Source organism: Rhinoderma darwinii, chromosome 1 (assembly GCF_050947455.1).
Source record: "Rhinoderma darwinii isolate aRhiDar2 chromosome 1, aRhiDar2.hap1, whole genome shotgun sequence".
NCBI classification, from domain to species: Eukaryota; Metazoa; Chordata; class Amphibia; order Anura; family Rhinodermatidae; genus Rhinoderma; species Rhinoderma darwinii.
Window position 1 is genome coordinate 11,794,643 of NC_134687.1, and position 144,179 is coordinate 11,938,821.

General features: G+C 44.1%; 2 protein-coding genes across 4 annotated transcripts; both read right to left on the reverse strand.

Moving 5' to 3' along the window:
• Positions 1–23,704: 23,704 nt before the first annotated feature.
• On the reverse strand, positions 23,705–64,720 carry DDRGK1 (DDRGK domain containing 1). Of its 3 annotated transcripts, XM_075855754.1 has the most exons (10): positions 64,610–64,720; positions 61,924–62,070; positions 54,479–54,615; positions 53,719–53,820; positions 34,789–34,911; positions 30,889–30,927; positions 26,626–26,682; positions 25,534–25,582; positions 24,730–24,950; positions 23,705–24,698 (listed from the first exon to the last, which is right to left on the reverse strand). In XM_075855754.1, exons 1-9 carry the CDS (start codon positions 64,695–64,697, stop codon positions 24,778–24,780), a joined length of 915 nt encoding a protein of 304 aa, XP_075711869.1. In that variant the 5' UTR covers positions 64,698–64,720; the 3' UTR covers positions 23,705–24,698; positions 24,730–24,777. The 3 variants fall into 3 exon arrangements, with proteins under 3 accessions (XP_075711869.1, XP_075711878.1, XP_075711862.1); XM_075855763.1 differs by having other exon boundaries at positions 23,705–24,950; positions 54,479–54,612; XM_075855747.1 differs by having other exon boundaries at positions 23,705–24,950.
• Positions 64,721–95,093: 30,373 nt separating this feature from the next.
• Positions 95,094–96,062, reverse strand: LOC142715053 (olfactory receptor class A-like protein 1). Its single transcript, XM_075848661.1, has one exon. It carries the CDS (start codon positions 96,060–96,062, stop codon positions 95,094–95,096), a length of 969 nt encoding a protein of 322 aa, XP_075704776.1.
• Between the last annotated feature and the right edge of the window lie 48,117 nt (positions 96,063–144,179).

Below are 144,179 nucleotides of genomic sequence, written 5' to 3' on the forward strand. Positions count from 1 at the left end.
ATGAAGCCTAACTATTACTGTATGATCTGTACAGATGGTGGAGGGTACTATTTTTTGGGGTGTAGCAACTCCCAGTATATCATTACCATTGTTCAGGTCATACTGGAAGCTGCTAACCCGACTTTGCTAATGATCTCTATGCTGAAATGTATTTGTACTGAGCTTGGATTTTGTGCTGAATTTATGTACTGAGCTTTGTTCTGTTGCTGTATATATGTATTGAGCTTTGTTCTGGACCTGTTTATATGTACTGAGCTTGTTTCTGGTGCTGTATATATGTAATGAGCTTTGTTCTGGTGCTGTATATATGTACTGAGCTTGGTTCTGTATATATGTACTAAGCTTGGTTCTGTATATATGTACTGAGCTTGGTTCTGTATATATGTACTAAGCTTGGTTCTGGTGTAAAGCAGATGGCATTGTTTCAATTCATTGTATGTTTAATCAGAACTTCTCTGGTAGTTTTAACCCCTTGAACCGCCACCATACAGTAACACATGACCTGACAATATTTCCAAACATTCCCCTGTATGTTTGTTTCAGATGCAGCAACATCTTTAAAATAAACTTTTAAAATAGTGCACGCTATATGCTAATTACTCTATAAAGGGTCTCTGTTGGTGCTGGTGCACTGTTGTTCCAGAGAGGTTCGAAAGGCAAGACTGTGGTATGTGGCTACTATTCTAAACTGTTTTCTCCCGCAGGGCGCATCTACTCGATTGGGAATCGGGAGTTACTGGCCATCAAGCTGGCCCTGCAGGAGTTGAGACACCTACAAGAGGGCGCAGCTCATCCTATCCTGGTCTTCACGGACCACAAGAACCAGACCTATCTTCAGACGGCTCAGCGGCTGAATCCTTGTCAAGCCAGGTGGTTGTTGTTCTTTGCTCGGTTCCGGTTCGAACTCCACTACTGACCTGCCGACAAGAATGTGAAGACCGATGTCTTGTCTAGGTCGTTTAAAACAGAGGACACTGTGGAGTTGCATCTTCTTTGTCAATCCTCTGCAAGTTCGAGATATTCCTCCAGGAAGGACTTTTGTACGTCTGGCAGACAGAGGAAGAATCCTTTGCTGGGGTCATAGTTCCAAGCTGGCAGGTCACGCAGGTGCCCGTAAGACCCGAGACCTAATTACCCATCAGTTCTGGTGACCTACGCTGCCCAAAGACGTCATGGACTTTGACTCCTCCTGTACGGTATGCACAGCAAATAAAGTTGCCCACTCCAGCTGGTCTGCTCCAACCACTGCCTATGCCTGATGCCCCCTGGCAACATATTGCAATGGACTTTGTCACAGATTTGCCTCTCTCTGCCCGATGCCATATTTTTAGTTTATTATTTATCATTGTGTATTATTTTTTATTAGGCAGCACGGCGGTCAACAATGTGCCCTAAATCAAAACCAAGGAGACCATCTGCATGGAGTTTGTATGTTCTTCCCAAGTTCACGTGGGGTTCCCCCTGGATACTTAGGATTCCTTCCACACTCCAAAAACATACTTTTTTTTAACCAAAAAAAGAAATACCTTGATATCACAAGATTTAATTTATTAAATATAATTTATTTTAATTGAATACACATTTAAACAAACATAACCCCCCTACAAGTATATACTACAAACATATAAAAAAAAACAAAACATAAAATCAGCCAGGTGTAGCACCATTTTAGTCATTAATCATAGTTATTAGTCACAATTTTCCCACAGATAGCAGTAGTATACCAACATGTACATCAATTACATAGTATGACTAGATATCCATTATACACGTAGTATACCGGCAGGCACATCAGTTTAAATAGTAATAATATTATCCATCTTTCACTTATATATAATCATGTATTTTTTCACTTGTATTAATAATGTAGATGTCTTCACATGTATAAATATAAATATGTAGTATCACTAATTATTTACTTTAATTTAAGTCTGATGTTGTTAAGGATCTGCCAGGCACAGCTTCTGTATCTACGCCCATAGGTAATCAGTCTGCACCTGCTTCTATGTCTGTGAGACTGACTCCATCTTCCACCACTCAGGATGGCAGGCTTAGGAGTGGGAGAGCCTATCACAGCCTGGCCAGACGGAGCTAGCTCCCGCCCTCTGTCTATTTATACCTGCCTTTCCTGTTCCTCCTTTGCTTGTGATTCTTCTCTGTTGGTTTCCTGGCCCTGCTGCAGCTTCTTGTACTATTTGTCCCTGCTTCATATTGACCCTGGCTTACTGACTACTCTCCTGCTCTGCGTTTGGTACCTCTTGTCTGTTTTCTTACCCCCATCATTACACCTGCATTTTAAAATATTCCTGTGAAATGCTCTTAAAAAATACTTGATTAATGATAGATGTTCCTATTGTCCTCCCATGATATACCAGCTCAGTCCCCTCAGCTTGCTTAGAATCTAGTAACTATAATGTTATGGTCCTGATCGATTTAGGTTTTGAAGTGGTGACATGATGGTATTTGGATCGGCTGCTTAATATATTTTACAAATTAAAATTCTTTATAAATTTAAGTACGTCTGTACATTTCTCATATGGTAGCGATCGTGCGCATGCGTGTTGTGATACCCATCTGCTTCAGACCGGAAGCTGTCAGACTACTGGCGGACATCGCATGTGGGCAGATGCGCACAGCGTTGGACGTCATGACGCTGATGGAGTGACGTAGAGGGTGTGCGTAATGCGGCATGCGCCATTGGCCATCGCTCTTTTTCATCCATTACTTAAACTAGGTCTCAGAGTAGTTTACACACCTCCTGACGAAGGTTGCGAAACGCGCGTCGAGGTGCTCTGTCTCCAGGTGCTAGATTTAAACCACCATCATGTCCTCCACAGGTATTAATAGGGACCATTGTACTGTGTACCATATAAATGAGCGTAATGGATATCCAATCATACTATTTAAACTGATGTGCATGATGTGCATGCATGTGCATCAGGTCTGTTCGGCTTTTTCCGTAAAGCCAATGTATCGGAGTACGGGGTCATAGACTTTCTATTGAGTCCGTACACCGTTACATTGATTTCCAGAAAAAGCCGAACAGAAATGAAGCGGCTGAGCGCTCACACGAGCGCTTCGGCTGCTTCGTTCTAGCGATTGGTGGGGGTCTCAGTGCTCGGACCCCCACCAATCCAAACTTCTGACATGTCTCTATAACATGTCAGAAGTTTGTCAAACGTTTAGCTACACTTTAAATATATATTGGAAGAAATATTGTCTTTGTGTATTCAAATTTTTTATATGTTATCCCATAAACAGAACTTGTTTATTGATCCTTTTCACTCTGTAATATACGAATATACATTATACAATCAGTTGCTTGGACTTCCATACTGGGGTACCCAAAATGACTTTTCATACACTATTTTTCATTTGATATGGGCTGATATTCATGTACTGTATATACAATATGCACAGATCTCTTACTTTTATCTTAGTTTTAATCCCATTATTTGTTTTTTTATTATCTCCTTGGTTTTGATTGCGTAAAAAAAAACAAAAAAGCATTTGATTCCGCCTCAAAATCACAGAAAAAACCCTTTCTAGTGCACAATGACATGAACCTGGTCCCTTGTACAGTCCAGGTAACAGGACAGCCCTGCAGAAAATCGAACTGTTTGCAAATGAGCTTGGAAAGCAGCGATAATTCAATATAGTTTTTTTTATTTTTGAATGATCATTTATTAAATGTTTAGGTATTAAATGTATTTATTTGCACACTTGAAGTTAGCTCTGTCCTTCTCAATCTCAATCGACCCACGATGGGGTTCTCCAATCTACCGCTAGATCAGGCAAAACATTACAATTTTTCAATTGGAGTAATTTTTTTTAAAATGCGGCTGTATCTAAATATTGCTGTTTTTAAATATTAATGGCGCCCCCTGCTGTTCATTTGATTCCTTCTCAGGGCGTCCTGGTAATGTGTCCAGTGCTGGTGGGGAAAAAATTGATTGTGGGATGTAGAATATTATTGGCTGCCTGCACAATAGCAGGAATCACTCCGTCGACGTGCACAAGAAGGTCCAGACAGCGGGTCTGAGCTACTGAGCATGTGTGACCACCGGCACTGGACATTCTGGGACAAAATAAAAAAATGGACACCAGGGGGCGCCATAACAAGTAATATCTGGACACAGAAGCAATATGTTTTATTTTTTAATTGATTCCAATTTAAAAAAAAGTATGTTTTGCCTAATCTAACAGACTAAATTACAATTAATTTGTGGGATAATCCTTTTAAACTACTGAAAAAAGGACAGGACAAGTTATTGCAAAAATTGTTATTGAACCTGTCTAGTCTTAAAGGGGACCCCTGACCCCTTATCAGCAGTGATGGTTGACACAAGCTCCTTAAATAAAGCCCCATGCATACGGAAAGGTGTCTGTGCCGTAGAACTGGAGCATGTCCTACTTTTCTGATTTTACGGGCCATGCTCCCATACTTTTTATGGGAGCATGGCGCAAAAATGTGGCCCGCAGCCGTCCCCGCGGGCCGTGATTACGGGCACGGCCGTGTGCATGAGGCCTTAACCACTGCTCCATTAATTTCCTCAGCCTCAACTGATGTGATATACACCCCTGTTTAGATAGAAAAAAAGTATAAAAAACTAGTTCTGAAACTTCTGAAACTCATTTTGTAAAGTAGCGTTGTGGAGCCGGTATGCTGACACACAGATGGTGCGCCAAATTTCTACTGAGAACAGAACTTTTTCCTGGAACGATGTCTATAAATTTTCAATATATTAATTTGAAAGCATTCCTTTTAACAATACTGCCTTTATTGTCTCCACATTGTTTACAATTTCTCGTGAAAAATCAATTGACTCCTAAACGGCTAACGTCCGTCTATTGTGTTTTACCTATGCAGATTAAAGCGGCTCTGTCACCAGATTATAAATGCATTTTTTACTTTTGACCAAGTGGGCGTTGTACAGAGGAGTGTATGACGCTGACCAATCAGTGACCAATCAGCGTCATACACACACTTCTCTCCATTCATGTATTCAGCACATAGTGATCTCGCGAGATTACGCTTGCTCTGCTGTAAGTCACACATAAACGTTAGCGAAGTGTCGGGATTGTGAATAGACATCCCGTCCTGGCTGGAGGTGATGTCTATTCACTGTCAGAACAATTCAGTAACGTTAATGTGGGTGTATGTGACAGCACATAGTGAACAATGCAGGATCACTATGTGCAGAGTAAATGAATGGAGAGAAGTGTATGACGCTGATTGGTCACTGATTGGTCAGCGTCATACACTTCTCTCCACAACACCCACTTGGTTATGTAGTAAAACACGCCCAGTTGTCCATTGAGAAACTCATTTGCATAAAGCTAATATAGGTCATAACAACGTCATAAATGATCGTTTTTCTAAATAAAAAACACTCCTTGCAGACACTGAAGCGCCTAGGGAGAGTGTCAGGGACTGCAAGGGGTTAAGAAAGGATGGAACGGTTTAAAATAATGCCCAGGACCAGGATTGGTTAACAAGGGGTAAGAGGGGCGTGGTTAAGAAGATATAAGGCAGGGGTTTGGAGCAGAAAGCCCTCTTACCTTCAAGCTGCAGTGGAAGAAACACCTTTGCTGCTGCTGTGGAGATTCAGAGCGTGTTCTTTCAAGAAGATGGCAGAAGAACTGTTGCAGAAGGTGGCACAGCGGGTAGCGTCGGAGGGACCTGCCTGGCTGGAATCCCTGTTGGAGGAAGGAGAGAAGCGAGGAGCAGAGCGCGGCACGGAACAGTCGGGAGCGGCTACTCCGGTTCGACTGAGCCCTAGCCCTGTTGCTATGAGGGGTGCTGTGACTGCTGCACAGTCATGCGGTGGTCCCAGCAGGTCCCCTAGGCCTATGTCGACGGGTGCTTCGTCGGTCGACATAGTGCCCCCCTCCCCCCCGCCCACGCTGGCGTCCTTCCCCATGGCGGTAAGAGGGCGGCTGTTAAACCGGCACGGGCTCGGTACAACCCGCCTCGAGCTGCTGATGCGGGCGCGGAGGCAGCGGTCGATTTTCGTGACAGTGGGGTGAATATGGCGGACACAGGTGATTGGTCCGACATGGTTGCTTACCATGCGGCATGTTCACAGGAGCTGGGACTTGCTTCCGGTGCCTGTGTGCAGCCGGGGTCGGCGCCATCTTTCCCCGTGCTGTTCTCTGCGCAGCCAGAATTGGCGGCGGGGAGAACAGGGGCGGGACGTCCTGGCAGGCGCAGTGCGGCCAAGAAACAAGATGGCGGCTCACATAAAAAGAAGATGGCGGCGGGTTCGGGGAAGCGGGCGGTGAGCAAGCAGCCCAGCCAGGGGGCGGGGGCTTCTGCGGTGCCTGTCGCTTCTCCACCCCGGTCCCCCCCGGGCCCCTGTCAGCATGGGTCAAGGCCAGGGGGGGAGTGTGCTAGGAAAGATAGGGTCGAGGGTGTTTTGGACTCGATTTGCCCTTCTCCTGCCTTGTCATCTTTTTCTCCTGCAGGTCCAAGAAGGGAGCGTTCCAGGCGAGGGAGGAAACGCCGGGCTGGAGGACATCGCCGGCACGGCCATCATAGACGTCGCAGATCGGGTGACGTGAAGAGGCGTGGTCGGCGGTATTCCTCGTCTTCCAGCGATGGATTCTCCTCCTCGTCGGCGACGACGTCTGCATCGTCAGGATCGTGGAGGAGGTCGTCGCGGAGATCATCACGGCCGCAGAGACGCAGTCGACGCCGGGAGGTGCAGCGCTTGTCGGTGGATCAGGAGCAGCTGTCCCAGGTTGTCCCTCCCGCCGGGCCGGTGGAGGAGGTGCAGGCCGTGGTTCCAGTGCCGCGGCAAGTGGCTGAAGGACCCTCTGGAGTCGGTGGGACCTCTGGGAGCGGTGAGTCGGCCTGCGGTGACGCATGGCTTAATAAATCTAATGCATCGGGTGCGGATTTGATTTCTGTTTTAAAAGCCGTGGTGGCTGGGTTAAAAGTGAATGAGGGAACGTCGTGTCCCTCAGTGCCACCAGAGGGAGCTATGCCCCCGTCTGAGAAAGAGAATGCTTTAGCTAGTTTGACATTTAGAGATTCATTGTTTTGTGGAGTCGTTCCTCTCGGGACTCATTTGTCAGCTGAGATCAAGGACAAGATTTGGAGGAATGAATTTGTGGATATTTGGTCCTTGGTCTCGGTGGAGCAGGTGACTGTCGACAAGGAGCGGGGTTTTGAGAGAGGTTCAGATAGGAAAGCGAAAGTCGCGAAAACATTTGGCAACTGGGTACAGTGTTACGCTACACTGGCTCATGTTATTTGCCAACGCTATCCTGGGAAAGGGGCCGAGTTGTTTGTCTATTTTGACACAATTTTCAGCGCCCACAGGCTGCACGGTGGTGCGGCCTGGTGGCGATATGATGAAGAATTTCGGCGTCGTTTGGCTTTGTCGCCTGATATTAGTTGGGCGACGAAGGCAACGGACGTGTGGTTGCAGCTTATCTTAGCGCAAGGGAGCAGGCAACAACGCCCCTTTCCCAGTGCGGCCGCAGCGCCGGGCCCCGCCCCTGGAGTTGCGGCCGCTAGGCCCACGGGTGCCTGTTGGCTCTACGAGGGCCACTGTCGTTTCTTTGCCACGTGCAAATTCCGACATGAATGCTCCATCTGTGGGGGCGCTCATGCGGCGCTCCGGTGTTTCCGGAGAGGTAAGCAGCCTGTTAAGGCACCTCCTTCCGGCGCAGCGGAGAACGCCGGTGAACGTTCTCGAGATGGGCCCATGGTTAGAGCGGCACCACAGGAGGCGGGAAGCAGAGGTGCTCACTAGCGGGTTTTCGTTTGGTTTTGAGATTCCTTTTGAATATTCTGCGACATTGTCATTGGCGGACAATTTGAAGTCGATCAATGAGAATGTGGGCATTGCGCGGCTAAAATTGGCGAAAGAAGTGGAATTAGGGAGAATGGCAGGTCCATTCAGCGAGCCGCCGTATACGAATCTGCGAGTTTCCCACCTTGGTTTAGTTCCAAAGAAGGAACGAGGAAAGTTTAGGCTGATTCATCACCTTTCCTTTCCTCGCGGTGGTTCTGTTAACGACGGTATTTCTAGGGCGGAGGCGGCGGTTTCGTATACGTCTTTCGATGTTGCAGTAAGGCTGGTACAGGCGGCTGGACAAGGGGCGTTGTTAGCTAAATCTGATATTGAAGCGGCCTTTCGTTTGCTGCCGGTTCATCCGGAGTGTTTTCACCTGCTGGGTTGTTGTTTAGATAAAGGGTTTTACGTGGATATGTGCCTTCCAATGGGTTGTTCAATATCATGCAGTTACTTTGAGATGTTTGCGTCATTTTTAGAATGGGTAGTTCGTTTGGAGTCTGGTTGTGACTCGGTCATTCATTATCTGGATGATTTTCTTTTTGTAGGCCCGGGGGGCTCTGGGTTGTGCAGCACGTTGCTGAGAGTGTTTCGACAGGTGATGTCGCGTTTCGGTGTACCTATTTCCGAAGATAAGACGGAAGGTCCTTTAACTGTTTTGTCATTTTTGGGTATCGAAATAGATAGCGAGCGGATGATTTTTCGCTTGCCCGATGATAAATTGGTAAGGCTAGTGACGCAGGTTGACCAGGTCATGGGGTCGAAAAAAGTGACGTTAAAACAGTTACAGTCGTTAACGGGATTGCTGGTGTTTGCTTGTCGTATAATTCCAATGGGTCGTGTTTTCTCTAGGCGTTTGTCTTTAGCCACTAGAGGTATCTCGAAGCCAAATCATTTTATCCGGGTAACCTCTTGGATGAAGAAGGATTTGTTTGTCTGGCATTCGTTTTTGAGTTCGTTTAATGGGAGGTCGGTGTGTCAGGACGCGGAGTTGTCTAATGTAGACTTGGAATTGTTTACGGATGCAGCCGGAAGTGATGGTTTTGGAGCAATTTTGGGCCGAAGTTGGTGTAGGTCCCCTTGGCCCTTGCATTGGAGTGATTTGGGAGTTTTACGTAATTTGACGCTATTGGAATTGTTTCCTATTATAGTTGCAATAGAGTTGTGGGGTAGCGTGATGGTGAATAAGAGGATTGTATTTTGGACAGACAACATGGCGGTGGTGCATGCGGTGAACGGGTTGCCGGTATTAGCTTTATTAAGACGGTTGGTTTTGAAGTGTTTGCGTTTGAATGTGTGGTTTCGTGCAAAACATGTTCCGGGAGTCCGTAATGTGATGGCTGATGCTTTGTCTCGTTCACAGATGTCCCGGTTTCGGGAATTGCACCCGGCAGCTTTGGCAGAAGGGGTGTCCCCCCCCTTCACTTATGGGCCCTGGTCGAGGACAACTTATGAGGCTGTTGAGGGGTTCGGTGGTACCGGCGACTTGGAAGAGTCATTGCAGAGAGTGGGATCGGTGGTTGGAGATTGCGGGGAATAACTTCCCATCACAGGATGGGTGTCACCTGGACGTCACGTTAGCAAGTTTGGTACAAATACGTCAGGAAGGGGGTAGTGCGGCCACGGCGAGCAAATTTTTAGCAGGGGTGGCCTTTATGTTGAAATTGTGGGGATGCAGAGATGTTAAAAAAGAATTTGTAGTTCGGCAGTCTTTAAAAGGGTGGAAAAAAGAGGCGTGTTCCAGGGACACGAGGCGGCCAGTATCTTTTTCGCTTTTGGGTCGGCTTCTAGCCGTTTTATGTTTTGTGTGTCGGGATGAATATGAAGTGTCCTTGTTCGGCGCGGCGTTTTCTTTGGCTTTCTTTGCCGCATTGCGGGTTAGTGAGCTGGTTCCGCACAGCGTGGGTGCAAGCGGTGGTCTTCTCGGAACGGATGTAGTGACGTTGGGAGATTCTCTCAGGGTCTGTGTGCGGAGGTCAAAGACTGACATGGTAGGGAGGGGGGCTTGGCTGTCGATTGGGAGGATTGGGGGGCAGTATTGCCCGGTAAAATGGGTCCAGGAATTCGTGTTGGTCCGAGTGCCCGGGGCTCAATTCTTGATCCATCAGGATGGATCCGCAATGTCGCGTTTTCAATTTGAGGCGATGTTTAAGGCCGGTTTGAAGTACCTGGGTTTGCCACCGGGCGAGTTTGGTACACATTCGTTTAGGATAGGGGCGGCAACTGAGGCGGATGCCTTGGGCTTGGATTCGGCGGCTATCATGAGTCTGGGTAGATGGCGTTCTAATAGCTATAAGTCATATGTGCGACCTGATTTGGTTTTAAAGTGTGTGTAAGCTGGAAGTTTTCATAGTAAAAATGTCGCCCCCTTCCCCCCCCTCCCCCTCCCACCCCTGTTTTCCTTCCTTGTTTTTATATGGAGTGTTATGTTAATCCTGCCTGTATCTTCATTTGACCGGAATGTAGCTTAATTTCTTTGTTAGGGTCGCGGCGCCCCCAAGTGTGGATCTTGGGGCATTCGTATGTGCATTGGGCAGCGGTTCGAGCGGGACGGAAGCCGTTAGGTCCGAATTTGGGCCTCTCACAGGCCGACGTCCATTGGAGAGGTGTCCGGGGATTACGGTGGGTGCAGTTACTGCCAGAAGTAGTGGCAGTTACAAGGCACACGTACGGACCTGTTGTCCTGATAATACATGCTGGTGGAAATGATATCGGCCAAGTAAAAATGGCCGAGTTATTGTCATTTATACGGACTGATTTGGCGCGGTTTCAGGACCTGTTCGCCCGTTGCGTGGTAGTTTGGTCTGAGATAGTGGCGCGCTCGGTGTGGCGAGGAGCGAGGAACATGGCAGCGTTGGAGAAAGTGCGCAAGCTAATTAATGTGCGGGTGTCGCGGTTCATTCACTCTATAGGGGGGATCGGGTTGCGACACCAATCCCTGGAGGGGGATAATGCAGATTTGCTGGCGCCGGATGGAGTGCATCTGAATGATATCGGGCTCGATATCTTTTTATTGGATCTCTTGGATGGTGCCGAGAGAGGGTTGGCGTTGCTTGGTGGGGGTGGTCGGGGGACTGAGTAGGTTTCTCAGTTCCCCCTTCTTGGCGGAAAAGTACGGCAGATGAAGACGGAGGTAGCACCCTACATGCCTGATGGAGACAGGGAGCATCGGCATTTCAGGAGGAGAGAAAAAAATATATATATATATGTCTTCATGCCGATGTTTGTAAATAAGAATAAAGCTGTGGCCACTTCCACATTTCCATAAAGAAGGTGTTGGTGTGTTAATTCAAAGAAGGATGGTTAAGGTCCTGGGCAGGTAAAGTGGATAATGGGTCCTTGCAGTCTGTAATCTACATTACAGCGCCGATCACATCATGTACAAGATAGGCCACTTATAATGTGGTGACCGAGACGCTTTAACACCAATTAACTACCAAAATTAAATGGAAAGAATTATTTATTTAAATTATGAAATATAAACAGAAAAAATATCAGCTCTTCTGCCCAGGGACATTGTTTTTTGATACTTTTTTTTTAAATATAAGTGAGTGTTCCTTTCTGGGAAAGGAGGAGACGTAAACAACCAAATAATATTAAGTAAAACTTGAAGAAATGAGCAGAAGAAGACCACACAGTTCGTAATTTTCACACCAATAATTTTCCTCCAGGAACTTCCAGGTTTGGTGGCTTTGAAGGCCATGTAGACCATGATGGTTTTAGCCAGAATAGAAGAGATAGCCACTGAGAAGATGATCCCAAATGATGTCTGACGAAGCATACAGGTGACAAGAACTCAACCTTCCGATCTCTTCCCGGGGAGTTCATACCGGTCAGGAACAGGATAAATTGACCACACAGGTTGAACTCAAAATGACTACAGTACGGGGGCGTTCCGTATACCCCAAATACTGGCAGTCTTAATAACGCCCCATAAGGTCTTCCAGTTTTTAGCAGGCACGTGTTACTTTTGCAGATTTAGGGTACGTTTACACGACCTATTTTCAGATGTTTTTCGGGCCGTAAACACCATGAAAAATGGCTAAAAATACAAAGGCTGGACGCCTCCAAACATCTGCCCAGTGATTCAATGGGAAGAACGGAGGTTCGTTCCAAAGTGGGCGTTTTTTTTACGCAGCCGTTTGAAAAAAACGCCCGTAAAAATTCTCGGAAAAAGAAGTGCATGTCACCTGTTGAACCGTTTTTCATTGGGTCAATAGAAAAACAGCCGTAAAAAACGAATCAAAAGGCGCTTGATGCTTAAAAAACGGCGGCTTTTTGTTTAGCGTGTGAATAAACCCGTAGGGTACAAGCACACACAGCGTGTTCAGGGCGGATACACTGTGTCAAGCTGCGCAGCGTATCCGCCCTGTACACCGCACGGAATGCCGTCCACATTGTGGTGCATGTGATTGGCTGCAGCGGTCACATGGGATGAAAAGTCATCCCAGGACGCCGGACTGGAGAAGAAGCAGGACATTTTGGGTAAGTATCATTTTTTTTTTCTTGCTTGTTTTTTTTGTGGCGGAGTCGCTGCGATTCCCCCGCAAATGTCGCAACACACACCACTTTGTTGCGGGTTTAAGCACCCCATTGAATTAAATGGGGAAAACCCGCAACAGAAGAGCTGCGATTATGCAGCATTAATTGACATGCTGCAGTCGGAGAAACCGCACCACAGATCAATATATGTGCGTTTCTTTCCGCATTTGCTGCAATACGCTGCGGATTTTCCGCAATGAATCTATTTCAGAAAGTCCGCAGTGTTTACGCCGTGTGCGTTCCTACTCTTAGGCCGGGTTCACACGAGCGTGTTCGATTCGGAAAATACGGACTGTATCTCGGCCGCATTTCCCAGACCGAACACAGTGCAGGGAGCTGGGCTCCTAGCATCATAGTTATGTACGACGCTAGGAGTCCCTGCCTCTCGGTGGAACTACAGTCCCGTACTGAAAACATGATTACAGTACGGGACAGTTGTCACGCAGCGAGGCAGGGACTCCTAGCGTCGTACAGCACTATGATGCTAGGAGCCCGGCTCCCTGCACTGTGTTCGGTCCGGGACTTGCGGCCGACATACAGTCCTTATATCACAGACCGAACATGCTTGTGTGAACCCGGCCTTAAACTGACATTTAGATTAAGAGTTTAAACCCTCATCTTGTTTTTCATATCAAGAGTTAAAAGAATGAGAGGAAGTAGCAAAAAACAACATCTAGTCAAAGTCGAAATCATTAGTGATAACAGCGAGACAATAGCAGTCTCTATACATTGTTCCCAGCAACACAAAGCTCATCTTGAGTAGGACTTAGTATGCGGTTTCTGCTACGTGAAGAATATCACACAAAAAGGAAGGAGTGACACTCTCTCTAGAGATATATATATATATATATATACATACACACTATATGGACAAAAGTATTGGGACACATCCAGATTACACCTACTGGAGATTTTATGACGTCCCATTCTAAATCCATAGACTATAATTTAGAGTTGTTCACCCTTTGCAGTAAAACATCTTCCACTCTACTAGGAAGGTTTCCTACAAGATTTTGGGGCGTCTTTGGGAATTTTTACCCATTCAACCAGAAGGATATTTGTGAGGTCAGACGCTGATGTTGGGGGAGGGGGCCGGACTCATTATCTCTGTTCTAGTTCATCCCAAAGGTGTTGGATGGGGTTGAGGTCAGGACTCTGTGCGGCCAGTCAAGTTCTTCCACCACAAACTCCCCCAACCAACCAACCAACCAACCATCCAACCAACCGACTGATCAACCAACCAACTGAACAACCAATCAACCAACCGACTGAACAACCAACCTACCAACCATCCATGGTTTATGGACCTTGTGCACTGGGGTGCAGTCATGAGAAACAGAAAAGGACTGAACCCCAAACCGATCCCACAAAGTTGGAAGCTACAATTGTCCATAATGTCTTGAGTGCTGAAGAATTAAGATTTCTCTTCACTGGAACTAAGAAGCCGACCCTGAAAAACACCCCTATAGTATTACCCCTCCCCCACCAAACTGTACAGCTGGCACCATGCAGTCAGGCGGGTAACTATCTCCTGGCATTCACCAACCCAGACTCCTCAATCAGACGCCAGATAGAGAAGCGTCACTCCACAGAACACGTCAGATAGAGAAGCGTCGCTCCACATATCACGTTTCCACCTCTCCAGAGTCCAGTGGCGGCGGCTTTACACCCCTCCATCTGACGCTGGGCATTGTGCTTGGTGATGTAAGGCTGGCATGCAGCTGCCCGGCCCCGATGCCATGAAGTTCCCGGGCACAGTTTTTGTGCGGATGTTAATACTAGAGGAGGTCTGTACTCTGCAGTTATTGAGTCAGCAGAGCGTTGGTGACTTTTCTGCACCTGCTCCTCAGCACTCGCCCCAAACCCCCCCCCTCGCTCTGTAACATTACGTGGTCTGCACTTCGTGGCTGAGTTGCTGCGGTTCCTTCCACTTCACAATAATATCACTCACAGCTGATGGTGGAAAATCTGGGGGGGGGGAGAAACTTCCAGAACTGACTTGTTACAATGGTGGCGTCTTATTACAGGACCGCGCTTGAAGTCACTGATTTCTTTACCACGACCCGTTCTACAACTAATGTCTATAAAGTGACCACAGGGCGAGTGCCGGATGTTATACACCGGGGGGGATGGGACTGAAGGAAACACCTAACAATTCCCACTACTTTTGTCCACTATATTGCAGATATCTTGTTTGTCGTTATAGAGGATTTCAAATTCCTTCTCATAGGACATCGATATTAGATTGGTGGAGTTATGGGACAAAGCTGCAATATCATAACTAAAGTTACGGCATGTACAAGCACGAACCAGACTGAAAGCCAATATAAATAATGAACAGGTACATCAAACTGCTGATCGCTGGGGGAACAGAGAGTCGGACCCCCACCGATCTAATATTTATGACCTATCCTAAGCACGAGGGGGGGGGGGAGTGGAGGCAACACCCTGACCTGTTGCCGTTGGGAATGTGAAGAAGACATCAGCTGCGGAGGAAGAGGAGGATAGGCTATGCCTGGTATCGAAAAACCTACACGGCCATGGCCTTGCTGCCTGTGGATACGACATAAATGTCCCTGATGGGCAAAACCTTTTAATACATCCTTGCCCTTTAACAAATAGATCTACCGCCAAAGACAGACCGACACCATGTTCACTAAAAATTGGCGTAGGTGGATTGATTTATGTGAAACCCAATGACTGGGGGAAGGGACCTTACATTCATTGGATTTCTTATTGATCTTCTCCTACTTTTTATCACTCCTGCAGAGATCTAGGTCTTATCGGTCTTATTAGAAATATCCATCGAAACTTACGCGTTTCGTTTTCCTGTGATTTGGTTTTAATTCATGTATTTTTTGCATATTACCATATTAGCGGGATAGGTTTTTACCCTTTACTATACATTATCCCCATTGCTCAGCATAATACCCTTTTACTTCACTCTGCTTTTATTCTCTCTCTCTTGTATTATTGAATGTAAAGGACAATGCGCTACTTTATGATGTAAAAATAAAAAAATAAAATAAAAAATAACCCAAAAACTGCAATTCCTCCAACCCCGGGATGATATGAAGCACTACAGACGTCTGTCCATTTAGGACGGTGTTTCAGTGAACACTTACAATATGTTTGGAATAAAGAATGGAAAAAGTTCATTATAGGTGAAGGGTTTTACTCGTATAAAAGAAACAAAAAGAAAAGTTTTGTGTTCAAGCCAAAGTAGGCAGCTGGATACCGAGATATCATTTCAGGCATTGGTAACCTCTATGGGGAACGGTTATTTCCTTCTGCGCAAATCTAAGTTAATAATTGACTATTACGAAACTTTTCCCAGGAAACAAAAAGCTTCTCACATTATTCTTGGTCCAGTATAAAAAAGTACAAAGAAGAACCAGTAATTATCCTCTGACTTCTCGTCTCCGAATGTTCTAAAAGAGACGGAGGAGGGACGGGAGGTGTGAACGAGGAGGGAACCTACAGGGAATAGCGGCGCCTCTTGTTTTTCATGACATCACGTCTCTCGGGACACCAGTGAGTCGGTGGATATTGTAGGAGAAACATCTGCGGGGAGTTTCTGCCAGAAATATCAGTGTTCGGGTACATAGACATCTAAAGACTTTTTACAGTAGGATGAATGCTGAATATTGAGAGAGAGACGACAGGAAAACAAATGACACTCACAAATATTGTATTCATAAAAATCCTCATCATACAGTCATGCCAAAAAATTATCAAAAATAGTAATAATCGTGATCATAGAAAACAATAAAAAAAATAATAAAATAGTAATAAAAATGAAAAATAAAAATCCTCATCATAAAAAACAGGAATAACAAAAAATAATAGTAATAATAATAGTAATAATAATAATAATAATAATAATAATAAGATAAAAAGTCATAAAAATCCTCATGATAAAATATAGTAATACAAAAAATAATAAAAATAATATCAATAATAATATAATTTATAATAAAATAAAAAGTAATAAAAATCCTCATCATACATGTAAATTAGTAGTATCATTAAATTCTTAGTTTCATAAAAACGTTATAAAGGCATTTTAACCACACAAAAAAAGACGAACGGAGTAAATCGCGGGCATTAGGAAAAAGCCGCTAATTAATTAATTAAACAGAAAATTCTTTATCGTACATCAAGACAACCGGTTACGGTCGATGCGGCTGAAAACCATACGGTCAGGCTACATGGCGCAGTTCAATTCGATGAATGGCCACCCGGTTGTTGGGCTTGTCCACACGTAGCAGGATTGCAGAGTATTTTCCGTCCGAAATTGCGCACGGAAAATATGCAGCAGAATACAGTAGCAGCAAAGTGGATGAGATGTAACAAATCTCATCCACACGCTGCGTAAAATTTCCGAGCAGAAAATCACCTTTGTTGCATGTTTTCCGTACCGCAGCGACTGTGACTGAATTGCTGCGTTTTTCTGGGGAAATGTCACCATCTCCCGACATTGAGGGAAAACGCAGCAAAATTTTCTGCAGTAAAAAAACGCAGGAAATGGTGCGGTTTTTCCACAGCGGAATTACTGCTAGTTTCTGCGGAATTGCTCCAATATAAAGTACCGGAATAAAAAAGTCCAATATGTTAATAAAAAATATCTAGATAAAGTGCATAGTGCTGACAAGTGACATCCATGGACATACAGTAAAAGCACCAATAACCACTAAATACAGGAAAAACGAAAGAGGGATCGTGTGTCCACATGAGAATGACCCCCGTGCATGTTGACGCTCCGCGTGGCAGCTTCCTCAGGGGTGAACGTATAGAATATTTACTGGTCTTATATAGTAGTCGACTAATCTAATAAGTATAATCACCCGGAGAAAAGACACAAACACAATAATGCGAAGACAATATAAAAATGTGGTATCGGTGTAAGGCCGGGTTCCCACCTGGCGTAAACGCTGTGGAATTTCCGCAACGCAATTGTGTATGGAAATTCCGCAGCACTTAGAGTAGAAGCGAAGTGGATGAGATTTAGTAAATCTCATGCCCACGCTGCAGAAAAAAACCTGCAACGTAAACGTTAATAAATTGACCTGCGGTGCGTAATTTAATGTCAATTTATGCTGCGTTTTTGTTTGTTTTTTCGTTGCGGGTTTTCCCCATTGAATTCAATAGGGATGCAAAACCCGCACCAGAAAGCCAAGTGTTGCAACTTTCGCAGCGTATTCGCAGCGATTACACAGCAAAAAACGCCAGGACGGAAAAAAAAAAATCATACTTACCCAGAACGCCCTCCTCCTTCCTGCAGTCCGGTTTCCTGGGATGATGTTTCATCCCATGTGACCGCTGAAGCCAATCGCAGGCTGCAGCGGTCACATGGGCTGCAGCATCATCCAAGGAGGACGGACCGGACTGCGATGGAAGGACGCGTCGCCATAACAACTTACGCAAGTATGAGCGGTTTTTACTGCTGCTTTCCCCAGTGGAAATTCCGTCCCAAAAAAATGCACCACAATTTTCGGACGGAATGTCCTGCGGGTTCCAGGTCGGATACGCTGCATGGTTTTTACGCAGCGTATCCGTCTTGTGGGAACCCGGCCTCAGGATGCATGAATGAAATCATTTGCCAGCGTTGAGATTCGCTTTTGGCAAATTTATGTAAAAAATAAAAATACGTTTCTCTCATTATATTCTATGGACAAGCAAATAATAAACATAAAACAGGAGTATGTTATAATAGACACATCAGTGAATAATACTGAGCTGCAATACCAGACCATCCCAAATGTGGCGCTGTGACAGAAGAAAAAAAATTAAGAAAATTAGATAATCAAAAAAGCTGCAAAATTTAATGGGCTGGATAAAGCTCAAAAGTTGTTGCAAAAAAATCATATACGGTCGTCCAATTTTTAAAGCGCGCATTGAATAAAAACCGCCACTCTAACGTGTCAACTGGAAATTTAAGTAAGTCTGTAGGGGGCGATCTGTGCGCAGTGTCCGGCCATCTATGCAAATTTGAGTTTTGCTACTACCTGACATAGGGGTCAGATGTGACATACATTACATGGCAGTGAATGTGGATTTGCCTTCGGGTCTTTGCTGTCAGTGAACAGGCTAATGCAGACTGTACAACACTGCCATCTTCAGGCCATTACTAGTTACTGCACCCGTGAATACAAAACATGCATTAAAAACCATAACAACTTCCACCTCCCCCCCCCGCAACCGATGTTATAATACTTGTCAGACGATCGCAGCCATTGGTATTAGTCTGCTGACAATATACAGACGGCCAAAAACAGCCCCCATAGAATGAGAAGTCCCCCCGCAGGGTTATTGCCAGATTGCTCCCATAGGTAAATTATAATATATTCGGGAATTGCTACGTATGAAATGACGTAATATAAACCTTAGGGCGCGTTCACAGTTCTGTACATCGGATCCGTATTAAATCCGGTATTTTTTTTATTTTAATATATTTACATTTCTAACATTTTTTTCTGTATTTTTATTTCTGAATGCCCGCGCTGTTTTTTTCAATACGAAGCATTTTCCAAAAATTCCGTATCGGTTCCGTTACTGCCCATAGAAGTCGACGGGTTGATTGTAAAACGTATGTTTTGTTTTTGCATAAATGTGCGTATTTGTTTCGATTTTTACATTCACATTTTAGCAACATCACAAAAAATTGTTTCCTTTAACAAAAAACGGATGCAATGCCGAAAGAAAAACAGGAAAAAAAAAGATCCAAATTGCACATCCGTATTTATACGAACGGGTCAGTTCCCGTAAAACCGGCAACAAATAGCACACGTTGTGATTTTGCGGGGGATTCGCAGCGATTCCGCTGCAAAAAAAACGCAACTCTGCAAAAAAAAAAATGTATACTTACCCAGAATTCTGTGTTTCTTCCTCCAGCGCGACCTCCTGGGATGACATTTCCTCCCATGTGACTGCCACAGCCAATAACAGGCTGCTCCGGTCTCCTGGGATGAAACATCATCTAGCCGGCCGGCTAAGTGCTGCAGTTTTTCGCAGTGGACATTCCAGCCAAAAAACTGCACCAGGGAGGATATGCTGCGTACTTAAACGCAGCATATCTGCCCCATGTGAACTCAGCCTAAGTGTGAATGAGGCAGAAGCCATGACTAAGGACGCTGCATGCGTCGGAAACGCGTGGGCACCGCTCACACTGCCATAAATCCTACGATCTATTTGAGAACATCTATCTGTAACGCTACTTGTTTTTATATATATTTTCATTAAAACTTGGAAATAGTTTCCGATTTTAAACAAACCTCAAGGACATAGCGCTGGATCCATCTCTTTGTTTTTCCCTGTGAATGAGGCCTTAGGCCAAGATCACACACACAGTTTTGATGCAGTTTTTGACTTGGTCTTTCGAGACAAACACAGGAGTGGACACTAAAGAAAGGAGAGGCATCCGTCTTTCCTTTATATGTTTCCTTCCTTTTGGATCCACTCCGGAGTTTGGCTCAAAAATTTGAGTTCAAAACTGCTACAAAAACTGTGTGTGATTACCGCACCCCACATACATGTACGCAGGCATAGGACAGTGACCACAGGCCCGGGAGAGGGCCTGTGATCAACGACTTCAGCACTGTGATTGATGGCAATTGCCCTGCTGTCAGAGGGAGGGGGCTTTTAGAGTTAAAATATAAAAATCTAAATTAAAAATCTCCCTGTGGAATTAAAATAAAAAGGAAAATGACAAAAAAAAAAAACAATAAAAAACAAACACTTTTTTTTACAATATATAAACTTTATTAAATAAAAACATAAAATAATATGCACATATTTGGTATTGTCAGAACCGTAAAAACCAGCACAATAAATGTATAGAATAATTTATGATGATCGGTGAGTGCTGTAAAAAACAATAAATAAATGAAAACTGCAGCAGAACTGATTTTTTTCTGCATTTTTGCCAAAATAAAGATGAACATAAATTAGATGATCATGTAAATCTACCAAATATGACTCCTACACTCCATTCTCTCCTAGTTGCAATGCTCAATTTAGTAATAATGGATTCCCAAATCATGACTCTGCCCCTATAACAAGCAGCCGTGACCTCACAGTGGACACTTTACTGCCCCCCTCCAGATCAGGCAGGTGAATATCATGTCTCCCTGCTTGAGGTATTTGGTCTATGCAATTTACAAAATGACCACTAGATGGCAGCATTGTACCAGGTGATAAAATGCACAGCTGCAGAATACCATACAGGGTCCAGCACATGTTACACTCCTGTGACCCCACAAATCAGAAGCCGCCTAAAATCCCTGTGAAAAAGTCTAATCATCCTCATGGCCCCTAAAACTAAACCAAACTGTGACCTAAAGTTACTTGCTGCAGAATTAGTGATCTGTTATTGTTGTTCTTTTCATTTTAACGGTGAAGATCTCTGCTTGCTATCAGGGAATTGCATTACAAGACGTTCTCTGATAAAATTATATTACCCGAATCCCTCCTATTAATTGTGGGTGCAATTCTGGTAATAGGGCTGATGTGGGGAATTCATGTGCCCTGCAGCCGCCCCCCCCCCCCCCCCCCCCCCCCGTGCAGAATACATGCCCATGTTATATCCTCTCCTCATCACCCATATAAAAGTATAATAAACCAGTGCTTGTAATACTATTCCTGAATATATTACATTTCATGTTCTGACAAATGTTTTATACGGATATATATAAATTATTTTTTTATTTTGTTTCATTAAATATGGGGAGCAATGCTGCATTATTATACAAGTTAATTGAATGTGCTCAGAGTCAGTATTGGGGTAATTCTCATTGCTAAAACACTCAAAGAACCAGTGTATAGTGACAAATTAGAAAAACAAAAGGCTTTAACAAATGGCCACTGGGTGGCAGTGTTGTACTTATGGGAGAAGGCAGCAGCAGACTATCATAAATGGCCTCCAGGTGGCAGTGTCGTACTTATGAGAAGGCAGCAGCAGAATATGGTTAATGGCCTCCAGGTGGCAGTGTTGTGCTTATGAGAAGGCAGCAGCGGACTATGGTTAATGGCCTCCAGGTGGCAGTGTTGTGCTTATGAGAAGGCAGCAGCGGACTATGGTTAATGGCCTCCAGGTGGCAGTGTTGTGCTTATGAGAAGGCAGCAGCGGACTATGGTTAATGGCCTCCAGGTGGCAGTGTTGTGCTTATGAGAAGGCAGCACAGGCTATCATTTATGGCCTCCAGGTGGCAGTGTTGTGCTTATGAGAAGGCAGCAGCGGACTATGGTTAATGGCCTCCAGGTGGCAGTGTTGCGCTTATGAGAAGGCAGCAGCGGACTATGGTTAATGGCCTCCAGGTGGCAATATTGTACTTATGAGAATGAAGCAGCAGACTATGATTAATGGCCTCCAGGTGGCAGTGTTGTACTTATGAGAATGAAGCAGCAGACTACGATTAATGGCCTCCAGGTGGCAGCGTTGGAATTATGAGAATGGAACAGCAGACTATGATTAATGGCCTCCAGGTGGCAGTGTTGTACATATGACTCATGAGAGAAGGCAGCAGCAGCAGACTCTGATTTATGGCCACTGGGTGGCTGCGTTATACTTATAAGAGAAGGTAGCCGTGTACAATGGTGAATGGATATGCTATGATTAATGGCCTCCAGGTGGCAGTGTTGTGCTTATGAGAAGGCAGCAGCGGACTATGGTTAATGTTCTCCAAGTGACAGTGTTGTACATGAGAGAAGGCAGCAGCAGACTCTGATTTATGGCCACTGGGTCGCTGCATTGTACTTATAAGAGAAGGTAGCCGTCTACAATGGTGAATAGATATACTATGGTTAATGGCCTCCAGGTGGCAGTGTTTTACCAGGTGGCAGTGTTGTACTTGTGAGAATGGCCACCAGGTGGCAGTATTGTACACATCTTCACATGGTGGATGTATAAAATAAGAAGCATACACTGCATGATCAGAACAGATTACAGATGTGTCCACACTTAACTTTTCTTGAACTGCATGAAATGACATTAAACGTATAAAAATAAAAATTCTAACATGGTCCTTGGGCGACGGCCGGCTGACAGATTGCATTCGTACGAGGCATATGGTACTTTGTCTTTGCGGCATACATCTCGATTTTAGAGAAAAGTTAAGATAGCACAAATCTGTATGTCCTATACTCTAGTCACGTCCAAAGCGGTGTCCTGAATTCTGACCTTCTGTTTCCTCTAAGGCTAAAGATGTCCTTGCTGGTTCATGTTCTGCTGATTCACATTGCAGATGATAATGTTTACACCAAGTATTATACATATGGTTAATAAAAAGACAAAAAAATACTTCTCCCACAATGCAGTGCAGCAGAGCATGTTTAATACCACTAATCATGTGGTTATTGGGGACTGTCCACACCGTAGTCAAAACCTTTCAAGCAGTTGTCTGCAGTGTCCTTAATGCAGATTTTCAAGTGACTAGAGTAAAAGACCCTTCAGTCTGCTGTATGAAACTCCTGACCGCTCTGTGGACAAATAACCCAGTAACAGCCAGATTTGGCGTTTTCACCAGACACGGCTGCACTGAATTTTGGGAGAATTTATTTTACAGTACCTGATGCAAACGTATCACCCACATTGAAAAAAGTCAATGGAAGATCTATAGAGACACAGGAGAGCGGTATCTTGTCTGAAAGGCTGTAAATGCAGCTCTGGATGTGACTGGAGTATAAGACAGGTTGTAATTCCAGATCAGTAAGGTAAAGGATGTGCAATGTGACAATGTTCTAGATAGATTTTATTAGTGAAATGGTGACACGAAATTTAAAGTAAACACACGTCTGTGCAATTCCAATAATAACTTATAACCGGCAGGAGAGCCTGCACCATACACACCAGGCAGGAGGAGAGCCTGCACCATACACACCAGGCAGGAGGAGAGCCTGCACCATACACACCAGGCAGGAGGAGAGCCTGCGCCATACACACCAGGCAGGAGGAGAGCCTGCACCATACACACCAGGCAGGAGGAGAGCCTGCACCATACACACCAGGCAGGAGAGCCTGCACCATACACACCAGGCAGGAGGAGAGCCTGCACCATACACACCAGGCAGGAGGAGAGCCTGCACCATACACACCAGGCAGGAGGAGAGCCTGCACCATACACACCAGGCAGGAGGAGAGCCTTCACCATACACACCAGGCAGGAGGAGAGCCTGCACCATACACACCAGGCAAGAGGAGAGCCTGCACCATACACACCAGGCAGGAGGAGAGCCTGCACCATACACACCAGGCAGGAGGGGAGCCTGCACCATACACACCAGGCAGGAGAGGAGACGCTGCACCATACACACCAGGCAGGAGGAGACCCTGCACCATACACACCAGGCAGGAGAGGAGACCCTGCACCATACACACCAGGCAGGAGGAGAGCCTGCACCATACACACCAGGCAGGAGGAGATCCTGCACCATACACACCAGGCAAGAGGAGAGCCTGCACCATACACACTAGGCAGGAGGAGAGCCTGCACCATACACACCAGGCAGGAGGAGAGCCTGCACCATACACACCAGGCAGGAGGAGATCCTGCACCATACACACCAGGCAAGAGGAGAGCCTGCACCATACACACCAGGCAAGAGGAGAGCCTGCATCATACACACCAGGCAGGAGGAGAGCCTGCACCATACACACCAGGCAGGAGGAGAGCCTGCACCATACACACCAGGCAGGAGGAGATCCTGCACCATACACACCAGGCAGGAGGAGAGCCTGCACCATACACACCAGGCAGGAGGAGAGCCTGCACCATACACACCAGGCAGGAGGAGAGCCTGCACCATACACACCAGGCAGGAGGAGAGCCTGCACCATACACACCAGGCAGGAGGAGATCCTGCACCATACACACCAGGCAAGAGGAGAGCCTGCACCATACACACCAGGCAGGAGGGGAGCCTGCACCATACACACCAGGCAGGAGGAGAGCCTGTACCATACACACCAGGCAGGAGGGGAGCCTGCACCATACACACCAGGCAGGAGGAGAGCCTGCACCATACACACTAGGCAGGAGGGGAGCCTGCACCATACACACCAGGCAGGAGGAGAGCCTGCACCATACACACCAGGCAGGAGGAGATCCTGCACCATACACACTAGGCAGGAGGGGAGCCTGCACCATACACACCAGGCAGGAGGAGAGCCTGCACCATACACACCAGGCAGGAGGAGAGCCTGTACCATACACACCAGGCAGGAGGAGAGCCTGCACCATACACACCAGGCAGGAGGAGAGCCTGCACCATACACACTAGGCAGGAGGGGAGCCTGCACCATACACATCAGGCAGGAGGGGAGCCTGCATCATACACACTAGGCAGGAGGAGAGCCTGCACCATACACACCAGGCAGGAGGAAAGCCTGCACCATACACACCGCAGTCTTTAAGAAAACAGAAGATCTGGGAATTTAAGATACTGCGAGTGGAGCCGGACTGGACTCGGGGTTCAGGTTGATTAACATGTTTGTGGCCTGAGCGAGCTCTGAGATGGAGACCCGTCCCCTCTGGCGGATAAACTGTGCGACCGCCGCCATCTCCTCCGCTGTGATATAGATAAACTTTCCTCTGTCGTCAATGACACCTGCAGAGGGAGAGCACAGAATGTCGATAAGGGGACAGTAGATCTAGGAGGTCAGTAGGATCACACACAAAAGAAGAGGAGTAGTCCCGCTTTTTTAATTATCATGTTTTTTTTACTCTAGTTACATACAGAGCTGTATCCACAATGCTGTGGGTCTCCGTTTTGCAATCATGCAGCAGCACCTCCCACTCCCTGCTGGCTCAGTGTCTCCTGAGCACATCCACTACTGCAGTGCATTGTGTGTGTTGGGGGTGGAGGTGGTTGTTGGGAGCTAAAAACTAGTACGGTCGCCTACAGCAGCCAATCAGATTACAGCTGTCATTAAAAGATGTGATTGCGGTGTGATTGAGGTCGTGGTGGACGACTATTCCAGCATTGCTCTGCATTAATTATTACTTGCAATGTTTTCCCCAAGTACTCCACAGCATTCTGATTCAGAATACACTACATCTCCTACAATGCAATGCAGCCGAGTATCATATTATAGTTTTGGTGAAAAAATTAAGTTCAAGACTTGTCTATAGAATGAACGTCCCAATGGGTGCATCAATCCTACTAACAGGCAGCACGGATATCCCCTCACCTGTAATAGAGGCGTCGGCCAGTAGGTCCTGTATCCTGCTGATGGCGTCCTGTACATAAGACAGAGAGTATCGTGACGGGGGTACTCTACAGGTATAGAAATGGTGGTGTGGGGGATAGTAACACCAGATAGATTTGACATCATGGGGCTCCAGCCTTGTGGAGACCGTTCCCTGTGTAGCCGCGATTGCTCCTTTCATTGGGTGAAAAATAACCCAATAGGACAACTTGGCGAGACCTCCTGGAACCTGTCACCAGAACAGGATGGGGCTCTGGCAGCGGTTAAGTGCTCCCCCTCCCCAATTCCCCTTTGGGGCACCCTTTATGTTCATTTAGCATCCCGCTCATCGATTGGCCAATCCACAGTACACTAATTTAATATACAGGTCAGACCTTCCGGTTTGTCTTTCTTAAAGGGGTTGTACGGAATTTAAAAAAAACTTGACTGCTTTGTTCCAGAAACGGCGCCACACCTGTCCATAGGTTGTGTTTAGCATTGCAGCTCAGCATCATTAAAGTGAATGAGGCTGAGCTGCAATACCACATACAACCTGTGGACAGGTGAGGCGCCGTTTTCGGAAGAAAGCAGCCATGTTTGTCTACTCGTGTACAACCTCTTTAAAAGAGTACATGACACTGTTTCTGACATTTCTGTTTTAGTAAATACTTGTATTTCCCATCAAATAACAATTTTAGGGCATGTTTTCATGGATTGTTTCTCTATGTTGTGCCATTCCTCTGTTATGCCTCCTAGAAGTCTTTGAATAAATTGAAAACTGGTTACCAGTTGGGGGGGGGGGGGATGTCCTGACAATGACCAATCAGGGCTGACAAGGGGAGAAAGTGAAGGGACACGCCCCTTTCACACCCAGTTATCAATTTATTCATACATTTCTAGGAGGAATAACAGAGGAACGGCACAATCCAGAGTTCTAAGTATGTATATTCCAGAATTGTCATTTCATGGGGAATACAAGTATTTACTAAGATAGACGTGTCAGGAGAGGCGGCAGCTCCTCATTAAGGGGTCACATGTCCTAAATTAAAGGGGTTGCTCCAGTTGATTCCCTTTAAACCGTCTCATATCACTCACCTGAGCTCGGAGTCCAAAATGTGCCCCCAGATCTTCCAGAATAACAACTTTTGAAACCTAAAAGGAAAAAAATAAATAGATGTGTAGCATGTTACTTGTTGCGTGGGCTGCAATAAAACGTAAAGGGGTTCTCCGCTTTTATGAAAAGAACAGCTATGGACACCTTTGACCTGGAAAAATAAAATAATTATATATATATATGTTAGTGGTTACCTAGAGTGGTTAGTGGTTAACTTTTAAAAATAAGTTTCTGCTGCCTTCACTAGCTCTCATGTATCAGCACAGCTTCATCCCTGTACTGCCTTCTCTCTACACTGATAGCCTGTGCGATTCCATCCTTTGCGCTCCTCCCTATCTACACTTTAACACTGTGTTCAGCCTCTATGATCTGCACTCCCTGAACACTTGGATGCTTTCCCCCCTCTCCACTCTCTGATCTGCTGTGTATAAATTTCTCATACTCCCTGCTACTATCTATAACACAGAGGGGGGGGGGGGGACACACGCTAAACCTCCCCCTCCCTCTGTCAATCACTTAGATACTGAACAGTGAGATCCGTCACCCACAGACTATTATAGGATTTGTTAAACAGAATAGTCATGAAACGAAGATTGCCTCTGGGTAGAATGGCGTAATCGACTAAGTCACTATGCAATTCTATTCAGCAAAAAAAAAAAAAAAAAGTTTCTGCTATGTATTACACCCAACGTAGGCCAAAATTTTCTACTACTTTCTAATATACTTTGTGCTTAATTTCCTCATGATTTTCAAAATATGCTCAATGTCAGTGAGTGGGAACATCCAGAAAAAAAAAAAAAAAAAGGTGGAACGCCTTTAATTGTACTGCAGGAATCTTCTGTCAAAGCCAAAGATTTGTGTCACATTCGCGTTCAATTTGGCCGTGAAACGATCTGACATGATAGCCCAGCTTTACACAGAATGTATTATCAAAATACTGCTAAAAAAATATGTCAACATTATTCTTTTTTATTTTTTTTCAATTATTATTACAAATACGTGCAGTTTTTACTCTGGCTGCTAAGCCTGAAAATAGACTGACCCATCCTGTTCTGTGCAGATCACATTCATAATAGGCTGATCCTTCCTGCTCTGTAGAGATCACTTCTCAGCAGTCATTTCATTATCATCACAGGCAGGATTACACTGACAGGTAACACCTATATATAGATAACACAGGATCCACCATTCATAATAGACTGACCCTTCCTGTTCTGTAGAGATCACTTCTCAGCAGTCATCTCATTATCATCACTGGCAGGATTACACTGACAGGTAACACCTAGATATAGATAACACAGGATCCACCATTCATAATAGACTGACCCTTCCTGTTCTGTAGAGATCACTTCTCAGCAGTCATCTCATTATCATCACAGGCACGATTACACTGACAGGTATCACCTATATAGAGATATCACAGGATCCACCATTCATAATAGACTGACCCTTCCTGTTCTGTAGAGATCACTTCTCAGCAATCATCTCATTATCATCACAGGCAGGATTACACTGACAGGTAACACCTATATATAGATAACACAGGATCCACCAATCATAATAGACTGACCCTTCCTATTCTGTAGAGATCGCTTCTCAGCAGTCATCTCATTATCATCACAGGCACGATTACACTGACAGGTATCACCTATATAGAGATATCACAGGATCCACCATTCATAATAGGCTGATCCTTCCTGTTCTGTAGAGATCACTTCTCAGCAATCATCCCATTATCATCACAGGCAGGATTACACTGACAGGTAACACCTATATATAGATAACACAGGATCCACCAATAATAATAGACTGACCCTTCCTATTCTGCAGAGATCGCTTCTCAGCAGTCATCTCATTATCATCACAGGCAGGATTACACTGACAGGTAACATCTATATATACAGAGAACACAGGATCCACCATTGACAATAGGTGAAGGGCACAGCTCCCCTCTTCGGTTCAGGTTACTGAGCATGCCGAGAACACTCCCATAGAAGTCAACGATCCTTGAATCCTATGTCAATGTGGCTGCAGTAAAGCAGATCTCTGAGCAGCTGATGATAACTCAGTGCAGCAGAACAAGCAAGATGGCCGCACCATAATCATGTACAAATTATTACAAAATAAAATAAAAAGAACAGAAAATAACCAAAGTTTAGAAAAATATATTTAGTATATCATGAATTAAGGTGATAAATTCTCTTTCGTATCACGGATGGGACAAGTGACAATCATGTGTTACATACGCTGCAGCAGCAGAGGTGCCGGGGCGGGGGGACTGCGGGCAACAGACGTCACTATATAGACCTGCGGTATAAAGCTCCGTGCCTGCCCCTTCGCTGGGTCCTGACCGCTTTAGACCTTTACAGTCTATATTCTGTATTGTTTCCTTTCCTGCCGGAACACCCCACGAGAGAGCTCATTCCTGGGGGTTTCTGGCAGACGCACCCCAGCAATCCCGCTCACTAGATGTAGTATAACATGGCTCCTCTTTGAGGTCAATGGGCTACCAGGTAATACATGGGGGTGCCCAGTCTTTGAGGGCCAGAGCAGCTCTGGTCAGTGGATCTCGGCTCTGGGTAATAGAGGGGGCCTATAGACGGGGAAAGTATGGACAGTCCTGAGTGGACAGTCCCTTTAATGTTTTGAAATAATAAGGGGAAGCCACCATGAGAGCACCAAGAATCTACGCAGGATGATGTAGCAGAGTGCACACTGCGCAGGTATGCTCTACATTACAGGATTTACTTCTATGTAGTAACCTAAAGATAGCAGCAGATGGCGCTGTTACCCCGGGACAGTGAGGAGATTAGTGATGTAATAATTAACCGCGAAAATTAAAAATCCCTCGAACATAAAAAGCCATAACAGCAAAACCGTAAAATATTCTCTTCTTCCGTTTCCTCGTTATATCTGTTCCTGGGAAATCCACTATCGGAATCATTACAGTAGCCATAGGGCTGGTCACCCAGCTTTACCAGGATCCTGAATGGCAATTGTGGTGTTTTCCAATGGAATTATATTTCATTGGAATTTCTGAAATTGGTTTATTTTTATTTTACACAGGGCAAAAAGAGCGTCTCGTCCGTACAGGTATCCGTATCTGTTGCTGCACCTCGCCCTTTTAGCCTTCATTATGCTGAACGACGAGGGTCCCGGAGGTCGGACACCCACCGATCAGACGTTGTTACTTTTGGCAAATCACCTTCTTAAGCAGGTTCCCCCAAAACACGCTGATCGCAGGAAGACTTTTTGCTGGGAACCCTGCAATCTACTGTGAGGCTGACTCAATATAATTGCTGGCTTTCCCTGTAGCGCCTCCGGAGGAAAAAAAAAGAATTACAAGGTGCCCAACCATCTGAGTGCTATGCGGTTCCCGATTGCGATGACCTCTTGGTTTTACTTAACAGAGGGGATCCTGGAGCAGTGGTCACTCCCCTGCCCGGCAATTATCCGCTACTGGATATGAACAAATTGACCCTTTCGTGACCAGGGCCATTAACGTGTGGCCTAAAGTTGAACACATACTTAAGAAATATGGCCGCCTATATAGGTCCTATACGGATCATGTGATTCTATTTTTGGTCAATCTCGTTGGAAAAACAATTGAGAAACATAAAAGAAGCCGAGAGCGCTAAGAAAACAGGCGACATTAAAGGCCGTGACGTTATCGGCAGCCGAGCTGGAGGACTGAACTTCTTGGGCTGCAGGTACTGTACTGGAACAGTCCATGGAATTCAGTTCTCAGGGCTTGGACCTGCCATCGATCATCTCCATCTTCTTTCACCAGGACCATCATCATTGGGCTTCTGGGCGAAGGTTCCTGGTGCTCTGCCCAACATCAGGACCCCATTAGCAATGTTTTTTTACATAAAGGGGTGCCCAGTAAAAAAAATATAAAATTTTGGCTACCGGTAGTCACCACTAGGGGAGCTTAGGAGCTTACTGCAGACTGTTTATACATTGAACTCAATGATGAAGCTGTATACAGTAAGCTCTTCAGCTCCCTCTAGTGGTGACTGCAGGTACAATGTTTTTTTTATCAAAAATAAATTTTCTATATAGAGAAATCAGGAAAACAGAGCTCCTACTAGTATAAAGATGTATTAAGAAATTAATCAGCGCAGAATTTTGGAGCCATATTACCGCCGTGTGTACAGCGCCTAAGGATGTACACAAATCTAAAGGGAGAAATGCTGGTGATGCACGTCCAATACTTCATATGTGTGTAGTCAGCCACTTACCTTAATGAAGGTGATGAACTCTGAGAGAAAACTGCGGGTCTGGAAGAAAGGGGAAAAATAAAGCGTTTTAGGTACATCGGCAGATGGTACAGTCACCGGCCTCAAGTGTCGGATATATTGTCTACGCAAAATGAGATCCCTAATAAATCATCATCAATGTTTCAGGCTAAAAAAAACTTTTAGAAAATTGTGGGAAAACGTTTGCGAAGAAAAAAATTCATTAAAGGGGCATACACATTCTTGATAGCTAGGATATGCCATCACATTTTAAGATGCGAATATCCTTTTAAATAAATACGGGATAAGGAGCCAGTGAAGATGTGGAGAAAATCCTAATGTTCTGAGGAGCGGTTTATTTTGGGCCTTCAGGACCAAGAGATTTTTTAGTGTTTTGTTTTTTTTTTGCTGCACTCAAGCGTCTGGTCACATTCTTTGCCCAATCTCAGCCGGACTCCCGCGGTTGGTCACATGATCAGGTAAAGCGATCCATGATGTATTTTAGGTCAATTAACATTAAGGGGGTGAGTGAGGACGATCAGTATTTATAGTTTTATTTTACAGCGTTCTTTTGCAGGTCACTGGATCTCCCGAGCGGGACGTGAAAGCGGCCACAAGCCATACCCAGAGTAACAATTCAGAGGCGTAATCACCATAGGGAGACCCCACGGCACTGCTATGGGACCAGTGGTCAGCAGGGGGTTCAGCATTGAACTCCTTCTGCTTCTCCACACAGAGCTAGATCATTTTCCTGCACCCACCACTAGGGGGAGCTCAGCGGATTGAGATTTTTACCATTTTGGTTGAGTTCAATGGTAGCTGTATACATCGATATGCACAGAGCTCCCCCTAGTGGTGGATGCAGGCAGCCAGTTTTAATATATGTAGAGAGAATCGGGATTTGGTGCTGTACGGGGGAGATTTATCAATATATGTCTAGTGTAAATACATTGAAATATTTGTGTTCAGACTGAGCGCTATATTTATGAAGCGCCTTTTCCAATTTTTCCGACACGCAAGTCCACAGAGCCTCTATGTCATCAGTCGAGGATCAATTATCAGTCAACAGGAGCAGCTCTACCATGTGAGGACTGAGCTTGGTCTCTTGGGTAAGAAGCCAGTGAATGGGTATACCCGGCCTTGTATTAGAGAGAACAGGACAGGTGGTGCGGAGACCTGAGCAGTGAATGGGTTAACCCTGACTCCTCAGCTACGGTGTTCAGATGTGGTCAAAAACAGTCCTGGAACAAAGCGAATGCCCGGCGTGGGCTACCTAGGGTTCAGAGCAAGCAAAAAGTCTGGAGGTCACGAACACGGACTCAAAACTGTACACGAGAAGCGAGAAGATGTACAACCTCTAGAGCTTCACTTCTGCTGCTGAGATCTACGGGGCGGCCAAGACGCCCATTACACACTGGATTTATAAAGTTCATTTCACAAAAATAAAATCAAAAAGTCTAAAAATAGAACATTAAAAAATAAATCGAAACGGAAAATCAAAAACATATTTTGGATGATTTCAGAAGAAGCTTCGGGGGTGAGAAGAATGAATGAAGGTAAAAGGATATTCAAAAAGTTCTACACCTTCCAGATCAACAAAAAACAAAAACAGTGTCCCCTCCTCTATGTGGTGCGTTCATTGTTAGATGTCAAGTGCGATCAAAATAGATAAACAAATATGAAAGTTATTGATCAAAATAATAATTTAAAAAAAGCTAATCGGAATTATAGAAATTTTGACAAAATTTTGTAAAAAATAAACAAAAAATTTTGGTTGTCAAGAAAAAACGTCTGGTCAAGAAAAGGAAAAAAAATGGTCTTCCAGGGATTACAAGTGATATTTTTTTCTTGCCTCACACGCAGCATTTGTTGCGGGGAAAAAGTGCAAATTGTTTAATCTATAATCTCCTAAAATACCAAAAAATTGTAAATAGTAATAAATTATTTCTATTATTAATACAGTAAATACTTGGAGGTTCCATGAAAGTGATCACTAGTAACGCGAGAAAAAAATAAATCTATATTTATTTATTTTTTGTGTGAAAACGTAAAAAAAATATTTAAACAATTGAAGTTTAGGTTTTGACAAATATTTTAGAAAAAGTTAAATTATTATTAATTTCAAAATTTTCACACAAAGCAAAAAAATATATATTTGTGTAGAAATGTAAAAAAATTTTTTTTTTACTTTATCTAAAATATTTGTCAAAACCTTAAGGGTGCCATACGTGATAGCTGAACGCTCGTTCAGCCTACCGCTCTTCCTCCTGACAGATGCGCGCTCAGTTCAGCCGAGCGTGCATGTCTTCTCAATGAGGAGAGGGGAATTTACCGCAGTCAGACCCGTGGAAAAAAAGGATCTGGCATGTTGAACTCCAACATGGCGAATCCTCCCCCCCCCCCCCCCCCCCGCCCGACATCTGCCGTCGGGAAGAGTCAGGACACCTCCATACACATTTGATGGTCGACCGATCCCGCTGAAATTGTCCGGTCACGCCGCGGCACATCTAATGTGTATGATCACCTTAAGGATTTTTTTTACATAGTTCTAAAATGGCTTCGGTAAAAAAAAATTATATATATATATTTTTATACTTTTTACTATTTTATGTTCTAAGTATATACTGTATTTTTCGGACTATAAGACGAATAAATCTTACTAAAAAGTCCCTGCGTCTTATAGCCGGCAGATAAGGGACCCGGCAGCGCCGGGCCACCTGACCGCTCCTTACTTAACCCCTTCCCGACCCTTGATGAGCCAGGACATCATGGAGCGGGGAGGGGGTGATTAAAAAATCGTATGTACCAAAAGAAAGGTGCTAATAAAATCGACAGCGCGTCCCGCAAAAAAATAAGCCCCCGCAGCGCTGAAACGACGGAAAAATATAAGTTATGTCTCTCAGAATGCGGTGAAACTGAACAAATAATTTTTTTAACCAATAGTTTTTATTTGTAAAAGAAGTAAAATATGATTTTTTTTCCTATTTTCTGTTGTCTAAAACCGGAGTGCGTCTTATAGTCCGAGAAATACGGTAAGTGTATAAGCGTATGCCGTAAAAGATCAGCAGGGATTCGCTGCCGTCATTATGGAAGATGATTGGTTTCTGGTCCTGACCAGTACCCCGGACCATGTGGACGGAGCCCCGGAAGACATTATTATTTGACCCCCTGCTTTATGGCCAGCCACTAGGGGGCGGGTTAGGCCACGTGACTGCCATCAACTACTATAAATAAAAAAAAAACTCATTCCAAAATTTTTTTGTATATTTTTGTATTGAACAGCGCGCGCACTCGACGCGTTCTGCCAACGCTTTACCGACATATTCCGGCGCCATTCAATTTTACGAACTTGTTGGACTGGACAGCTGCCTAACATTTATATTATAACGAGTACCACCTATAATCCCGTTTTATTGGAGCCCAGGGATGTCGAACGTTACTGGAAACGGGATAAAAAAATCCTATTTTTATTGTTTTAGCCGTTTTTTTCTTCCGACAGTAACATCCCTTTAATCCAGAATGACTGTGACCTTAGCAGTGCCGGATTATCAGGTATTCTGGTAGGTAGTGTAAGGGATGTGAGTCTTCAGGAAGAAATACCAAAAAAAAATGCTGTGCTGAAATCAAGCGCCAGATTATGGGACTTTCCGGATTATCAGATGTAGCAGTGGGATTTATTTATATATATTTTTACCGACCATAAAACTTTTTGCAGACATTTTTTGTCTAATAATATAAATGAGACAGGGTCTAATATAGATATTACATAGGGCTCTATAATGACTATATACCTCCAGACATAGGATAGGGAGCTATATACACAGATGCAGCAGAGCCGAGTATGTCACAATCACATTCTATCAAATATCTCCCTGATGCTGGATGACGCGGCCGGTCAGTTACCTGTTCCTCGTCCATGGCCTCGGCCTCCCCTTCCTCCTCCACCACGAAGCTTTCCTTCAGTTTCAGGTACTCCTCATATTCCCGCTTCTCCTGCTCCTCTTTGGCGATCCTCGTCTCTTCCTCCTACGGGAACATAAAACACGGGTGAGGTTTGTAGATAAATCACATAGAGTGTCATTATATATGAGGACAGAGGCATCAACTGAGAGAGGAACCCAAGTAGTGTGAGGAGTCCTTATATAGTGACAGGGTGCAGATTACCAGCCACACCCTCACAGATTATCATAGTACCACCGTCACATATAATACACAGGGTGCAGATTACCAGTCACACCCTCACAGATTACCATAGAACCACCCTCACATATATTACACAGGGTGCAGATTACCAGTCACACCCTCACAGATTATCATAGTACCGCCCTCACATATATTACACAGGGTGCAGATTACCAGTCACGCCCTCACAGATTATCATAGTACCACCCTCACATATATTACACAGGGTGCAGATTACCAGTCACGCCCTCACAGATTATCATAGTACCACCCTCACATATAATACACAGGGTGCAGATTACCAGTCACGCCCTCACAGATTATCATAGTACCACCCTCACATATAATACACAGGGTGCAGATTACCAGTCACACCCTCACAGATTACCATAGAACCACCCTCACATATAATACACAGGGTGCAGATTACCAGTCACACCCTCACAGATTATCATAGTACCACCCTCACATATAATACACAGGGTGCAGATTACCAGTCACACCCTCACAGATTACCATAGAACCACCCTCACATATATTACACAGGGTGCAGATTACCAGTCACACCCTCACAGATTACCATAGAACCACCCTCACATATAATACACAGGGTGCAGATTACCAGTCACACCCTCACAGATTACCATAGTACCACCCTCACATATATTACACAGGGTGCAGATTACCAGTCACACCCTCACAGATTATCATAGTACAACCCTCACATATATTACACAGGGTGCAGATTACCAGTTACGCCCTCACAGATTATCATAGTACCACCCTCACATATAATACACAAGGTGCAGATTACCAGTCACGCCCTCACAGATTATCATAGTACCACCCTCACATATAATACACAGGGTGCAGATTACCAGTCACGCCCTCACAGATTATCATAGTACCACCCTCACATATATTACACAGGGTGCAGATTACCAGTCACGCCCTCACAGATTATCATAGTACCACCCTCACATATAATACACAGGGTGCAGATTACCAGTCACGCCCTCACAGATTATCATAGTACCACCCTCACATATAATACACAGGGTGCAGATTACCAGTCACACCCTCACAGATTACCATAGAACCACCCTCACATATAATACACAGGGTGCAGATTACCAGTCACACCCTCACAGATTATCATAGTACCACCCTCACATATAATACACAGGGTGCAGATTACCAGTCACACCCTCACAGATTACCATAGAACCACCCTCACATATATTACACAGGGTGCAGATTACCAGTCACACCCTCACAGATTACCATAGAACCACCCTCACATATAATACACAGGGTGCAGATTACCAGTCACACCCTCACAGATTACCATAGTACCACCCTCACATATATTACACAGGGTGCAGATTACCAGTCACACCCTCACAGATTATCATAGTACAACCCTCACATATATTACACAGGGTGCAGATTACCAGTTACGCCCTCACAGATTATCATAGTACCACCCTCACATATAATACACAAGGTGCAGATTACCAGTCACGCCCTCACAGATTATCATAGTACCACCCTCACATATAATACACAGGGTGCAGATTACCAGTCACGCCCTCACAGATTATCATAGTACCACCCTCACATATATTACACAGGGTGCAGATTACCAGTCACGCCCTCACAGATTATCATAGTACCACCCTCACATATAATACACAGGGTGCAGATTACCAGTCACACCCTCACAGATTATCATAGTACCACCCTCACATATAATACACAGGGTGCAGATTACCAGTCACACCCTCACAGATTATCATAGTACCACCCTCACATGTATTACACAGGGTGCAGATTACCAGTCACGCCCTCACAGATTATCATAGTACCACCCTCACATGTAATACACAGGGTGCAAATTACCAGTCACACCCTCACAGATTATCATACTACCACCCTCACATATAATACACAGGGTGCAGATTACCAGTCACGCCCTCACAGATTATCATAGTACCACCCTCACATATAATACACAGGGTGCAGATTACCAGTCACACCCTCACAGATTACCATAGAACCACCCTCACATATAATACACAGGGTGCAGATTACCAGTCACACCCTCACAGATTATCATAGTACCACCTTCACATATAATACACAGGGTGCAGATTACCAGTCACACCCTCACAGATTACCATAGAACCACCCTCACATATATTACACAGGGTGCAGATTACCAGTCACACCCTCACAGATTACCATAGAACCACCCTCACATATAATACACAGGGTGCAGATTACCAGTCACACCCTCACAGATTACCATAGTACCACCCTCACATATATTACACAGGGTGCAGATTACCAGTCACACCCTCACAGATTATCATAGTACAACCCTCACATATATTACACAGGGTGCAGATTACCAGTTACGCCCTCACAGATTATCATAGTACCACCCTCACATATAATACACAGGGTGCAGATTACCAGTCACGCCCTCACAGATTATCATAGTACCACCCTCACATATATTACACAGGGTGCAGATTACCAGTCACGCCCTCACAGATTATCATAGTACCACCCTCACATATAATACACAGGGTGCAGATTACCAGTCACACCCTCACAGATTATCATAGTACCACCCTCACATATAATACACAGGGTGCAGATTACCAGTCACACCCTCACAGATTATCATAGTACCACCCTCACATGTATTACACAGGGTGCAGATTACCAGTCACGCCCTCACAGATTATCATAGTACCACCCTCACATGTAATACACAGGGTGCAAATTACCAGTCACGCCCTCACAGATTATCATACTACCACCCTCACATATAATACACAGGGTGCAGATTACCAGTCATACCCTCACAGATTATCATAGTACCACCCTCACATATAAAACACAGGGTGCAGATTACCAGTCACACCCTCACAGATTATCATAGTACCACCCTCACATATAATACACAGGGTGCAGATTACCAGTCACACCCACACAGATTATCATAGTACCACCCTCACATATAAAACACAGGGTGCAGATTACCAGTCACACCCTCACAGATTATCATAGTACCACCCTCACATATAATACACAGGGTGCAGATTACCAGTCACACCCTCACAGATTATCATAGTACCACCCTCACATATAAAACACAGGTTGCAGATTACCAGTCACGCCCTCACAGATTATCATAGTACCGCCCTCACATATAATACAAAGGGTGCAGATTACCAGTCACACCCTCACAGATTATCATAGTACCACCCTCACATATAATACACAGGGTGCAGATTACCAGTCACACCCTCACAGATTATCATAGTACCACCCTCACATATAATACACAGGGTGCAGATTACCAGTCACGCCCTCACAGATTACCATAGTACCACCCTCACATGTATTACACAGGGTGCAGATTACCAGTCACGCCCTCACAGATCATAGTACCACCCTCACATATAATACACAGGGTGCAGATTACCAGTCACGACCTCACAGATTATCATAGTACCACCCTCACATATAATAGACAGGGTGCAGATTACCAGTCACGCCCTCACAGATTATCATTGTACCACCCTCACATATAATAGACAGGGTGCAGATTACCAGTCACGCCCTCACAGATTATCATAGTACCACCCTCACATATAATACACAGGGTGCAGATTACCAGTCACGCCCTCACAGATTATCATAGTACCACCCTCACATATAATACACAGGGTGCAGATTACCAGTCACGCCCTCACAGATTATCATAGTACCACCCTCACATATAATACACAGGGTGCAGATTACCAGTCACACCCTCACAGATTATCATAGTACCACCCTCACATATAATACACAGGGTGCAGATTACCAGTCACGCCCTCACAGATTATCATAGTACCATCCTCACATATAATACACAGGGTGCAGATTACCAGTCACACCCTCACAGATTATCATAGTACCACCCTCACATATAATACACAGGGTGCAGATTACCAGTCACACCCTCACAGATTATCATAGTACCACCCTCACATGTATTACACAGGGTGCAGATTACCAGTCACACCCTCACAGATTATCATAGTACCAATCTCACATATAATACACAGGGTGCAGATTACCAGTCACACCCTCACAGATTACCATAGAATCACCCACACATATAATACACAGGGTGCAGATTACCAGTAACACCCTCACAGATTATCATAGTACCACCCTCACATATAATACACAGGGTGCAGATTACCAGTCACACCCTCACAGATTATCATAGTACCACCCTCACATGTATTACACAGGGTGCAGATTACCAGTCACACCCTCACAGATTACCATAGAATCACCCACACATATAATACACAGGGTGCAGATTACCAGTAACACCCTCACAGATTATCATAGTACCACCCTCACATATAATACACAGAATATTAATCTATATACAAAGTGAAAACTCTTTGAGACAATTAATGATAGATAGATAGATAGATAGATAGATAGATAGATAGATAGATAGATAGATAGATAGATAGATAGATAGATAGATAGATAGATAGATAGATAGATAGATAGATAGATAGATAGATATGAGATAGATCGATATGAGATAGATCGATATGAGATAGATCGATATGAGATAGATCGATAGATCGATAGATCGATAGATAGATAGATAGGATAAAGGCCCATGCTTGGGGCTGAAACGTCACATACTGATGTGTGAATAAAAAAACGGTTGGAGTGCTGACTGATTTGTTGAAGTGTCTATACCTAGAGGGCAGGAGGTCAGGCTATTATAGTGCTGCTCTCTTTGGAAAATCTATCTATCTATCTATCTATCTATCTCATATCTATCTATCTATCTATCTATCTATCTATCTATCTCATATCTATCTATCTATCTCATATCTATCTATCTATCTCTCATATCTATCTATCTATCTCTCATATCTATCTATCTATCTCATATCTATCTATCTATCTCATATCTATCTATCTATCTATCTATCTATCTATCTATCTATCTATCTCATATCTATCTATCTATCTATCTATCTCTCTCATATCTATATCTATCTCATATCTATCTATCTATCTATCTATCTCTCTCATATCTATCTATCTATATATCTATCTCTATCTATCTATCTTATATCTATCTATCTCATATCTATCTATCTCATATCTATCTATCTATCTATCTATCTATCTATCTATCTATCTATCTATCTATCTATCTATCTATCTATCTATCTCTTATGTTTTGCGTTATCAAAGATAATATTAAAATATATATTTATTATTATTTCTTACAAGCCATTTATATGTCAGTTTGTCAGTGATTTACACGTGAATATAAGTCCATATGAAGTGGAGTTGTACGTCTCTCACCTCCCACACACTTCATTCTGCACGTCACCTTTCTACATGACAGAATACCTAGATATTAGGAGTTGTTCTTCTCCTCTGATGTTTAGGTGGAGTAGGTCCATCTCTGACTATTATTTGCATTTTAAAGGAAACTCGTTCAAATATTTATTGATTTTTTATTTTTTTTTGTATCAAAATGTTGTACTAAAATATGAAAAATTTTAAGAAAATATTTCATAGCCCTTAAGATCCCCAAGGTGAAGCAACACTGCGATCAGGCACACATGGTGGTACATGGTGGTACATAGTAGTACATGGTGGTACCCAAACAGAATTTAACCAACACATTGCCCACTGAGCAGCTCCAACCTCTGAAGTTTCTAGACAGACCCAGAGTTTTCAATGGAAAAACAGAAACTCTTGCTTCGCCAGCCCTGCAATGGCCATAGTGCAGCCACAGTCACCGCAGTACTCCAAGAGCAGCCACAGTCACCGCAGTGCTCCAAGAGCAGCCACAGTCACCGCAGTACTCCAAGAGCAGCCACAGTCACCGCAGTGCTCCAAGAGCAGCCACAGTCACCGCAGTACTCCAAGAGCAGCAACAGTCACCGCAGTACTCCAAGAGCAGCCACAGTCACCGCAGTGCTCCAGGAGCAGACACAGTCACCGCAGTGCTCCAGGAGCAGCCACAGTCACCGCAGTGCTCCAATAGAAGACACAGTCACCGCAGTGCTCCAAGAGCAGCCACAGTCACCGCAGTGCTCCAAGAGCAGCCACAGTCACCGCAGTGCTCCAGGAGCAGCCACAGTCACCGCAGTGCTCCAAGAGCAGACACGGTCACCGCAGTGCTCCAGGAGCAGACACGGTCACCGCAGTGCTCCAGGAGCAGACACAGTCACCGCAGTGCTCCAAGAGCAGACACAGTCACCGCAGTGCTCCAGGAGCAGACACAGTCACCGCAGTGCTCCAGGAGCAGACACAGTCACCGCAGTGCTCCAGGAGCAGACACAGTCACCGCAGTGCTCCAAGAGCAGACACAGTCACCGCAGTCCTCCAGGAGCAGCCACAGTCACCGCAGTGCTCCAGGAGCAGCAGACACAGTCACCGCAGTGCTCCAATAGAAGACACAGTCACCGCAGTGCTCCAATAGAAGACAAAGTCACCGCAGTGCTCCAATAGAAGACACAGTCACCGCAGTGCTCCAGGAGCAGCCACAGTCACCGCAGTGCTCCAGGAGCAGCCACAGTCACCGCAGTGCTCCAGGAGCAGACACGGTCACCGCAGTGCTCCAGGAACAGACACAGTCACCGCAGTGCTCCAAGAGCAGACACAGTCACCGCAGTGCTCCAGGAGCAGACACAGTCACCGCAGTGCTCCAGGAGCAGCCACAGTCACCGCAGTGCTCCAATAGAAGACACAGTCACCGCAGTGCTCCAATAGAAGACACAGTCACCGCAGTGCTCCAATAGAAGACACAGTCACCGCAGTGCTCCAGGAGCAGCCACAGTCACCGCAGTGCTCCAGGAGCAGCCACAGTCACCGCAGTGCTCCAAGAGCAGACACAGTCACCGCAGCGCTCCAAGAGCAGACACAGTCACCGCAGCGCTCCAAGAGCAGACACAGTCACCGCAGCGCTCCAGGAGCAGACACGGTCACCGCAGTGCTCCAGGAGCAGACACGGTCACCGCAGTGCTCCAGGAGCAGACACGGTCACCGCAGTGCTCCAAGAGCAGACACAGTCACCGCAGTGCTCCAGGAGCAGATACAGTCACCGTAGTGCTCCAGGAGCAGCCACAGTCACCGCAGTGCTCCAAGAGCAGCCACAGTCACCGCAGTGCTCCAAGAGCAGCCACAGTCACCGCAGTGCTCCAGGAGCAGCCACAGTCACTGCAGTGCTCCAAGAGCAGACACGGTCACCGCAGTGCTCCAGGAGCAGACACGGTCACCGCAGTGCTCCAGGAGCAGACACGGTCACCGCAGTGCTCCAGGAGCAGACACGGTCACCGCAGTGCTCCAGGAGCAGACACGGTCACCGCAGTGCTCCAGGAGCAGACACAGTCACCGCAGTGCTCCAGGAGCAGACACAGTCACCGCAGTGCTCCAGGAGCAGACACAGTCACCGCAGTGCTCCAGGAGCAGTCACAGTCACCGCAGTGCTCCAAGAGCAGACACAGTCACCGCAGTGCTCCAAGAGCAGACACAGTCACCGCAGTGCTCCAGGAGCAGACACAGTCACCGCAGTGCTCCAGGAGCAGCCACAGTCACCGCAGTGCTCCAGGAGCAGCAGACACAGTCACCGCAGTGCTCCAATAGAAGACACAGTCACCGCAGTGCTCCAATAGAAGACACAGTCACCGCAGTGCTCCAGGAGCAGCCACAGGTCAACCCAGTGCTCCAAGAGCAGACACAGTCACCGCAGTGCTCCAGGAGCAGACACAGTCACCGCAGTGCTCCAAGAGCAGACACAGTCACCGCAGTGCTCCAGGAGCAGACACAGTCACCGCAGTGCTCCAGGAGCAGACACAGTCACCGCAGTGCTCCAGGAGCAGCAGACACAGTCACCGCAGTGCTCCAATAGAAGACACAGTCACCGCAGTGCTCCAATAGAAGACACAGTCACCGCAGTGCTCCAATAGAAGACACAGTCACCGCAGTGCTCCAATAGAAGACACAGTCAACGCAGTGCTCCAGGAGCAGCCACAGTCACCGCAGTGCTCCAGGAGCAGCCACAGTCACCGCAGTGCTCCAGGAGCAGCCACAGTCACCGCAGTGCTCCAGGAGCAGCCACAGTCACCGCAGTGCTCCAGGAGCAGCCACAGTCACCGCAGTGCTCCAGGAGCAGACACAGTCACCGCAGTGCTCCAAGAGCAGACACAGTCACCGCAGTGCTCCAAGAGCAGACACAGTCACCGCAGTGCTCCAGGAGCAGCCACAGGTCAACCCAGTGCTCCAAGAGCAGACACAGTCACCGCAGTGCTCCAGGAGCAGACACAGTCACCGCAGTGCTCCAAGAGCAGACACAGTCACCGCAGTGCTCCAGGAGCAGACACAGTCACCGCAGTGCTCCAAGAGCAGACACAGTCACCGCAGTGCTCCAAGAGCAGACACATTCACCGCAGTGCTCCAGGAGCAGCCACAGGTCAATCCAGTGCTCCAAGAGCAGACACAGTCACCGCAGTGCTCCAAGAGCAGACACAGTCACCGCAGTGCTCCAGGAGCAGACACAGTCACCGCAGTGCTCCAAGAGCAGACACAGTCACCGCAGTGCTCCAGGAGCAGACACAGTCACCGCAGTGCTCCAAGAGCAGACACAGTCACCGCAGTGCTCCAAGAGCAGACACAGTCACCGCAGTGCTCCAGGAGCAGCCACAGGTCAATCCAGTGCTCCAAGAGCAGACACAGTCACCGCAGTGCTCCAAGAGCAGACACAGTCACCGCAGTGCTCCAGGAGCAGACACAGTCACCGCAGTGCTCCAAGAGCAGACACAGTCACCGCAGTGCTCCAGGAGCAGACACAGTCACCGCAGTGCTCCAAGAGCAGACACAGTCACCGCAGTGCTCCAAGAGCAGACACAGTCACCGCAGTGCTCCAAGAGCAGACACAGTCACCGCAGTGCTCCAGGAGCAGCCACAGGTCAATCCAGTGCTCCAAGAGCAGACACAGTCACCGCAGTGCTCCAAGAGCAGACACAGTCACCGCAGTGCTCCAGGAGCAGACACAGTCACCGCAGTGCTCCAGGAGCAGACACAGTCACTGCAGTGCTCCAAGAGCAGACACAGTCACCGCAGTGCTCCAGGAGCAGACACAGTCACCGCAGTGCTCCAAGAGCAGACACAGTCACCGCAGTGCTCCAGGAGCAGACACAGTCACCGCAGTGCTCCAGGAGCAGACACAGTCACCGCAGTGCTCCAGGAGCAGACACAGTCACCGCAGTGCTCCAAGAGCAGACACAGTCACCGCAGTGCTCCAGGAGCAGACACAGTCACCGCAGTGCTCCAAGAGCAGACACAGTCACCGCAGTGCTCCAAGAGCAGACACAGTCACCGCAGTGCTCCAAGAGCAGACACAGTCACCGCAGTGCTCCAGGAGCAGCCACAGGTCAATCCAGTGCTCCAAGAGCAGACACAGTCACCGCAGTGCTCCAAGAGCAGACACAGTCACCGCAGTGCTCCAGGAGCAGACACAGTCACCGCAGTGCTCCAGGAGCAGACACAGTCACTGCAGTGCTCCAAGAGCAGACACAGTCACCGCAGTGCTCCAGGAGCAGACACAGTCCCCGCAGTGCTCCAGGAGCAGACACAGTCACCGCAGTGCTCCAAGAGCAGACACAGTCACCGCAGTGCTCCAGGAGCAGACACAGTCACCGCAGTGCTCCAAGAGCAGACACAGTCACCGCAGTGCTCCAAGAGCAGACACAGTCACCGCAGTGCTCCAAGAGCAGACACAGTCACCGCAGTGCTCCAGGAGCAGCCACAGGTCAATCCAGTGCTCCAAGAGCAGACACAGTCACCGCAGTGCTCCAAGAGCAGACACAGTCACCGCAGTGCTCCAGGAGCAGACACAGTCACCGCAGTGCTCCAGGAGCAGACACAGTCACCGCAGTGCTCCAGGAGCAGCCACAGTCACCGTAGTGACTTCACTAACTTTGTAATATATTTTGGTTTTTAATACCTCTCCAGCTTCAAGATCTTTGCTTTGTGCCAGTGAATAGGAATATTTTTATTTACATTCAGAATCTTAAAAACCCGTTGAGACCTAATACTGCTAACAGTTGAGGGTTTGTTACAATTGCATTCAGTGTGAGCTAAACAGTCTGGACTTCAGGCTTTTGTCCGTTTTCTGCTGCGGATGTATTTATCTAGACTGGATACAATTGGAGCAAACATTCAGCTGTGAACAGAACTCAATCATGACAGGTTCAGCGTCTGTGGATGTAAACGAGAAGCTTTTCATCCACTGACAGCAAGCAGACAGTTTGAGTCTTCCATCAACTTCATTCTTAACCATTTTTTAGGCTGTGTTCACACCGATTATTTTTTTTCTTTCATGGGAGATAAACGTTGGGAGTTTTCCCTATTGTACCTCTCCCGAGGAAGGCTGCGACATAAACCACCGTAGCGATACGTCGCCCATTGACTCCCATTATAAAAAAAAATGTATACCGCGCCTTTTTTGCAGACGCATGGCGGCGTGGCGTATGCCAAAAGAACATGTTTTGGTATTTGCCGGGCGCATTGGGTCATATCGCCTGGGAATTTTTTACCGTTATTCTTCATTTCGTTAAAATGGCAAATCACATAAATAGAAAAAAAAAATCAGTGATGAGAAAAAATAATAAAAAGCACAGCCCTGAGCACAGGAAGATCTTTTTCGAGGTGAAATGTTTTGCAATGAAAAGGAAGCGTTCTCTCGGTGATAAAGTGTCAGTCGGTAAACCATTTCCTCGCCAGAAAAACTCCGCCGGGCGAAAGGGAATTCCCCATGAGAGAGCCGTGCCACCGCATAAAAAAGGGCAAAAAACACACAAGCACAAAGCATTTACATTACAGCCAATGCTCAACGGTCTGACCGAAGCGCGCCGTAGGACCCCTGCGTTACGGTTTGACAGGAGCACCACCCCTGTTGTTCTGAAGATATCATTTTGCTTGTAATCCTCTTGAAAAAAAAAAAAAATCTAAAAATGAAAAGTAACAAAAATATAAAATAAAAAGTAACAATAACTATAGAAAAAAAAAAAAAATAGAACCAAAATAATAATAAAAAAAATCATTAAAATAATTAAGATCAAGAAATTCTCCATATTGAGTAGGGAAATTATATAGAAATAAAAAAAAGGGATATCATTTTGCCTGTAGTCGATGTCAATGAAATAAAAGTAAATTGAAAAAAAATAGTAAAAATAATATTGTGGAAATACAAATGCTATTTTTTTTTACTTTATTTTATTGTAAAAACGTGGACAAAAATCCAAAGCCGTCAGTATATTATTAAAAAAAAGGTCCACTTTTTTTTTTTCCTATCTATTTTAGGCCAATTTCCCACAAGGCCATAGATTTTTATCATGCGGTCAGTGCAGGTGATCAGACCCGTGATCGGGTCGAGATTTGTGGCCGTGATACGCTCGTGTGAAATTGGCCTCACATCTGCGCTAGGGCTCCGTTCCGACATTCCGTCGGAGCTTTTCGCGGAGCCCTGACAGAAAACAAACGGAAATCATAGGTTTCCGTTACCAATGATTTCAATGGTGACGGATCCGGTTTCCGTTTGTCTCAGTCGTTTCAATAGCGTAGTCGCCTGGAACCATGAACGGAAGCCGACGCGGATGTGAACGAGGCCTAAGACATTTGTACATTGTGTGCGCTGCTGCAGCTTCACAGATAACACTAAGGCCCTGTTCACACAGAGTGTTTTTTGCAGGCGGAAAAATCTGAAGTACCTGCCTGCACTCATTGCCACGTTTTTCGGCCACGGCCAATGAGCGCGCGGGCAAAAAACGCAACTAAAACCACATTCTCTGCCTGCCATTGCTGTCAATGGGAGGTCAGATACGGAAACGCCTGAAGAAAATGCATGTCACCTCCTTTTCCCGAGAGTGTTTTTTTCCGCTTGTGGGAAAAAGCGCATTGAAATCAATGGGAGGTGTTTTCGGCCGCTTTTTGGTGCGGTTTCCGCGTTAAAAACAGCACCAAAAAAAACTCTGTGTGAACAGGGCTAATAGACCAAAATGTTACAATGTATCTTTCGATATTAGAAAATATTGAAAAACTGAAAAATAAATCCTTAATCTACATAAATCGTTTAAACACATTTTTTAATAAAACAACGTATCATGGTCTTTTAGGGCTTTTAGGCAGCTGAGGGCTGGGGGCGTCCCTGCTCTGCCGGGTGAGATCGATATTAGTATCGATCTCACCCGTTTAACCCCTCAGATGCGGTGCACAATAGCGAGCACCGCATCTGAGTGGTTTTGGAGAGAGGGAGGGAGCTCCCTCTCTCCCCCACCGATACGATCGCCGAGTGTCTGTGTCTCTAATGGCAGCCGGGGGCCTAATAAAGGCCCCCAGGTCTGCCTGGAGCGAATGCCTGCTAGATCATGCCGGAGGCCTAGCAGATGCCTGTCCATTTTAAACGGACAGGCAGTAATACACTGCAATACAGAAGTATTGCAGTGTATTATAATAGCGATCGCAGAATAAGTAAAAAAGTAAAAAAAAAGTTTAATAAAGTTGATTAAAAAAAATAAAAAAATAAAAATAAAAAAACCCAGCTTTTCCCCTTACACAATGCTTTACTATTAAAAAAACTAAATAAAGTAAAAAAGTTACACATATTTGGTATCGCCGCATCCGTAACGACCCCGACTATAAATCTATTACATTACTTAACGCCGTAAAAAATTAAATCAAAAACTATGGAAAAATTGCTGTTTTCTGTGAATCCTGACTTAAAAAAAATTTGATAAAAAGTGATCAAAAGTCGCATCTACTCCAAAATGGTACCAATAAAAACTACAAGTCGTCCCGCAAAAAAAAAAAGCCCTCATACAACCGCATCGGCGAAAAAATAAAAAAGTTACGGCTCTTCAAATCTGGAGACACAAAAACAAATAATTTTGAAAAAAAAGCGTTTTTACTGTAAAAGTAGTAAAACATACAAAATCGATACAAATTTGGTATCGTTGCGATCGTAACAACCCGCTGAATAAAGTTATTGTGTTATTTATACCACACAGTAAACGGCGTTGATTTAAGACGCGAAAAAGAGTGGCAAAATTTCAGGTTTTTTTCTATTCCCCCCCAAAAAAAAGTTAGTAAAAGTTAATCAAGAAATAATACGTCCCCCAAAATGGTGCTATTAAAAAAGGCAACTTGTCCCGCAAAAAACAAGACCTTATACAGCTATGTCGAGGCAAAAATAAAAAGGTTATAGCTCTTGGAATGCGATGATTGAAAAACGTAAAAAATAGCTCGGTCATTAAGGTCTAAAATAGGCTGGTCATTAAGGGGTTAATAAAGTTTATAATAAATAAATAAAAATCCAAAGTGGAAAAAAAATGAAAAACCCACTTTTTCCCCTTTATTATTATTTAAAAAAAAAAAAAAAAAAGTTACACATATTTGGTATCGCCGCGTCCGTAACGACCCCGACTATAAATCTATTACATTATTTAACCCGCTCGGCGAACACCTTAAAATGTGATAAAAAGAAATCAAAAAGTCACATGTACTCCAACATGGTACCAATAAAAACTACAAGTCGTCCCGCAAAACAACAGCCCTCATACAGCCGCATCGGCGGAACAATAAAAAAGTTCTGGCCCTTGAAATGTGGAGACACAAAAACAAATCATTTTGAAAAAAAGTCTTTTTACAGTATAAAAGTAGTAAAAAATCAATTTGGTATCGTTGCGATCATAGCAACCCGCTGAATATAGTACAACGCACGCCAATGGGAGTCATTTTCAAGATAGATATTTATTATTTTGGCCAAGGTTTCGGTCATATCCTTGACCTTCCTCAGGCGCTATAAATACATCAAAGGATATACATTAAATGTACAACAAATCATGTCGTACGAAAAAACGGTTTACGTAACATTTAATGAAACAATTTGCAGCAATTCTCATCCTGACAAGTAATATGCCCTCTAAATAACACGAGAGAGGTATAAAAGGATCCACCGGTCACAATACGCATAAAAAGCGGCGATCCATGTTAGAAGGTGATACAGAGAAAGATACCAGGAACGGGAAAAATTGCAGAAAATGACATATGAAGTACGAAGCCGCGATCCATCCCTCTTCTATAGATTACTGTCACATCCACGGATGATTATTGAGGAACGTACTGGGTCTAAATGCCCATGTGACAGTAATCTATATAAGAGGGATGGATCGCGGCTGGATCGCGGCTTCATACTTCATATGTCATTTTCTGCAATTTTACTGCAAATTTGATTAATTAAAAATTTATAGTGCCTGAGGAAGGTCAAGGTTATGACCGAAACGTTGGCAAAATAATAAATATCTATCTTGAAAATGACTCCCATTGGTGCTCATTGCACCTTCTCCATATCCTATTGGGTTGGGCCCCTACACATGCACCTGCTTGAAAACCTAGCGCTATCTGAACCACGACAAACCCGCTGAATAAAGTTGTGCTGTTTATACCACATGGTAAACGGCGTAAATTTAGGACACAAAAAAGTGCGGCGAAACTGCTGGTTTTTTTTTCTATTCCCCCCCCCCCCTAAAAAAAGTTAATTAAAAAAAATATACGTACCCCTAAAATGCTATTGAAAAAAATACAATTTGTCCCGCAAAAAACAAGACCTTACACAGCTATGTCGACGCAAAAATAAAAAAGTTATAGCTATAGTTAAAAACTAATTACAAGTGGTTTAAAAGACCATAATACATTCTTCTGTACATTATATATATTTATATATACATATATATATATCGTGTTCAAAAGGTTTACAAAGCCTTTCATTTACCCGGTGATATAGAAAAAGTAAAAAAGGTGAAACAAATATATAATAAGACATCTACATCGCTCAATCGTACAACATAATCTATACCTAAAGGTCACAGTCAGCCCTGGGTTTCGTGTAGGAGGACAGACTGCTTACATGTTCCTGTTACTTTGCTCTGTTAAAATAAGGGTGTTGCTCGAACCCATAAAAAATACCACAAAATATTCAGCTTGAAAAGTAAAAATGTGCCACAAATATGAAAAAAAAACGGCGAAAATATTCTCAATAATACAAATACCGAGCAGCTAAATGTCAACTGCGAAGGCCAAACATTGAACATTTTTCCATATTAATTCCGGGAACAACGACCTAATATATAAAACATGAATATAAAATCAATAATAATAATAATAATAATAATAATAATAATAAAAATACAAATAATAATAATAATAATAATATAATAATAATAATAATAATAATGATAAAAATAATAATAAAAATAATAATAATAATAATAAAGATAATAATAATGATAAAAATAATAAAAATAATAATATAATAATAATGATAAAAATAATAATAAAGATAATAATAATAATAAAAATAATATTGATGATAATAATAAAGATAATAATAAAGATAATAATAATAATAATAATCATAATATAGAACCTGCAAACTTAAAGCCGAACTCTGCAGGTAAAGCTGCAAATCACACATTAAAAGGGGTTCCCTGTTTTTCATTTAAATAGGCCACCCCGTGTAAATTAATGGGCTAATGGCATGGCCGCTGTGCCATCGGTAGGTTCGGGTTGTCAAACAGACACCCGATCCTGTACTATGACAGGGACTAAAATAATAATTTTCCAGTCTGTAAAACAGGAAAATTCATTATTTAGATTCAGCGCTGCGTTCTTGAATGAATAAGCCAAGGATTCAGGCAGCTGCTAGGGAACCCTGTGATGTCATTAATGATGTCACAGGGATTCCCCCATGCAGAGGGGGCTTGGAGGTATGTGGAGAAGATGAGATCTGCTTCTTCTCTGCATGTCCGTGTATACAGGTCACTGGCAAACGTGTTATAATGGGCTGTTCCCATTATACCACAGTTATCAGTGATCTGTATATAGGGGCATCAGGAAACGCATAGATAATGTGTTCCCTGCTAACCGGTGCCCCATGGCTACAAAAACTATAACATAATAATAAAATGTTGTAGAATGTAACAAATACATAAAAATGAATAAAAACAGAAAAAAATGACAAAACAATAAAGATAGAAAGATAGATAGATAGATAGATAGATAGATAGATAGATAGATAGATAGATAGATAGATAGATAGATAGATAGATAGATAGATATGAGATAGATAGATAGATATGAGATAGATAGATAGATATGAGATAGATAGATAGATATGAGATAGATAGATAGATAGATATGAGATAGATAGATATGAGATAGATAGATATGAGATAGATAGATAGATAGATAGATAGATAGATAGATAGATAGATAGATAGATAGATAGATAGATAGATAGATAGATAGATAGATAGGAGATAGATAGATAGGAGATAGATAGATATGAGATAGATAGATATGAGATAGATAGATATGAGATAGATAGATAGATAGATAGATAGATAGATAGATAGATAGATAGATAGATAGATAGATAGATAGATAGATAGATAGATAGATAGATAGATAGATAGATAGATAGATAGATAGATAGATAATGAGATAGATAGATAGATAGATAGATAGATAGATAGATAGATAGATAGATAGATAGATAGATAGATAGATAGATAGATAGATAGATAGATAGATAGATAGATAGATAGATAGATATGAGATAGATAGATATGAGATAGATAGATAGATAGATAGATAGATAGATAGATATGAGATAGATAGATAGATAGATAGATAGATAGATAGATAGATAGATAGATAGATAGATAGATAGATAGATAGATAGATAGATAGATAGATAGATAATGAGATAGATAGATATGAGATAGATAGATATGAGATAGATAGATATGAGATAGATAGATAGATAGATAGATAGATAGATAGATAGATAGATAGATAGATAGATAGATAGATAGATAGATAGATAGATAGATAGATAGATAGATAGATAGATGTCTATATCTGCAATGTTATGCAGTTGCCTACACAAGGTCTATCTCTTTCCTACTATTCCTGCTGTGTCAGTCTTCACTGCAGTCCTAGCATTTTGTTGGAGAACCAGGAATGTCAGTCTGAACATTGCCATCGGTCCCACCCTGATAGATGTTTGTGCACGCAGATGTAGAAGGACGGAAGCGGCATCTGGTCCTGCAATCTCTGGGACTTTCCCTAATAACTTTTATAAGTGTTAACAAGAAGCCGACGTTCAGCAAGGCTGCAGTTCTAGCAATTCTCGTCTAGAGATAAAAGCATCCTCGTGTGATGGAGCGCAGGGGGCTGAAGGCTCGGCAACCGCAGCCCACGTGACTGAGTGACTCCTACACCCTGCAGCCCACGTGTGGGAAGACAGATCTGCAGCTGGTGGGACCTTCACACGGTTCACAGTCCCTGGCACAGCCCCTTTGTCCTGCAGATCGATGAGGGTCCTAGGGGTCGTACCTCCAGTGTCACCGGTATAGCTAATAGGATCAACATGATACGGCCATATCGTAAATTTCTCCTGCTGATCTGTTCCATTTTCGGGTGGGGATCGTATGAGGCTTTTAGAATGGGCGGGGCTTAAACTTTTTGTCCTACTGCAGACAGGAAAGGGGGAGAGGCTCTTGCTGCAGACAGTTGTCTTACAGCCAGACACAAGACAGTGAGGAGGGGGACAGAGCTGAGCTCCTGGAACACATTGACAAGGATTCTGTATATTATTCTCTGTTTTAATTGAAATATTAAGACAGAAATAGCAAAATAGAATCAAAGGAGAGAAGGAGATAAAGGGAGGAAGTGCTGGGATATTTTTTTATTTAGTTTTTGTGTCATTTCTACCTTTGGGCCCTGTTCACACAGAGTTTTTTTTGCAGGTGGAAAAATCTCCTTCAACATTCTTTCAGGAATGTTGATGCAGATTTTAACCTACCGGCAGAACACTTTGCGCCATGTATTTCAGCCACAGCCATTGAGCGCCGCAGGCAAAAAAAAAACGCTGCGAAAACCGCTTTCTCTGCCTCCCATTGATGTCAACAGGAGGTCAGAGACGGAAACGCCCGAAGAAAGGGCATGACGCTTCTTTTTCCTCTCGAGTGTTTTTTTTACACTCGCGAGAAAAAAACGCCTCCGTCTCCCATTGAAATCAATGGTAGCCGTTTTGGGATTTCTTTTTTTCCGCATCAAAAACAGCGCCAAAAAAAATCAGTATGAACATACCCTTAGAGGGTGTTCACACAGAGTTTTTTGGCATGTTTTTTGACACGGGAACCGCGCCAAAAAACTGCCGAAAATGCCTCCCATTGATTTTGCGGGAAAAAAAAGCGACATGCCTTTTCTTCGGGCGTTTCCGTCTCTGACCTCACATTGACATCAATGGGAGGAAGCGAAAGCAGTTTTCGCAGCATTTTTTGCCCGCGGTGCTCAATGGCCGCGGCGGAAAAACACGGCAAACAGCGTGCAGGCAGATTTTTCTGCCTGTAAAAAACTGTGTGAACACGGCCTTAGTGTGAATCTGTTGGGGGGGGGGATATATAATACTAATAATAACAATAAATACATAAAAATGATTATAATTCCACCTGTAAATTAATAATTGACCTGTTTTTCTTCTTCCAGTCGGACCCGCTCATCATCTTTGCGTCTCTCCTCTTCCCGTTTCACGTCCTGTTTCTTGCGTTCTTCTCTTTCGGCTTCTTCTGCCTATTAAAAAAAGTAGAAGAAAACCTGAATAGTTAAAAAAATAAACATTTCCAACAGTCGCACAAGAGATTGTGTACAGAATATCTGCACTCCGTTATGCCAGCTCCACTATCATTTTACATCTATATACACTAGTCACATCTAAAGCTGCACAATTCTGATGTTAGTGATCAGGTTGCAGAATCTCCCATCCCATTGGTTCAGTATCAGTACAGAGCAGTAAGAATTTAACTAAGCTTTTTTTTTCCCGTCGCAGCAATCAGAATTCCGAATGCAGCTTTGGATGTGACTAGAGTAGAATGCAAAAAAAACTCTGAAATTACTTTTCTACATTAGTTAACCTTAAAAATAGCAGTATTAAATAGAATCAATCCACGTAGCTTCTTTGTACTGGGACACATTTTAAATATGTCTGCTTGCTGTCAATGAATGGAAAAGGGTTTTGTTTACTTGTTGATGCAAAAAAATCTATCAGTCTGGACAACCCTCTATTAGCTAACACAGCAGCAAAAACAATTTTTTTTTCTATTCTGGACTCGGTCAGTACATGTTTTTAGCTTCTGGGCGTAAAGGAAAAAATGTTCCATTCACTGACAGACAGCAGAGATCTTGGAAATGGCTGATATGTTCACAAAATCTTTTATGACTCTCTTCGTACCTCACGTTGAGCTTTTCTCGCCTGCTTTTCCTCCAGTTTCTTCTGTTTTTTGGCTCCAATCTTCCCCGGAACCTGAATAGCTGGAGACTCCTCGTCATCATCATCATCATCGTCATCGTGATCTTCCTCCACCACTGCTGAAAAATGCCCAAAAAAACCAAGAGGGGATGAACACAGGTAAGAAGCCCCCGGCAGCAGCGACACAACACCAGATGATCTACCGATATAGCCAGCGATACCCCTCCCCCTCATGTATTGCTTTATAACTGGGCAGCTAGCTTTTCAGGACTCCGGGAAAGCTGGGTACAAACCCTTGTGGTAGCGATAATTGCTGCTATACTCAATATCATTTATATTTTCCAGATACTGATCAAAGTAGAAAACATCTTAACAATTGTACATTTTTATGATAGTCTGATAATCCAGAATATTTGATAATCCAAAACCTAATTGGTCCCGTTGATGTTGGATTAATCCCTTCCCGACATTTTATGTAACTACACATCATGGCCAGAAGGGGGTGTAGAGAGCTCCATACCAGGCCGGTGTCGGATGTATGTCATAGACGATACTGAACGCCGATCCCGGCTATTTAACCACTTCGATGCCGCTGTCAATAGCGACTGCGGCATCTACCCCCTCCATCATCCCCATGCCCCCCCCCACACACACGATTAGACCGCAGGCTGCCATTGGGGTTGTCATGGCAACCTGGGGGCCTGATGAAGGCCTCTTGCTCTGCCATCTTTGCGCTCCTATTATTCCCAGAATTGACAATTATCACCTATCCACAGAATGTAAAAAAAAAAGTTAAAAACTAAAGTTTTTGGTAATATACAAAAAAAATAAAAAATATTAAAAGTAAAAAAAAAAAAAAAGTTTTCCCCTAAAGTAAAAAATAAATATAAAAAAAATAAACAAAATGTTTTTCTCTTTGTTAAAGTGATAAAACATATAAAAAAAAGAAAACTGTACAAATTTGGTATCTCCGTAATCGCATTGAGCCGCAGAATAAAGTTAATGTGACGTTTTTATCGCACGAAAATGCCGTAAAAATGAAACCCAAAAAAAGATTCAAATTCCACCCTGTAAAGTTGTTTTTTTCAGCTTCCCAGTACATTATCCGGTACAATAAGGGCATGTTCACACGCGGAGTCAAAAACGTCTGAAAATACGGAGCAGTTTTCAAGGGAAAACAGCTCCTGATTTTCAGACGATTTTTAAGCCACTCACGATTTTCACGACCGTTTTTGGAGCTCTTTTCAATAGTCAATGAAAAACGGCCGCATAAAAAAAACGGCCCATCGGAAACAGAACGCCGTTTTTCCCATTGAAATCAATGGGCAGATGTTTGGTGGCGTTCTGTATCCGATTTTTCGCCCGTTTTTCGGGCCGAAAATAGGCCGTGTGAACATACCCTAAATGGTTCCGTAAAAAGCTACAACTCGTCCCGCAAAAAACAAGACCTCACATCACTATGTCGACAGAAAAATTAAAAAAAGTTGTGGAAAGGAAAAAACTAAAATGAAAAAAAAAAAAATAGCTGTGGAGGGAAGGGGTTAAAGAGGATCTGTCCCATCTCCTGACACGTCTGTTTTAGTAAATATTTGTTTCCCCATGAAATAACAATTCTGATACATTGTTTCTTTAAAAACTGCATTGCGCCGTTCCTCTGTTATTCCTCCTAGAAATGTATGAACAAATTGACAACTGGACGTAACCAGCTCCCTACTCAGTCAATCAACTGTCAACATATACATAGTTCATTTAATTTCTACTCTACGTTGTGACATTCCTCTATTATTCCTCCTAGAAATGCATGAATAGACAACTGGGTGTTACCATTCCCCTTGTCCCTACACAGTCTCACTCTGTCAGTACTGATTGGACATTGCCAGTCTGTGTAGAGACACACCCCCAACACCCATTTGTCAATTTATTCATACATTTCTAAGCGGAATAACAGAGGAATGGAACAACATAGAGATCTGAGAAAATATGCTCCAGAATTGATATTTCATAGGGAATACAATTATTTACTAAAACAGACGTATCAGAAGAGGAGACAGTGTCTCTTTAATATTTGTGGCACAGAGAATATGGCGTGCGCACTGCGAAGCTCCCCCATGTTCTCAGTGCATGCCGCTCATTAGTGCAGCGACGGCCGCATCACATCATACTGATCGTGCAAGGGTGCCCGCATGATCAGGAGCGGGGCAATGACTGTAATACACAGCCGCAGATGCCATGATCAAAGCTGACTGCGGCATTCAAGAGGGAAATGAGAAGGGGGACCCCTGTGACGCGATCAAGGGACATACCATATATGGGCAGACAGCACAGGGTCCATTGAAGGACCCCAGGGCTGTCTGACCATATTTTCTGCTGTTAGGACATACTTAGGCCCCATGAACACGACAGTAAAAATCGTCCGTAATTGCGGACCGCAATTAATTCACTTCTATTGTCCACGGACACCTTCCCGTTCATGCTTTTTACAGACCGTGCTCCCATACTTTGTAAGGAGCACGGGCCGAAAATGCGGGCGTCTGTCCGCGGCCCTGCCCGAAAATAGCAGGCCGTGATTACGGGCACGGCCGTGTGCATGGGGCCTCAGTTCTAATAACTGCCTGTATACTATCAGTACACAGGATAATGTACTGGCATATAGAGATAAGGATATATGCCAGTATATTAAAAGTTAAAAAATTAAAAAGTAACAATAATAAAAAAAAAAAAAAAAATTAAAAAAACGTAAAAAAAAAAAAAATTATTCACAAATGAACAGTTTTTATATAAAAATTATTCTGTCCTCCGGTATCGTTTTGGTATTCAGAATCGCACGAAGTATCGGTATCGAAGCCCAAATTCTGGTATCGTGACAACTTTAATCCGGATTATCAGATTTTACAGATTATGAGACCAGTCATAGAAATCTATATAAAACTCCTCCAACGCGGGAATTTGAGCAATAACTGGGTCACAACTATTTTAACTAAACCCCCAAAAAGAACTAAACATAAAAAAAAGTGATAAAATTGATCTTGATCTGCAAAAATATTCAAAAAGTGTTGAGAAGTGTCACCCGGCGAGGGCTGACGTGTGACTCCCCGGCTGCTGCAGTGCAGGAGATAAGCTCCATAACACTTCCCACGTGTGGTGGAACCGAGATCTGGTTCAGGACGCCCACGCCCGCTCTGTCTTCACATGTTTTGGTGCTCAGAGACGACAAGATACCAGATCTGTGCACGAATAAAAGGCCGGGTATGAAAAAAGAGGAACAGAGAAGCGGGTCTGTAGAGTCTACGGCTTTCTTCATAAATTGACGTGGTCCCCTTTAAGAACTGGTACACTGTGCCGACCCTACTGTCAATCACGGAGAGAAGCGGAGCTGCTGCCTCCTCACCGCTGTATAAAGTCTCCCTTATTCTCCTGCTGTACAATGATCATATTCTGTTTCATTTTGAAATAAACCTCAGATCAGACCCATCTCTGGTTGTAAGGCAACTGGCTGCAGCAGGAGCTCTCCCCCACTGCTTTATTTGCAATAAGAGACCGGGGTATACCAAGCTCTACCCCATTATCGAAACCCCAGCCCCTCATCCAGACCAAAATGGAAAAGATCAGAGAAAATTAACCCCTGTGTCCCCATAATTAGTTCTCTATGCTCAGTCGAATAATAGGGCCCTAATTCAAAGTAAGGGGTCCCCTACTGTATCGGAGTATGCCTCCAATTTCCATTTGACTGAGGTGGCTTACTGGCCATGAGTCATCACATAGTCCCGTCCATATGTGCCTCTTGGCTAGTTGGTGCACTTTAAGAAAAAGTCGGCCCAAATAGGAGTTCAGGTCGCCATTCAGGATCTGGTGACAATGAGCTCCCCCTAGTGGCATCTAACATTACTACTGATGGTCTTGTGTATGAATCTATAGTATATTTGTGCACAGTGAACTCTACACAATGTCCATAAACGATTAAACTAGAGGGTGCTATGCGGATCTGGCGTGTGTTAGGATCCCTATCGGTCTGCAGCCGCGCTGTGCGTGCTCTTATGGAAGGTGTGGAGGGTAAATACTGACGGGATGTTTGTTGATTTAAAGGGGCCACAACGTGTCATGTATTTATCAGCAATGTCCTCCCTCTGAAGGCTTCATCTGTAATGGTCAGATTTCCTGAGTTCAGGTCCAGAAGGGGCGAGCACCAGCTGCTATGATGTCTCCTGAACTCAGGAGCACTGCACCCTCAGTTCACAACTCTCTGATAAACTAGCAGAGGGTTGTGATCAGTATTCTGGTGATCCTCCCATGTGCTCTCAGTCTCTGTACAATCACCTGATCTGTATGAGAGCTGGCGGTATGTCTGCAGATCACCCCCCTCTCACACAAGCACAGCAGAAGGTTAAAGGGGTTGCCCAGCTTCTGACAGCTGATGACCTATCCACCGGATAGGTCATCAATATGTCATCGGTGCGGGTCCGACAAGCCGCTCCGGTGGCCTGCGGGCACCAGATGTTGTGGTGCCTAATGCTATGGATGGAGCCCGACCATTGCATATCGGCCGTGCTGCAGAACTGCAGGTCCGCTCCGATTCCTTGAATAGCAGCAGAGCTGCAGTTAGAACCTGGAAAACCCCTATAAGGACCTCGTACACAACTTTTACATGAAATGATTGAGCAGTGCTGTTCTCGACCAAGCTCTAGCAGCTCCCTCTCCCCCTCTCACAGCCTCTGTGCAGCTTCGCTCTTATCTGCTCCCAACATGGGAAGCGACACTTGTTTTTCAGTGAGTGCAGAGATTCTGAGTAGATGCAAACACTGCGAGAACCAGGTATAGAGAGAAGAGGCCTCTGATAAGTGGAGAAAATCTAATACCTTTGCATGCACTATTGACTATGAAATGATAGGTACGCTTTTAATTTGGTGTCCAATAGTCAGGAAATTCTGATAATCCGGCACATGTTTTTGGATAGAACTTCCAGATTGCTTGAAATCTAACAAGACGAAAGGCAGAAAACTAAGCAGAGATGATTAATAGTAAGGCCCCCGTGCACACGACCGTATTTTCATCCCTACGTAAATACGGATCAGTAGTCATCCGCAACGTATCGACATATACGGAATGGTATCCGCAAATACGGTCCGTAGTGCGTCAGTATATAGGGATCCACAAAAAGGGAGAAAACCCCAAGAGACGTGCAACAGCTGCCAACCTGGTGTCGCCTAGCAACGCTTCCGGAATTACGGACGGGCGTGGGTGCACATCGGTAGCCGTCTTTAATTACGGAAGCGTCTATAGACCTCTATGGGGAGTCCCTGCCGTAATTAAGGACAAGAATAGGACATGTTCTATACTTTACGGGTCATTTCTACAGAACGGACACACATCCGTAATTATCCGTAAAGGTGCCCGCAGCCCATAGAAATGAATGGGTCCGTAATTACGGATGAAAAATATGGTCGTGTGCATGGGGCTTAAAATATGTGGAATTACAATTTAAAGAGACAGCAAAGGATCATCATGGACCTGGTATGAACCCCCCCCCCCCCCCCCCCTCAGCAATCAGCTGAAATACCGGGGGCAGCGATGTGGCGTGGGATCAAGTCCGAACAATATCTGCATGGAGATTGTATGTTCTCTCCGCGTTTGTATGTCCCCCCCCTGCGTTTGTATGTTCCCTCCGTGTTTGTATGTTCCCTCCGCGTTTGTATGTTCCCTCCGCGTTTATATGTGTTACCTCCGAATTCTCCAAAAACATACAGATAGGATATTTGGATTGTGGACCGGGGACGGTCAGTGATGACAAATTCTGTACAGAGCTGCGGAATATATTCGCGCTAAATAACCAACATAAATAAATAGACGCGTGGCCAGATATATGTCCTGCAGCAAGCGCTGACGGGGGATATGGAATTACATGGCAGCCATTCAAATGCATGGATGCCAGGTCCACCAGAGTGGCTCTCCGTTCTGGCTCATAAAGGGGGGGTCCAGATGGGAGACCCCCTGCCTGACGTCCGTATCCCCTAAGGCCTCATGCACACGACCGTAAAAACTTCCGTTATTACGGGTCGTAATTACGACCCGTAATAACGGGCTCATAGACTTCTATTGGCGACGGGTGCCTTCCCGTTTTCTTACGGGAAGGTGCCCGTGCCGTTGAAAAAGATAGAACATGCCTATTTCAGGCCGTAATAACGGCACGGACAGTCCATAGAAGTCTATGGAGCTCTCGTAATAACGGGTGGCTACGTGTGTGCACCCGTCATTACGGCAGCGTTGCTAGGCGACGTCAGTAAATAGTCACTGTCCAGGGTGCTGAAAGAGTTAACTGATCGGGAGTAACTGTTTCAGCAGCCTGGACAGTGAATTCCGACCAGAATATAGAGCAACCTGTAAAAAATAAAAATAAAAGACGTTCATACTTACCGAGAACTTCCTGCTTTCTCCAGTCCGGTCTCCCGGCCGTTGCCTTGGTGACGCGTCCCTCTCGACATCCGGCCCGACATCCCTGGATGACGTTTCAGCCCATGTGACCGCTGCAGCCAATCACAGGCTGCAGCGGTCACATGGACTGCCGCGTCATCCAGGGAGGTCGGGATGGATATCGAGAGGGACGCGTCACCAAGGCAACGGCCGGGTAAGTATGAATTTCTTTTACTTTTACCTCGGAAAGGGCTGCCCCTTCTCTCTATCCTGCACTGATAGAGAGAAGGGGCTGCCGATTAGTGCAGTGCAATTTTGCATCGAAAACGTGCCCGTAAATACGGGTGGAATACGGGTGACACCGAAACCATATTTACGGGCACGGGTCCGTAAATACTGGTGCAAAACGGGTCGAATACGTGTGACCAAGGACCCGTATTTACGCCAGTATTTACGGGTGGGAAAAAATACGGTCGCCTTCATGCTGTGCATGTAACTCACGTAGCTCTGTAATACAGGTTCACTTACATCGAAGAAAATCATGGCTATTGTTCCAATGGAAAAAAAAAATTCAAGTTCTTACTTAATGACAGCAAGCGGAGATCTTGAAAATTGTATAAAGTATATTGGAAAATTGTACCACTTATTCACTAAACAAAAAATAACCTTTTCTGAAGCCCGACACCCCCTTAAGACTGGGTGCATTTTACCACGTAATGGATCGTTCCTTAACATCTCAGCTTTCTGTCAGTGAATGATAACACTCTTGGTAAGGCCTCATGCCCGCATGAGTTTTCTAATAAAATACGGTAAACTTGTTAACGGTGTGCGCCATTTTTGTTGGCACACAACATAAAGTACGCCAGACACGAGACGGAAATGACGTGTGTAACAAGTCTGGCGAGTTGCATCACATTTATTACGCCATTTGCACCATTTTTGCGCCGTAACGTATACGTTTGTGACAATGTTGATAAATCATTTCCATTCACTGACAGCAATTTAATATCTGCGGACACTACCTTCTCTCTCTTCCTCCATGCGCTGTGCTCTTCTCTGCGCCTGCATATTACGGTTCATCCGTCTCCTCGGCATTCCATCCGCACGCTGCTCCGGCAGAGGTCGTGGTCTCGCTGCCGCCGCCACATTTTGCTGCTGCTCTTGGTCGGCTGCAAGCGAAAGGCAAAGTCATGAATAAAAACCAATACAATACGAGGCTATAAACGACGGCCCCGGCGACGCACTGAACTGCGCTAAACTAAAGATCCCAAAAACGACTGGAAAACTTCGGAGTCGCGGCGTAAATACAACGCTGAACCTCCCCCCTTGTCGTCCATACCAACCAATCAGAGCTCAGCTTTCTTTTTTTTTTTTTAACCCCTTAAGCACCAAGCCTATTTTGGGGTGAAGGCCTGCAGGATTTTTTTTTTCCGTTTTTGCGTTACATTAAGAGACAGAACTTTTTTTATTCTCCCTTTTAATGTCGCCGTTTGAGGGCTTGTTTTTGGCGGGCGAGAGGTGGTTTTTATTGATACCGTTTTGGGGTACAAGGAGTTGTAGTTCCGATTACCAGTGTTTAATGTACTGGGAAACTAAAAAACAATTCTACGTGGGGTGGAATTGGAAAAAACTGCGATTCCTCCATTGTTTTTTGGGTTTCGTTTTTACGGTTTTCACCGTGCGGTAAAAACGTCAACGTAACTTTATTCTGCCGGTCAATACGATTACGGTGATACCGAATTTATATATATTTTACTATATTTTCCGTGGATTGAGCGCGGTCGCGGCTTATTTTTGCGGGACGAGCTGCCGTTTCTATTTGTACCATTTTTTGGTACATCCAACTTTTTGGACACTTTTATTACATTTTTTTAAGAGGCGAGGTGACCAAAAAAAAACGCGATTCTGGCGTTTTAAATTCGTTCGCTGTGATACTACTCACTTCTACGGACGCGGTGATAACAATTTCGTTTATTTTCTAGATTCATTTATTCAAAAAATGTGAGTTTTTGAACTTTTAATATATTTTTTTTTTACTACTAAAAACTTTATTATTATTTTTTTTACACTTTGTATTAGACCTTTAGGGGGATTTGAACCAGCGATCGCCGGACTGCCGGTACAATATACTATAATACTAATGGATTGCAGTATATTGTCATTTTTACAGGCCAGAGGCAGAGATAGAAAGGAGTGGTCCTGGAGGTCGTCATTAGGCCCCCGGGTTGCCATGACAACCATGGCCGACGGGCTGTTCGAGGGGACCGCTCCCTTTTTCTAACGGCTTAAACGCCACGGTCGCTACTGACCGCGGCATCTAAGTGGTTTAACAGCCAGAAACAGTGTGATCGCTGTTTCTGGGCATTAGTACAGGGTGTTAGCTGTAATACACAGCTGACACCCGCAGCCAGGTGCCAACCCAGGACTACACGATCGTCAGCACTGCCATTGTTGTACAGCGCCAAAAAATACAGAGCTGTAAAATCTGGCCTCCTACCCCCTATAAGGTAGATATCGGGCCTTAAAGGGGTATTTCCAGAATTTATAAGATAGGTGATCATTTTCTGATCGATGGGGCCCCCACTGAGTGCGAGAACGGGAGTCCTGAACGGGGTGTTCAGAATGCGCGCTGCCGATCCATTCAATGTCTATGGGGCTGACGGAAACAGCCAAGTACAGCGCTCCATTCAATGTCCTTCTCACTACGGGGGCGCAGTCAGGAGGATCTGGGGGTTCAGGAGCTCCATTCTCGCGATCAGTGGGGCCCCCTAGCGATCAGACAATTATCACTTTTGCACAATTGTGTAATACCCCTTTAAATAAGCATTTTTTTTTTTAGCTTTTTTTATCGTCGCATTCCAGGCGCAATGACTTTTTTATTTTTCTGTATGAGCCGTCTGAGGACTTGTTTTTTGCGGAACTAGTTGTACTTTCCAGTGGCGCCATTTTGGGGTACAAATAATTTGACGATTCGTTTTTATAAACTTTTATTTGCGGGGGATATATATAAAAAAACAGTAATTCCGTCATTGTTTTTGGAGTTTTTTTAAAGCCGTTCACCATGCGATAAATGACACGTTACCGTTATTCTGCGGGTCGCTACGAAATCAGCGATAACAAATAACGGTCGTTTATATTTAACTTTTAGTAATTTTGGCGCAAATAAAACGTTTTATGGAAAAAAAAAAAAAGTTATTTTTGTGTCGCCGCGTTTCAAGATCCAGAACATTTTTATGTTTGTCGCGGGACGGGTTGGAGTCTTAATTGGAACCGTTTTGGGGTACATATAATTTATTCACAAATTAAAAAATATATATTTGAGGGGGGGGTGACAAACAAAAAATCAGCAAATCTGCCTTTTTATTTTACGCCGTGCGGCGCAACTCCATTTTAACGGCATGAACACCCACGATCAGGGGTTTGGCATCATTAAGGGGTTAAACCAGTCTCGTTTAAATCCTGCAGACTGAAAACCCCTAGAATTGACAATTGACTTATCACAGCTGAGACTTTGCTACAATTGTATTCGGCACATAGACATCCCATAGTAATGGGTCTATACTGGAAGGCAGCTGTGGCAGGTGGGCATGGCTGGCTGGACTGGCACGATTTAAAGGGACAGTTCGCCCACTCCTAAACCGCGATTTGAGCTGCTTAAATGTCCCACCAACCGGGGTGTATAGTGGGGGGCATTAGGACCCCGCTCACCTTGCTCCGTCTGCCCTCTAATCCGGGTAATAAAGTAGAGCAAGACAACCAGCAGCGCAGCGGCGACCCCGTACAGCACAGCGTCCATTCTTATCGTACACGTCACTGTACCAAGCCCCGCCCATACACTGCGCTACGTCACTAGCCGGCAACGCTGTGCGTGGACGCAACCAAAACTACAGGGGGGACAATTGTATACAACTACGTGTAGTGCGTGCAGTTTGGCGTAATCCAGCACATGTTCTCAATAAAATAACATTTATATAAAAGTGATTCCTTTTTCTTAGTGCGCTTTCTACAAATATAGTCATTAGAGACGTTACCGCTGAAACAAACCCCCCCTCTAACAAAGTCTGATTGGTCGCTCAGTTAGTCTTGTGGTACTCGGAGGTGGGTAGAGAAATATAGGATGAGACGGGAGAGGATTGGATATTGTGTATTATTTGTTTGGCATTGACGCGCGATTTTTATTTTTTATTGTTTTGTTTTTAATCTTTTAGTGCGTCTCATCCTTTTTTATTTAAATTTGACATTTCCCCATATTGAATTCTAACTTAATTTGATTATGTTTGCAAAAAGTGAAAAAAAATAAACTATCAACTTTTTTTTAGTGTCAATATGAAATACATGTAAAACTTAGAAAACAAAATCTCAACTCTTGAAAAAACACAAAAAACCTTTGTTTAAAGGGACACTATTGTTCCCTGTTATCAGCCATATTAGGTTGGCGGGGAGGCTGCACCCACCACCCAATGATCAGTGCTTTATGCAGGGGCGTAGCTAAAGGCTCATGGGCCCGGGTGCAAGAATTCAGCTTGGGCCCCCCTACCCCTCCCCAACACCACCATCATCATCAGACCCCTGCACGCGCCTATGCCCAGACGCCTTGCCCAACAGCCCCCATAGTATAATGCCCCCACACAGTATAATGCCACATACAGTATAATGCCCCCCCATAACTGCCCCATACCGTATAATGCTCCCCATATCAGCCCCACAGTATAATGCCCCACATAGCTGCCCCCATATCAGCTCCCCATACAGTAAAATTCCCCCATACAGTATAATGCCCGCATATGAGCTTCCCATACAGTATAATGCCCCCATATGTGCATAATAGAAAAATAGCATAATTACTTACCTATCCCCGTTCCCACGTCGGGTGGACGATCCTTCGCCTCCTCCGGTGTGTGCTATGAGTGACTCGCTATGATGATGTCGCTACATCCCGCCTGCCTGCGTCGAGCCGCTCAGAGAACAGTGAATGCTGGAGCCAGGAGACGTCAGCTCCTTGCTCCAGCATTGAATGGAACCGGGACCTCGGTGAGTGACTCGCGACCCCCCCGGATTTCTTCACACGACCACCCAGGGGGACGCGACCCACAGTTTGTAATGTATTGTGTTGTATTCAGGGGCGTAGCTAGGGGGGGGGGGCAAGCGGGGCACGTGCCCCGGGCGCAGTTCAGAGGGGGGCGCCAGAGCCCCCTCCTCCTGCACTATAATTGTACCTGTGTCGCAAGGACACAGGTACAATTAGAAGCAATGAATGACCGGGCACGAATGAAGCGACTGGTACCTTTTGTACCAGTGAAGCTTCCATCGATGAAAGGCGCTGACTGACTGGCAGGGAAAGTCATCCTGCCCAGCCAATCAGCGCCTTTCATAGACGCCGCGTTCAACCCCCAGGAGACCTGCGCAGAAGAGAGCAGGAAGAGAGCAGGAAGAGAGCAGGTCTCCATGGCTGCCGGACGGCGTGGGAGCGGGAATAAGGTGAGTTTGAATTTTTTTTATTTTTTTTATTGTAATAGAAGTGCGTGGCTGTATCTGCGGGGGGGGGGACGGGGGACTTTATCTACGGGGGGACTATATCTACAGGGCTGGGCTATATACAGGGGGACTATATCTACAGGGGGTGGGCTATATACAGGGGGATTATATCTACAGGGGTGGGCTATATACAGGGGGACTATATCTACAGGGGGACTATATCTACAGGGGGACTATATCTACAGGGGGACTATATCTACAGGTGGACTATATCTACAGGGGGACTATATCTACAGGGGGACTATATCTACAGGGGGGCTATATACAGGGGGACTATATCTACAGGGGGGCTATATACAGGGGGACTATATCTACAGGGGGGCTATATACAGGGGGACTATATCTACAGGTGGGCTATATACAGGGGGATTATATCTACAGGGGGGCTATATACAGGGTGACTATATCTACAAGGGGGCTATATACAGGGGGACTATATCTACAGGGGTGGGCTATATACAGGGAGACTATATCTACAGGGGGACTATATCTACAGGGGGACTATATCTACAGGGGGACTATATCTACAGGGGGGCTATATACAGGGGGACTATATCTACAGGGGGGCTATATACAGGGGGACTATATCTACAGGGGGGCTATATACAGGGGGATTATATCTACAGGGGGGCTATATACAGGGGGATTATATCTACAGGGGGGCTATATACAGGGGGATTATATCTACAGGGGGGCTATATACAGGGGGACTATATCTACAGGGGGGCTATATACAGGGGGACTATATCTACAGGGGGGCTATATACTGGAGTGGGCTGTCTATAGAGCACCATATACAGGGGTGGGCTATATAGTATATAGCCCCCTGTAGATATAGCCCACCCCTGTATATGGTGCCCCATAGATAGCCCACCCCAGTATATAGCCCCCCTGTAGATATAGTCGCCCTGTATATAGCCCAGCCCTGTAGATATAGCCCCCTGTAGATATATTCCCCCTTTTTATAGCCCACCCCTGTATATAGCCCCCCTGTGTATAGTCCACCCCTGTATATAGCCCCCCTGTGTATAGCCCAGCCCTGTAGATATGGTCCCCCTGTAGATATGGTCCCCCTGTAGATATGGTCCCCTTGTAGATATGGTCCCCCTGTAGATATAGTCCCCCTGTAGATATAGCCCACCCCTGTATATAGTCCCCCTGTAGATATAGCCCACCCCTGTATATAGTATCCCACAAATAGCTCCCCCTATAGTTCTCCACAGAAAGCCCACCCCTGTATATAGCCCCTTGTACATATAGTCCACCCCTGTATATAGTGCTCCACAGATAGCCCACCCCTATATACTATATACAAGGGTGGGCTATCTGTGGAGCACTATATACAGGGGTGGACTATCTAGTGGAGCACTATATACAGGGGTGGACTATATGTACAAGGGGAGCTATATACAGGGGTGGGCTATCTGTGAAACACTATATACAGGGGTGGACTATATGTGGAGCACTATATACAGGGGTGGGCTATATCTACAGGGGGGCTATATACAGGGGTGGGCTATATCTACAGGGGGGCTACATACATGGTTGGGCTATCTGTAGAGCTCTATATACAGGGGTGGGCTATATCTACAGGGGGCTATATACAGGGGTGGGCTATCTGTAGAGCACTATAGGGGGAGTTATTTGTGGGACACTATATACAGGGGTGGTCTATATGGGGGCACTATCTACAGGGGCTCTATGGCAGGCACTATCTACAGGGGCTCTATGGCAGGCACTATCTACAGGGGGCACAGTGTGTGTGTGTGTGTGTGTGTGTGTGTGTGTGTGTGTGTGTGTGTGTGTGTGTGTGTGTATGGGACACGGTGTATGGTGCTATTATAATTAGAGGTGCAGTGTATGGTGCTATTATATTTAGGGGCGTAGTGTGTGGTATAATGATAACTTTATATTTATTTATAGGTGTACAAATGTTGGTAAAGTGAGAAGCTGAAGACAAGTGAGCAGCAAACTGCAGAAATGGACTGTGACCGGGAGAAGTCATCATAGAGGTCTGGACCGGATGGAGAGAAAGAACTAGAATCTGAGACGTCACCGGTGAGTCACTCAATGTAAATGTTCATTCTGCGTCTAATCAGCACTGTAGTCACTGTATGATCTGCAGCGAGATGATGGGTGGTGTGATTATGATAGGATTTATTTTTTGTGAATCGGCATCTCCCAGCATATCCTTATCATTGTTCGGGCCATGCTGGGAGCTGTAGTTTTACGCCGTACACACCTATACTGCAGGGGTTGCAATAAATTGAGCTGTATTTGTTCTGGGGCTGTATATATGTACCGAGCTTGGTTCTGGGGCTGTATGTATGTAATGAGCTTGCTTCTGGGGCTGTATATATGTAATGAGCGTGGTTCTTGTGCTGTATATATGTAGTGAGCTTTGTTCTGGGGCTGTATATATGTAATGAGCGTGGTTCTTGTGCTGTATATATGTAGTGAGCTTTGTTCTGGGGCTGTATATATGTACTGAGCTTGGTTCTGGTGTTGTGTATAGAACCATATTGCTTGTGAAATGTACAAATAATTTTATGCTCGCGTTACATAAAAAGAAATGATACGTCGATTGGTGGGGAAAACAAACACGGCGAGGGGTAAGGAGATGTCGGGAAAGAGGTTGGGGGGGGGGGCGCCAAACTGAATCTTTGCCCCGGGTGCTGGAGAACCTAGCTACGCCTCTGCTGTATTGTGCAGTTTGAGGTGGAGAGATGAGGGGGGGCTGTAATTTAACGGTCCCCCCCTCTCCACCGCAAACAGCAGAATACAACACAATACAAGACAACACAACACAATATATTACAAGGCAACACAATACATTACATTACAATACATTACATTACATTACATTACAACACAATACATTACATTACAACACAACACAACACAATACATTACATTACAGAGTCTGCAGCTCACCTGGAGTCCTCCGCACCGGCTCTTCCACTGAACTGGCTGGAAGACGTGTCACGTGACAACACAGTCACATGGTACACAAAGTGTACCATGTGACCGTAACCAGGAAGTGCCGGCTTCACGGCACATAAAATGTATTTAACAAGCATGCTGTATGGCAATAGGGGCCTGTGGGCCCCCCAGGCTTAGGGGCCCGGTCGCAACTGTGACCGCTGCGACCCCTATAGCTACCCCACTGGCTTTATGTCACTTATCTGCAGTACTGAGGACATCAGGGGATATTACATGTGTGGCAACAGCATCAATGCCAATTGGATCCATGTCTAATATCTGGCATACACAATGTAAATTGTGGCACCAATATCGTCATAAATCACTACTCAGAAAATAATACAGCATGTAAGGGTTAATCAATTAATATCAGGAACCTCCAATAAATAAGTCATAAACAGAGCAGAAATAATACCAACATACAGCGCCATACAGTGCCCACATAATAACAATGCATACAATACATCATTCTGCTGCACAATGTCTAATAAAACCGCCATACAGACAATTATCTCTTCCGTATACCACCTCTTGGTCAGAAAAATTGGTCAATTTGCTCAAAATCTATCAGAATGGCTCATGGGGCATGATAAATGGCACCACTTGGTGGGCATGTGAGACACTTTACCCTCCTCAGACACCAAAATACCCCAAATCTTCTACAAAATAAAATAGTTCATGTAGTTATTACATGTAAAAAGACCTCAACTAGCATTGTCCATATAATTCTAGAATGTAGAGCTAAATAATAATGCCATACAGTGCCAATATAACACTGCCATATAGTGCCCACATATAACCAGACAGAGATTCAGATAACGGTTACATACATTACATTTCCCTCCTGGAAGGTGCAGGTTCTCCAGCTAGGGCAATGCTACCCGGGAGAATATGTGTGTAATAGACGCCTGCAGATTGGTGTCTCTGGTTGGGCTGATATCACTGGTCATGTTACAAGGTTCGGACAATGACTTACAGGGAAGTCACCTATAGATGGCATTACCCTCATAATACTGCCATAGCATTACCTATTACCCATGCTATTCATGCTGACATACAGTGCCTACATAATAATGCCATATGTATAATACTGCCACACAGTGCCCACATAATAATTACATACAGTACAGTATCAAAGTAACCGTGCCATACAATGTACACATATTACTGCTGTACAGTTTCCATGTAACAAGAAAGCCCAAATCAAAGAACTATACACTACCCTTGTAATACTACCATACAGTGCCTAAATAGTGCCATAACACTGCCATACAGTGCCCATAATACTGCCATACACTACCCACATAATGCCATTAAGAAAGCCCAAATCGTATAACCATACACTTCCCCCATAATACTGCCATACAGTACCCACATAGTGTCATAATACTGCCATACAGTGTCCATAATACTGCCATACAGTACCCACATAATAGTGCCATACAGTGTCCATGATACTGCCATACAGTACCCACATAGTGTCATAATACTGCCATACAGTGTCCATAATACTGCCATACAGTGTCCATAATACTGCCATACAGTACCCACATAATAGTGCCATACAGTGTCCATAATACTGCCATACAGTACCCACACAATACTGCCATAAAGTACCCACATAATACCACCAAGAAAGCCCAAATGAAAGGACCCTATACTATCCCAATAATACTGCCAAATATTGCAAGAATTGTGCCATAATAATGCTATAAAGTGTAAAAAATGCAGCCATACAGTACCCATATGCCACCAAGAAAGCCCAAAACAAAGATTCATACATTGCCCTAATACTGCCATTTAGTGCCCAAAAAGGTCATAATAATGCCAAACAAAACCCACATAATACCACCAAGAAAGCCTGAATCAAATAACCATACACTATCCTGATAACCTGCCATACAGTGCAAAAATTGTGCCATAAGACCACTATACAGTGGCCATAATACTGCCATACAGTACCCACATAATACCACCAAGAAAGCCCAAATTAAATAACCATACATTCCCCCGATAATACTGCCATACAGTGCCAAAATAGTTCCTTAATACTACCATACAGTGCCCATAATATGGCCATACAGTACCCACATAATACCAACAAGAAAGCCCAAATCAAACGAACCATTTACAACCCTGAAAATACTGCCATACACTGCCCAAATAACAGTGCAGCAGGGCACCCGTATGATATTAATATACAGCCTGTAGATAACAGGATAATACAGCACCCATTTAATAAGAGTGCAATAGGTTACAGCAATAATACTGGCATACAGTGCCATACAGTCTCCATATAATACCAATATATAGTGCACACAACATACTATCCTACAGCGCCAAACAGTCTCCATATAATACCAATATATAGTGCATGCAACATATTATCATACAGTGCCATAATGTCTCCATATAATACCACTATATAGTGCACACAACATATTATCATACAGTGCCATAAAGTCTCCATATAATACCACTATAAAGTATACACAACATACTACCATACAACGCCATACAGTCTCCATATAATACCACTCTATAGTGCACACAACATACTATCATACAGCGCCATACAGACTCCATATAACACCACTATATTGTGCACACAACATGCTATCATACAGTGCCATACAGTCTCCATATAATACCAATACATAGTGCACACAACATACTATCATACAGTGCTATTCAGTCTCCATATAATACCAATATATAGTGCACACAACATGCTATCATACAGTCTCCTTATAGTACCAATATATAGTGCACACAACATACTATCCTACAGCGCCAAACAGTCTCCATATAATACCAATATATAGTGCACACAACAAATTATCATACAGTGCCATACAGTTTGCATATAATACCAATATATAGTGCACACAACATACTATCAAACAGCGTCATACAATCTCCATATAATACCACTATATAGTGCACACAACATGCTATCATACGTGCCATACAGTCTCCATATAATACCACTATATAGTGCACACAACATTCTATCATACAGTGTCATACAGTCTACATATAATACCACTATATAGTGCACACAACATACTATCAAACAGCGTCATACAATCTCCATATAATACCACTATATAGTGCACACAACATGCTATCATACGTGCCATACAGTCTCCATATAATACCACTATATAGTGCACACAACATTCTATCATACAGTGTCATACAGTCTTCATATAATATCACTATATAGTGCACACAACATGCTATCATACAGTGCCATACAGTCTCCATATATTACCAGTATATGGTGCACACAACATTCTATCATACAGCACCATACAGTCTCCATATAATACCACTATATAGTGCACACAACATGCTATCATACAGCACCATACAGTCTCCATATAATACCACTATATAGTGCACACAACATGCTATCATACAGCACCATAGAGTCTCCATATAATACCACTATATAGAGCACACAACACACTATCATACAGCACCATACAGTCTCCATATAATACCACTATATAGTGCACACAACATACTATTAAACAGCGTCATACAGTCTCCAATTAATACCAATATATAGTGCACACAACATCTATCATACAGTGCCATACAGTCTCCATATGATACCAATACATAGTGCACACAACATACTATCATACAGTGCCATACAGTCTCCATATGATACCAATACATAGTGCACACAACATACTATCATACAGTGCCATACAGTCTCCATATAATACTAATATATAGTGCACACAACATGCTATCATACAGCCTCCTTATTATACCAATATATAGTGCACACAACATGCTATCCTACAGCGCCAAACAGTCTCCATATAATACCAATATATAGTGCACACAACAAATTATCATACAGTGCCATACAGTTTGCATATAATACCAATATATAGTGCACACAACATATTATCATACAGTGCCATACAGTCTCCTTATAATACCACTATATAGTGCACACAACATGCTATCATACAGTGCCATACAGTCTCCATATATTACCAGTATATGGTGCACACAACATTCTATCATACAGTGCCATACAGTCTACATATAATACCACTATATAGTGCACACAACATGCTATCATACAGTGCCATACAGTCTCCATATAATACCACTATATAGTGGACACAACATACTACCATACAGTCTCCATATAATACCACTATATAGTGCACACAACATGCTATCATACAGCACCATAGAGTCTCCATATAATACCACTATATAGAGCACACAACAAACTATCATACAGCACCATACAGTCTCCATATAATACCACTATATAGTGCACACAACATACTACCATACAGTCTCCATATAATACCACTATATAGTGCACACAACATGCTATCATACAGTGCCATACAGTCTACATATAATACCACTATATAGTGCACACAACATACTACCATACAGTCTCCATATAATACCACTATATAGTGCACACAACATGCTATCATACAGCACCATAGAGTCTCCATATAATACCACTATATAGAGCACACAACACACTATCCTACAGCACCATACAGTCTCCATATGATACCACTATATAGTGCACACAACATACTATCATACAGTGCCATACAGTCTCCATATGATACCAATACATAGTGCACACAACATACTATCATACAGTGCCATACAGTCTCCATATAATACTAATATATAGTGCACACAACATGCTATCATACAGTCTCCTTATTATACCAATATATAGTGCACACAACATGCTATCCTACAGCGCCAAACAGTCTCCATATAATACCAATATATAGTGCACACAACAAATTATCATACAGTGCCATACAGTTTGCATATAATACCAATATATAGTGCACACAACATGTTATCATACAGTGCCATACAGTCTCCTTATAATACCACTATATAGTGCACACAACTTGCTATCATACAGTGCCATACAGTCTCCATATATTACCAGTATGTGGTGCACACAACAACCTATCATACAGTGCCATACAGTCTTCATATAATACCACTATATAGTGCACACAACATACTACCATACAGCGTCATACAATCTCCATATAATACCACTATATAGTGCACACAAAATGCTATCATACAGCACCATAGAGTCTCCATATAATACCACTATATACTGCACACAACATACTATCGTACAGCACCATACAGTCTCCATATAATACCACTATATAGTGCACACAACATGCTATCATACAGTGCCATACAGTCTCCATATATTACCAGTATGTGGTGCACACAACAACCTATCATACAGTGCCATACAGTCTTCATATAATACCACTATATAGTGCACACAACATACTACCATACAGCGTCATACAATCTCCATATAATACCACTATATAGTGCACACAAAATGCTATCATACAGCACCATAGAGTCTCCATATAATACCACTATATACTGCACACAACATACTATCGTACAGCACCATACAGTCTCCATATAATACCACTATATAGTGCACACAACATGCTATCATACAGTGCCATACAGTCTCCATATATTACCAGTATGTGGTGCACACAACAACCTATCATACAGTGCCATACAGTCTTCATATAATACCACTATATAGTGCACACAACATACTACCATACAGCGTCATACAATCTCCATATAATACCACTATATAGTGCACACAAAATGCTATCATACAGCACCATAGAGTCTCCATATAATACCACTATATAGAGCACACAACATACTATCGTACAGCACCATACAGTCTCCATATAATACAACTATATAGTGCACACAACTTGCTATCATACAGTGCCATACAGTCTCCATATAATACCACTATATAGTGCACACAACATATTATCATACAGTGCCATACAGTCGCCATATAATACCACTATATAGCGCATGTAGCATCCATGGCCGCGGTACGTCAGGTTTACTCACCTCCCGACGCCCGCAGCCATGGATCCGTGAGTGCTGGTCCCCATCTCCTTTCTAGGAGACGCCAGCGCTCACTTCCGCTCCGGTCTGCTGTGTCCCGTAGGGTGTGCCCACACAAAGGAAGTCATCATCATCAACTGCCATGATTTCCTGGTCTATAAGAGGGCTCCAGGCCCTCTGATCCTTGCCTGAGCGTTGTTAGTTTTCTCAGTCTGTCTTGCAAATGGTCCCTTAGTGTTTCCCGTTCCAGTTGTTACCCGTGCCTTGTTACCTGTTCCTGTATCCCGTGCTGTTCTTGTTCCTGTGCCAATTAGTGTCGGAGTCGGGTCACATCCTGTGTCATCTGTGTCATCCGCCACGTCTGGCGTTACCTGCTGCGCCCTTCTCCATTTGTACCAGAGCTGTGACCACTGTCTGGACTACCCTGGTACCCTTGTGCGGGACATTGTATTGCTGGGGTTTCCTGTTATTTGGCCAGCTGCCTCCCCGCTACGACGGTACAGCCTAGTGAGTCCACTGACCCGCCTCGTGACAGGTGGCTCAGGCCATGGACCCTGCTCGTCAACCTGAGACCTTGACGACACAAGCCATGCTGGCCGAAATGGAGGATCACCAGTCACGACAAGACCAACTCCTCCTGTCGGTGAACGCCAAAGCCCATCGGCTGCTTGTTCATACCACAGTCGTCACCACACCCATTCCTGCTGTTCCTCCTGCTACACTTCCTGTCTGTACCGGTACCTATCCCCTGTGCTTCCTGCCACCACCTCCACGCTATGACGGAGACCCGAGGTCTTGCAGGGGATTTTTGAATTAATGCCTGATCCACTTAAGACATCATGCCAGGTCCTTCTCTTTGGATGACGTCAGGATCGCCTTCATCATCTCTCTCATTACTGGCAAAGCCCTGGCATGGGCTAACCCTCTGTGGGAAAATCAGGGACCAGAGACCCGTAACTTGCAATGCTTCTTACAGACCTTCCGCTCTATCTTTAAGGAACCTGGGAGAGTTTCTTCGGCTGCTGCATCCTTGCTGACCCTACACCAGGGAGACCACTCCGTGGGCGAGTATGCCATTCAGTTCCGTATCCTGGCTGCTGAATTGACCTGGAACAACGAGGCTTTGGTGGCCACATTCTGACAGGGACTGTCTTCAGGGATTAAGGACGAGCTGGCTGCTCGCGATCTGCCATCTACCCTGGACGATCTTATCCTACTCGCCTCCCGGGTTGACACGAGGGTCCGGGAGCTTTCCCAATTGGTTCTCCGGGAGAGAGAACTTCCTAGGCTGGATTCCACTTTCCAACAATCCTCCTCAGTTGTCCCACCAGAGGATCCTATGCAGGGTAACTATGTCAAATTGTCTACCCAGGAGAAACAACACAGACGCACTTCTGGACTTTGTTTGTATTGCGGCCTCGGAGGCCATATTGTGTGCCTGTGTTCCCAGAGGCCAAAGAGACCCAATTGCCTAGGATTGGTCGGAGAGACAACCCTAGGTAGAATGGTACATAATACAGCATTCTGTTCCAAGTTGACTATTCCTGTGACCATAGTATCCGGCGAGAGGACGCATCAAGTTTCTGCCTATCTTGACTCTGGTTCTGCTGCAAACTTCATCCAGAAAGAGTAGTGGATCATCTTCAGTTGCCCACAGTTCCCCTAGAGACGTCTTTGGCTGTTGCCTCAGTAAATGGACTGCCTCTGCCTGATCCCATAGTTTCTAAAACCAAGCCGTTGAAGCTCCAGGTTGGAGTCCTTCATTTTGAACTGATTTCTTTCCTTGTTTTGCCCAAGGCCATCAATCTTGTTCTGCTGGGCCTGCCTTGGCTTCGACTGCATGCCCCAGTCCTGGACTGGAATTCTGGAGAGGTTCTCCAATGGGGCTCCAAGTGCCATGGTCGTTGTCTGTTGCAGATCCATCCTGTCCAGCCTCCTCTGCCTCAGTCGTTGGCGGGACTGCCTCCCCAGTTTGCTCAGTATGCAGATGTTTTCAGCAAAAGGGAGGCTGAGACGCTGCCTCCACATCGGACTTATGACTGCCCCATTGAACTGGTTCCTAATGCCTCTCTCCCCCGTGGTCAAGTATATCCTCTCTCCTTGCCTGAGTCTCTATCCATGTCGGCCTATATCAATTAGAATCTGGAGAGGGGTTTCATATGAAAGTCTTCCTCCCCGGCCGGGGCTGGATCCTTCTTTGTTAAAAAAAAGGACAGATCCCTTCGACCCTGCATTGACTACCGTGGTGTCTCAACCAGATCACGGTCAAGAACAAATACCCGTTGCAACTTTTATCATACGAGGAACCAAAATTTTTTTCTAAGCTACACCTACAGGTGCTTATAATCTAGTCCGGAAGCGCCGGGATGACGAATGGAAGATGGCATTTAACACTACGAATACCTAGTTATGCCCTTCGGACTGAGTATTACTCCCGCAGTGTTTCAGGAGTTCTTTAATGATATCTTCCGAGATCTCCTCTATGTCTGTTGTTGTTTATCTCAATGATATTTTGATTTTCTCCCAAGATTCGACGACTCATCAGAGGCATGTCCGTCAAGTTCTACTACGATTAAGGGAGAATCGTTTATACGCCAAGCTGGAGAAGTGCGTCTTTGAGAAGAGTTCTCTTCCCTTCCTGGGCTACATCATCTCGGATCAAGGTCTTAAGATGGCTCCTGAGAAAGTGAAAACTGTCCTGGAGTGGCCACGTCCTCAAGGCTTAAGGGCCATACAGCGGTTCCTGGGATTCGCCAATTTCTACCGGCAGTTTATTCCAAACTTCTCATCTCTGACGGCTCCCATCTCTACCCTTACCAAGAAGGGTGTGAACGCCAAGGTGTGCACTCCAGAGGCGGAGTTCGCATTTATTAGCCTCAACAAAGCCTTCACTTCAGCTGCGATCCTCCATCATCCTGATGTATCTCGGCAGTTCTCACTGGAAGTGGACGCTTCCTCTGTTGGTGTTGGTGCACTTCTGTTCCAGAGGAGCTCCAAAGGAAAGGCAGTAGTATGTGGCTACTATTCTAGACTTTTTTCTTCTGCTGAGCGCAATTACTCTATTGGAGATCGGGAGCTACTGGCCATCAAATTGGCTCTGGAGGAGTGGACACATCTTCTAGAGGGCGCAGCTCACCCCATCCTGATCTTCACCGACCACAAGAACCTTACCTACCTTCAGTCTGCTCAACGGCTGAATCCCCGTCAACCCAGGTGGTCGCTGTTCTTGACCCGTTTCCAGTTTGTTCTCCACAAGAATGTGAGGGCCGATGCCCTGTCAAGATCGTTTGAGATGGAAGACATGGTGGAGTCCCTTCAGACTATCATAGACCCATCCTGCATCGTCACTGCTAATCCTCTGCAGGTTAGAGACATCCCTCCGGGGAGGACTTTTGTTCGGTCTGCTGTGTCCCGTAGGGTGCACGCGCACGCTCGTGCCTGGCCTTAAAGGGCCAGCCCGCGCACAAAGGAAATCATCATCATCATCATCAACTCCCATGATTTCCTGGTCTATAAGAGGGCTCCAGGCCTTCTGATCCTTGCCTGAGCATTGTTAGTTTTCCCAGTCTGTCTTGCAAATGGTCCCTTAGTGTTTCCGGTTCCAGTTGTTACCCGTGCCTTGTTACCTGTTCCTGTATCCCGTGCTGTTCTTGTTCCTGTGCCAATTAGTGTCGGAGTCGTGTCACGTCCTGTTTCATCTGCCACGTCCGGAGGAACTCGCCACGTCTGGCGCAACCTGCGGCACCTCTGTCATCCGCCACATCTGGCGTTACCTGCTGCGCCCTTTTCCATCTGTACTAGAGCTGCGGCCACAGTCTGGACTACCCAGGTACCCTTGTACGGGACATTGTATTGCTGGGGTTTCTTGTTGTTTGGCCAGCTGCCTCCCCGCTCTGGCGGTATGGCCTAGTGGGTCCACTGACCCGCCTCGTGACAGCATACAGCGCCATACAGTCTCCATAAAATACCACTATATAGTGCACACAACATACTACCACACAGTGCCATACAGTCTCCATATAATACCACTATATAGTGCACACAACATGATATCATACAGTTTTCACTACTGAGATAATGTTGGGGCACTCTTGCTGTCTTTCTGAGGCCTTTATGGGGCATTGTGGCTAAAAACGCAAAGAGAAAGTGGCTCGTGTAGAAGGTTCTTGCTGCTTTGCTGTGGCACGTGAGTGAGAGGCGATGTATATGGCGTTAGGTGCCAGACAGGAGGAGTTGTAGAGTCATTGTCTTCGATCCCAGATTCAGGCGTTTACATTCATATTAATATACATAAATACAATGATCGTCCTCATATCAGTCCCAGCATGAGATGTACAGGTGTAGAGGTAGGAGAGATGAATTTGCAAATAAAATATATATTTTTGAGCTTTGTGGTAAGGCCTTGTTCACACCAGTGCTCGTCATTCAGGCAGTCATTCAGCCAGTCATAAGGAGCAGAGGAGCTGTCAGCCATCAGAGCAGCAGAATAAGGAAATACCTGGAAGCGCCAATTCCGTTGCACCGCAGACACCACCGGCATGCGACGGAACCCATAGACTTTAAAGGGCTCCCGTCGGGGCGTCCGTGGTTTTACCAGAAACAATAGTGCAGCACGTTATAACGGAGCCTCCAATGCAGAAATAATTAAAGGCTATTCCCATTCTGTAATATTATGGCCTATTGCTAGGATACGCCGTAAAATTAGGATAACTGGGGGTCCGAGCTAATATTAGGCGACGCCTATATCCTTTAGGTGACACCTCTCTTCATATAAGCCGTAACCCTCAAAATCAGCCAGAATTAAGAATAGTGAATCTGCCCCATTGTGTACAGTTTTGGGCACCGGCACAAGAAAAACGTGGGGGACTTTATTAAGACTGGTGCCAATCAAAAACTTTAAATCAAAACTGGCGCCAATCACCACATTAGGGAGTAAACAGTGAAATTGCTGCCTTTGATCAAAAGGACCGCTGTATTACTGGTGCTTACTGTGAGTCCCTTCACCGGGCTGTAAGTTGGCCCAGCAGTGAACGGACCATGCTGCTCGAGCAGTGAAGTGCACAGCCAGCAGCAGTGCCGTCTGTAACACAGTGGACACAGAGGGCAACAAGTCAAGGACCACGTGGTAGATGTTGCTAAGGACGCCGCTGTGTGAGCGAAGTGCGTGGTGACCAAACAACAATGCCGTCTGTGTCACAGTGAACACAGAGGGGAGCGGACTCAGGACCCTGCGGTGAGTATTTCTCCAGGTGGTGGTACAAGTAGCCTCAGCGGCTCCACCGTAATTCCACAAGACCCGTGCAGGGTGAGTGTGGAGAATGGAACGTGTGCCAGTGGACCTAAGTGGTTCACAAAGGCGGCTGCGAGCTACACTAGTATGTCTAGGACCAGGCACGTATCCAGGTCGGAATTAGACAACGTGACAGATTATTGCGAATATTAAGAAACTGACATTTTATGGTGAATTCCTGTTCCTTGTAAAACCCCCTCAAAAAACAAGGGGGCACTCCCTCCGTCTGGAGAAAAAAAGATTCAAGCTGCAGAGGCGACAAGGCTTCTTTACCATGAGAACTGTGAATCTATGGAATAGCCTACCGCAGGAGCTGGTCGCAGCAGGGACAGTAGATGGCTTTAAAAAAGGGTTAGATAATTTCCTAGAACAAAAAAATATTAGCTCCTATGTGTAGACATTTTTCCTTCCCTTTTCCCGTCCCTTAGTTGAACTTGATGGACATGTGTCTTTTTTCAGCCGTACTAATTATGTAACTATGTAACTATGTAACTATGTAACATTGGACCAACTAAAAACTGTGTCTTAAACACCCGACGCGCGTTTCGCTTGCATTTTTGGCTTCTTCTGGGACCCCAGAAGCGAAAGGTAGTACGATATTTACGCTTCATGGCAAACGGCATAAATGTAAAATGCATAAAACAATGGCTAACTTGCTGTTTTTTTTTTAATATATCCCCCCCAAAAAAAGTTAATAAAAGTTAATTAAAAAAATTCTATATACCCAAAAACAGTGCCATTAAAAAAATACAACTCATCCCGCCAAAAACAAGTCCTCATACAGCCATGTCCACGTGAAAATAAAAAAGTTATAGCTCTTTGAATGTGACGATGGAAAAACTAAAGAAATTGCTTGGTCATTAGGGCCCAGAATGCAGGAGGGTGGAAGGGGTTAATAAAGAAGGTCCCTTCGTGTCTGTCAAGAAGATAACTGGAGTAATCTCCCAATCCAGGATAGACGAGCTGTCAATCAAACTACAACCCCGTCCACAATGAGTTACAACCCCGCCCACAATGAGTTACAACTCCACCCACAATGAGTTACAACCCCGCCCACATTGAGTTACAACCCCGCCCACAATGAGTTACAACCCCGCCCACAATGAGTTAGTGAGCAATGTAAACATTGGGGACAGCTGCTTTTCCATTTTTCGATGCCACAATACAACATTTTTTGATATGTCATAATCACAGAGATCCCCTTTAATATGTCACATTTTGTTTCCAGGCGGCTAGCTATTTACTGAGCGCGGTGTGTTTTATGGCGTCCAGTCCGGTGATATCACGGCTGTATATTCCCCCCTCCGGTGTTATTAGGAGCGTATTGATAGTGCCGTATCTTACACAGTCAGACATTAGTTTCAGCCCATGGATTTTCCATCTCTCTCTATTTGCAATGACATTAAATTCATATTAGCGTCTGTCATCGCCGCCGCAGTGAATGGAGCCACGTCTGCGTTACAGAGTCAGATTGCTCTATCATGTTCCTGCCATTGACTCAGTAAATAGTTATTCCTCGCTTACTGCTATCAGGGGCTTTATTGTGGATGAGGTGTCGCCATTAATCACTCTCCAGAAAAACGCTCATTCGGCAGAACGGCAAAGTTTACATTTATCGGATAAATGTGTTTGTAGCTGTAAGAGAAATAATAAACAGTCATAAAGTGGTAAAAATCACAGGACAGAAATGTCCTCAGGGAGTCGTCACATTATCCAGCAGTGCAGGGGTGTATATCAAATGGCTAGTCCTTAAAGGGCAAGTCTACTCGCTATGGATAAAAACAATAATGGCTTGGATGTGACTCCCCAGTTTCACATGAGCCTAATACAGTCACATTTTTAGGGGATCCCTATGTTGCTGTTAGTTTGAGTCACTGGACCACCAGCAGAATAGTGAGTGCAGCTCTGGAGTGGGTGGAGCTGGACGTGTGGAGAGAGCTGCTGAGACATCCGTGCAGGCCTTGGATCCAGGGACTTTCCTTATCCTATCTGCCCAGGCCTCATAACATCTGCCTGGGCTTGGAAAGTACCATGAGGGGGGCTCCATCCTAGGATGGAGCCTCAGACCTCTACCTCCCAGAGAATGCCAGCGGGGGGTAGAGGCTCATCTCAGCTTGCTGGGAATATGCAAACGGTCTCAGGTTGAGGAGATCATCTTGGGGCAAGGCTGTCCTGGCTCCCCCCGAGGCTGGAACCCTGGATAAGGGTATGGAGACGCGGTCCGGCAGGGTGATAGAGGTGTTGTCGTCTGGAGAAGGACCAGCACTGTCCAGACATTCGGATAACAGTCTAATGGAAGAATGGGGACAGCTGAGGACCGGAGAGATGGTGGAGAACTTCAGCTCCTGTCTGGCCATGCGGTTGGAGGAGTATCGGGACCTCAGGATGTCGCTGCAACGGCTCCGAGCCGTCTTGGCGGTTGCCAGAGGAAGGGCTGCAAAGGCCTCAGGAGGTAAGTGGTCCCGGAACCGTTTACAAATTAAGTCTTTGTTAGAGGAAATAAAAGAAGTGGAAGAGAGACGAGAAGAGATTGTGGCAGGTGGAGGGGTTTTTGGAGAAAAATTAAAAAATGAAGAGCGGTTTGCCGAGATGGCATCACCTATAAAAATAGAAAGCATGGAGGAAGACACAGCAAAGGAAAATGTGGTGGAGAAAATGGAGAGTGAAAATGTAAAGTCCAGAGAAGGCACAGATTCTGAGGCACCGAGAAGCAGTGAGGAGGAGGAGGGTGGACACAGCTGGGAGAAATCAGGAGTGTTTTGAAACTGATAGTGAGCGGCCTCCAGGTATACTTACACAGATCCGTAATGTGGAGTCGCCGATATCCTTCCAGCGATTCTGTTTCGGTGCGGAGTTACCCACAGAGGAGGAAAAGAAAAAGAAAAAATTTAAGAAGAAAAAAAAGGAAAAGGAAAAAAGATCAGCAAAGGGATCATACAAACTGGTGTATACAGCAAGATCCTTCCTGTGCTCTGAGCCAGATGAAAGTCAGGATCGGGGCACAGGTCCCGCAAGACCCCCAGCTCCAACCTCTGCAGTGGGGCTGGAGCGGGAATGCGGGGAGAGTGTTACGGTTCCGGCACTAGAACACGTGGTGGTCAAAATGGCGCCGGACGCCAACCCCTGCAAACGGGGAGGTGATGGTCGCCTGGTGAAGACAGGGGGTATGTCCCCGTATCCGGTGGATGGCAAGCCCGGGAACCTGGTCCCTGATGCGAGTCAGGGGTCGGGAGAACGGGTAAGCCAGAAACCGGATGTGGTGTCTGATAGCTGGGAGTCTGTCAGTGACGCAGTTAAGCTGTCAGACGTTCCGGACAAGGGCGGTCACAGTGGGGGCTCCGGCTCTGTTGGCCACTCCTCTGTGGGAGGGGGGAGCGGTCCGGTGCCGGAGGCGGCTCCAGTGATGTCAGTGGTTTCTTCGTCCGCATCGCTGAAAAGTGGTGTAGGCGAGAAGGGAGCAGCTGGCGATGGGGACGACGGTGGCCCATCTCCCAAAAATGTTCAGTGCACAGAACAGATGGAAGTTAATGAGGCGGCGGGGTACTGCGGGGGCATCGTTTATAACACCTGGTGGCGTCCCTGCAAAGGTGCCTGATGATGCGGAGACTGAAGCAATGTATACCCACACAAAATTTACATAAAAAATGCATAATATAGAACCAGCCTGGCCGGAAGGATGACTGCAAAGAGAGCTGGTGGGTTAAATAAAAAAGTTGAGGCTGTGGATGTGGAAATTGCTGGGGTTATGCAGGTGTCTGTAAATAGAGTTGCTGGAGTGTCTGCTGGTAATGGGTTGTTGAGTGCTGTGTCTGTAGGTGGTGAGGTTGTAGGAGGAGGTGATGGGTTATCAACCAGGGGCAATGGGCCTGGCGCTCCTCTTGCTGTGACATCCGGCAGGTCTTATGCTGGTGTCGCAGCGGGGTAACAGCGGGCCCACCCATCTTCATCCTCAAGGTCCAGGGATGGTAACTTGCAACAACGTCTCTTGGACGCGTTAAGAGAGGGAAAGCAAACCCTAATTATATGGGGAGTGCAGAAGGACCTGTCTTTCTGGATAGACAGATATGGTCTAAATGCCTTCCGAGAGCAACGAGGAGATCAGTGGTGGCTCCCAACAGCTGGGCAGGCTGTAGCCAGGAGGAATGTGGTCCATCTCCGGTGGCGTGGCAATGATGCGTGACCTCCCAGAAAGAGGGTGGTGGAGCTGCTGCTGGGGATGCGCTTCAAGGCGAGTGACATCTTTGCCTTGATACATCCTCATGGCTTGGTCGAGTTCGACATCAGCTTTGTTCACCCGGGGGGCCTTGAGGTCTTCTAGGGGAATTAAGGGCTGGTGAAGGACGAGCCTGGCTGGCGAGACTTTGCTGCAGAAGCAATTTCTCGCCAAAGTGGTCCCAAGAGAGTGACCGTTCTTACCCGTAAAGAGTCACTCTCTTGTATTGATATCATGACCTGGTTGGGAAGGTACGGAGAGGTAGTAGAGATGCCACGGAAGAACTTAGATGAGTTCTGCATCTGGTCAGGGGCCTGGACATTCATGGTAAAACTAAGGCGTCTGGGTCAGACGGTGTCCCACAAACCATCGTCTGCTTTCCTGGGAAGAGATTGGATCCTTGTCTTCTACGAGGGGCAGCCGAAGCTGTGTCACCGGTGTGTGGCGACCCCTCACATTTGAGTGCAGGCGGCAAGGTGCAGAAGTGTGCTCATTGTGGGGGGATTGGTCATCTAGCTGCATCGTGTGACCGGATTCGCTGCAACCTGTGTGGTGACTTAGGTCACCCGTTTAGTCGTGTCCTCGCTCTGTCGTCAATGCTTGTTCCAAACATGCAGAGGATGAAAGGAGGGAGGCCTCTGTGGGTGAGGGTGCGGGCAGAGATGATGGGGCACAGGAGCAAGGGAAGAACCTTTAAGAGGTGTCCCCCTTCTCACCAGAGATGGGCGGAGAAGCGAAGGAAGGAGAGGGAGCGTAGGGCGCTCCAGGAAACTGGGACGACCTTTGATTCGGATCTGGATGCCTCCCCTGAAGCTGATGCCCCTGGGAGGCCAAATTGAACGAGGAGATGAGGAGGATCCAAAGGGAGCAGAGGGCTGGGGACACTCAGTCCTTCCACTATGAAAGTGTGGGGGAGAAGGAGAGGACTCAGCCTACAGCAAAAGGGACACCGGGAAAAACCCAAGGGCCAAGTACATCTGGCCCCGCCCTGGCCCAGGAAGGTAAAATCTGTACCCCCCCTGGTGCGCTCTACTGATCGATACCATGCTCCTGTGAACTTTCCAGCCTCTCATATTAAGAGGGAGGGCATGGTAGGGTGCCCTAGAGTCACTGAGCCTCCCCTGCTGCAGGGGCCGTTGTCCCCAGAAGGGGAGGTTGGCCCGGAACTTAGGGATGTAGAGGGGAATAGGGTGGTGAGTATGGACTCCTCAATTTGCAAGTAGCGAGGCAAAGAAGGGGGGTCCTCGTCAGATAAAGGGGGGATGGGAAGAAGAAAGCCGTCTAACTCAAACATCCCTGATGGCGGCACCCGCTCCGTTGATGCTGGCATCAATTAATGTTGCCAGCATTAAATCAGATAGGGCGAGATTTTTCAGCCTTTGATTTTCTTGGCCGAGTTGAAGCCGACATTTTGTTTTTGCAGGAGATCAGGCTGTCACTTTTAGCAGACGTCGTTAAATCTAGGAGGGAGTGGCACCGCACCAGTAACATGCCGACGGATGATTGAGTTAGAAATGGGGAGGTGCTTGATCTTAGATGTCCTCATGAGGGGACAGGAATTAAGATTAATCAATATATACGGACCCCAGACCAAATGAGACCGTAAAAGTCTCTTCATGAGGATTAAGCCTTTCCTTTTTTCAGGTCGACAAGTTATCTTTGGAGGGGACTTCAATACTGTCGTGAGGCACCGAGATAGAGGAGGTTCCGAATATAAATAATTGACCTGTAATTGTGTAGCATTTAAAAGTATAGTAAGCGATGCTCGCCTAGTGGACATCCACATCAGGCATACCCCAGGCCACTCGGATTTCACCTATCGTAGAGGTAGTTGTAGGTCTAGGATAGACAGGTTTTCTTGAAGGAGGAGGCCATCTTTTCACCAGTGTCCGTTGTTGAGGTGGAGTTCTCCGATCACTGTATGATTATTTTCTCTTTGAACATTGCAGAGTCCCTCCAGATAGGAAGAGGTATATGGAGGCTGAATTCTGCTCTAATGGAACGGTCTAAAAGACAGGTCTTTGAGGATTTTCTTCAGAGCCAGGTACCTTTGTTGGATCTCAGTACTAAGTCTGAGTGGTGGGAGTTGTTTAAAGGCCGGGTGGCAGAATTTTTCCGCAGGCTCTCTAGCCTCAGGTCCATGAGTAAGTACCGCCTATATCAGGAACAGAGGAGGAAACTCGAACATCTGGTCTCAACCAGGGGTAGTGGGGAGGAGATCTCCGCGGTGAAATCTTTGCTCAAGAGGTGTCAGTATGATACTCACGCATCTTTAGTTCTTGAGAGGGATTTCGGGAGGTACAGGAACTGTAAGATGTCAGTGAGTCGTAAGGTTGTGACAGGACTGATTAATAGTACAGGATCTCTGAAGAGATCCAAATCAGGGCTCTTGGAGGTCGTCAGATTCTTCTACTCGCACCTCTTGGGGAAGCAAGGTCCAAACCGAGACGAGATGTCGGCTTTCCTGGCTGAAACCATCCCTGAGACAGGGGTAGACCCCTCTCTTGGTGTTTTGATGGATTCGATCAACGAGGAGGAAGTGGGACTGGCGATTGATGGGCTTGCCCTCAAAAAATCGCCAGGGCCGGATGGCTTAACATCCGAGTTCTATAAAACCTTCAAGGGAACACTATTTCCCCTCTTGACTGAGGTGTTTAATTAGTGCCTTTCCTCGGGTACTTTGCCAATGTCAATGAGGAGGTCAGCCTTGATCATTCTATCAAAGGGTAAATACTCGACCTGTATTGAGAATTGGCGTCCCATAGCGCTTCTCAATACAGACAGAAAGGTTCTTGTGAAAGTACTGTTTAATCGGCTGGTGAAGTTTGCATCCCGGCTCCTTTCGCCGGTCCAGCATTGCTCTGTTCCAGGCTGCAGCACATTTTGTGCTGTCCTCAGTGTCAGAGAGCCAGTGGAGCAGGGAAATTCTGGTCGGTGGGAGGGGTACATTCTGTCCTTGGACCAAGCTAAAGCTTTTGACCGGGTGAATCATGAGTACCTCTGCTCTGTCCTTCTGAGGTACGGCCTACCGGAAGGGTTTGTAAATTGGCTCCAGACCCTATATGCTGGGCAGAGACTTTTGCGCTAGTGAACGGTTGGGTTGGAACCCCCTTTCAGGTTGGGTCTGGTGTCCGCCAGGGTTGTCCCTTGAGCCCTTTGCTATATGTGTTCGCTATCGATCCTTTTCTCAAAAGGATTGATCGTGGACCATTGGCGGGAATCAGGGCTAGCCTGGTAGGGCCAGAGGCCGGTCAGAGGGTGGTTGCATACGCGGACGACGTCTCCATCTTTGTCTCCTCGAAAGGGAGGCAGAATGGGTGATGTCGGAAGTGGAACGTTACTCGTTGGCATCTGGGTCCAAGATCAACCGGGATAAGTGCAAAAGTCTCTGGCTTGGAGGAGGAGGTCCTAGTTTTGGCCTCCTGGACACCCTTCCAGAGCCTCAAGGGTCTGCTAAAATTTTAGGAGTGGAATTTGGCCCAGGTGATTACCCCAAGAAAAACTGGGAGAGTAGGCTGACTCTAGTTGCCCAGAAGGTCGACCAATGGAAGGGTTGGTCCTTAACCCTAAGGGAAAGGGTTCACTTGCCCAAGGCCTACCTGGTGCCCATGTTGCTTTACCTCGGCAGTGTGTGCGTTCTGCCAGAACCTCTCTGGACTCGGGTCTACAGCCTGTTCTTCCAGCTGTTATGGGGGAGCAGGCTTAACCTAATCAAGAGGGAGGTTACTTACCTACCAAGGACACTAGGCGGGTTAGGTATGGTTAACCCTGTGGTGTTCCTAGTGAACACCTTTATTAAGATCAACCTGGCAAACCTCTGGCAAGAGAGGCCTCCTTGGTGGATATCCTCCTGCAGGGGGTGGTTTCGGCCCTTCTTCCAGGAATGGGAGATAGTAGGGCAAGTGAAAGACCTGCGTACACCCCATGGACATCTCCCGGCTTATGCCACCTTGGTTCTGAAGGTTGTTCGTCGATGGGGTCTGGGAGTGTGGGAGATCAGGACCATGTAGAGAAAATTTCTTGACAGGAGGGTCCTGATGACCCACTTCCAGAAGCCCCTGGCGCTCAAAGACTGCCCAAGTAGTGACCTCGGGGTGGGATTAAGACTTTTGAATTCGAAGAGGATTCCCCAGAAGTTTTGGGATCTGGCTTGGCGTTGCTTCCATGGGAGACTGTATGTGAGGGGCAATCTAAAGTACAGGAACTCTGATGATAGGGGTTACCCCCGGGAGGAGTGCGGCAGAATGCTGGAAAGCATGGAGCATTTTCTGCTTCATTGCCCCTTTAATACAGAGGTATACAAAAGGGTAGGGGCCTCCATAGGTTGGCCTGGCCTAACCAGCCTCTCTTATGCTGGATGGGCCTATGTGGTGTTCAGAGACCTTGGTGGAAGGGACCAGTGCACTATGTTTTTAGTTAACATAGTAGTTAGGCACTTTATATGGAACGCACGGTGCTTAGTGTCAACGCAGAAGAAAATCCTTCTCAAGGAAGAGGTCGTTAGCAACATCCTGGGTGACCTGGTGAAGGTTAAATCTTTGGAGGTCGGCAGATTGGGTGCATCTAGAGCCTCTCGCCTGTGGAGGGGCTTCTCCTTTATGGTGCCCTAATGTGTCGGTTTCCATGAGAGGGAGGGGGGGTTGTCGCCGGTGCTCCACTGGTGGTGGGGGTCTGCGTTCCTCTGGGGCATCTTAAAGTAAGCAATAGGGTCAGGATAGGGAAAGGGAGGGTCAGAATAAGGTTAGTTTTTTCTGCAAGGCAAGATGGAGGGCTAGCAGTAGGGCAAGGCGATAGGGCAAGCGATAGGGATGGTGCGTCGGTGGGCATGGACCTCGGCCTCTGGGGGGGTGCTGGGGGGGCTCCCCCCTTCTCTCTCTCTGGTGGTGGGCTGGCATGAAACAGTAGTATTTTTGTTTTTGTTTTGAGTTGACAGGAAGAAAGGTTTATAAGCGGCCGAACTTGGTGTATGGATTGGATAGGATTGCTGTGGTAAATTGTATATATTTGTGGTGATTGTAGTTTTGTATATAATAAAAATTGTTAGGTTAGGGTTAGATGGGGGAAAAAATAGGTTGGGAGGGGGATTGGGGGGGGGGGTGTGTGCCTAGCCCAACCCTAGACTATGCGGACATGAGGAAGACATGGGGCGAGAGGTTGGGCTGGGGTGTCGGGTGTGGTGGAGGTGCCAGCATCTGGACTATGTGGACATGGGAGGACATGAGGCGAGATGCTGGCTAGGGTGGTGAGGGGTAGATAAAGATGGTTAGGGAGAGTTAGCTAGTAGTTGTCTGGGGAAAAAAAATTAAATAATTGAAAAATTAAAAAGAATAAAAAAAAAAAAAAAGGAAAAAAATAAATATATATAATAGTCTTTATTAGAGATGCTTTCAGTTATTATATTATTAGTAATGTTGTTGTTGTTGTTGTTGTTGTTGTTGTTATTATTATTATTAGTATTTCTTTCTTGTGTATCAGTGATTGGTCCCTGGTTGATAAGTTTGGTATATGTTTTATTTCTTGTTATAATATGATATGTTGGTGAGGGAATATCTGACGGGTGGGTTGTTTGTGGCCAGGTCCGGCTTGTTTCTGTACATAGTAATGTGTATGGTGTAAGAAGTTGTTTTGATTATTGTGGTGTATGATATGTTTTGTACTTTTACATAAAATAAAGAGATACAGGATGTAACTCAGGATCAGTACAGGATAAGTAATGTAATGTATGTACACAGTGACTCCACCAGCAGAATAGTGAGTGCAGCTCTGGAGTATAATACAGGATGTAACTCAGGATCAGTACAGGATAAGTAATGTAATGTATGTACACAGTGACTCCACGAGCAGAATAGTGACTGCAGCTCTGGAGTATAATACAGGATGTAACTCAGGATCGGTACAGGGTAAGTAATGTAATGTATGTACACAGTGACTCCACCAGCAGAATAGTGAGTGCAGCTCTGGAGTATAATACAGGATGTAACTCAAGATCAGTACAGGATAAGTAATGTAATGTATGTACACAGTGACTCCACCAGCAGAATAGTGAGTGCAGCTCTGGAGTATAATACAGGATATAACTCAGGATCAGTACAGGATAAGTAATGTAATGTATGTACAGTGACTCCACCAGCAGAATAGTGAGTGCAGCTCTGGAGTATAATACAGGATGTAACTCAGGATCAGTACAGGATAAGTAATGTAATGTATGTACACAGTGACTCCACGAGCAGAATAGTGACTGCAGCTCTGGAGTATAATACAGGATGTAACTCAGGATCGGTACAGGGTAAGTAATGTAATGTATGTACACAGTGACTCCACCAGCAGTATAGTGAGTGCAGCTCTGGAGTATAATACAGGATGTAACTCAGGATCAGTACAGGATAAGTAATGTAATGTATGTACACAGTGACTCCACCAGCAGAATAGTGAGTGCAGCTCTGGAGTATAATACAGGATATAACTCAGGATCAGTACAGGATAAGTAATGTAATGTATGTACACAGTGACTCCACCAGCAGAATAGTGAGTGCAGCTCTGGAGTATAATACAGGATGTAACTCAGGATCAGTACAGGATAAGTAATGTAATGTATGTACACAGTGACTCCACCAGCAGAATAGTGAGTGCAGCTCTGGAGTATAATACAGGATGTAACTCAGGATCAGTACAGGATAAGTAATGTAATGTATGTACACAGTGACTCCACCAGCAGAATAGCGAGTGCAGCTCTGGAGTATAATACAGGATGTAACTCCGGATCAGCACAGAATAAGTAATGTAATGTATGTACACAGTGACTCCACCAGCAGAATAGTGAGTGCAGCTCTGGAGTATAATACAGGATGTAACTCAGGATCAGTACAGGATAAGTAATGTAATGTATGTACACAGTGACTCCAACTGCAGAATAGCGAGTGCAACTCTGGAGTATAATACAGGATGTAACTCCGGATCAGCACAGAGTAAGTAATGTAATGTATGTACACAGTGACTCCACCAGCAGACTAGTGAGTGCAGCTCTGGAGTATAATACAGGATGTAACTCAGGATCAGTACAGGATAAGTAATGTAATGTATGTACACAGTGACTCCACCAGCAGAATAGCGAGTGCAGCTCTGGAGTATAATACAGGATGTAACTCCGGATCAGCACAGAATAAGTAATGTAATGTATGTACACAGTGACTCCACCAGCAGAATAGTGAGTGCAGCTCTGGAGTATAATACAGGATGTAACTCAGGATCAGTACAGGATAAGTAATGTAATGTATGTACACAGTGACTCCAACTGCAGAATAGCGAGTGCAACTCTGGAGTATAATACAGGATGTAACTCCGGATCAGCACAGAGTAAGTAATGTAATGTATGTACACAGTGACTCCACCAGCAGAATAGTGAGTGCAGCTCTGGAGTATAATAAAGGATGTAACTCAGGATCAGTACAGGATAAGTAATGTAATGTAATGTATATACACAGTGACTCCACCAGCAGAATAGTGAGTGCAGCTCTGGAGTTTAATACAGGATATAACTCAGGATCAGTACAGGATAAGTAATGTAATGTATGTACACAGTGACTCCACCAGCAGAATAGTGTGTGCAGCTCTGGAGTACAATAAATGTGTAACTAAGGATCAGTACAAGGTAAGTTTGTATTAATGGATGTATTAAGGAGCGGGTAATAATGATGAAAATTGTTCCATCAAAACCGCACCCAACATGATAAATTTGGAGCTCTTGCTTAATAAATTTAGTGCATTTCGCAACTTCTTTCAGCCACGCTCCTTTATACTCACAGCTAGGACACTGTCTAAGAAGCCTGTTATACTGGAGACAGTGGAGAGCATCTTCTTCTATGACTGAGGCCCCATGCACATGACAGCAAAAAACCTCCGTTTTTGCGGACCGCAATTGCGGTCCGCAAAAACGGAGCCATTCACTTTCATTGAACACTGACACCTTTCCGTAGCACTACGGAAGGGTGTCAGTGCCGTGGAAATGTTCCTGGAATTATGGAACTTGTCCGTTCTTTCGCATTTTGCGGGCCGTGCTCCCATACTTTGTATGGGAGCACGGCCCGAAAATGCGGCTGTCAGTCAGCGGCCGGCCGTGCCCGCAATCGCGGGCCGTGATTGCGGGCACGGTCGTGTGCATGGGGCCTTAGGGTTTAAGAAAAAAAATGTGGATTTTTAGCTTTGGATTAAACAATCGTCTGTGGCTGGCAGTGCATGCTGGGAATTGCACGTTGCAGACTACTACAACTAGCAAAATTCTATATATATATATATTTTTAATTATTAGACGTCATTGGACATTTGTCAGTCAATTATCCACATTGGGGTAGATTTATTATCACTGTCTAATAGTAAAAATAAACCAGGCGGGCAGAAGCAGCACCAAATTAATAGCAATGAGGCGCGCTGGGGACGATTTACTATACAAATTGCTCTAAAAAATTGGTATACATTGGAGTCATAAAATGTGGCAGATTTATTATCAGCGTGCGCCTTTGTTTGGGTGCCAAATATTATTCTAAAATACGCCAGCCTACAGGTGGAGTAAGGAACAGAAGAGTGTCATGTCTCGCCAGACGCTCCAAATTTATCACACCGCTTGCGCCATTTTGAAAAACTTGGGTCAGTTTCTGCTTCTTTTAGTATAGCGTTATCCTGGCTCATTTTCCGATAGTATTAATAGATCTCCCCCATTGTATGATACATCTTGCTGGACATGTTCGACACATTTTTTTTCGATGCCACCTCTTGGCTGGTGACATTGACGCCATTATTCTGCGGCAAAAAGAATGGTTATGCATTTACTTTAAAGGGGCAAACAGAGGACGGTGTGAACCCATTGTTTTACTAAGAGATTCGGCGTAGGGCTAAACTAGGAAGCAGAGTCTAAGGGATTGCTAGGTTTTACTCCTTATAGAGATGTGGACACCAGTATCCCCGGTTGATAACCCCAGTGTAGTCTCTCTTTGCACCGGCTGGCAGTCATCATGGCTAACCGGCAAGAGGTCAGGGCAGGCGACAGTCAAGAATGGTTAAAGTTCAGGCAACAGGAAATCCTAATATAATAGAATGCAGGGAAGAACTAGCGAACTAGTATAGAACCTAATTGCGGAGACACTGGAGCATTTTGGGAGGATCACTTTTATACACAGGAAAGGTGAGTAGATTTTGGGGAACACTGGCCCTTTAAGAGGTGAAGGGTCTGCGCATGCGCACTAGCTGCCGCAGTAGCCAAGCTACAGGGTGAACGTCGGCAGCGTGGGAATTTGCCAGCAACCGAGACCTGAAGAGTGGCGACAGCCAGGAGCCAGAAGACGCCGGGGATGGATGAGTGTACAAGGACGGCCGTTTCATGATAGACATGGGAGAAATAGATAGATAGATAGATAGATGGATGGATGGATGGATGGATGGATGGATGGATGGATGGATGGATGGATGGATGGATGGATGGATGGATGGATGGATGGATAGATAGATAGATAGATAGATGGATGGATAGATAGATAGATAGATAGATAGATAGATAGATAGATAGATAGATAGATAGATAGATAGATAGATAGATAGATAGATAGATAGATAGATAGATAGATAGATAGATAGATAGATAGATAGATATGAGATAGATAATAGATAGATAGATAGATAGATAGATAGATAGATAGATAGATAGATAGATAGATAGATAGATAGATAGATAGATAGATAGATAGATAGATAGATAGATAGATATGAGATAGATAGATATGAGATAGATAGATAGATAGATAGATAGATAGATAGATAGATAGATAGATAGATAGATAGATAGATATGAGATAGATAGATAGATAGATAGATAGATAGATAGATAGATAGATAGATAGATAGATAGATAGATGGCTGCCGGTTCATATGCTGTTCTGTAAATGGGATATATAATAGAATATGTCCATAGAAAACTTATTATACATCCCACAAAGCAGCTTGCATTGACAAGGGTGCAAATATTACATGTGAGCAAATCAGCCCCTCCCCCTTGCAGTGGTTGTAAAGGGCGGAGGGTTGAGGTAATCGTATATTACGGCACTAGACTCATTTAGACTGTATTTTTTAGCCGTATTTATAAGAAATGTAAGCTTGTAAAGATATTAAAATAAAAGCACAAAAAATATACAAAAATAATACACGGATATATATAATAACAAATACAAAATTGTGCCGGTAACTTATTGCTGCTCTCCCAGGGTCTGCACCGTCGTTGGGGTTCGTCTTGTTCGACAGCAATTCCCAGCTTCAGCTAAGTAGTCTTTTACTTGTCTGTAGCCAAAGACAATAATACAGGAGCTGACTGAGTAGTATATGGAGGACAGGATGCCATAAAGAGCGGAGAGCATGTCACTTTCATAGTCATTCATGAGGCCGGAGACTACGGCTATCCATACCACATCACTGGAGATCCAGCAGATGACGTATAAGGACAGGAGGGACAGCAGTATTTTTGTTGCCTGAGCTGTGTGCTTGTTCCAGCCTCGTCTTACCGTCATGGTGTCCCTCACTTGTCTTCGGTGTCTACATATGAGGTCTATTATAAACCAATTTAAGATAACCACCAAGATGATCAACAAGAAGTCCACACTCACCGTGGCATACGTGAGAACTCTCAAAAGTTCACTTTGGGATGGGCCGATGCAGTTGGTACTGGTCATCATTATGTTGCTCTTATTACGAAGACCCAAGGATTCTGGGTAGAGAAGGTACGGCGTATGGAAAGTAATACTTATGGCCCAACATCCTGCCAGAGACCAGTTGACATACCGTGCTTGGTGTCGATGGATGGACTTGGACCAACGATGGCCAGGTCTTCTTATCTTGATGAGATGAAGAAAGCTCAAGTTCTCCACCGACCATATGCTGATCAGTCGAAGAGTGTGGTAAAAATAAAGCAAGAATCTACATCCCGAAGGGCCAAAAACTTTAGCATTGAACAATATAAGGAGCCCAGGTATCTCCTTGTAACAACACAGCAGAAGGTTGACCACGGCCATGTTCACAATAATCCTGTCCAGAGGCTGAAACACTTTGTTTTTGACGGCATTGCTCACAAAGGCAAAGATAAGAACCAAGTTTGCAACCGTCCCGAAAAGAGCAGAAAAATAAATAGTGAGAGAAACAATATCTGGAGCATTTAAGATCATAGTTTGGGTTGTTCCTCTATAATTCGCCCTCGATATGTTCTTGGACACCTTGGGTCTCCAGTAGAAGCATCGTATTCGCAGGCTGTGCTCTTCTGGGAAAGTTCTGATGCAGCTGGACAGTTTCGTCCTTTATAAGGTCTCCTGTGATGAGAAGCAGAAGGTGTGATTCCTTTATCTGAGTCACCATGGTAGCATTTATTTCCACTGAGATAGCTTACATGTCCTGTAGAGCAGCGGAGGAACTGATGACAGGTGTGACAGGTGTGACAGGTGTGTGCTCACAGTGTGAAATGTCAATCAACAAGAGATGTCCACATGTCAGTAGTAGAAAAAAAATATACGGTGGACTCTAGAGACAAGGACATAAAAGTTTACAAATGTAAAAAAAAATGTAATTCATTTTTTTTTTGGCCTTTACATTAGATTGGCCACCATTCATGACGAGGATGAGGATAGTCTTAAAGGCATAGCCAAGAAGGGGTTGGCAGGGAGCATGCCCCAGGTGTTGGGTGCTGGATGCCAGGGGTTGTGCCAACAATCCACCCTGCCTTGGTGAGGGTATTTAGATACAAGGTTAGGGCAATGAACCAAATCTTTGCCTCTTGGTAAGAAAAGCTTAGCCGTGACTCTGGCTAGCCTTTAAAAGGGTTGGCACATGGAGACAACCCTTGCCCTATAAGGGTATATGGATATCATAGAAGGGTATCCCACACTCGGGACCCCACTCTATGAACCAGAACAGAGAGCCACTCTCTAAGAGTGTCTCTAGCTCTGGTGGACCCGGCTTGTCCATGTATTAGGTACAGTTGAATGGTGTCCTTGTAATGCTACATTTCTAGCCATGAGCGGCTTACCCCGGTGATGACAGCTGATCGCCCGGGCCGGATTACACAGCCCCCTGTGTCTCTCTGCTCCGCTGCAGGATAAAAGCAGCTCGCTGCCTGGGCCCACGTCTGACGCTGTTCTGAACAATAGGGAATTTCCCCGAAAGTTTGGGCTTGTGTGTTTACACAATTCTTTTGTCCATTATGAAATTGTTACTCCCCCTGTATGTTGTAAGAATCCTATCCTAACCAATAAAAAAAAAAAATCGCTACTGACGGTGGCATCTAAGGGTTAAAATGAGCGGGATCGCGAGTCATACAGCTGAACCGCTCACGCTCCATACTTCTCCCCCCCCCAGCCACCGCTGTATATACGGAAGGGGTTAAATACAAGTTTTCCAGAGAAGCTGCATTACAGCAGGGATTTACACATTTACTAAAGTTTGTCCCTTACCGGATGTTCGTGTCTGTATCGGGATCGGTTATGTAACTATTGATTATCCTTCTCTTTTCTTTGGGATTTTTGATATATGGGGGTGTTTAGTCTATGGGAATGTTTCCGAGATGTACTTATATACTGTTTTGTATACTGGCTCCAGCAATGACCTGGTTAATAGGATGTTGGGTTACCTGCAGACTCGCCTGATTTATAATAGGTCCATGATGGTTTATAACGCACTCGTATGTGAATCTAATCCATGTCGTGACCGAGGACTGCAGTGCTGGAAACGTGTCTGGTCACTCGTGGACTTTCATGGCGACGTGATTTAACGATTTAAGAATTTAACGAATAATAAAAACATTATTTTATACAAGTGCTGGATCTCCGCGTCTCTTTTGGTTCCCCTTTCTGTGAGCCAGCGGGAAGCCGCACACTTGTGGATAAAGACTGGGATGCTAATAATCGGACGCCAGAAGCGGTGAGACGTTTTTCAGTTTTACTTGGAAACTACATCGACCACGGTTACTACAGTAAGAGTTCAGAGACATGGTGTGGGGGCCGTGGGGTCAACTGTGACTGCTGCGGCGCCCTATAAATACACCCAAGACCGGCTCCAGGTTTATGTAGACCCTTGGGTGGCAAAGACTTAGTGGCCCCCTTTGCGGGTTAACTCACGGTGGCAGTAAAGTGCCACACAGCCTCCTTCCCAAGAAGTGCCACACAGCCTCCCTCCCGGGTAGTGCCACAGAGCCCCCTCCCAGGTAGTGCCACACAGGCCCCCATCCCAGGTAGTGCCACACAGCCCCCTCCCAGGTAGTGCCACACAGTACCCCTCACAGGAAGTGCCACAGAGCCCCCTTCCCAAGTAGTGCCACACAGCCCCCCTCCCAGGTAGTGCCACACAGCCCCCCTCCCTGGTAGTGCCACACAGGCCCCCTCCCAGGTAGTGCCACACAGCCCCCTCCCAGGTAGTGCCACACAGTCCCCCCTCCCAGGAAGTGCCACACAGCCCCCCTCCCATGTATTGCCACACAGCCCCCCTCCCGGGTAGTGCCACACAGACACCGTCCTGGGTAGTGCCACACAGCCCCCTCCCTGGTAGTGCCACCCAGTCCCCCCTCCGAGGTAGTGCCACACAGCCCCCTTACCAAGTAATGCCACACAGCCCCCCTCCCTGGTAGTGCCGCACAGCCCCCTCTCTGTTACCCCTACCTAGTAGGGCCACACAGCCCCCTCTCTGTTACCCCTACCTAGTAGTGCCACACAGCCCCCCTCAGGTACCCCTACCTGGTAGTGCCACACAGCTTTTTTAGGCATACGCCAACTGAATGGCTGCAGCACTCGGTCCCGATGGGTCAGGTCTCATACACGAGATCGCAAGATAGAGCAACTTTTGTCTGGAGATTCCCACCAAGGTCTTCTCACGTGTGTCCATGACAAGATAGAAGACGGTCCTCCATATAAGTCATCCGCAGACTATCTATTCTGTCAATTCTGATGGCTGGCGATTCTTCACATGCGTTTTCCAGTTTTATGCAAACAAAGTTTAACCCTTTAGAGATTTTAGTTTTTTCCTCCCCTCCTTACAAGAGCCATAACTTTTTTAGTTTTCTGTCGACATATGACGGCTTGTTTTTTTGTGGGACGAGTTGTAGTTTTTTAATGGCACCATTTATTGTACGGAGTAATGTACTGGGAGACTGGAAAAAAAATATTTGTGGGGTGTAATAAGAAAAAAAATGCCACCATTGTATTTGGGGTTTCTTTGTTCTTTATTTTTCCATCGATTGAGCGGTGTGTGCAGAGCCGGCTCCAGGCTTATGTGGGCCCTTGGGTGACAGACTTAGGGGGCCCCTTTGCGGGGGAACCTATGGTGGCAGTAAACGCCAGTTTGTGCCCCCATATAGAATTTAGGCCTCCAATTTTTGCCCCAATATAGAAGTTAGGCCTCATATAAGTTATAATGCCCCTGTTTATGCCCCCATATAGACGTTAGGCCTCCAGTTTGTGCCCCCATATAAATGTTAGGCCTCCTATGTCCCCATATAGTAGTTAGGCCCCCAGTTTGTGCCCCCATATATACAGTGCCCTCTGTTAGATAATGCCACAGTGCTCTCTGTAGACACACACAACCCCCTGTAGATAGCGCTAGACTCAGTCTAGGAGTGGAATCCCCAGCCAGAGCATTGCCCAGTCTTTAGCAGGGGATTCCTCTCTGGGAGGAGCCCCTGAAGTCACTGTCCATGTATGGATAGTGACATCAGGGGCCTCTCCTGGAGCATTATCACTGGCCAGAGCATCCGCAACGCTCTGGGGGGATTCTCCTACTAGACAGGGGCTCCCTCTAGGAGCGGAATCCCCAGCCAGAGCGTAGGCAATGCTCTGGACAGGGATTCCGCTCCTGGAGGATCCATAACAATAGCGGCAGCATAAAGCACCCGGTGGCTAAGTGGGCCCCCCTCCAAAGGTAATTGCAGTATATTGTGTTTTTTACTGGCTCCTATTAAGCCCCACCTCTAGAACAGAGGGGCAATTTTTTCCTTTTAAGCCACGCCTCTAACCCTGCCCAATCCCCACCCATACACACCCAGTTCAGCCCACACCATATCACGCTACCATAGTGCCTCTTCACAGTATAAAGCCCCAATAAAACCCCACACACAGTATAATACCCCATAGTGCCTCCCACACAGTATAATGCCCCCATAGCTGCCCCCACACGGAATAATGCCCCCATAACTGCCCATATAATGCCCCATAGATACCATGATACAGTCCCCATATAATTGCCCCATATAATGCCCCATAGATGCCCTGATACAGTCCCCATATAACTGCTCCCATATAATGAGCCATAGATACCCTGATACAGTATAAAGCCAGCACAGATGCCATCATACAGTATAATGCCCACACAGATGACCCCATACAGTATAATGCCCACACAGATGCTCCCATACAGTTTAATACCTGCACAAATTCCCCCATACAGCATAATGCCCGCATAGCTGCCCCATACAGCATAATGATCCTATAGCTGCCCCATACAGTATAATGCCCCCATAGATGCTACCATACAGTATAATGCCCCCCGCAACTGCCCTTATACAGTATAATGCCCCTATAGCTGCCCCATACAGTATAATGTCTCCTTAGCTGCCACCATACAAAATAATGCCCGTTTAGCTGCCCCCATACAATATAATTCCCCATAGCTGCCCCCATAACAAAAATGCTGCCTTAGCAGCCACCATACAGTTTAATGCCCCATTCACTGCCCTTGGGTCCAGTGTCCACATATAAAATGCCAGTGCCGACTTAGTGCCATAGTGCTTGTCACGCCTGTCGGGTATGTGGACCCACTCGGCTGCTCCGCCATAGCGGAGTAGCAGCTGGCCGAACTACAGTCAATAATGGTCTCTGTGGTAAAAGTACCTGGGAGGATGTTCAGGCAGGTGTTCGGAGTAGCAGATGCGTGACATGGATGACGCTTGGCGTGGCAGATGACACCAGCTGTGGCAGACAACACCAGATGTAGCGGATGATACCAGATGTGGCAGATGACATGGAACGTGGCAGATGACAACACGACTCCAACTCCAACACTAAATGCAGCTCAGGAACAAGCACACAGTTTTGGGATACAGGTAGTAGGATACGGGAACACTGGGAGAAGGATAACAACTAAGGGACCATTTGCAGGACTAACATAGGAATACACAACAATGCTCAGGCAAGGAGTGGGAGGGCAGAACCCTTTATATAGTCCAGGAAGTAAGGGTATAGGCTAGGGAACATTTAGTTGGTGCACGCACTGGCCCTTCAAGGCACCCTAGAAGCAGAAGGATGCAGCCGTGTGAGCTGACATCTCCTAGGAGGGGGATGGCGACAAACTCCTAGTGTCCCGCTGTGCGGCTGCCGGTATGTACGGAATGCTGGTGGTCAGCGACCGCGGACACAACAGTGCTTATGTAGATAGTGCCACACACAGTGCCCATGTAGATAGCACCACAGTGTCCCCTGTATATAGTGCCCATATAGCGTAGTGCCAGAGTGCCCATAGTAGATAGTGCCACATCCCTCTTGAAGATTGTGCCAATCCCTCTATAAATAGCACTATTCCGACTGTAGATAGCACCATTGGGGCTCGCTCTAGGAGTGGAATCCCCAGCCAGAGCATCGGCCATGCGGTAGCTGGGGACTCCGCTATAGGGGTAGCCTCTGACGTCATTGTCCATATATGTATAGTAACACCAGGAGTTTTTACAGGAGCAGAATCCCCGGCCAGACTGTTAGCAACGCTATAGCCGCCAAAGGCTCCTCTAGAGCGGAATCCTCGGCCAGAGCATCAGAAACGCTCTGGCCGGGGAATCTGCTCTAGGAGGTGCCCCTGACGTCACTGTCCACATATGAACTGTGATGTTAGGGACTTTAAGAGGGCAGAATCCCCGGCCACAGCGTCGGCAACGCTCTGGCCGGTAGTTTGCTCTTGGTGGATCCACTGACTTCACTGTTCATATATGTACAGTGATGTCAAGGGTTTTCCCAAGACAGGAGTCCCCAGCCAGACAGCTTGCTTTGCTCTGGCCGAGGACTCCAAAGTGACGTAAAGGGCTTCCCCGGGCTCAATGCTGTATACGTGGTGTCTTCTCTATAAATACTGAATACGTGGTGACCTCTATAAATACTGTATATGCTGTGACTGCGCTATAAATACTGTATACGTGGTGAATTCTCTATATATATATACTGTATGCGTGGTGTCCTCTACAAATACTGTATACGTGGTGACTCCTCGATAAACTGTATACCTGGTGACCCCTATATATACTGTATACATGGTGTCCTCTACAAATACCGTATACGTAGTGACTCCTCTCTAAATACTGTATATCTGGTGACCTTTAAAAATACTGTATATGTGGTGACTTCTTTATAAATACTGTATACGTGGTGACCACTATATATGTGGTATCCTCTATATATACTGTATACGTGATGACTTCTCTATAAGTACTGTATACGTGGTGACTTTTCTATATATACTGTATACGTCGTAACTTCTCTAGATATACTGTGTACGTGGTGACCTCTATATATACTGTATATGTGGTGACCTCCATATATACTGTGTAGGTGGTGACCTCTATATATACTGTATACATGGTGACTTCTCTATATATACTGTATATGTGGTGACCTCTTTAAATACTGACTGTATACATGGTGACTTCTCTATATATTCTGTTTACGTGGTGACTTCTCTATATATACTGTATACGTGGTGACCTCTATATATATATATACAGTATACGTGGTGACAACTATGCATACTGTATATGTAGTGGTGAGTTCTCTCCTTCTCTCTCTCTCTATATATATATATATATATATATATATATACACTGTATATGTGGTGACCTCTATAAATACTATATATGGGGTGACCTCTATAAATACTATATATGGGGTGACCTCTATAAATACTATATATGTGGTGACTTCTCTATGTGGTGACCTCTATACATACTGTATATGTCGTGGGGACTTCTATATATATTGTATATGTGGTGACCTCTATAAATACTATATATGTGGTGACCCTATAAATACTATATATGTGGTGACCCTATAAATACTATATATGTGGTGACCCTATAAATACTATATATGTGGTACACCCAATGTACAGGAAGCTCTGAGCTCTCCTTGGCCACGGCTCTTTGGGTTACGTGGGCTCCGTGTGTAGCTAGGTGATTGAAGGCTTGGGAATATGCAGGTGCCTGACACATTAAGATAAAGAGCAATCCATATTATTTGTACACACTGGACGTGTGTAAACAGGGCGATGGTCATTACCGGGAGCGCACCTTGTAAGGACTCACTTATGGGATTTTATTTGAGCACTTTTACGTCTCATTCTTGTCACCAGTGTTTACAGAGCGCGGCATTGACGGTTTGTTTTCTACCCACTTATAGGAAATCCTCCAGAAGTACCTGCGGTCATACAGGGCATCTATAACAGGGTCTGGTCCCTTTAAGGCAACATACACACCTTTTTTTTTTTTTTTACATTGGTTTTTATTTTTTTTTAAAACGCATCTACTTTAAAAAGAAAATAAAAAGCAGCTTTTTTTGTGTTTTTTCTTCTAACGCACGATTTATAAAAAAAAAAAATTTAGTTTGTAGTGCGTTTAGTATTTCCCTATTAACTTTCAGCTAACTTCTGGGCGCAGCATTTTTTGCCCAAAAATAAAGTGTCAAAAAATGTGTGCAGGTCCCCTATGGCCCTCGAAAGCATGACTGCGATGAGAATGTCTTGATTTACTTCTGTGTTTTCTCTCCCTGTCAGCTTTGGGTCAAGGAAGTAGCTAAGCTCCTGCAGCCATATTTGGTAGCTATGGAACATTCATTGGGTCACAGAGTCACCCAGGCTCCATAGAAATACAACGTCTCTTATAGAGGCGAAACTTGAACCTCCGCGGCCCCAATGCAAAATCTGTAAGATACCATCTGACATCTATAATACTAGTGCCTTCTTATGTAGCAGAGGGTCCTTTGGGCCCCCCGCAGACACTCAGGCGTGGGTGCAACTGCTACCTCTGCACCCCCTATAGCTAGGCTACTGGTCACAAATATGTCCCTCCTGGTTTATGAATATAATGCAAGAACAACAGTGAAGACTGACACCTATGTAGGCTGGATTGTTAAGGGGAATTCCCTGTAATGTTCTTTATCTTCGCAACGCAGATTTATATGACAATCAATGCCTGTGGAAGGAGACAACCCCCTTTAGGTAGAGATGATGGCCATTAGTAGTTGTCACCCGGAATAAGGGCCCCACCCGTATTGCAGCACACTTTCACCCATATTTTTAAAGGGGCCACAATTCTACTGGCAGTCATAGGATTGATAGGTTAACACTTATGTGCCTTAAACAATGTAGGGGCCCATTCCTGTCTTTGCTATGGGGCCCCATCAATTTTAGTTACTTCTGTATACAACCATGAAATAGAAGATGGGACTGGAGAAATGAACTGGAGCCAGGAACAAATTACATCCAGTAAATAACCCAGTATAGAACGGGCAGAGATACCGCCGACGCAGCTACAACGTTCCCAGCGTTCAATTAGAGACGGAAAACTTTGAGGACGGAATGTGTGTAATGTATCCAGGGAGATATCTAACGATAGAAACATTGTGTCAATACGGAGGCAGGAGAGTGTAATAAAATGCCTGATAATCAGCCTGATAAAGCTCCGGGAGCGGAGTACTGACACGCACGTGTGTGTGTGTGTGTGTGTGTGTGTGTGTGTATATATACTGTGTTTGTGTGTGTATATTAAATTAGTAGAGCTAAGTGAATTTTCCGAAAAATCGTTTCGAGTCCAATTCTGGTTCAATTCAGTCAAAATAAATTTGTTGCGAATTGAAAGTGGCCCGATTGCCCTGAAAAGTTGTGTATGACACTCTGCGGGCTTCTGGGTCTGTGTCCAATCCCTATCAAGCTCTTTAACACCAAACCAGTATTAGGCTATGTTCACATCTGCGTCAGGGCTCCGTTCCATCTGAGCTTTCCGTCGGAACGGAGCCCTGACTGACACAAACTGAAAACGTAGGTTTCCATTTCCATCACCATTGATTTCAATGGTGACGGATCTGGTGCCAATGGTTTCAGTTTGTCTCCGTTCTGCAAGGGTTCCGTCGTTTTGACCGGATGATTATCGTAGTAGACTACGGTATTTATCCGGTCAAAACGACGGAACGGAGCCCTGACGCAGATGTGAACGAAGCCTTAGTCATGTAAAAGTAACAGCGACATATATGGCTGTGGGTAAACGGATATTAGCCGGTGGTAACAAGCAACCTGTTTATAAACACTCTGCATTGTCAGACTTTTTTATACTTTTTAAAACTAAAAAACTTCACTTGGACACAGACTGAAGTATAACGGTGCTGTAAAAAATACTTGATGCAGAACAATACGCCAATTTTTGTTGCCGCTATTATATATATATTCAAAACAATATTTCAGTGGCGTTTGTTTTAGAAGGCAGCCGCACGCTACCCGGACCAGGATTATTAATATTATTGAAGAAGATTTGTGAATGTTGTGATGAAGATTGGCAATTCACAAATCTATCTCTTTTTAAAGGAGTTCTCCAGGGCATTTTATATTGTTGGCCTATCTTTAGGATAGGCCATCAATATCAGTTCGGTGGGGATATGACTCCTGGCACCCCACGATCAGCTGATTGACGAATGGCGAGGCCTCTGCATAGCTTACGAGGCACAGCGCAGTACAAATCGGTTGCGGCTGTGCCTGGGATTGCAGTATCGGTCCCAATCAAGCGACTGTGCTGTAGTCAGTTGATCGGCGGGGGTGCAAGGAGTCGGACCCCCAATGATCTGATACTGATGATCTGTCCTAAGGATAGTTCATCGATATAAAATGCCCAGAGAACCCCTGTAATGTAAAACAAATTGGAGACACAGACAGGAGAGAGCAGGGGCTATGCATTTCTATGAAGTCAGGGTGACTCTGTGACTAAATGAGAGCACCAGAGTTGCTAAAAAATGGCTGCTGTTATTGTACTTTTTCCTGGACCGAACTACAAGAAGAAGAAGAAGAAGAAGAAGAAGAAGAGGTCAGGAGCAGAACTCGCTGGAAATAAGCCGAGCACACGGATAGAATAAGGAGAGTTCTCAGCTCTGTTACATTTTCATTTCGAGGTGCGCATTGTTTCCTCCGCTTACATTGTGTCACATGTATAAAGGACTCACATTTATCACACCGGGAGAGAAAGAGATTGGAAATGTCAAACAAAAAAAGGCAAAGGAATAGAAGCAATGGTATTAGCCCGTGGTTTGACCTTATCCTGGTAAAATAATTTTCTATGTATATATAGATGTAACTGACGGTAACTGAAAATACTGTTAAGTTACATCATATAAGTAACTGAAATAAAAATCATAGCTTTTACTCCAGTCACATCCAAAGCAGCATTCAAAATTGTTTTGGTAAACACTGTTTTGTTAGAGACATCTCTCGAGGTGCATTTATTACTTTGTCGACAACTTATTTGAATAGCCGGCATGCGATAGCACGTTTCGTCTGCCGTTAAAAGATGATTGTCGGGGGTTTCTGAAGCCGACTGATCACAAGGTCAGCTTCAATCTGTCTCATCAAGACAGATCAGATTTTTGCACATTGCCTGCACACACTGAACCAATAAAGATTGTTGATGTAAGTTTAGAAATTAGCAGTATACTGGGTGCAGCTTTGGATGTGACACCATACCAAAATGGCTACATCCGTATAGCAGAAAGTTTTAAAGGGGACCCTCTACCTTTACCTAATATATTATGGTACAAGTTAAGATAAAGATGGCTGCATCCGTATATCAGAAAGTGTTAAAGGGACCCTCTACCTTTACCATAATATATTAGGTGAAGGTAGAGGGTCCCTTTAACACTTTCTGATATACTGATGTAGCCATCTTTATCTTGGCTCGCTCCGTAATATATTAGGTAAAGGTACAGGGTCCCTTTAAAACTTTCTGATATATGGATGTAACCATCTTTATCGTGACTCGCTCCGTAATATATTAGGTAAAGGTAGAGGTTCCCAATAAACTTTCTGATATACGGATGTAGCCATCTTTATCTTGACTTGCTACGTAATATATTAGGTAAAGGTAGAGGGTCCCTTTAAAACTTTCTGATATACGGATGTAGCCATCTTTATCTTGACTTGCTACGTAATATATTAGGTAAAGGTAGAGGGTCCCTTTAAAACTTTCTGATATATGGATATAGCCATCTTTATCTTGACTTGCTACGTAATATATTAGGTAATGGTAGAGGGTCCCAATAAACTTTCTGATATACGGATGCAGCCATTTTTATTGTGACTCGCTCTGTAATATATTAGGTAATGGTAGAGGGTCCCTTTAAAACTTTCTCATATACGGATGTAGCCATCTTTATCTTGATTCGCTCCTTAATATATTAGGTAAAGGTAGAGGGTCCCTTTAAAACTTTCTGATATATGGATGTAGCCATCTTTATCTTGACTCGCTCCGTAATATATTAGGTAAAGGTAGAGGGTCCCTTTAAAACTTTCTGATATACGGATGTAGCCATCTTTATCTTGACTTGCTACGTAATATATTAGGTAATGGTAGAGGGTCCCTTTAAAACTTTCTGATATACGGATGTAGCCATCTTTATCTTGACTTGCTACGTAATATATTAGGTAAAGGTAGAGGGTCCCTTTAAAACGTTCTGATATATGGATGTAGCCAGCTTTATCTTGACTCGCTCCATAATATATTAGGTAATGGTAGAGGGTCCCTTTAAAACTTTCTGATCTATGGATGTAGCCATCTTTATCTTGACTCGCTCCTTAATATATTAGGTAAAGGTAGAGGGTCCCAATAAACTTTCTGATATACGGATGTAGCCATCTTTATTGTAACTCGCTCCGTAATATATTAGGTAAAGGTAGAGGGTCCCTTTAACACTTTCTGATCTATGGATGTAGCCATCTTTATCTTGACCTCGCTCCTTAATATATTAGGTAAAGGTAGAGGGTCCCTTTAAAACTTTCTGATATATATGTACGGATGTAGCCATCTTTATCTTGACTCTGATATACGGTGCAATACACAAGTCCCTGCTGAGGAAGAGATCAGTTGAGCAGGGGCCTTCCCTTGCTCTGTATATTTGAGGGGGATCTTGTGCTGAGAGATTGTGAAGGTTTCCTGTTTGTGGGGTCTCGTGTTGGCAGCTGCGGAGGTGACAGATCAACAGGGGGAGAAAATGTGTTAACAAATAAATCCCTGGAAATGATCCAGACGATCAGTCAGCGCGCAGTGCGGCGGCGGCGGCAGGATGACTCCATGAATTGGATGCGCTCCAGTTTCTCACCAATCAGTAGTGTGCGGCTCCGAGAGGGGGTCACACAGCAGAAGGGGTAACGAGATCCCCTCTAACAGAGACCTGCGTACATTACTGGATTTAAAGGGACCCACCCCCTATTCTAAGTGTTCATTTCTGTCATATTACACAATGGTGTTATATTAGTGGCATGGTAGCAAATGGAGATTAAAAATCGCTGACCCCAAAACTGGCCTACCCCAAAATTCCCAGAGGAAGGTGTATTTCTTCACAGGTCCCCCTTCTTCATCCACCGAAATGCCCCTCACTGGGCTGCATTGTGGGTATAGTACGATCACTGTGCAATGAAAAGTCCTGAAACTTTCTAATATACTTTGTGTTTTCATTTCTCATCATTTTCTAGAACTCTGCTTTGTGTCAATAAAAGGAAAGATTTAAAAAAAATCCCTGATCTAGTCCTGTTCACAGAGTGCAACAATGTGTCGATAGAGATCAGGGCATCCGAATGATCGCTACAATGTGTCCACTCACTGATGCCAGCAGAGGTCTTAGTGAGGATCTGAAACACAAAGTATATTAGAAAATTGACTTGATGGCCCCTTTAAAGAAGATCTTAAGATTCCCCCGTTATTGAGGTCGTCTCCCCCTCGATCTATGTCCAGTAGTTACCTGATCATCTTCTTTTTCATACTGGTGGTTGACTTTCTGCTGAGCAAGTGTGTATACACAGCAGTCAATATGTACAAGCAGATCTGCAGTGTAAAGCATGGTGGAGCCTCTAATGAAATAGAAGGTAAATATCAGACTCCCAGTTGACAAGGCAGCTGAGCTGGAGTCACAGATAATAGCTCTGACCTGGGGTAAAGCTAAATAGCAGAACACAGCTAAACGTCTACTTTAGATTAAAGGGGTCCTATCACCTCCCCTGACATGTCTATTATATGAAATACTTGGATTTTCTGTAAAATAACAATTCTGGAGCATATTTTCTTATAGAATGACAGCAAGCAGTGATCTTGAAAACCGTGAGGAATTGATACAGAAAGTATGTTGGGATATTGTATAACTTTTCATTATTCCCAAAAAGTTTTTTCTTTTCTGAAGATGGAATACCCCTTTAATAAACCTAACCGGTGTTTTTCTATTCACTTAAAGCAAACATCTTGCATCATATTAGGACCTGGAAATGTCATATTAGCATGTTCAGGTCTGATGCATTGTGGGTCCGTTTTGTGAACAATCCTCATTTATTTCCCCTGTCAGTTTTTGATAAGAGCGACCGGCGCTGCTGTCCAGGGTGCTGATCTGAGAAGGTCACACGGAGACACAAAGTACGGCGAGGAGAATAGAGAGGAACACTCCAAATATTTGTCACAGTTTAATATATCAAAATTTTATACATTGGGGAGATTTATTCATCTTGCCACAAATTGCATACATTTATTCAGCAAAAATGGCGCAAATTGTTGCAAATTTTTCGAAAACGTGCAATCGGAATGATAAAATTGGCAAATCTCGCTAGGCACACAAGACCCAGAAGGGGAAATTACTATCCTAAAGTTAGACAGGATGGAACTAGACCAGACAGGATGAAAGTGCGCCAAATTTTTCACATCAGCGCATTTTTAATAATAAATTTGACACTTTTTTTCTTCCTTGCGTCACCTCATGGCCGGCGTATTCAACACCGATATTTGTGCCAAAGTTCTAGCACACTAGTAAATCTCCCCCCGCGTTTTCTTCCTTACTCCACCTCATTACTGACATTAGTGGGGGATTTATCAGCAGTGACATAAAATGCATTGTTTTACGTACTGGCGAAAATGGCGCAAATTGCACCAAATTTATCAAAATGGCGCGTGTGGCATGATAAATTTGGCACAGCTTACCAGACCTGTTTTCGTTTTCTGTTTTTGATACGTCACTTCATCACTGGCGTACATTTACATATGTAGTTTGCGCCAAAAAATGGAGCACGCTGTTGATAAATTTGACACATTTTACGACTCCTCTAAGGCCTCATGCACGCGATCGTGCTTTTGCGGCCCCAATTTATCCACATTTTTGTGGATAAATTTCGGACCTATTCTTTTCTATGGCCCCATGCACGTGACTGTAGGGCATTTGTGAGTCCATACGACGCAACAAAGATTTTTGTGGTGCCTTAGACCGCAACAATCTCGTGGTTTTGTGGACGGCAAAACCGATGCGGTCGTGTGCATGAGGACTATTTTCTAAGCTTGTTCCCAGTGAGGGTTAATGACCAGCAGTGACATAATTTCTCCATCTTTAGAAATTAGTGATCGATTACACTGAGCTGATTGCCTCCTGCTGATTGGTCTGCCAGATTCTGGGACTTCCGGCTGGGAGAGGGAAAGAGAGCTGCTCCTAAGACTGCAGAAATCTTACATTGGTAAATTATAAAAAAATAAATAAATTGATGATTCTGGATAAAACTCCATATAATTTTCATGTACATATATATATATATTGTCATTAAATGGCATCAATAAGAAAGCCCCTTGAATCACGAAAAAAAAAGAAGCTAATTTTTTTGGGGTAACCTAAAAAAAATCATCGCTATCAAGCCCGCATGTAATTAGAAACGAAACTGTATCTGGTCATTAACGAGTAGGGGGACGACCTGAACCCCGGTTCTGTACTGATATGGACATATGATCAAATCTAAGTTCTCTGTGTGATGAGCTTTAAATCTTCTAAAACTTTTGTGGCAATAAGTGAGCTGCGGGCGCTCCTATACGAGAAAAGTTGGCGAGGGAGGGGGTGAGAACAGCAACAATACTCTAAAAATACACAGTAAAGAAATGAACTCCTACCAAGAGTTTTCTCTCCTCACAAGCCGCCGCTTACACTATTTATAGCTGCCCCCACCTGTACTTTGTTTCGTTTTCTCTAGAACTGCCGAACCCCAAGCGACAGCGCCGAACAATAGCGCAGCACGGGCAACATGACATTATGTAACATATTACAGAGAACTAATCAGAAATACAGAAAGTTATAAAAAAAAAAATAATACATAAAACATATAGAAAACAAATAATAATAGGTTATATAAGATGACAGGATGTAGAGGCGACATCACGGGTGAATCCAGGCATAACATGAAGATAACAGATCACATCCATGAGAATGACCTGAAGGCTATTCTCATTATTGTCCTTTATTATCTATACAATCTCACAGAGCACGAGAATGACAGGAGTCACTTCAGGAGCCGCACAGGATTGGAAATATATGGATGTTTTTTTTCAGAAATAGCGCCACATCTGTCCACAGGTTATGTCTGGTATTGCAGCTGAGCTCCATCGAAGTGAATGTGACAGAGCTGCAATACCACGCACAACCTGTGGACATATGTGGTGCTGTTTTGGTAGAAAGCAGCCATGTTTTTCTCACCCTGCACTAGATTTTTTACCATATTATATAGACTTGACATTCGACTCAGCCAATCAGACCGCGTTATGGTGTTGGAGGAGCCGTAATACGGCATATGATGGAATACGGATTCATTATTTTTCTCACAATCTCCATGTGAATCCATTAGAAAAAACCTCCATGTTCCTCCGCATAAAATTTGAAACATATGGATGCACATTGTAAGCCTATAGATGTCTACAGGTGCTGGATTACGGCTCAGCACCACACAGATAGGAATATGACTGTGTGCATGATGTCTACATCCTGATGTACTGTGGACATTTTTCACAGTGGTGTGGCAAACTGGGCAATTGCCTACAGCCACCGTTTTTTCCCCCGCTTCTATAGAATTTACCCCTTCATTGGCCTAGACCACGTTCACCATTCTACACCTCTACCCTGGACAAATAGGGATGTCACGATTGACCTCTTTACCCCCTAGACCACTAGAGAAGTCGCCCTTAACCCCTTACTTGCTCTAGACCTCCAAGGATGTTACTATTAAAGGAGTATTCAGGATATGCCATAAATGCATAAATGGTGTTGATCCCATCTCCAGGACTCTCACCTATTGGGAGAATGGGGGTCCTGTGAACCCCATTTGCCAATTTTCCATTGAAATCTACTGGAAGGAGTTGAGCGCTACATGCTCGTACCTTGCCTAGCGCCTTTTGAATTTAATGATGATGGTTGTTGCACAGGTGGAGTGTTACTGGGTGTCGTTTAGCACAATACATTATCTGTAGGATCAAGGTCCAATTTTTAGGGTTTGAGAATGGTTTTGGAAAGAGAGTTTTTGAAAAATCCACTAGAGGTCAGTAAAGCGCCCGATACGCCGCACAGTTGAAAGCGTTATATCCCAGCGAATAGTCCTATCAATTAACTCTTTGCACGCACTACATACAGGGAAATACTTGAAAGAGTTTCTATGCTTCGTTTTTCTCTCTAAGTTTAGATATAGACACTCAATGACGGTGCATGAAATAGTCCCAGCCTTAAAAGCGCCCAACTCTCCCGTTTTTTTGCAGGATCGCCCTCACGGCATGGAGTATAAAAAAATTGGGATTTTTTTTAATTGTAAATCACAGGGTCTAGTATACTGCATCACCTGTCCACGCCCACTCAATTATATTGATAATATCATCCGCCAATTTAGGAGAAGAATTCTTGAACATGTGGGTGACGTTATCGGGCAGGATGACAATCATGTATGGGCACAGGGGTAACATTGAATGATGGTATTTTGACTTGGCCATCGGCTTGTTCTTCATATGACGATGTTGAGGTTCGCCTTGACCAGGGCTCTGATTGGCCTGCTCTGTCTAGTCGGACTTGACCTCGGCGAGCGCATCATACTGGGTGGGTGAGGCTTTGAGCTTAAATAGCCGGACATGTGGAATCTGTTGTATCGGGGGCACACACGATCGGTGCACCGTCAGGTCTAGATTAGTGAGGAATCATCTGTCATAGATGGACCGTGATAGGCCGTTCATCTAGCGCCTCCTATGTCTCGTTGTTACACTTGGCGGCTTGTTTTTTTTGCGCCAATAATCGGTATTAGTGTTTTTTCGGCAACTTTTTTTTTCTCAGTCTCCGAATCGCGTTGTAACTAATGTGGCGAAACGCGTTGGGACGATGTAAGAGACTATATTCTACTGAGGTTGATTAACCCCTTGGAGACCATTTCCATTTTTTTTTTTCATTTTTGTTCATTGTGATGGTCGCATATCAAGACCCATTTTTCAATTTTTTTGTATTTTTTTATTTTTTTCGAGAGCTTGTTTTTATTTGGTATTTTTTTCGAGACGAGTTGTATTTTTTGATGGCACCATTTAATGTACCATATAATGTACTGAGAAACGAAAAAAAATATTTGAGGGGTGGAATTGAAAAAAAACTGCAATTCTCACCATCGTTTTAGAGGTTTCGTTTTCACTGGGCAGTAAAACTGACCTGTTACTTTATTTTGCGGGTTAATATGATTACGGCGATACAAAATTTATATATATATATTTTTTATCTTTCACCACTTTTAGAAAGTAAAAATACGTTATTAAAAAATATGTGTTTTGTGCCGCCATATTCCGAGAGCCATAACTATTTTATTTGTCTGTTAAAGGAGCGGAGTGAGATGTAGTTTTATTTGTCCCCTTTTGATCATTTTTTATAGGGCTGTAAGTTGGCCAAAAAATGTCAATTCTGGCGCCCACTTAGCAGGAAATGTAACATGTTATTTCAATCGTTCAGACTTCTACGGTTGCGGCGTTGCCAAATATGTTTATTATTTTTTATTGCTTAGTTTTTTTGCAAAAAATGGGAAAAAGTTTTGTTTTATATATATATATATATTTTATTTTTTTACTTTCTGGGGGACTGTACCGTGCACCCGTTAGATCGTTCATGCAGTGCACTGCAAATCTTATGTATTACAGTGTATTTACTTTATCTGTGCTCTACTATTAAGTCTTGACTCTATCAAGACTTAAAGGGGATGTCTGGGCACGGGACGGTTTTTCGTACTGATGACCTATCCACAGGGTATATGATCGATGAGGGTCCGACACCTGGACCCCGCACCAATCAGCTATTCCTGCTGCTTCCGGGCATCAGATGTTATACAGTGCCCCCTTGTAGATAGTACCACACACACCGCTGTAGATAGTGACACACAGCCCCCTGTATATAGGGCCATACAGCCCCCTTGTATATAGTGCCACACACACACACACCGCTGTAGATAGTGCCACACAGCCCCCTGTAGATAGTGCCACACACATCTCCCGGTATATTGTGCCACACAGCCCCCTGTAGATAGTGCCACATTGCACCCCCTGTAGATAGGGCCACACCCCCCCTGTAGATAGTGCCACACAGCCCCCTGTATATAGTGCTACACAGCCCCCTGTAGATAATGTCACACAGCCCCCTGTATATAGTGCCACATAGCACCCCCTGTAGATAGTGCCACCCCCCTGTAGACATTGCCACACAGCCCCCTGTATATGGTAACGCGCAGCACCCTGTATATAGTGACACGCAGCCACCTGTAGATAGTGCCACACACACCCCTGTAGATAGTGCCACACAGACCCCTGTATATAGTGACACACAGTCCCCCATAGATAATGCCACACAGCCCCGTGTATATAGTGCCATGCAGCCCCCTGTAGATAGTGACACACAGCCCCCCCGTAGATAGTGCCACACATAGCCTCCTGTAGATAGTGCCACATCCCCCCTTGTAGATAGTGCCCTACCCCTTGTATATAGTGACACACAGCCCCCCCCGTAGATAGTGCCACACATAGCCTCCTGTAGGTAGTGCCACATCCCCCCTTGTAGATAGTGCCCTACCCCTTGTATATAGTGACACAGAGCCCCCTGTAGATAGTGCCACATAGCCCCCCTGTAGATATTGCCACACACAGCCCTCTGTATATAGTGCAACACAGTCCCCTGTAGATAGTGCCACACACAGCACCCTGTATATAGTGCCATGCAGCCCCCTGTAGATAGTGCCACATAGCCCCCCTGTAGATATTGCCACACATGGCCCCCTGTAGCTAGTGCCAAACAGCCCCCCTTGTAGATAGTGCCATACTCCCCCCTTTTAAATAGTGCCACTCTCCCCCCTTGTAGGTAGTGCCCCACAGCCCCCAGTAGGTAGTGCCACATACCCCCCTTCTGTAGCACCACACAGACCCCAAACTAATTTTAAAAAAACTTGTAGTACTCACCTACCCCCATTCCCGCGACGTACGGAGCAGCTCCACATCAGCCTACGAGATGGGATGCTTGCGCAGCCCAGTGTAATCCATTGACATCATCGCGCCGGCCTGCGCAGGGACCTAGCTCCTTGCTCTGCCATAGTATTCAATTTTATCTGTGTCCTAAGGATACCCCGTATGCCCAATGCAGGCGACGCCACCGGGAATGAGGGGGTCCGTGCCGCCCAGCCCGGCGCAGTATGGACTGGTCGGCACGTGCCCCCTCATTCCGTGGGCCCCGTAGCAACCGCACCTTCCTTCCCTCCTAGTTGTGCCTGGGGCACATCCCCGCCTATTCCCCCCTTCTACGTCCCTGCCTATTCACTTGAATAGGATCAGAGCTTCAGTACTGCAGCGTGGTCGCTATACTCTGACTGGAGCCATCTGCTTCCGGCATGGACATCCGGTGCCTGTAGGCAGCTGGAGCAGTTGATCGGTGTGGGGTCCGGGTGTCCTGTGCCCAGACAGCCCCTTTAACGATATAGCACTGGAGGCCTTAAATAGGCCTGCGACTGTCATGGCAACCGATGGTGGGACAGAAGCAGCCCCTTCCCTCTATCAAAGCGCTCATATTTTGCGGTCGCTATTAACCGCAGCATCTGAGAGGTTAAACAGCCAGGATTTAAGGTATATCCGATCCTGCCAACAGCCGGAGAGTATTAGCTGTATGAAATAGCCGGCTGCTGATTCGCGCCATATTGGGGTGGCAGATATCGCTAAGGGGTTAAATCAACTCCATTATCTGAAGACCACTACTCAGTTTATTAGGCTTGGTTTTCACATTGCGGTCAAAATGCATCCCGCATGATCTGTTCTTCTCGTTTATACAATTTTTAATTTCACTTAATTCGGGACAGAATTTTGTGCCAATTCTTTGACGCAATTTGGGCACATTTTAAGCCGTGCCCCTTTCCACTAAGCCGTGCCCCTTTTTCGAGACACTTCTAAAACGTGTCTAGTGAGGCACAAACATCTGTTCTTTTTGGCACATTTGCTTAATAAATAGGTCTAAAACTAAATGCGCCACATTTTGCCATATTTTACACCAAATTCTAACACATTCGTAAATCTGCTCTATTATATTTTTTGCCCACATACTTTTTCTGCCACGGATTTTGCCACAAATCTGGCAAAAATTGACCCTAATAGTTTTCTTGTTGGGTTATTCTGATTATTTTTGTGCCACAGAGTGAAATAAAAACCTTTCCTGACAGTTCTTCTATGGAATATAAATATAACACATCAGATCTATTATTACATTCTCCATGGATTGCAGAGTGACTGATGTGCAGTCTCGGTGTGAGCGCAGCGACCTGACTTTTGGGTAATATTCCGCTGTCGCCGTGCGTGGGAAGCCTGTGAACAAAATGTGGAAAATTCCATGTGACTATAATAGCGATTTCTTAATTCATATTCTCACCCACATCTTTTAATTGTGTTTATATGTGAAGGTTTTACATGTGTAATTACTGGAGGAGAATGGAGCATTGTTCAAAATGTACCCCAAGTTTGTATATCCGCTCTAGAGCTTCATGTATACATTGTACGCTCGCTATTGTCATTTCATATCAGTGTTATTCCACAGATACTGTATTCTATTGTCAATTTATATGTGACATATCACTTAAAAAAAGATCACATTTCAAACTTAATATAAGAAAAGTATAAAAATTGTCTTCATACGTAGAAGTATAACACAGAACTATAGAAACATTTTGTTTCCAGAACATTACAATGAATTCAGGCAGCAGTTGTATGAAGAAAATCATTGTGTCAATTTGTAAATACATTACTGATCCTGAGTTACATCCTGTGTTATACTCCAGAGCTGCACTCACTATTCTGTAGGTAGAGTCACTGTGCACATACATTACATTACTTATCCTGTACTGATCCTGAGTTACATCCTGTATTATACTCCAGAGCTGCACTCACTATTCTGCTGGTGGAGTCACTGTGTATATACATTACATTACTTATCCTGTACTGATACTGAGTTATATCCTGTATTATACTCCAGAGCCGCACTCACTATTCTGCTGGTGGAGTCACTGTGTACATACATTACATTACTTATCCTGTACTGATACTGAGTTACATCCTGTATTATACTCCAGAGCTGCACTCACTATTCTGCTGGTGGAGTCACTGTGTACATACATTACATTACTTATCCTGTACTGATCCTTAGTTACATTCTGTATTATACTGCAGAGCTGCACTCACTATTCTGCTGGTGCAGTCACTGTGTACATACATTACATTACTTATCCTGTACTGATCCTGAGTTATATCCTGTATTATACTCCAGAGCTGCACTCACTATTCTGATGGTGGAGTCACTGTATACATACATTACATTACTTATCCTGTACTGATCCTGAGTTACATCCTGTATCTCTTTATTTTATATAAATTTACAAAACATAAACTGAAAAACAAATACATAACTAATTCCATATAACCAAAAAGTCACAACTCAATTCTTATAAACAAATTTTCTTATATACATCTCTGTATATGAGAAGAGAAAACTATACCAGACCCGGCCACATACACCCCACTCTTATATACTTACATCTACACTTCATCCGAAGCTAAACAATAACTAGAATATATACAAACATCATATAAACGTAATCCAAAGTACCAACAGAAAATCCCCCGACACGCGTCAACCAAGGTCCTAAAGAAACAACATAGTAATGATGATAATAATCGAACAACATAATAATAGCAAATAAAATAATAATAATAATAACAAAAATAATCCAAAATATAATAATACTAATCCACACATTATTTTATTTTTTCTATATAATAATAATAATACAAATCCAAATATTTTTTTTTTTTTTAAATCACACTATACACATCCTGACTTTCCCTAACCTTACCCCTCTTACCTAATCTCCACCACCGCAGCCAGCATCTCGCCTCATGTCCTCTCACATCCGCATAGTCCAGATGCTGGCCCCCGCCACCACACCCAACACCCCAGCCCAGGTCAGGCACACCCCCCCCCGACCCCCCTCCCAACCTATCTATTAACCCCCTTAAGTCTATCCCTATTCTAACAACATTTTTACAATATAATACAATACACATCACCAATTTGTCCAAATACCAAACCATATACAAAATACACCGTACCCGAAAGCACCAAGTTCGGTCGCTTGTAAACCTTTTTCCTGCCATTTCAATCCTAAACAAAACAAAAATCTTCCTGTGCTTACCTAGCCCATCACCAGATAGAGAGAAGGGAAAGCCCCCCCCCCAGCACCCCCCCAGAGGCCAAGGTACCATGTCCACCGCTGCACCCTCCCTATCGCTTGCCCTATCTCCTTACCCTATTACTAGCCCTTTTCTTGACCCTATTGAAAGCTGACCCTATGCTGACCCTCACCTTTCCCTTATTCCGAGCCCTATCGCTAAAAATGTTTTATTGGTGCCTCAGCGGAACGCAGACCCCCACCTCTAGTTGAGCACCGGTGACGACCCCCCCTCCCTCATGAAAGCAGACACATTAAGGCACCCAAAAGGAAAAGCCCCTCCAAAGACGAGAGGCTTTGGATGCTCCCAATCTGCCGACCTCCAAAGAATGCACCTTCACCAGGTCACCCATGATATTGCTAACAACCTCATCCACTAGGAGGATTTTCTTCTGGGTAGAAACTAGACATCGTGCATTCCACATAAAGTGCCTGACCACTATACTGACTAGAAACAAGGTGCAATGGTCCCTACCACCGAGGTCTCCGAACACTCCATAGGCCCACCCAGCATAGGAGAGGCTGGTTAGACCTGGCCAACCAATGGAGGCTCCCACCCTTTTGTATACCTCTGTATTGAAGAAATGCTCCATGCTTTCCAGCACTCCGCCGCACTCCTCCCGGGGGCAATCCCGATCATCAGAGCTTCTGCACTTTAGATTGCCCCTCACATACAGTCTCCCATGGAAGCAACGCCAAGCCAGATCCCAAAACTTCTGGGGAATCCTCGCTGAATTTAAAAGTTTTAATCCCACCCCGAGGTCTCTACTTGGGCAGTCTTTGAGCGCCAGGGGCTTCTGGAAGTGGGTCATCAGGACCCTCCTGTCAAGAAATTTTCTCGACATGGTCCTGATCTCCCACACCTCCAGACCCCACCGGCGAACAATCTTCAGCGCCAGGGTGGCATAAGCCGGGATATGTCCGTGAGGTGTACGCAGGTCTTTCACTTGCCCTCCTCTCTCCCATTCCTGGAAGAAAGGCCGAAACCACCCCCTGCAGGAGGATATCCACCAAGGAGCCCTCTCTTGCCAGAGGTTTGCCAGGTTGATCTTAACAAAGGTGTTAACTAGGAACACCACCGGGTTAACCATACCTAACCCGCCTAGTGTCCTTGGTAGGTAAGTAACCTCCCTCTTGATTAGGTTGAGCCTGTTCCCCCATAACAGCTGGAAGAACAGGCTATAGACCCGCGTCCAGAGAGGTTCTGGCAAGATGCACACACTGCCCAGGTAAAGCAACATGGGCACCAGGTAGGCCTTGGCCAAGTGAACCCTTTCCCTCAGGGTTAAGGACCAACCCTTCCATTGGTCGACCTTCTGGGCAACTAGATTCAGCCTATCCTCCCAGTTCTTCTTGGGGTAATCACCCGGGCCAAATTCGACTCCTAAGATCTTAGCAGACCCCTGAGGCTCTGGAAGGGTGTCCGGAAGATCAAAACCAGGATCTCCTCCTCCCAGCCAGAGACTTTTGCACTTATCCCGGTTGATCTTGGACCCAGATGCCAATGAGTAACGATCCACTTCCGACATCACCCACTCTGCCTCCCCTCTCGAGGAGACAAAAATGGAGACGTCGTCTGCAACCACCCTCTGAGTGGCCTCCGGCCCCTCCAGGCCGGCCCCGACTCCCGCCAATGGCCCACGATCGATCCTTTTAAGAAAAGGATCAATTGCGAACGCATATAGCTAAGGGCTCAAGGGACAACCCTGGCGGACACCAGACCCAACCTCAAAGGGGGTTCCAACCCAACAGTTCACCAGCGCAAAAGTCTCAGCCCCAGTGTATAAGGTCTGTAGCCAATTGACAAACCCCCCCGGTAGGCCGTACCTCAGAAGGACCGACCAGAGGTACTCGTGGTCCACCCGGTCAAAAGCCTTGGCCTGGTCCAAGGACAGGATGTACCCCTCCCACCGACCAGAATTTCCCTGCTCCACTGCCTCTCTGACACTGAGGACAGCAATAAATGTGCTGCGGCCTGGAACAGAGCAATGCTGGACCTGCGAAAGGAGCCGGGATGCAAACTTCACCAGCCGATTAAACAGCACCTTTGCGAGAACCTTTCTGTCCGTATTGAGCAGCGCTATGGGACGCCAATTCTCAATACGGGTCGAGTCTTTACCCTTCGATAAAACGATCAAGGCTGACCTCCTCATTGACATTGGCAAAGTACCCGAGGAAAGGCACTCATTAAACACCTCAGTCAAGAGGGGAACTAGGGTTCCTTTAAAAGTCTTATATAACTCGGATGTTAAGCCATCCGGCCCTGGCGATTTTTTGAGGGCAAGCCCATCAATCGCCAATCCCACTTCCTCTTCCTTGATCGAGTCTATCAAAACACCGAGAGAGGGGTCTACCCCTGGCTCAGGGATGGTTTCAGCCAGGAAAGCCGACATCTCGTCTCGGTTTGGATCTTGCTTCCCCAAGAGGTGCGAGTAGAAGGATCTGACGACCTCCAAGATCCCTGATTTGGATCTCTTCAGAGATCCTGTACTATCAATCAGTCCTGTCACAACCTTACGACTCAGTGACATCTTACAGTTCCTGTAGGGGTCGGGCGAGCGGTACCTCCCGAAATCCCTTTCAAGAACTAAAGATGTGTGCCTATCATACTGACACCTCCTGAGCAAAGCTTTCACCACGGAGATCTCCTCCCCACTACCCCCGGTTGAGACCAGATGTTCGAGTTTCCTCCTCAGTTCCTGATATAGGTGGTACCTACTCATAGACCTGAGGCTCGAGAGCATGCGGAAAAATCCTGCCACCCGGACTTTAAACAACTCCCACCACTAAGACTTAGTACCACTGAGATCCAACAAAGGTACCTGGCTCTGAAGAAAATCCTCAAAGGCCTGTCTTATCTCCGCTTCTTCCAAGAGAGTAGAATTCAGCCTCCATATACCTCTTCCCATCTGGAGGGACTCTGCAATGTTCAAAGAGAAAATAATCATACAGTGATCGGAGAACTCCACCTCAACAACGGACACTAGTGAAGAGATGGCTTCCTCCTTCAAAAAAAACCTGTCTATCCTAGACCTACAACTACCTCTACGATAGGTGAAACCCGAGTGGCCTGGGGTATGCCTGATGTGGATATCCACCAGGCGAGCATCGCTAACTATATTTTTTAATGCTAAACTATCATAGGTCAAGTTTTTATCTCCGGAACCTCCTCTATCTCGGGGCCTCACGACAGTATTGAAGTCCCCTCCAAAGATAACTTGTCTACCTGAAAAAAGGAAAGGCTTAATCCTCATGAAGACACTTTTACGGTCCCATTTGCTCTGGGGTCCGTATATATTGATTAATCTTAATTCCTGTCCCCTCATGAGGACATCTAAGATCAAGCACCTCCCCATTTCTAACTCAATCATCTGTCGGCATGTTACCGGTGCGGTGAAAAGGACCGCCACTCCGCTATAGGGCTCAGCCGCAAGAGACCAGTAGGAAGGCCCGCGTCGCCACTCCCTCCTAGATTTAACGACGTCTGCCAAAAGTGACAGCCTGGTCTCCTGCAAAAACAAAATGTCGGCTTCAACTCGGCCAAGAAAATCAAAGGCTGCAAATCTCGCCCTATCTGACTTAATGCTGGCAACATTAATTGATGCCAGCGTCAACGGAGTGGGTGCCGCCATCATGGATGTTTGAGTTAGACGGCTTTCTTCTTCCCACCCCCCCCCCTTCTATCTGATGAGGACCCCCCTTCTTTGCCTCGCTTCTTGCAAACTGAGGAGTCCATACTCGCCACCCTATTCCCATCTTCATCCCCAAGTTCCGGGTCAACCTCCCCCTCTGGGGGCAACGGCCCCTGCAGCAGGGGAGGCTCAACGACTCTAGGGTGCCCTACCATGCCCTCCCTCTTAGTATGAGAGGCTGGAATGTCCACGAGAGCATGGTATCGATCAGTAGAGAGCACCAGGGGGGTACAGGATTTACCTTCCTGGGCCAGGGCGGGGCAAGATGTATTTGGCCCTTGGGTTTTGCCCGGTGTCCCTTTTGCTGTAGGCTGAGTCCTCTCTTCCTCTCCCACACTTTCATAGTGGGAGGACTGAGAGTCCTCAGCCCTCTGCTCCCTTTGTATCCTCCTCATCTCCTCGTTCAATTCGGCCTCCCCAGGGGCATCAGCTTCAGGGGGGGCATCCAGATCCGAATCAGAGGTCGTCCCAGTTTCCTGGAGCGCCCTCCGAATCCTCTCCTTCCTTCGCTTCTCCGCCCTTCTCTGGCGAGAAGGGGGACCCTTCTTTGCATTCTTCCCTTGCCCTTGTGCCCCATCGTCCCTGCCCGCACCCTCACCCATGGAGGCCTCCCTCCTCTCATCCTCTGCAGGTTTGGAACAAGCATTGACAACAGAGCGAGGACACCGACTGAACGGGTGACCTAAGTCACCACACAGGTTGCAGCGAATACGGTCACACGATGCGGCTAGATGACCAATCCCCCCACAATGAGCACACTTCTGCACCTTGCAGTCTGCACTCAAATGTGAGGGGTCGCCACACCAGTGACACAACTTCGGCTGCCCCTGGTAGAAGACAAGGATCCGATCTCTTCCCAGGAAAGCAGACGATGGTATGTGGGACACCGTCTGTCCCAGACGCTTTAGTTTAACCATGAACGTCCAGGCCCCTGACCAGATGCCAAACTCATCCATGTTCTTCCGTGGCATCTTTACTACCTCTCCGTACCTTCCCAACCAGGTCATGATATCAATACAAGAGAGTGACTCGTTACGGGTAAGAACGGTCACTCTCTTGGGACCACTTTGACGAGAAATTGCTTATGCAGCAAAGTCTCGCCAGCCAGGCTCGTCCTTCATCAGCTCGTAGTTCCCCCAGAAGACCTCAAGGCCCCCTAGGTGAACAAAGCTGATGTCAAACTCGACCAAGCCATGAGGATGTATCAAGGCAAAGATGTCTCTCACCTTGAAGCCCATCCCCAGCAGCAGCTCCACCACCCTCTTTCTGGGAGGGCACGCATCATTGCCACGCCACCGGAGACGGACCACATTCCTCCTGGCTACAGCCTGCCCGGCTGTTGGGAGCGACCACTGATCTCGTTGCTCTCGGAAGGCATTTAGACCATATCTGTCTATCCAGAAAGACAGGTCCTTCTGCACTCCCCCTATGGTTAGGGTTTGCTTTCCCTCTCTTAATGGGTCCAAGAGACGTTGTTGCAAGTTACCGTCCCCGGACCTTGAGGATGCAGATGGGTGGGCCTGCTGTCCCCCCGCTGCGACACCAGCATAAGACCTGCCGGATGTCACAGCAAGAGGAGCGCCAGGCCCATTGCCCCTGGTTGATACCCCATCCCCACCACCCACCACCTCACCACCTACAGACACAGCACTCAACACCCCATTACCAGCAGACACTCCAGCAACTTTATTTACAGACACCTGCATACCCCCAGCAGTTTCCACATCCACAGCCGCAACTTTTTTATTTAACCCACCAGGTCCCCCTGCAGTCATCCTTCTGGCCAGGCCTGGTTCTATGTTATGTATTTTTTCTGTACATTTTGTTTGATTAGACATTGCTTCAGTCTCCGCATCATCAGACACCTTTGCAGGTACGCCACCAGATGTTATAAGCGATGTCCCCGCTGTGCCCTCCGCCTCATTAACCCCCATCTGTTCTATGCGCGGAACATTTTTGGGAAAGGGGCCACCGTCGCCCCCGACGCCAGCAGCCCCCTTCTCGCCTACACCACTTTTCAGCGATGCGGACGAAGGAGCCACTGACGTCACTGGAGCCGCCTCCGGCGCCGGACCACTCCCCCCTCCCACAGAGGAGTGGCCAACAGAGACGGAGCCCCCTCTGTGACCGCCCTTTTCCGGAACGTCTGACGGCTTTACTGCGACACCGACAGACTACCGGCTTTCAGACACCACATCCGGTTTCTTGTTTACCCGTTCTCCCGACCCCTGACTCGCATCAAAGACCAGTTTCCCGGGCTCGCCATTCACCGGACACGGGGACACACCCCCTGGCGTCACCAGGCCACCAGTACCGCCCCCTTTGCAGGGGTTGGCGTCCGGCGCCATTTTGACCACCACGTGTTCTAATGCCGGACCCGTAACACTCTCCCCGCATTCCCGCTCCAGCCCCACTGCAGAGGCTTGAGCTGGGGGTCTTGCGGGACCTGTGCCCTGATCCTGACTTTCATCTGGCTCAGAGCACAGGAAGGATCTTGCTGTATACACCATTTTAAATGAACCTTTAGCAGATTTTTTTTCCTTTTCCTTTTTTTTCTTCTTAAATTTTTTTTTCTTTTCTTTTTCCTCCTCTGCGGGTAACTCCGCACCGAAACAAAATCCCTGGAAGGATACCGGCGACTCCACATTACGGATCTGTGTGAGTAATCCTGGAGGCCGCTCACTGTCAGTTTCAAAACACTCCTGATTATTCCCAGCTGTGTGTCCACCCTCCTCCTCCTCACTGCTCCTGGGTGCCTCAGAATCTGTGCCTTCTCTGGACTTTACAGTTTCATGCTCCATTGCCTCCACCACATTTTCCTTTGCTGTGTCTTCCTCCATACTTTCTATTTTTATAGGTGCTGCCATCTCGGCAAACCTCTCTTCGTTTTGGCATTTTTCTCCAAACACCCCTCCGCCTGCCACAATCTCCTCACGTCTTTCTTCCACTTCTTTTATATCCTCCAACAAGGATTTCACATTAAAACGGTATCGGGACCTCTTACCTCCTGAGGCCTTTGCAGCCCTTCCTCTGGCGACCGCCAAGTCCGCACGGAGCCGTTGCAGCGACTTCCTGAGGTCCCGATACTCCTCCAACCGCATAGCCAGACGGGAGCTCAAGTTCTCCACCGTCTCTCCGGTCCTCAGCTGTCCCCATTCCTCCACACGACCGTCATCCAAATGTCCGGACAGTGCTGGTCCTTCTCCAGATGACAACACCTCTATCACCATGCCGGACCGCGTCTCCATACCCTTATCCAGGGTTCCAGCCACGGGGGGAGCCAGGATAGCCTTGCCTCGAGATGATCTCCTCACCCCCACGACCGTTTGCATATTCACAGCCAGCTGGGATGACCCTCTACCCCCCGCTGGCATGCTCCGGGAGGTAGAGGTCTGAGGCTCCATCCTAGGATGGAACCCCCCTCAGGGTACTTTCCAAGCCCAGGCAGATGGTATGAGGCCTGGGCAGATAGGATAGTACTTATCCTGTACTGAACTGATCCTGAGTTACATCTTGTATTATACTCCAGAGCTGCACTCACTATTCTGCTGGTGGAGTCACTGCATACATACATTACATTACTTATCCTGTACTGATCCTGAGTTACATCCTGTAGTATACTCCAGAGCTGCACTCACTATTCTGCTGGTGGAGTCACTGTGTACCTACATTACTTATCCTGTACTGATCCTGAGTTATATCCTGTATTATACTCCAGAACTGCACTCACTATTCTGCTGGTGGAGTCACTGTGTACATACATTACATTACTTATCCTGTACTGATCCTGAGTTACATCCTGTATTATACTCCAGAGCTGCACTCACTATTCTGCTGGTGGAGTCACTGTGTACATACATTACATTACTTATCCTGTACTGATCCTGAGTTACATCCTGTATTATACTCCAGAGCTGCACTCACTATTCTGCTGGTGGAGTCACTGTTTACATACATTACATTATTTATCCTGTATTGATCCTGATTTACTGCCTGTATTATACTCCAGAGCTACATTCACAATTCACTGGAAACAGTCAGCAAGCTGGTTGTCAGACAGGGCCCTAACAGCTTAGCTGAGCTCTTATACTTTTGTGTGACAGTTCTTTTTCTTCTATCATATGACTGTGCAGTGTCTAATATAAAGATTACACAGATTTGTACAGAATACACTGAAAAAACGTGGGATACAGGCAATAATTGGTTAACGTCAGACTGTCTGTATGTTCTGTTAGGCTGGATTCACACGAGCACATTACGTCCGTAATGGACGGACGTATTTCGGCCGGAAATAGCAGACCGAACACACTGCAGGGAGCCGGGCTCCTAGCATCATAGTTATGTACGACGCTAGGAGTCCCTGCCTCGCTGCAGGACAACTGTCCCGTACTGTAATCATGTTTTCAGTACGGGACAGCAGTTCCACGGAGAGGCAGGGACTCCTAGCGTCGTACATAAGTATGATGCTAGGAGCCCGGCTCCCTGCACTGTGTTCGGTCCGGGATTAGCGGCCGAAATACGTCCGTCCATTACGGACCGAACACGCTCGTGTGAATCCAGCCTTAGGTTTCTAGACATCATGCAGGGGAGTCTCCAGCTTGATATCACAAATCTCTTCTACATTCCACCACCGCACCCTCTCCACAATGGAAACATAAAGATGTATTAGAAACTTCTCTGTGCCCCTGCGGTTTAGGTATTTGAACCTCTGCCTCCCCCAAAAATGACTCTAGTTGTTTTTGGCATTGCAAAAAGTCACATTTTGGAATGGTGCATTCTAAGGCTAGGGCTACACGGCGACTTTGGCCACGACAGAGGTCGTGCGGCCAAAGATCGCTGCGTGACCCAGCGTGCATTGCATGAAATGAATGTCAATGTGGCCTAAAGGTGAATATTTTGTATTCTTCGTCTACCCCCATTAGTTGTTTTTTTGCGGGACAAGCAGAGCTTTTAGATTTTTTTGTTATATTGTATCTGATATTTTGTTTTTATTTTGTCGATTTTTGGGTAAAAATGGTCAGAAATCGGGAAAACAAAATTGTTTTCTTTCCATTTCTTTCACATTCTGTTTAAAAATTTGCATCAAACGTATTTACAGAAAAAATAAATCCTGTAATTCTCCTCTGTATAGCGAATGCCAGATGTGTAAATAAATCTGGGATAGCACAGGCAAAAATTGGTGGCCGTGGTAATTATCGTATGCTTTTTATACACATAGATTCTCTTTGAGCATATTAAGGCCCTGTTCACACAGAGTTTTTTTGACACGGAAACCACTCGCGGGAAAAAGAAGCGACATGGCCTATGTTTGGGCGTTTACGTCTCTGACCTCCCATTGACATCAATGGGAGTCAGAGAAAGCGTTTTCCACGTTATTTTTGCCCGCAGAGCTCAATTGCCGCGGGCGAAATATGCCGTGAAATACGCAGCGAAAAACGCGTCAAACGGCGTTCAGAAGATCAAAATCTGCCTCGAAATTCCAGACGGAATTTTGAGGCAGAATTTTCTGCCTGTAAAAACTCAGTGTGAACAGGGCCTAATACTGATGCACCTGGCGCTGTAGTTTTAGGTTCAAGTCACGCAGAATGTTTAATACTGGTGCATGCGGGATCATAAAGGGGTTCACAGTTTTTTCATTTTCCTTCTTTTAATAATAATAATAATAATAATAATAATTACAGCAATGAAAAAAAAATCAGCAGGGTCCCCAAAGCCGTGTGAATAAGAATTGTACTGTATTATACTGGAATTATAGTAAGTACGTTAGGTCTTGTATTGTGATTTCTGGAGCCAGGTGCCTTGTCTGACCATTAGGTGGCAGTAGTGGAGTACTCATCTTGCTCTGCGATCGCTATGTGAATGACTTCCGGTAAAATAAGTCACTGGTATTGAGCGGTTAATAAGGAGCGCTCTGATAATATGCAGAATATATCATGTAATCGCGTCGCTCGTGATGTCTGTTGTCTTTGTAAGTAACAATTAGCAGCGTGGTGCAAAACCGCAGGGAACTAGATGTACAAAGGGGTTTTTGTGTCATTTCATTTTCCAGTACATGACCAGTCACCAGGCTGTATACAGTGTGTATGTGTAGATGCAGATTAGTATATATTCTATGGCACAGGACCGTGGAGGAGAGATCTTCAACTTTAGGACCTTTAGGGTCCATGTACACAGCATTGTCATAGGCATGAACCCCCAGGGTTCGTTTTTTAGAAAATGGGGCTATGGACAGAAAGTAAAATGATAAGACATTTCTCATCATATAAAACACAGACACATATGACTTTTTACATAAATGTTTATTACCTAATACCATACAAAGGCAAATAATACTTACATACAATTCCCACACAAAACTGCCATTCAGTACCTAAATAATACCGTCATGCAATTCATTATTTTGCCATTAGGTGTCTAAATACTACCGTCATACAAGGCCTAAATACTGCCGCCATACAATGCCTAAACACTGCCACCATACAATGCCTAAATACTGCCGCCATACAATGCCTAAATACTGCCACCATACAATGCCTAAATACTGCCACCATACAATACCTAAATACTGCCGCCATACAATGCCTAAATACTGCCGCCATACAATGCCTAAATACTGCCGCCATACAATGCCTAAATACTGCCACCATACAATGCCTAAATACTGCCACCATACAATGCCTAAATACTGCCACCATACAATGCCTAAATACTGCCGCCATACAATGCCTAAATAGTGCCGCCATACAATGCCTAAACACTGCCACCATACAATGCCTAAATACTGCCACCATACAATGCCTAAATACTACCGCCATACAAGGCCTAAATACTACCGCCATACAAGGCCTAAATACTGCCGCCATACAAGGCCTAAATACTACCGCCATACAAGGCCTAAACACTGCCACCATACAATACCTAAACACTGCCACCATACAATGCCTAAATACTACCGCCATACAAGGCCTAAATACTACCGCCATACAAGGCCTAAATACTGCCGCCATACAATGCCTAAATACTGCCGCCATACAATGCCTAAATACTGCCGCCATACAATGCCTAAATACTACCGCCATACAAGGCCTAAATACTACCGCCATACAAGGCCTAAATACTGCCGCCATACAATGCCTAAATAGTGACGCCATACAATGCCTAAATAGTGCCGTCATACAAGGCCTAAATACTACCGCCATACAAGGCCTAAATACTGCCGCCATACAATGCCTAAATAGTGCCGCCATACAATGCCTAAATACTGCCGCCATACAATGCCTAAATACTACCGCCATACAAGGCCTAAATACTGCCGCCAAACAAGGCCTAAATAGTGCCGCCATACAATGCCTAAATAGTGCCGCCATACAATGCCTAAATACTGCCGCCATACAATGCCTAAATAGTGCCGGGCAGAAGTAAACGTAGAGTGAGATATTGCACTGCACGAATCGCCATCCCCTTCTCTCTTTCCAGCACTGATAGAGAGAAGAGGCTGCTGATCAGTGCTGGATAGAGAGGAGGGGCAGCCCCTTCTCTCTATCCAGCACTGATCGCCAGCCTCTTCTCTCTATCCAGCACTGATCGCCAGCCTCTTCTCTCTGTCCAGCTCTGATCGGCAGCCTCTTCTCTCTATCAGTGCTGGATAGAGAGAAGAGGCAGCCCTTTCGGGCAGAGTTTCCGCAGCGGAACGCAGCGATAGAAAGAAAAATAAGTTCATACATACCCGGCCGTTGTCTTTGTGAGGCGTTCATCTTTTGACATCCAGTCCGACCTCCCTGGATGACGCAGCAGTCCATGTGACCGCTGCAGCCTGTGATTGGCTGCAGCGGTCACATGGGATGAAACATTATCCCAGGAGGCCGGACTGGAGGAAGAAGCAGGGAGTTCTGGGTAAGTATAATTTTTTTTTGTTGCAGGTTTTTGAAGGAAGCATTAGAAATCTATATTGTGAGCATTGCGCATGGTACTCACTGTCCAGGGTGCTGAAAGAGTTACTGCAGTTCAGTGCAGCCCCTTCTCTCTATCCAGCACTGATCGTTTAACTCTTTCAGCACCCTGGACAGTGAGTACTATGCGCGGCACTCACAATATAGATTTCTAATGTTTCTAATGGAATTAGTTTCTTCTCAGAAACGGAAACACGGAAGTGGACACGGAGTACACATGGGAACCACACTGATATAATCACGGACACACGGATCCGTGAAAAACGGCCATGAAAACGCTGATGCAAGTGTGCTTGAGGCCTTAGAATTAAAGAGGTCCAGGCATGGGCAAATGATGACCTATCCACAGGATAGGTCATCAATATATGATCATGGGACTCCGACACCCGATCCCCGCACGGATCAGCTGCTTCGTCTTCTTCGATTTCCATTGTTCAAGTGAAAATGTACGCAGCTATCTGCTTCCGGCTCAAAAAACAGCATACACTACATAACATCCGGGGACCGGAGGCAGCAGGAGCAGCTGATCAGTGGGGGGTCTGGGTTTCGGACCCCCACCAATCATATACTGATGACCTATCCTATGAATAGGATGCCCGGACAGGTCCTTTAAAGTTCCTAAGGCCCCTTTTACATTGCCTCCAGATAAGACGCGAAGTCTGTACCAAAATCAGTCCCTTTTTTGGTACTGATCAATAGATTTGCGTTCAACATATAACGTATTGTTGCAGCAAGTGTCTGTCTGGATATCAGCTCCGACCCTCGTGTTATCTCATCATTTATTGCTGATTGGAGATTTTCAGGAATTTTGAGGCAGATTTTGACCTGCCTGCCTGCCGCGGCCAAAAAACGCCACGAAAACCGCTTTTTCCCCCTCCCATTGATGTCAAAGGGAGGTCAGAGATGGAAACGCCTTTAGAAAGGACATGACACTTATTTTTCCCGCAAACATTTTCTTTATGTTCACAGCAAAAAAAAACGCCTCCGCCTCACATTGAAATCAATAGGAGGCATTTTCGGGTGTTTATGCATCAAAAACAGCGCCAAAAAAACTCTGTGTGAACATACCCTAAAGAGGCTAACTTTTCTGACATGTCTATTTTAGTAAATACTTGTATTTCCCATGAAATGACAATTCTGGAACATATATTTTTTAGAACTTTGCGTTGTGCTATTCCTCTGTTATTCCTCTTGGAAAATTATGAATAAATTGACAACTGGGTGTTACCGTTCCCCTTGTCAAAGAGGCGTGTCCCTACACTGTCTCTCTCTGTCAGTCCTGACTATGTAGGGACACACCCTCAACTGATAACACCCAGGTATCAATTTATTCATACATTTATAGGAGGAATAACAGAGGAATGGTATAATGTAGAGTCATAATAGTTATTTCATGGGGAATACAATCATTAACTATGTCAGAAGAGCTGACCAGTCCACTTAAAGCATTTATGGCTGCTTGCTCGGCCCTTTCCGTAACTACCATAGACTTCAGAGCAGGATCCATGTTCTCCCGATAGGTGCGAGACCCCCCACTGGGACCATTACTGATCAGGCTTTTATGGCGTATTCTTGCAACCACATCAGATTTCCATAAGTAAACATGAAGGTTGTTATAATCATGGAGTGGACCCAAACCCCTAGTGTAGCTGCTGTAATTCTGTGTTTCGTATTGTGGATCCCCCTGCGGTTCTAACGTACTAAACTTAGATCGGCAAGAGATCACTTTTCAGCTTGTGCTGTGTACATTAGGGGCAAGGGTCAGCAGACATCTCATTATCATCACCGGCAGGATTACAATGCAAGGTAACACCTCTGTTATAAAAGTGATGGTAACAGCTCACCTCCTCCTCCCTCCTCCCTCTCTCTGCATGTCACAGGACATGATCACAACACCCTCCTATAGAAATCAATACATCATTTTCTGACTTGGTTTTCTTTTATCCATGTAGCTGCCATAAAGTAAATCTCTGAACTGCTGTTTACAGTGTTGGCAAGATAGCGGCTATCCCTTTTCCGTATCAAAAAAAATAAATGTGAAAAACAGATAAGAAGAATAAAAACAGTGATGCATTTCCTTTAAGAAGCAATTATTGAAATCATAGATCATGTCTTGATGTTTTTTTATGTACTACTTCAAGGAAATGCAATCATTTTCATTGTGCTACGTAGTATAATAATATCATTGACTTTAAATATCAAAAGAATGAAATCTAAGGAGTAATCACAGCAGCACAGATTATTTCAGGAAAGGAATGCTCTTATATTGTGGGGGGAGTTGACCTGTCCACTCATGTGGTGATGTTAGTACGGACAGGGGTAGCATAATTATGTGAGAAGGGGGATGTGGTTGATTACTGCTAGTAGGAAAATGGAAGAAGCAGAGTCTCACAGCAGCACAGAATATTTCAGGAGCATGTTAATCTTTAGCAGGGCAGTGGCCCAGGAGTTTCCTGGGTTCCATTCTCTTTTCTTTACCTCCACTTCAAAAAGCCACAGGCGGCTGAAGTGTTTGAGTTAATAAGTTTCAAGTAGACTTGGAAATGTAGAGACCGAGCCAAGAAGCTGATGAATCCGCAGGAGATAATTATCCATTCCACAGGCGGGATATTATAAAATACATTTACATAATTCTGTCACTTTCTGCAAATGGCAAAATAGGTCGAAATATACATCAAACCCTCCCCCACTCCAGCTGCCATGTGTACAGAGTTATGGTCTCTGCTGTCAAGAGGTGAAAGGGTCTAATTATATACTATATACAAGAACATGTACATATATGATTATATACAGAAGATACCCAGGTTATACCAGCATGCTCCATATCACTATATACAGGAAGATGTATAACTTATACCAGCTGTACATATATAATTATATACAGAAAATACCCAGGTTATACCAGCATGCTCCATATCACTATATACAAGAAGATGTATAACTTATACCAGCTGTACATATATAATTATATACAGAAGATACCCAGGTTATACCAGCATGCCCCATATCACTATATACAAGAAGATGTATAACTTATACCAGCTGTACATATATAATTATATAGAGAAGATACCCAGGTTATACCAGCATGCTCCATATCACTATATATACAGGAAGATGTATAACTTATACCAGCTGTACATATATAATTATATACAGAAAATACCCAGGTTATACCAGCATGCTCCATATCACTATATACAAGAAGATGTATAACTTATACCAGCTGTACATATATAATTATATACAGAAAATACCCAGGTTATACCAGCATGCTCCATATCACTATATACAAGAAGATGTATAACTTATACCAGCTGTACATATATAATTATATACAGAAGATACCCAGGTTATACCAGCATGCTCCATATCACTATATACAAGAAGATGTATAACTTATACCAGCTGTACATATATAATTATATACAGAAGATGCCCAGGTTATCACAGCATGCTCCATATCACTGTATACAAGAAGATGTATAACTTATACCAGCTGTACATATATAATTATATACAGAAGATACCCAGGTTATACCAGCATGCTCCATATCACTATATACAAGAAGATGTATAACTTATACCAGCTGTACATATATAATTATACACAGAAGATACCCAGGTTATACCAGCATGCTCCATATCACTGTATACAAGAAGATGTATAACTTATACCAGCTGTACATATATAATTATATACAGAAGATACCCAGGTTATACCAGCATGCTCCATATCACTATATACAAGAAGATGTAGAACTTATACCAGCTGTACATATATAATTATACACAGAAGATACCCAGGTTATACCAGCATGCTCCATATCACTATATACAAGAAGATGTATAACTTATACCAGCTGTACATATATAATTATATACAGAAGATACCCAGGTTATACCAGCATGCTCCATATCACTATATACAAGAAGATGTATAACTTATACCAGCTGTACATATATAATTATATACAGAAGATACCCAGGTTATACCAGCATGCTCCATATCATTATATACAAGAAGATGTATAACTTATACCAGCTGTACATATATAATTATATACAGAAGATCCCAGGTTATACCAGCATGCTCCATATCACTATATACAAGAAGATGTATAACTTATACCAGCTGTACATATATAATTATATAAAGAAGATACCCAGGTTATACCAGCATGCTCCATATCACTATATACAAGAAGATGTATAACTTATACCAGCTGTACATTTATAATTATATACAGAAGATGCCCAGGTTATACCAGCATGCTCCATATCACTATATACAAGAAGATGTATAACTTATACCAGCTGTACATATATAATTATATACAGGACATACCCAGGTTATACCAGCATGCTCCATATCACTATATACAAGAAGATGTATAACATATACCAGCTGTACATATATAATTATATACAGAAGATACCCAGGTTATACCAGCATGCTCCATATCACTATATACAAGAAGATGTATAACTTATACCATCTGTACATATATAATTATATACAGAAGATACCCAGGTTATACCAGCATGCTCCATATCACTATATACAAGAAGATGTATAACTTATACCATCTGTACATATATAATTATATACAGAAGATACCCAGGTTATACCAGCATGCTCCATATCACTATATACAAGAAGATGTATAACATATACCAGCTGTACATATATAATTATATACAGAAGATACCCAGGTTATACCAGCATGCTCCATATCACTATATACAAGAAGATGTATAACTTATACCAGCTGTACATATATAATTATATAGAGAAGATACCCAGGTTATACCAGCATGCTCCATATCACTATATACAAGAAGATGTATAACTTATACCAGCTGTACATATATAATTATATACAGAAGATACCCAGGTTATACCAGCATGCTCCATATCGCTATATACAGGAAGATGTATAACTTATACCAGCTGTACATATATAATTCTATACAGAAGATACCCAGGTTATACCAGCGTGCTCCATATCACTATATACAAGAAGATGTATAACTTATACCAGCTGTACATATATAAATATATACAGAAGATACCCAGGTTATACCAGCATGCTCCATATCACTATATACAAGAAGATGTATAACTTATACTAGCTGTACATATATAATTATATACAGAAGATACCTAGGTTATACCAGCATGCTCCATATCATTATATACAAGAAGATGTATAACTTATACCAGCTGTACATATATAATTCTATACAGAAGATACCCAGGTTATACCAGCATGCTCCATATCACTATATACAAGAAGATGTATAACTTATACCAGCTGTACATATATAATTATATACAGAAGATACCCAGGTTACACCAGCATGCTCCATATCACTATATACAAGAAGATGTATAACTTATACTAGCTGTACATATATAATTATATACAGAAGATACCTAGGTTATACCAGCATGCTCCATATCATTATATACAAGAAGATGTATAACTTATACCAGCTGTACATATATAATTCTATACAGAAGATACCCAGGTTACACCAGCATGCTCCATATCACTATATACAAGAAGATGTATAACTTATACCAGCTGTACATATATAATTATATACAGAAGATGCCCAGGTTATAAAAGCATGCTCCATATCACTATATACAAGAAGATGTATAACTTATACCAGCTGCACATATATAATTATATACAGAAGATACACATGTTGTACCAGCATGCTCCATATCACTATATACAAGAAGATGTATAACTTATACCAGCCGTACATATATAATTATATACAGAAGATACCCAGGTTATACCAGCATGCTCCATATCACTATATACAAGAAGATGTATAACTTATACCGGCTGTACATATATAATTATATACAGAACATACCCAGGTTACACCAGCATGCTCCATATTACTATATACAAGAAGATGTATAACTTATTCCAGCTGTACATATATAATTATATACAGAAGATACCCAGGTTATACCGGCATGCTCCATATCACTATATACAAGAAGATGTATAACTTATACCAGCTGTACATATATAATTATATACAGAAGATACCCAGTTTATACCGGCATGCTCCATATCACTATATACAAGAAGATGTATAACTTATACCAGCTGTACATATATAATTATAAACAGAAGATACCCAGGTTATACCAGCATGCTCCATATAACTATATTCAAGAAGATGTATAACTTATACCAGCTGTACATATATAATTATAAACAGAAGATACCCAGGTTATACCAGCATGCTCCATATCACTATATACAGGAAGATGTATAACTTATACCAGCTGTACATATATAATTCTATACAGAAGATAGCCAGGTTATACCAGCATGCTCCATATCATTATATACAAGAAGATGTATAACTTATACCAGCTGTACATATATAATTATATACAGGAGATACCCAGGTTATACCAGCATGCTCTATATCACTATATACAAGAAGATGTATAACTTATAACAGCTGTACATATATAATTATATATAGAAGATACCCAGGTTATACCAGCATGCTCCATATCACTATATACAAGAAGATGTATAACTTATACCAGCTGTACATATATAATTATATACAGAAGATGCCCAGGTTATAAAAGCATGCTCCATATCACTATATACAAGAAGATGTATAACTTATACCAGCTGTATATATATAATTATATACAGAAGATACCCAGGTTATACCAGCATGCTCCATATCACTATATACAAGAAGATGTATAACTTACACCAGCTGTACATATATAATTATATACAGAAGATGCCCAGGTTATACCAGCATGCTCCATATCACTATATACAGGAAGATGCATAACTTATACCAGCTGTACATATATAATTATATACAGAAGATACCCAGGTTATACCAGCATGCTCCATATCACTATATACAAGAAGATGTATAACTTATACCAGCTGTACATATATAATTATATACAGAAGATACCCAGGTTATACCAGCATGCTCCATATCACTATATACAAGAAGATGTATAACTTATACCAGCTGTACATATATAATTATATACAGAAGATACCCAGGTTATACCAGCATGCTCCATATTACTATATACAAGAAGATGTATATCTTATACCAGATGTACATATATAATTATATACAGAAGATACCCAGGTTATACCAGCATGCTCCATATCACTATATACAAGAAGATGTATATCTTATACCAGCTGTACATATATAATTATATACAGAAGATACCCAGTTTATACCAGCATGCTCCATATCACTATATACAAGACGATGTATAACTTATACCAGCTGTACATATATAATTATATAGAGAAGATACCCAGGTTATACCAGCATGCTCCATATCACTATATACATGAAGATGTATAACTTATACCAGCTGTACATATATAATTATATACAGAAGATACCCAGTTTATATCAGCATGCTCCATATCACTATATACAAGAAGATGTATAACTTATACCAGCTGTACATATATAATTATATACAGAAGATACCCAGGTTATACCAGCATGCTCCATATTACTATATACAAGAAGATGTATAACTTATACCAGCTGTACATATATAATTATATAGAGAAGATACCCAGGTTATACCAGCATGCTCCATATTACTATATACAAGAATATGTATAACTTATACCAGCTGTACATATATAATTATATAGAGAAGATACCCAGGTTATACCAGCATGTGCCATATCACTATATACAAGAAGATGTATAACTTATACCAGCTGTACATATATAATTATATACAGAAGATACCCAGGTTATACCAGCATGCTCCATATCACTATATACAAGAAGATGTATAACTTATACCAGCTGTACATATATAATTATATACAGAAGATACCCAGGTTATACCAGCATGCTCCATATCACTATATACATGAAGATGTATAATTTATACCAGCTGTACATATATAATTATATACAGAAGATACCCAGGTTATACCAGCATGCTCCATATCACTATATACAAGAAGATGTATAACTTATACCAGCTGTACATATATAATTATATACAGAAGATACCCAGGTTATACCAGCATGCTCCATATTACTATATACAAGAAGATGTATATCTTATACCAGATGTACATATATAATTATATACAGAAGATTCCCAGGTTATACCAGCATGCTCCATATCACTATATACAAGAAGATGTATATCTTATACCAGCTGTACATATATAATTATATACAGAAGATACCCAGTTTATATCAGCATGCTCCATATCACTATATACAAGAAGATGTATAACTTATACCAGCTGTACATATATAATTATATACAGAAGATACCCAGTTTATATCAGCATGCTCCATATCACTATACACAAGAAGATGTATAACTTATACCAGCTGTACATATATAATTATATAGAGAAGATACCCAGGTTATACCAGCATGTGCCATATCACTATATACAAGAAGATGTATAACTTATACCAGCTGTACATATATAATTATATACAGAAGATACCCAGGTTATACCAGCATGCTCCATATCACTATATACAAGAAGATGTATAACTTATACCAGCTGTACATATATAATTATATACAGAAGATACCCAGGTTATACCAGCATGCTCCATATCATTATATACATGAAGATGTATAATTTATACCAGCTGTACATATATAATTATATACAGAAGATACCCAGGTTATACCAGCATGCTCCATATCACTATATACAAGAAGATGTATAACTTATACCAGCTGTACATATATAATTATATACAGAAGATACCCAGGTTATACCAGCATGCTCCATATTACTATATACAAGAAGATGTATATCTTATACCAGATGTACATATATAATTATATACAGAAGATACCCAGGTTATACCAGCATGCTCCATATCACTATATACAAGAAGATGTATATCTTATACCAGCTGTACATATATAATTATATACAGAAGATACCCAGTTTATACCAGCATGCTCCATATCACTATATACAAGAAGATGTATAACTTATACCAGCTGTACATATATAATTATATACAGAAGATACCCAGTTTATATCAGCATGCTCCATATCACTATACACAAGAAGATGTATAACTTATACCAGCTGTACATATATAATTATATAGAGAAGATACCCAGGTTATACCAGCATGCTCCATATCACTATATACAAGAAGATGTATAACTTATACCAGCTGTACATATATAATTATATACAGAAGATACCCAGTTTATATCAGCATGCTCCATATCACTATATACAAGAAGATGTATAACTTATACCAGCTGTACATATATAATTATATACAGAAGATACCCAGGTTATACCAGCATGCTCCATATTACTATTTACAAGAAGATGTATAACTTATACCAGCTGTACATATATAATTATATAGAGAAGATACCCAGGTTATACCAGCATGCTCCATATTACTATATACAAGAATATGTATAACTTATACCAGCTGTACATATATAATTATATAGAGAAGATACCCAGGTTATACCAGCATGCTCCATATCACTATATACAAGAAGATGTATAACTTATACCAGCTGTACATATATAATTATATACAGAAGATACCCAGGTTATACCAGCATGCTCCATATTACTATATACAAGAAGATGTGTAACTTATACCAGCTGTACATATATAATTATATAGAGAAGATACCCAGGTTATACCAGCATGCTCCATATCACTATATACAAGAAGATGTGTAACTTATACCAGCTGTACATATATAATTATATACAGAAGATACCCAGGTTATACCAGCATGTTCCATATCACTATATACAAGAAGATGTATAACTTATACCAGCTGTACATATATAATTATATACAGAAGATGCCCAGGTTATACCAGCATGCTCCATATCACTATATACAAGAAGATGTATAACTTATACCAGCTGCACATATATAATTATATACAGAAGATACACATGTTGTACCAGCATGCTCCATATCACTATATACAAGAAGATGTATAACTTATACCAGCCGTACATATATAATTATATACAGAAGATACCCAGGTTATACCAGCATGCTCCATATCACTATATACAAGAAGATGTATAACTTATACCGGCTGTACATATATAATTATATACAGAACATACCCAGGTTACACCAGCATGCTCCATATTACTATATACAAGAAGATGTATAACTTATTCCAGCTGTACATATATAATTATATACAGAAGATACCCAGGTTATACCGGCATGCTCCATATCACTATATACAAGAAGATGTATAACTTATACCAGCTGTACATATATAATTATATACAGAAGATACCCAGTTTATACCGGCATGCTCCATATCACTATATACAAGAAGATGTATAACTTATACCAGCTGTACATATATAATTATAAACAGAAGATACCCAGGTTATACCAGCATGCTCCATATAACTATATTCAAGAAGATGTATAACTTATACCAGCTGTACATATATAATTATAAACAGAAGATACCCAGGTTATACCAGCATGCTCCATATCACTATATACAGGAAGATGTATAACTTATACCAGCTGTACATATATAATTCTATACAGAAGATAGCCAGGTTATACCAGCATGCTCCATATCATTATATACAAGAAGATGTATAACTTATACCAGCTGTACATATATAATTATATACAGGAGATACCCAGGTTATACCAGCATGCTCCATATCACTATATACAAGAAGATGTATAACTTATAACAGCTGTACATATATAATTATATATAGAAGATACCCAGGTTATACCAGCATGCTCCATATCACTATATACAAGAAGATGTATAACTTATAACAGCTGTACATATATAATTATATACAGAAGATACCCAGGTTATACCAGCATGCTCCATATAACTATATACAAGAAGATGTATAACTTATACCAGCTGTACATATATAATTATATACAGAAGATGCCCAGGTTATAAAAGCATGCTCCATATCACTATATACAAGAAGATGTATAACTTATACCAGCTGTATATATATAATTATATACAGAAGATACCCAGGTTATACCAGCATGCTCCATATCACTATATACAAGAAGATGTATAACTTACACCAGCTGTACATATATAATTATATACAGAAGATGCCCAGGTTATACCAGCATGCTCCATATCACTATATACAAGAAGATGTGTAACTTATACCAGCTGTACATATATAATTATATACAGAAGATACCCAGGTTATACCAGCATGTGCCATATCACTATATACAAGAAGATGTATAACTTATACCAGCTGTACATATATAATTATATACAGAAGATACCCAGGTTATACCAGCATGCTCCATATTACTATATACAAGAAGATGTATATCTTATACCAGATGTACATATATAATTATATACAGAAGATACCCAGGTTATACCAGCATGCTCCATATCACTATATACAAGAAGATGTATATCTTATACCAGCTGTACATATATAATTATATACAGAAGATACCCAGTTTATATCAGCATGCTCCATATCACTATATACAAGAAGATGTATAACTTATACCAGCTGTACATATATAATTATATACAGAAGATACCCAGTTTATATCAGCATGCTCCATATCACTATATACAAGAAGATGTATAACTTATACCAGCTGTACATATATAATTATATAGAGAAGATACCCAGGTTATACCAGCATGCTCCATATCACTATATACATGAAGATGTATAACTTATACCAGCTGTACATATATAATTATATACAGAAGATAACCAGTTTATATCAGCATGCTCCATATCACTATATACAAGAAGATGTATAACTTATACCAGCTGTACATATATAATTATATACAGAAGATACCCAGGTTATACCAGCATGCTCCATATTACTATATACAAGAAGATGTATAACTTATACCAGCTGTACATATATAATTATATAGAGAAGATACCCAGGTTATACCAGCATGCTCCATATTACTATATACAAGAATATGTATAACTTATACCAGCTGTACATATATAATTATATAGAGAAGATACCCAGGTTATACCAGCATGTGCCATATCACTATATACAAGAAGATGTATAACTTATACCAGCTGTACATATATAATTATATACAGAAGATACCCAGGTTATACCAGCATGCTCCATATCACTATATACAAGAAGATGTATAACTTATACCAGCTGTACATATATAATTATATACAGAAGATACCCAGGTTATACCAGCATGCTCCATATCACTATATACATGAAGATGTATAATTTATACCAGCTGTACATATATAATTATATACAGAAGATACCCAGGTTATACCAGCATGCTCCATATCACTATATACAAGAAGATGTATAACTTATACCAGCTGTACATATATAATTATATACAGAAGATACCCAGGTTATACCAGCATGCTCCATATTACTATATACAAGAAGATGTATATCTTATACCAGATGTACATATATAATTATATACAGAAGATACCCAGGTTATACCAGCATGCTCCATATCACTATATACAAGAAGATGTATATCTTATACCAGCTGTACATATATAATTATATACAGAAGATACCCAGTTTATATCAGCATGCTCCATATCACTATATACAAGAAGATGTATAACTTATACCAGCTGTACATATATAATTATATACAGAAGATACCCAGTTTATATCAGCATGCTCCATATCACTATACACAAGAAGATGTATAACTTATACCAGCTGTACATATATAATTATATAGAGAAGATACCCAGGTTATACCAGCATGTGCCATATCACTATATACAAGAAGATGTATAACTTATACCAGCTGTACATATATAATTATATACAGAAGATACCCAGGTTATACCAGCATGCTCCATATCACTATATACAAGAAGATGTATAACTTATACCAGCTGTACATATATAATTATATACAGAAGATACCCAGGTTATACCAGCATGCTCCATATCATTATATACATGAAGATGTATAATTTATACCAGCTGTACATATATAATTATATACAGAAGATACCCAGGTTATACCAGCATGCTCCATATCACTATATACAAGAAGATGTATAACTTATACCAGCTGTACATATATAATTATATACAGAAGATACCCAGGTTATACCAGCATGCTCCATATTACTATATACAAGAAGATGTATATCTTATACCAGATGTACATATATAATTATATACAGAAGATACCCAGGTTATACCAGCATGCTCCATATCACTATATACAAGAAGATGTATATCTTATACCAGCTGTACATATATAATTATATACAGAAGATACCCAGTTTATACCAGCATGCTCCATATCACTATATACAAGAAGATGTATAACTTATACCAGCTGTACATATATAATTATATACAGAAGATACCCAGTTTATATCAGCATGCTCCATATCACTATACACAAGAAGATGTATAACTTATACCAGCTGTACATATATAATTATATAGAGAAGATACCCAGGTTATACCAGCATGCTCCATATCACTATATACAAGAAGATGTATAACTTATACCAGCTGTACATATATAATTATATACAGAAGATACCCAGTTTATATCAGCATGCTCCATATCACTATATACAAGAAGATGTATAACTTATACCAGCTGTACATATATAATTATATACAGAAGATACCCAGGTTATACCAGCATGCTCCATATTACTATTTACAAGAAGATGTATAACTTATACCAGCTGTACATATATAATTATATAGAGAAGATACCCAGGTTATACCAGCATGC

Coding starts and splice junctions, on each gene's coding strand:
- DDRGK1 (XM_075855754.1), bottom strand. CDS start 64,697: ATGGACGCTGTGCTGTACGGGGTCGCCGCTGCGCTGCTGGTTGTCTTG. Junction 54,616..61,923: donor CATGGAGGAAGAGAGAGAAG/GTAGTGTCCGCA, acceptor GGCATTTTTCAG/CAGTGGTGGAGGAAGATCAC. Junction 34,912..53,718: donor GACTGGAAGAAGAAAAACAG/GTCAATTATTAA, acceptor ATGTTCCCGTAG/GAGGAAGAGACGAGGATCGC.
- LOC142715053 (XM_075848661.1), bottom strand. CDS start 96,062: ATGATCTTAAATGCTCCAGATATTGTTTCTCTCACTATTTATTTTTCT.